Source organism: Megalobrama amblycephala, linkage group LG3 (assembly GCF_018812025.1).
Source record: "Megalobrama amblycephala isolate DHTTF-2021 linkage group LG3, ASM1881202v1, whole genome shotgun sequence".
Classification (NCBI taxonomy): domain Eukaryota; kingdom Metazoa; phylum Chordata; class Actinopteri; order Cypriniformes; family Xenocyprididae; genus Megalobrama; species Megalobrama amblycephala.
In genome coordinates this window covers 20,512,728-20,656,906 of record NC_063046.1, presented here as the reverse complement: position 1 = coordinate 20,656,906, position 144,179 = coordinate 20,512,728, and the positions used below count along the sequence as shown (strand labels likewise).

Here is a 144,179-nt window from a genome sequence, read left to right as displayed (position 1 = left end):
CAACCCCAGGTGCGATACTATGCCGGGCCAGGTTTAACACTCATGTACCTCATCTGCAGCTACTTCCCTGTGAGCATCAGCAACAGGTTCCTCAAAAAACTGTTTGTACAGAAGAAGGTGATGCCTCGCGCCCTTATGAAACAACAAGGCCTGAGCCTAAACGACAATAACAACAGTATAAAGGAAAACATGAATAACAGTAACAACAATAAAAGCTTCACAAAGATTATTGATTAGTACTGGTAAAGAGTGTAAATCATCCTTTAGCACCATTAATGTGATCTACTTATAGAGATTTGTTTCCATTGTGTATACTTTACTTTTCTTTTCTCCTGTCTTGTTTTGTTGTATATATTGTGTAATATTTTGAGGGGATCACTGAATTGCACCAAATCATCAATGGTAAACCCAGTGCTTACAAGGCAGTTGACACTCTTAAGCATCATGAAGATAATAATAAAGTGGTCATGCCCACAATTCTCAGGTGAGGCAAAATCCAAACAGATACGAAACATATGGTTTATTTATTTTGGAGAATGCATAAATTCTGGGTGTTTACCATGGACACACTTTAAAGGCCCGACCGTTCACACCAAGGACGATGACTATAAAGATAATGATAAAGATAAATATAAAAGAATAGTAGAGTCCACACCATAATGATATAGTTCAAATCACTTTCAGAACAGCTTTTTCCAGTTGATGAATGATAAAAATGGCCAATCAGAATTCACCAGACTTTAAAGATTTCGAGCATTTAAAGTGGCAGATGATATAATTGCAGCGTGTGCTTAGAATAAATAGAATGATATTGTCCACTGGTGTGGATGCTAATATATTTATCATTATTATCTTTATAGTTATCGTTCTTGGTGTGAATGAGCCTTAACCGATGTGCCATAGATTCGATGAGTCAATTTCACTAAGGCATGTATGATCATTAACAGCCAAACACCTGACACGGCTGACTATCCGTACTGCACTGAGAGGCTGATGATAATGTTACTATTTTCAGTCCAGGGTCAAATATAGTGAGAGTGCAACATCAAGTAAATATTGTGGGTTGTGTTTTTTTTTTTTTTTAGATAAGTGACCAATGGGCTGAAGTGGTTCCTAAGAAGTCCTTTTTTTAAATGTATTTTACTCCATAGTTTATTGTTATATTTGTTTATTTTTTCCAATGTCATATTTTTGGCATATTTATGCCATTTTGTTCTTAATAAATCACTTAAACTGTGAATTTTCTACAAATATTAAAAAAAAAAAATTGTTCACCTGATCATTCTTAGAATAATATTAAAGTTGACTTTTTTCAATTATTGACCTTTGCATTTTTGCATTTCCTATCAGAGAACATGAACAATGGCTCCCTTTAGCTGGTCAAAGATATTTGTGTATACTAAATGACCTCCTCTATGAAACTCAGCCACCCACCTCGGCTGTGTTAATTAGCAATTGGCTGTAGCTATGCTAATTGCAAATTTCAGTTTGTGTAATGAAGCCAGAGTCTTACAAGCAAGATTTAACAGAGCTAGAAAAAATTTTTTAGTCTTTCATTGTAATACAGTTTTTCTTTAGGCTATTATCTTTATTTAAAAAAAAAAAAGAATTTTCTAAAATGTACATGCAAATGTATTTAATATACTAAGCATATAATTAAATGTGTAATTAAATAACAATTAGAATTATACACATTTACACTACTGTTCAATAGTTTGGAGTCTGTAAGGTTTTGTTTTTAAAATAAATTTATAGGCCTACTTTTATTTATCAATGATACATTAAACTAAACAAAAGTCACAGTAAAAACTTTTACAAAAGATTTCTGTTTCAGGGGCTGTATTCACAAAACATCTTAAGGCTAAAAGTAGCTGCTAACTTGCCAATTTAGGAGAAACTCTTAAAAATAATGGCTGTGTCAGTTCTAAATTTAAGAGTATTTCACAAAGCTTTTTAGCTCTAAAACTAGCTCCTAAATCTGTGAAAAGTTAGGAGTAGTCAAGAGGACTCCTAAGTCACTAAGACCAAATCACAAACAATCTTGAAATGGTTGTTGCCAGCAATCGCCTCAGTAATCCGCACAAAGACACTGTGCCACATTGAGGTGATAGAGCCCATGTACAACGGAAGTGATGTCTCGCACTCATTGAAGCAAAGCGCGAGACATCACTTCCGTCATCAGAACATGTTTTCTGACAGGCAGTTGGACATAGTGGTGTTTTAGAGGTAGAAAATGATATAAATACTTTTCGGTTTCTCACACAAACCAATTGTTTCGTGTCTTAGGACATCAATGTGTCGTCACGAGCTGCAGGGTTTAATTTGGATTTGTCTGTGCACAGTTTTTTACTCTTATAGACGAAGTTCCCACTGACATGCATTATACAACTGACAGACTGCAACGGTTGGAGTTAAAAATCATCATTTGTGTTCTACTGAAGAAACAAAGTCACCTACAACTTGGATGCCCTGGGGGTAAGCAGATAAACATCAAATTTAAATTTTTGGGTGAACTATCCCTTTAAGACTTCTCTCTATTCCTTAGTAAAAATTTGTCTCAGCAGCTTTGTGAATAGGTTTTAAGAGAAAACTCTTAGCTAAGAACTTTTATTGATATTTAGGAGAGCTCTTAATGGTATAAAATGTTTTGTGGAAAAACAGCCCCTGTTCTTTTGAACTCTCTATTTTTTTTAAAGAATCCTGAAAAAATGCATCACGGTTTCCACAAAAATATTAAGCAACCATTTACAATAAGAACTGTTAGTTTAGCAGCAAATCAGCATGATTTCTGAAGGATCATGTGACACTTAAGACTGGAGTAATGATGCTGAAAATTCAGCTTTGCCATCACAGGAATAAATTACATTTCAAAATACATCTTACCAACCACAAACTTTTGAACTCTAGTGTAATCATTTAAGAATAAATTGCTGAAAAGTATATACTAATAAACCACACAGGAAAGAGAAGAGTGGAAATAGGGTGAGAGCCACTCTAATTGACCATCATGGTCTCTATACTTGAGAGATAATGGACACTGAACAGAAGATTCAGCCGAATGTGAGCAAATCTATTATGGCTTCATTCTTTTGTGTAAATAGTGATCTGTGTCCACCCCATGACCTAGGTCATTTACCACACACATTTCGATATAATGATTTTCAAAGTTTTCTAACCAGAGCAGAAAGGCACAGTTCCTGGTAAATGTTATACTAAGAACTAAGCCTTATTCTAATTTCATGGAATCGGGATCCAGGCATTCAAAAAGCAGGGGAACGGGCTCAAAACATCCACAGTTAAGAAGCTTAGCCTTTGGAGCAAGATCAAAATCCCGGAAGATTTATTGGTAATCATGTTTATCTCATTAACTGCATTTATTGTTTTTGGAAAGAGTGGTGTGGACTTTCTTTGATAGCTGAAACATAATAAGGAATAAATGGGACACATTGTCACACATCATGCTGGGTCCTGTGATTAACCAAGCATCGCTTGGTCCATAATTGATGAGAACTTTGTTCCTAAACAATGCAAAGTGTCCCTGCCAGTAAACACTGTAAATATGAGTGTCACTTGTGTAATAAACAGAAAAAGTATGTTTAGCCTTTCTTCTAGTCCCAGCAGGAGCAATGTGGGTGAGGTTTTATAAACATTTCTGCTTCATTGTTTTTTTAGAAAGTTTCTTCAGAGTACTCAGTCATTATACATCAAACTTATGCAAACTTATTTTTTCCCAACCATCAACTGATTCTGAAGTGGCTAGGATTCATTCGTTTTGATCATCATTTTTTCATTGTTTTCATCCTCTGTACAAGCTATCATGTGTGGCTTTGCCAGACTGTGACGTAAAAAGGCTGTTAGAGACAATATGTCCAACTCCAACTTATTTAAAAAATCAATATATCAACACATGAAAAAAAAAAAAGGAAAGAAAGAAAGACATTTTTTCAAAGTCTCAGCATGGTCTAGCAGTTACTGCATGTGCTTTCATAAGATGAGATGTGGTGCTCACATTGGTAATGCAAGTTCAAGTCTGCAGCAAGATTGTATCATTTGCCAAATTCTGTTCCCCCCTCAGAATATTCTGAGAAAGAGTCAAGATTAATAATGCTAGTGGTGTCCTGAGGCAAAAGTTCAGCCAATTCTGGAAGGGAAAATTACTTTTAAAAAGGGAAAAGAAACTCAAGATGTTTCACACACAACTAAACTGTCAGAGCGGGGATGATGTTTAGGACACAAAACTCAAAAAGGGAATCAGTCTATTTAATGGGAATCACTGAATTGTGTACAAAGTAGGAACAAAGTACAAAGTAGGAAATTATTTACTGTGATAACATTTTCATGATAACAATAAATCATTAAAAATTTTAAAATAATAATAATAACTAGAATGTACATTTCCTGAAGAAAATATGAATGGTGCTTGCAGTGGCAAAACTCGGCACTTTTGAATAGCATAATGCTAATATGATTAGCATGTTGCTAGCATTCTTACCATGTTGCTAACAAATTTTTAACAAGATGCTAACATGATTAGCATGTTGTTAGCATTATACTAACATGATTAGCATGTTGCTAATATGATACTAACACCGTTAGCATGCTGCTAGCATGTTTTTAACAAGATGCTTACATGATTAGCATGTTGTTAGTATGAAGCTAACATGATTAGCATTTTTTGCTAACATGATGCTAACACGATTAGCATGTTGCTAGCATGTTTTTAACAAGATGCTAACATGATTAGCATGTTGCTAACATGATGAGCATGTTGTTAGCATGATGTTAACGTGATTAACATGCTACTAACATGATGCTAACACATTTTGACTTGTTTGTGTCATGTTTTAACCCTAAGCTTCACGAGTTTGTTTCCTCATAAAATCTTTAAGCTAATAAGGTTAAGCTTATTTGGCTTGCTGTCCACTGTGGAAGCAGCTTCTACTCGAGCTTGGATATACCCCCCAGGGACTACTAGTGCATGGAAGAGGAGTACGATAGATGAGATGCCTAATTTATGTGGTGGAGTTGGGGAGGTGGAGGGATATCGAAACAACTGATGCCAGAGCAGGGTGAGTAGCTGCTTATATGCTCTGGATGTAATTGAAAGATTAGGGTTCCCTCCTCTTGAGATTATGTTTGAGTTTCACTAATTGAAAGATTAGATGGGTTCACTCTTCCCGAAATTATGTTGTGAACTTCACTAATTGCTATTAGCATGTAGCTATTCACTGCTTGCATGTGTAATATATCGAAAGTCCAATTTGCTATAGCATAAGTCAAAAGAGCCAACACCCATGTCTGTAAGATGTTCTAATGCAGATCTTGCTAAACAGTTGCTAGGGTACTTTGTTTGGTTGTTAGGGCATGGCTTGATAGCTTCACAATGATCGTGAGAAAGTGATTGGTCATCTGAGCAAAATGAGCCCACCCCCTTGTCTCTATAACATTGTGATCCAGACTTATGTTCAATACAAAATCCCTATGTAATTTACCATAGTAGGAAAAACATGTATTCGCAATCCCTGTTTCATTGGCACGGCTTCACCATAGTATGTCTATGGGCAACTTTGGGCAGCTCTTGCGCCCCAGGGGTACAACTTACACCCCATTGCAAGGTATGGTCTGACAGAGCCTGCCAGCTTCTTCAAACGTGGTAACTCAAGTTTCTACTAAATCCTCAATCAGAGCTATTACTCGTCAAAGTTTGTCACAATTCAAGTCTATGTGACTTTTTCGGGCGATTTTTCACTCGCTGGGCGAACATCGTACACCCGATCGCTTAGAAAAATCACAGCACGCCATTCCTCAATAATCCGCACGATTTGACACCTCATTCGTGGATCTATGACAAACGCTGCGGGAGGAGTAGCGAGCCGAAATTTTGTGTGTAAGAAGAAGAATAATAAGTATGCAAGAGAACAATAATGATGCTTTGCAAGCACCATTAATAATAATAATATCCTGAAATGCTAATGTAAACTATTAAAGGTGCCGTAGAACGTCTTTTTAAAAGATGTTATGTAAGTCTAAGGTGTCCTCTGAATGTGTCTGTGAAGTTTCAGCTCAAAATTTTTTTTTTTTATTCATTTTTTTAATTGGCTATTTTGGGGCATCATTAAATATGCGCCGATTCAGGCTGTGGCCCCTTTAAATTCTCGTGCTTGCCTTAAACAGCATCAACAAAGTTCACACAGCTAATATATCCCTCAAAATGGATCTTTACAAAGTGTTCATCATGCTTTCATGTTTAAAAAATGAAAATAGCGAGGGCTCCCTTGTCTCTGTGAATACAGTAATAAACGATGGTAACCTTTAACCACATTTAACAGTACATTAGCAACATGCTAACGAAACATTTAGAAAGACAATTTACAAATATCACTAAAAATATCATGATATCATGGATCATGTCAGTTATTATTGCTCCATCTGCCATTTTTCGCTATTGTCCTTGCTTGCTTACCTAGTCTGATGATTCAGCTATGCACATCCAGACGTCCTGCCCTTGTGTAATGCCTTGAACATGAGCTGGCATATGCAAATATTGGGGGCGTACATATTAATGATCCCGACTGTTACGTAACAGTCAGTGTTATGTTGAGATTCACCTGTTCTTCGGAGGTCTTTTAAACAAATGAGATTTATATAAGAAGGAGGAAACAATGGTGTTTGAGACTCACTGTATGTCATTTCTATGTACTGAACTCTTGTTATTTAACTATGCCAAGGTAAATTCAATTTTTAATTCTAGGGCACCTTTAATGACATTTTCTTTTGCCAATAATGAAGCACTACTTCCAAGATATTATGTTTACAAGACACATGCTCTGACATGTTGTCATGTATGCAATAATTTCAAATCTGTATCAACTATCCATCAGTTACTGTTCTCTACACTGCCACTGTTAGGTAACATTGCAAAAAGGACAAAATTAATCACAATGCTGGACCCAAGTACTGTATGTCCAAGAGTTGAGAAATTTGGCATAGAAGAAAGAAAAGCAAATACACTTCTGAGAAAGAGTTAAGATTAATAATGCTAGTGGTGTCCTGAGGCAAGAGTTCAGCCAATTCCAAAGAGGAAAATTACTCTAAAAAAAAAAAAAAGGAAAGGAAACTAAAAATGTTTAACACACAAGTCAACCTTTGGGTGGTGGTGGGGTGTTTAGGACAAAGGGCAGGAGATTGTACCACTCAAAAGAGGGAACAATAACACACCACTAACATAAATAAACACTGTGGCCCATCCAGCATTACCTCACAGCTGGTCTCAATCACCATACATGGATTATCAGCAAGATTTTCCACTCTAACACTTCATGTTGTCAGCAAATCTAGCCATACTTAAAGTACTTGTATGTAGAACTGATATTATGATTAACAAGATAGTGACTGGCCTGCTAGCAACAAATTTCAGTCTGTTTAAAAGCTTAGCATTTCAAAACCTTTGCAGGTGTGCAACAGGTTTTAAGGAAATGGTTCTCACTTGCCAATTCCCCTCAGGAGCGAGGAGTGCTGCACGCTGTCTCAGTGCTGCAGATGTTAAAATCCAGAACAGGACATTTGCCAACATCAACATACTAAGTTCTTAACGCTGAGCAGCATACTTGGAGAGATGGAAAATGTTAAGGTTTTTGGACCTACTTCTAGGCTGAAGAAGTAGGTCCAAAACCATAACGGATTTCAAGGAATAATCCTCATACGTCTGTTTCTAAGTATCTCCTTTAAGCAGTTTGCTTTTTGTCACTTTGATCATAGGAAAATAACACATGCAAGAAGACAAGAACACCAATGCAAGACAAAAAGAACATTTTATTTTAGATACATATTCTTTTAGAGACTATATATATATATATATATATATATATATATATATATATATATATATATATATATATACACTACTATATATAATTGAATTGAAATCTGGGGAATTTGGAGGCCTGTGTACAGTGCATTATCCTGCTGAAAGAGGCCACTTCCACCAAAGGACACCATTGTCATAAAGGGGTATACCTGGTCTGCAACAGTGTTTAGGCACCCTGCATCCAGGTATTCCAAGCAGAACATCGCCCAGAGCTTCACACTCCCTCCAACATTCATCCTGTCGACATCACTTCCCCAGGTAAACGGGTATCCATGTGATGTAAAAGAAAATGGGACTTATCAGAACAGGCAACCTTCTACCCATACGCAGCAGAGTGCGTTGCATTGTGTGTTGACATATTCCTCCCATAACCATCTTTAAAATTTTGTGTGACTTGTGCCACAGTAGATCTTCTGTTTGCTCAGACCAGACAGGATAACCTCCTTGGGCACCCAACACCCTGTAGCCGGTTTGCGGTTTGTCTCTCCTCGGAAAACTGTTGGTAAATTCTCACCACTGCTGACCAGGATAAGCTCTGACTCAGTCGCCTTCCTATAACAATTTGGGCCTTGTCAAAGTCGCACCGATCTTTATTCCTGTCCATTTCTCCTGTATCCAACATGTTGATTACGAGAACTGATTGTTTGCTTACCATCTAATCTATCCAGACCTTAATATGTGGCCTTGTTTGGAGATCAACGATATTTGCTTCACCTGTGACTGGTCATAATGTTATGGCTCATCAGTGTATATGCATTTACTGAATACATACAATACTCCGCAAAAAAAAGAAACATCCCTTTTTCAGGATACTGCATTTTAAAGATAATTTTGTAAAATCCAAGTCAATTTTACAGATCTTTATTGGAAAGGGTTTAAACAATGTTTTTCCTGCCTTTTCTTTGAACCATAAACAATTATTGCACATGCAACTGTGGAACAGCCCTTAAGACACTAACAGTTTACAGGAGATTGAGAATTATGGTCACTTAGGACACTAAAGAGGACTTTCTACTGACTCTGAAAAACAGAAGAAATATGCCCAGGATCCCTGATCACCTGTGTAAATATGCCATAGTCCTGAGAACTGCATATGTGGCTAGAACGATAAACTACAATGTATGTAACATAAGACCCCTAGCGCTACGGAGAGACAGAAAGGACAGTTGGTCGTCCACTGACTCTGACTCATTGAATGAGTCTCATTCACTCCATCTCATGGCGTACTGTAACTTTCACTCAATCCATTTATGCACTAATGGACCCTTTCTCAATACCAAATACAACATATTGTTTATATAAAATAATATTTGCTTAACAACAATATAAATTAACAACAATAGCCAGAATAAATTAAACTAAACACAATTGTACAATTCAGACAAACGTAGAGGAGCATTGCTCTACAGCAGTTTCCTAACCACTGTCCAGTGACAGGTTGTCAAGTGTGCTGTGGATAATTACCAAATGCCAAAAAAATAAATAAATAAAATAAATAAATGCTACACTGTTAAGAATATATCATCTCTGTCAGGCGGAAACCTCGTATCTCTATATTTCCTCATTTTTGTTTTATTTTATTTTTAAAAAAATCAATGCTATTGGTCACCCTTTATGCCTGTATGTGGGCTTTACAAATATTTAACGAATGAAAAGGATTTTTAAGAGCTTGTGCAGGGCTAGACAATAAGGACTGCCCGATGGCCCGGGGCCAGTGTGAAGGACGCTCTGGACAGTAGACACAACGGTCACTTGCCCAATCGGGCCAGTGCTGTAGGGTGTGCGATATATATTGTCTGTGATATCGTAATTGTTGATTTAACGATGTGAAATCATCGAGTATGTCCCTCACGTTACAAGAACCAAACAAGAATACACAAATTGAGTGCACGCATACAGTACGTGATGTAGTCTAGTAGGTTAGACTAGTGCACGTGCATATTTAGAGTGTACATTTTCACTGCGTGATTTAGTCTACTAAAATGCCTTTAGAATGCCCCAGAATTCAAGATAAGGCCTGTAATTTAGTTAACCAATATTACACAGATCGCCGTTTTTCTCCAAATATCAGCATGATTACAAATGGAAAATGATAAATCTGAATGCAGGTAATACAATCAGTTAAGGCCAATTCACACCGCACCGACAACAGCCAACAAACGCCAACAAACTCGTCTGTTGGAGTTTGTTGGATCGGTGTGAATTGGCCTTTACTCGATATCTCTCTCCCAATACTCTTCTACATACAGTAAGCTTCAATGAACAATATCAAATGAGAACAAACATGTTTATGTTGCTAAGAGTGGTTGCTAAGGGTGTAGTATAGTGCAGAACCGTTGGGTGAAGCGATCATAGCCATGTTGTATTTATAACTTTTTTTTAATAAATAAACAACAACAGTTACTTTCGTGAAATACACATGGAACCGCAGCACCACACAGACACAGTGGCGCAGTAATACTGACGTAATGAGGTCACAGGTGTATGTTTGTAGAGTAATTTACAACGATTTTACTTGCAAAATACTTTATCCACAAATGTAAATTTATGAAAGTGACCCCCCACTTTTGTCACTTTCAAGAAGATGTTAAGATCTATATTAAATCTTTATCTACCTCCTGTAACAAAAAGGCTACTAAAACTTTAAATGTATGCTCACTTTTTGGTGTCTTTGTATAATCTTTATTTTGTTTTATGGGGAGGATTGTTTATGTTGTTATTTATTGTTATTGTTTAATTGATATTTCCCCATTTATTTATTTTTATCCTTTTTTTTTTAAATTTAATTTATTTTTATTATTATTATTTATTACTATTAATTATTTTTTCTTTCTTTTTCATTTTCAATGTGATGTCATGTTTGGCTGTCCCTGAACCCCTGGCTCTTTTCTCTTGACTATTTCTCACTTTTGTACTTTGTAAGCAAATGTGTAATTTCAATAAAAAAATTAAAAAAAAAACACCTGTAAAAAAAAAAAAAAAAAAAAAGAGTAATTTACAACGGCTTCCAACACGGCTCAACCAATCAGAATCAAGGATAGGAACTAACCATTTTATAAAGCCAAACTGGGGTGACTATTTCCCGTGACACAATACGGCGTACACTGCAGAGGAATGGCATGGGTGCCGTCCACGAAAGAAGCCTCTCCTAAAGCCCAGGCACAACATGACAACATGACAATGATCCTAAACACACATCTAAGGCCACTGTTGGATTTCTGAAGAAGAACAGGGTGAAAGTGATTCAGTGGCTCCTGATCTGAACCCAATCGAACACCTGTGGGGAATTCTGAAGAGACAAGTTGAGCATCACTCTCCATCCGGCATCCAGTCTCTAAAAGAGGTCATTCTTGAAGGATGGAAAAAGACAGATGCTGCAAAATTTAATACACAAACAATATCTGTAGTAGCCTACTTTTAAAGGCTGAAATTGAAATATTATTACCGAGTTAAAAACCCTATTATAATTTTAAAAAGTACTCTAATTAGCTCACCCCAGGTAATACCACTCACTACATGGTAAAAAGTAAAAATATTGTTTTTATATCTAGAATGCCTTTATGATATTTATTCTATAAACACGTTTAATATTATACGAATGCATAAAACTGCAAGTTTATAACAAAAAAGTCTGTAATTTGGCCTTTACATTAAAAATTTAATAAAATTAGATATTAGCCTACATTTCTGACAAAATACCAGTTACAGTTAGTAAATCCATGATGATCAGCTCAATGTTTCTCTTGATTTGCATGTTAGTGTTGTTGATTAAGTCAGCGCTGTTTCAACTGGCTTTAAATTGATTTAATGATGTGTTCACACTTGTAGTTCGGTTCGTTTGGTTCATTTGGTCCAGACCAAAAAAAAAAAAAAAACATTTAGTCCTGGTCTGATTAGCGTTCATATTGGCACCGAACCTAAAAGCATATGGAAACATTCACAACCTGATTGGTCGTATTTTATGACGTATTGCTTTTTTTGAGACGGAACTTACCGAACATCCAAAACAATGTTGTGTGTTGAGGTAAATGCGCTGGTTGTGTGTGCATAGCCTGCATATGATGGTATTTTGGCCAGCTGGGAACTCGTGAAGAGCTTATAAAATTATCTCAATCACATGACCAACAGCCAGTGAGAAGTGTTCGAGTTCGGCGTAGAGGTCTCAGGTACAAGCTGCAAGCTGCTGGTACGTGCGAACACGCACGCAGGAATACAACCAGGACAGTGTGCGTAGCGTCTGGGTATGCACGTGCATATGGGCCTGGTGGATTGGTGGCCCGCTATTACAGGCTTAACACCAAGGTATAGCCTACTTCGGGCGTTCGCATCGCGTAATTTTCGTCATCAGGAGGGTTCGCAGACGTCCGCGCTTCCCGTCCGCGTGCAGCAAAATTTTTGTGATGGCACGGACCGTGTGTGTACTGTACAACAGCCCATGCGAAAGTGAATTGAGTGCTTGAAAACAAAAGTCCACTAGATAGTGCGCAGTGGACACGCCGAACGCATCTTTCCGCAGCCAAATACTTTTAGCACGCGCGTCTGTGCGCGAGACAGAAGCCGTGTGCATGTTCATAAAAATGAAGCATAATAGAAATAATGTTGTCAATAACTTGCTAAAGCTTATCTATGTTGTTACTACTAAAATCATTAAGGAGCTGAATAAATGGACAAAGAAAGGGTCCATACAATGTCTTAACGATGATCTATTGCATTTGACCGTCATTTTTAAGGTAGGTTTCTGAAACTTATGCATGCAGTAATGTTAGTACAGAATTTTAAACGAGTCATATTGGTTTTCAGGAAAAAAACGGCCACATCTGCACATTTTAAGATACTGCACAAGTGAATAAATGTAACTCGTACACTCGTTGGGGTGGATACATTTTTTTAACGAAATAAAATGCACATAAAACGTGATGGAAACATATTTAAAGAAGAAACTAATAGTACATTTATTAGGTATAAAACGTGCATTAAAAAAAAGTGTGTGACAGAATAATTAACTAGAATAATCTTCAGACACATCACATCTGAAATGATGCTATGACCAAAGCCAGAGTCGAATCGGTCGAATTTAAACTTGGACTTGTTAAAAAAAAAACTTTTTTAAATAAAAATTTTATTTTTTACATTTTTAGATCAGCAATGCAAAGTCATAATGATGGAGGAGCGCATATGAGCCTATTGTTGTTGTCAATCCATCCTAGAAATGTTTTTACCATTTTTGTCTGCATGTTTTAAATTGATATATTATTCATATTAAAATCTTCATTCGCATAAGACGCGCGATTATGGATGTCGAGGGGAGGGGGCCCTTTGCGTTCGTTCGCCCAGGGCCCCAGGAAGGCTTAACGCGGCACTGCAGGTAGATCATGGCCACTCCATGAAATATATAAATAATTTTAATAGCACGGCCATTCAAAACCCGAGGATCTACTATGTGCATGTAAAACTATCAATGCCAATCATTTTGGGGCAGGAAGTAATGTAGCCTAAACACAGATATCGGATACCAGTCGCGTCTAAAGTCAATGTAAACACACTGACCAAAAAATCGGATATGGTCAAAAGATCGGATCTGTGCATTAAGACTTGCAGTGTAAATGCAGCCTTTGACGCTGCATTCACACGGGGCGTCGGCGCCAAGTTCGCCAACGCTTGACGGAGGGCGTGTCTGAAGCTTGATTTGACGCGACCGTCATAGTACAACAGCCAATTACATTACTTTCCGGGGTGTTGCATGAACGCGATTGGCTAGCGTCTGTGATCTGATTGGCTGACGCTTGCGTTGGCACTTGAAAAGTTGAGAAATCTTCAACTTCTGCCGCGAGCAACGCGAGTGAAACGACGCGACGGAACCCACAATTCTGTTCTAATTTTTGTTTTACATAGTATGTGAACCAAAATTGAGTAGGCCTAAATAATGTTAACATTATCAATTCTTGAAAGTTCAGATGTAAACCTTTTCTAATAAAAAAAATATTAGAAAGAAATTTAAAAAAAGAAGTGTTCATACACGAACTGCAGTTTCTTTCATCAAGAATGAAGCAACATATATTTTATTCACAAGACACGAGTTAAGAACTCAACGAACGTCATCATTTTCCAGTTCACGCCATGTGCTTCAAAGGCCATTGTGTTCCCTCTGTTTGTTTGTTTTCTTCCTGGACTGTGGGACACAATTACATTGTAAACAATGTAAAGCGTATTTCTTCCCAACACTTCCCAGGTCATGGGCCAGAGCCACCAGGGCATTTGTCAGGTCGCCAAGCAAGATGTGGGGCACAGAGGGGCTTAGGACACACATGTCCATCCAGTACAGCAGCCTTTGTTAGAACTCCATTGATGGGGGCTTAATGTTTAGGCTGTGTTAATGAGTAGAGAATGATCTGGGGCAACCATGGCTATATATCATTAATTTCATCCAAGCAAATAATTAACAGTTTGCCAACTGCAGCACAATTATAATGGCATCTCACTATAGATTCTCACACTGGCTTATGGAAGTGAGGTCATAGCCTTGATTTACCATTGTTCATGTAATTAACACAGATCCAAATGATGCTATTCTTCATGTTCACTTTCGCAGAATGCCACCCTGCATCTGATGCAAGCTTTCGCAGAAGCTTTGCATAAGCATAGGACTGTTCAACATAATTTAATGTGCAGTGACTGTAAAGCAGTTCCAGCCAGTAGATACACAAAGACTGCAGCGTTTTAAGGATGCCTATACAGTCTGTTTGTAAGTGGTCAACGGGTACAAGTCTGCATAAATCAGTCTTCGACGACTTCTCTCATTCACTGCTTGACAAGGGCCCACAAAGACATCATTAGCAGACTATTTTTGCTCATCTGCTTTCCAACAGAGATCTTCTTGTCAAAGAAAAAGCCCATGGAGTTGAAGCTGCCCAGTATGCTTGTAATAATGCCAGTCAAATCCCAGGGCATCAGTGAGGGTTGTGCAACCACAGAACCATTTCCTGTTAATGTAAAGGAACAAACAGGCTATGTACGTTGTTACTATAATATAAAATGTAAGTACACATGTGTATCTGCACCCTGCATTTTAAGTATACTCATTTTTTCTATGCATCTTCCTTTCTTCAAGTATAACAAAGACTTAAAAAAAAAAAAAAAAAAAGACTTTGCGTATTTGAACCTGAATCTCCAGTGTGATCGTTTTGGTTGTATAGCAGGTGACAGAGTGCATTTTACAGTTGCCCCCCATATTCTTAAAATATCATCTTTATTTCAGTATCTAATTAGAGCTAACCCAATGCTTGTCCTCTTGGGTATACTGGGAACACTTTGACTACCACAGAAACAGTAAAACTGTTTCCTAGCATCAGCAAAAAATAACCAAAGGCATCTCTCTGAGTCATCTTAACATCAGCCTCTCACCACTAATTATGGGGATGTGTCGGGGGGGTGGGGGGTTCATCCTGCTGAATTGGAGGGATTCGGAATCCAACTAGAGAATAATTAGTGTGCATGTGCTTAAAGGCTCAGTGACAGAAGATGTAAGATGTAGGTCTTGCACTCTTTACTCTATTTTTTACTATTTTTAAACAGTATAGTAAAGACATTGCATTGCATGAACTTAAAGGGATGGTTCACCCAAAAATGAAAATTCAGTCATCATTTACTCACCCTAATGTTGTTCCAAACCTGTATAAATTTCTTTCATCTGCAGAACATATTCTGAAGAACGCTGGTAACCGGTTTTGGTGACCATTGACTTCCATTGTATGGACAAACAAACCCACTGAAACATTTCACAAAATATCTTCGTTTGTGTTCCACAGAAGAAAGCAAGCCATACATGTATGGAATAACAAGAAGGTGAGTAAAGTTAGAAGGTACTTCTGCAATGCCAAACACGTGGGTGACAATACAATAGTAGCTTTGTAAATGTACCGTATCACCTAATCCAAATTATATCCAAATTCTGGATATAATGAACTGCATTAGATCTGGTAAAACTAAGCATTTTTGATCATTATTTGCTTAACAGGAAGATGAGGAACACACATGCAGTACTACAGTAATACTGTAGAATGAAGTCAACAATAATATGCCAAAATTAACATGGTCAAAACAACTGCACTGCATATTTTTAACTCTAACTAAAGAAAATGGCTGGGGGCATCTGAAAGATTTGTGCATTTTCCAGAAGTACTACCGTGTGTGGCAATAAGAGGATGAACTCAGTTTAACTTCATTGTGCTCTTCTCTTGGCTGCAGTGACTTGTCTGCTAAGATAATTTCCTGTCTTCTGATCTGCAATAGGTCCAGAGCAATGTGGAACTAAAAGGCTGCGATTGTTTGCAGTAATTAAGCGTTTTTAATGAGGCCTGAACCTTAATGTTTTAGCACGTAGAAAGAGCGAAGATGGGGTCATCAGGGAGTGAAAAAAAAACAACTGATGTTCATCCAAACAGAAATACAACGCTCAATGTACTGTGTGGGTGTTTAGAACATCACTAAGCCCTAAGACAATTTCTTATCCAGTGTTTTACAACACAGATAACCAGCCATTCAACTACATGTTCAAACCAAGTCTGATATTTACAATAGACTGACGAAGCTTGGTTGGTAAGTGGCTGTCACAGCCTTCACATGTTTAGGTACAGCTTAGCTTTTGGCAGAGTACAGAGAACAACACAGCATTAATGTAAACACGGCATCATTAGCCCCGGAGGCCTCTCGTGGGTTTTGGCAGATGCTCATCTTCCTGTCAACTAGAACACCACATGCTTAAACATTTCAATTCTCAACACAAAAGGTCAATGGCCCAGACTAATTGAGTTTATAAAGAACATCTTCAGTTTGTGTTGGAAGGTACAGTAAATCCTTTTGTGTTCAGCTGAATGAGTATCTATAGTACAATTGGAAGTTAAATACAAAAGTTCATGCTGTAACCAACTTGTCAAATCCAAGCCAATCTGCACACGTCGATGATGGATGATTGGGCTCTTTGCACCATCTGGTGGTGGCTAATGCAACTACAACTGTATTAATCGAGCTAGATGCAATAGTGGCTGTTTTTCAATCCTTTCTCTTTTTTTCCTCATAAAGACAGAATAAAAGAAAAACACATAAATACTGTATATATATAGTGTGTGTGTGTGTATATATATATAGCTTTCATTTAGATCACTTAAAACAAAGACAATATGGTTACAACAGTACAATAGATTTAACATTGCAAGCAGAAGGCAAGGTCTCTCTTAATACTAGATCCATTTGACCTCACCGATTCTGCTGTCAATCATGAAATATGATCTACTCCATAAATTATGTCAGCACAAATTTTAGCACTATTTTACAAATGGGAAGCACACAATTCTCAGTTTAACAAACATACATAAAGAATCTATACACACAAAAGAACATTTTCACTCAAATACCCAGCATTTCTCTTTTTTTAAGGATAATCCTGTTGTGCCTTATTTGTGAAACACATGCAAAACAATTTCTCTGTAAATCAATCATAAACCTATTCTTACATAAAACATGCTGTTGAATTGAATACAACAATTCACACAAGAATGGTTTTACATACAATTTGAAATTCATTCTGCTTGTTTCATAAATAAGGACAACTATCTAGATTAGCAGAGGTTCGCTAACACTCATCAGATGTGGATACTGGATCCACTGAGATCACGAGTTCAGAAAGTTTATAATCTGAAAATGTACATTAATCGTATTAATCGTACATTAAAAGTATTCAATGCATAAATAATAATGATGGAATGTATGTTTTCCTAGCCTTAAACAGGTACAGTGACACAATGGATCACAATTGATCTCTCTAGTTTTGTGTTTCACTAAAACATAAACTGGGGTGTGATCACTTGCCAGCTGACATTATTGAACAGCCACGCCATTATGAAGCAAAATAACATTGACTACATTTATAAAACTTTTCATTAATAAAAAAAAAAATCTTGATGAAAAGTCTTGATGGGGAATGCTCTGCATCTCAACTCAAAAAAAAAGCTCTCTCTAATAAAGTTAATCACAATGAAAGGTAAGAGTGGCATAGTGCAAGAAACAGACAGAATTATCATTTTCGAACTTTAACATAACAGAGCACAGTTAATACATGCCATGTGGATCATTATTCAAGACTGATATTAAGTACCATTAGAATATGGGAATGTAGTTATCAATCTTAGCCCGGTGCCTTTGGGCGATACACTCTGCAATCCACACAATGTTCCTGCACTCTTGTTCCTTCAATTTGACGTAGGCATAGAACACGCTGAAATGAAACTGATTCAGGAAGGCCAGCTTATTAAGCTTCACCTGCGAACACATAACCAACATTTTCCCATTAGCAAAGAACTTTCAAAAGGACACATTTGCTAACATCAAATAAAATTCAATGTAGTGGCATTCTAAAGTCATGCTGACCTCATGTTCAAAAAAGCGATCCTCAAGGGTTTTGTCTCCTGGGTTGCTGCCAGCACCCTCAAAGAGAAGCTTGTATTCCTGAAGCAACATGAATTCGGTGTTAATACTCAAATCATTTTGGTGGCCAAAAATACCAGAAACCCATGCTATGTTAACTTGACATCAAAACAACTCTTTAGTATAGAACTAAAAAAAAACAACTCACACAAAAATTAACATTCTGTCATAACTCAATCATGCTGTCTATGAAATTATGGTTGCACTTTATTTTACAGTATGTGCACTTTCAATGTACTTACCAAGAAACTACTGAATAATGTAAGGGACCTACATGGGTTAAATGGTTAGTTCACCCAAAAATGAAAATTCTGTCATTAATTACTCACCCTCAAGTCGTTCCAAACCAGTAAGACCTTCGTTTATCTTCGTAACACAAATTAAGATATTTTTGATGAAAGCCAAGAGGTTTCTGAACCCAGAAGGGTAGTTGTGTGCAAAAACATAACAAAAATAATGACTTTATTCAACAATTTCGTCTCTTCCATGTCAGTCTCTTACACTGTTGATGCATTAAACACAGTGCAGCACTTCCGGGTTCTACGTCTACGTTATACATTCTTTTATGTCTTTACTACATTTCTGGGCCTTGAAAGTTGCAATGACATTGCTGCCTATGGGTGGTTCAGAAACCTTCAGATTTCATCAAAAATATCTTAATTTGTTCCGAAGATGAACAAAGGTCTTATGGGTTTGGAACACGAGATTGACACAAGGATGAGTTATTAATGACAGAAATTTCATTATTGGTTGAACTAACTCTTTAAGATTAGGTTTAGGCATAGGTTCAGGACTAGTACCTAGTTATTACTCCATTATTGTAATTATTACAATAAGTATTTGTATATATATATATATGCGAAACAGGACTGTAAAATAAAGTGCTACCGAAATGTTAGTTTAAGCCCATTTAGGTCTACACAGATACCTACAGGGTAGTATTCAGCCACAGCTTTGACCTGCTCGTAATCATCTGCGCGGGCTAGCTGTGCTAGACCTTCTGGGTAGAGCTTTCCACAGTGAGGGAAAAGTTTCGCTCTGTCTTCTTTGGAGAGCTCCGTACCAAAGGAGTTAATGGTAATGATGAAAGCCCTTCTGTCTGCCTCAAACTGATAGACAAACAAAGCTTTGTTTTAGTTACTAAAACAATGAAATGCATCAATAACAATCAGAATCTTTTCCACCGTACAGACGTTTACTCACCTCCAGAATTGGACACATGGTGTCTGCAGTTGTTCCACCCAATGAGGAACAGAACTTGTAGAAAGCTTCTAGATAAGCCTGGAGACACAGACAGAAGATCAACCACCGTTCATGGTTTCATGGTTAAAGCCAGATTCTGATAGACATTATTATTACTACAAAGTTTTCCATTATTTCTTGTGTTTGTCATATCTTACCTTTTTATCTACTATTTATATATTTAATGGACAGTCTAAGTAGCTGACCAGGTTTACATTTCACTGCAAGTTTTATTCTGTATATACTGTGTATGTAACAAATTAAAAATCTTGAATCAAAATAAGAGTTAAATCTAATCACTTTTCCTGCTCAACAACACTGCTGTTCAATAACGCTTTTGTAGCCACGTCTTGGTATGTGCCTATACAGAAATCAATCGAACCTGAAAAATTGTGACAATTAGCCCCAGTTTCTCCTACATACATTGTCCAAGTTAGATCACTCCCTGCACATAATATCCAGACAAACCAGCGAGTTTCTGTGCTTAATTAAGCATATTTGTCATGTCATGTGAAAATTCCTAATGGACGTTTAAGATTTACGTCCCAGTATGTTTTATCCCAAGGCTGACCTTGTAAAGGGTGTTGCGAATTATTTCAATGTTCATCTCATCCAAATCCTGCTCAGAGATGCAGTCCTGAAAGAAAGCAGCTGAAACAAACAGAAATAGCCATTGACTGTGATGTGGGGATGAGCATTTTAGTATTATTTAGAACAAGATTTGGAGAATTGTGAATGCTTAAAATAATACAGACAATAAATTACAAGATTCGCAACTCAGTGACTTCCTCTGGCCACAAAACTTAAAGTGAATGTTATCCATGTGTTCATTTTTCATATCAAGATTGTCTTACCAAGTGGTGTATCCACCAGGATGGCATTATAGAGCTCTGCTGGAGTCTGGGCAATGTTAACGGCCTCCATCTGTTCAAAGCTGCCAAGTGGATGGCACTTGGGCACAAGCTCAGAGATGGCCCGCTGATGCAGAGTTCCAGTGATCAGCAGAATGACATTGTCAATCATATAGCTGTATCTGAAAAAGCGGTAAGGCAGAAAATAGCTTAATAATGGGTCCTGAGAGGTGAAATATTTTAAAACATAGCGATTAGATAAAAGCAGACAAAACTAGGAAAAGTTTTATTATTCATACGGTTATGAATATTCACTAAATCCAATAAATTTGAACATTACAGTATAATATGTGACACCTTGTGTTGTAAATTGACAGCATGGTTTGCTTATGCTCTTTGATATCTGGCTGCACTTACGTGATGAAATCCATGAAGCTGGCCAGAGGCTCATAAGACTGGTTCCTCATATGGCGAAACTCAACCACCATCTTTTCTTTCAGCTTGTCATCAATGACGGAGACAGTGAGGGGGGAGGCTTCATTGGCCAGGAAGCTTCCATAGTCAGTGCTCTGCAAATGAAGCTTCAGGTCTGAGGAGAAATACAAGAGAAACTTTTAACCATTTATTTATTAAAAAAAAGAAAATAAGAAAGTATCTGTAAAATCAAATTTTCATTCTTCAATGCTAAAGGGTTGGAAGTGGAGTCTGGAAGTGACTTCTATATTAATCTCGGAAATATTTTTACAGTTTCCTGTTCCCTAAAACACAAGCAAAAAATTCCAAGTGAGTCACTTGCTTCTTCATTATTTCTTAAAGGGAAAGACAAAATTAGCTACAATGTATTCAATTTCTAAAAACATGGCATTAATTTTTGTGTTATTTTAAAAGTTCACCTTTAATTGAAAAGTGTGAAATATTCGGCTGTCATGCAGCACAGGTTTTTTTTTTTTTTTTTTATTGCAAAGAAGAAACAGCACTACATTGAAATGCAAAGAACATAACATGAAAATGAAAGGACAAAACAATAATAGCAATAGTCATTTTTACAATATAGGAAATATCAGCAAGAAAGACTTCAAATCTAGGCAAAATGTTAAGAAATTTGTTGTGAATTAAAAAATTGGTAATGCAAAATATGTTAAGATTAACAATAAGTTAAACTGCATGGTTATTGCCAGAAAATACAGAAACATCTTTCAGTTAAAAGTTTAAATCATATTTTATAAAAGGAGATAGATAATTTAAATTATCCCAAAAGGAATATATCTGATTGTACTGATAAAATAAATAAAGCAAAGTTTCTTCCCCAAATTTAGGGGATCTAGGGGATGTGTAAACTAAATTATTGCTGTATTACTAAATTATTATTAAACTATTTTTCTCTCATTAAAGCAAATGTGCTTTTTTAAATAAGTGGAAGTGACTTTCTGAAAGAGTAAAGTCATAAAAAACAAAAAGTATAATGCCATCAGCACAGGTTGAATGAGAATCTGCCCATCCTACAGAAATGACGTCATGACATACTGTATCACATGACCTGCACCATCAACTATCATTCCTCAAATGAGACCTGCATCTTTCGTTTATTAAAAAAAGAAAACACACAAATATTTAGTATTTATCCTGATCATTGCTTTAAACGGGTCACAATCAATTAACGTACTGGCCGGTCTTAACTATTTAAAAACGACGTTGAAATCAGAACCGATAATGCCCTGGTAACCGTCAGGTTAAAAGCAGGCCTTTTAAATTAATACTGTAGGCTACATTACATTTCGTGTTTAAAACAGAGCCGTGCTTTAAACCTTTGCGTACGATCAGGTAAAATAAACACGTACATAAACAGATCAGAAAATAGCGGATTCATTTAATGTGTTGCCGACTGCACCACAGATAGCTTGTATATTTAGCATGTATCGCATGCACTTAAATTAGAAAAGTAACATAATATAATGATCAGAGGACTTCATTTGTTGACTTGATATCAGGGCAGAGGAACATGGGGAATATGAGGATGTAAAAAGTGGATTTCACCTGCTGAAGGGGATTTGAACGCTCGGAGGATCTGTGATGGCTAAAGAAACAAGCTAACTGACATTAGCTGTGCTGTTGTTATAACGATTTATGAGCGTTACCACAGCAATGATAAAATACGGTTTTGCATCTTTAAACGACGATAAATGTCAAAAACGACACCCAACTGAATGTGGAAATGTCGAAAATGAAAGCGTACACAGATCAGATCAGATCAGCTAGCAGCCTACACACACATTCGACTCACCTTCCAGAGTTTCACACTGAACAAGGTTCAAATAATCCGCCTGAGATAAAATACCAGCCTTAAAACCTCTCACCAGCCCCTCCAGATAACCATTATCCACATTAAAATATAATTCAGAGAAAGGCATGGTGAAAAAAATGACTGTGTACTAGCTAAGAAAATGCAAGATGTAGCTCTATAACGCAGTCTTGAGTGACAGTGCTGCCCGATTCGTGAACGATTTGTTCTTCAGAGTCGGATCTTTTTAATAAAATATTTGAACTGATTCACAAAACAGGTCTGAATGATTCAATGTGCCGAATATTTCTAAATTTCTACAAAGATGAATACTGGATTGTTTACAAAATTGATTGTATGGCAGTTTAATCAACAAACATACGAAACAGTTGGTTTTAGTAAAATCGATTTTTTTTCACCCGGAAGATGTAAAGTCATTTTAATTTTGTTTATTGTAAATGCAAATTGTAATTTCGAAATGACTTTATGTAGGCTATTATGAGCTGAATACTAGCCTCAATAAACTAAACTAGGACACTACAACACAATAATACATAACAATAAACAATTATTAATACAATTTAATCGTGAAAATAGTAATACATAGCAATAGACATGACGCAAAACAACAACTGAGAATCATTTTGAAGCAAGAATCTTAAATCGAACTGTTCGAAAGAACCGATTCGTGGAAATATGTCGGACCTCCCATAACTGAATGAGGGAAGTTGCAATACCCGGATGCACACACACACACAGACACACACACACACACACACTCATGTGACTGAGCATCTGACTATGTGTGATCTCAGAAGGTGATCTCAAACCAGCCCTCCGAACAGAGGCAAAGAAGCAAAATTCTTTCTTTTTTTTTTTCTTTTTTTATTATTATTATATTTATTATTTTTCCAGTAGGCTATGCTTCCATCCACCATCCTTACAAATCAACTAACTTTTTTTTTCTTTCTTCTTTTTCATTAATTAACAGCCCTTGTACTCGATTTTGGGGGTCCCTAAGATATTTTTTATTTTAGTAGCCTAAATAAAATTACATTACTGCTTGCTTGGTGCCGATCCAGTGAAGCTAACTTTGTTGGGAAAATGGAGACTAATAAACCATTACTCAGAGTCAGGAAGAGAAAGTTTCTTAGGCTACTGACTTTTTTGAGGGGTAGCCTAATCTTTCAAATCAGAATCAGAAATAGCTTTATTGCCAGGTATGTTGTTTACACTACACATACTAGGAATTTGTTTTAGTGATAGAAGCTCCACAGTGCAACAGAGTGACAGCGACAAGACAAGACACATAATAAAAAGAATAAAATAATAATATACAAATTTACAAGATAGACAAAGTGCAAAAAAAGCAAAAAACAATATATAATATAGACAATTGTATGTACAGTTATGTGTGCAATTTGAGATATAAATAAGTGTTTTAAGTAAATAATGTGTAATAGTGTTGTGTGTTCCGTGTTTGTCAAGTGTTCATGAGATGGATTGCTTGAGGGAAGAAACTGTTCCTGTGTCTGGTCGTTCTGATGCTCAGGGCTCTGTAGCGTCGACCAGATGGAAACAGTTCAAAGAGGGTGTGTGCTGGATGTGAGGGGTCCAGAGTGATCTTCTTTGCCCTTTTTCTCACTCTGGCTAAGTACAGTTCTTGGCGAGTGGGGAGGGTTGTACCAATGATTCGCTCAGCAGACCGGACTACTTTATTTCTACTATATTTATCCAGTATATGTCAGAGCTTTTGTATTCCTTACCTACATAAATTGGAAATATGCACTCATTTTTAATTATTTCTACTATTTGTAACATTTTATAATTATTGCAAAGTCATCAAAACTAATTATATTGTGACTTGTGACCACAAAATGTCAGAAATAAGTCAAAATGATTGTGCATGACATTCTTTTAACCCTCTATGGGACGAATTATGAAATCACAGTTAGAAAATAACAACTTTATATTTTTCATATATTTAAGGCTATTTGACCTTCATTTGACCTTTTTTTTAGGATTTCGTCATTTATAACTGATATTGTCCTATTAGGGTAAAAAACATTGACAAATTTGGCAATATGCACACATATTCAAATGCATTTTCACTATCTGAAAAGTAGTGAAAAGGTCTTAGTGTTTCAAAAAATATTAAAAACTTTATTAACACTCCATTTCAGCTTGTGCTACTATATTTCATTTGGAACTCACATGTGAAAATGTCAAAAACGCAACACAAATTCAGATGTAACTTCACTGCCTGGAAAATACTGTTTAATAATACTGTTTAATCAATAAAAAATATATTTTAATTTGTGTATTTTTACTACTCTATAATGATGTTCTATTTGAGGACATTTGTAGCGTAAGTATGGCCCAAACATAAACTCAGCCCAGGGGGCGCCAGACCCCCCAGTCCTGCCCTGATTGTATTTATTTGTGCTATTGCTTGTAATTTGATTATTTATATTTTATTACTGGTTGTTTACTTGTCTTTATATTTATTAAAATACTGATAACACTTTTTTTGTGATGGGGCCAGTGAACTTTTTTGCAGGGCAAGTAAAAATCTAAACCAGAATGAACATGTAGAAAAGCTCCTTTGTGTTTAGCCCTGAAAATATAGGTAGTCCCTTTCAAGACCTGCCTCTTTTGTTATAAAAAATTGTTTTGTTATGGGGAAAAAATAAAATAAATGTTAAAACCAGGAATTTCACTTGGCCCACCCTACATCTCAAGGCTGGAGCCAGGCCTGTGGAGTAGCTTATAACAGTATAGGCTAACATGTTCATATTAAAGGTAAAAAACTTCCATTTTGAATTCATGGGGACTTTAAGTAGCCTATGTGAAATGCATTCGCAAAATCACCACCAGGTCTGCGTTCAGCCCCGACAAAACGTTGCAAAACGTTTTTTAAACGGAAACGGTGGTGCATTGAACACCCCGTTCTGATGACGCAGGAGTTGCAACTATGGCAGCTGAGAAGGCCATTCTTTGTGTTCTTTTTGAAGAATTTTCGGAACCTGATGAAATCAATATAAATGCGTGTTTAATACTGCAAAATACACTCGATGTTACAGTCACTGCCCTTGCCTTCCAGAATAAAAGAGAACATCCCAATGGAGTGAAGGGATTTGTGGAAACTTCTAATTATTGTGAACCAACATTTGCCTTGCATTTCAGGATGAAAAGACAAACATTTCAGGTGAAGGATAATCCACTTCTTACGCCTGAGACTAAATGATCTATATGACATTATTTTATTGTAAGTATTAGGTTTATCATTATTTCTGATCACTGTTGTTGTGCTATGATATTGTAATATTTACCATTATATAATCAGAGGAGAATAGAAAGGTTTATGAAAGTGTAACTCCAAAATACAATAGCAAAATATATACATATGTATAGTACTTTTATGTTACATTCATACCCATTGTGCAGGATGTCTCTTTAATACTGCGTGGTTTATATGCATGTTGATGCTGATTGGGCTGAGATTTTTGACACACCCACAAAACAAGAGAAAACGTATCTCAAACCTGTTGCACACCGTTGCACACCGTTTCCAGGAAACATGTCGTTCAACCCGGAAACCGTAGCAAAACGTTGCGCACCGGTTTGAGCTTGAACGTGCCCCTGGTTGGGCAAAAGGGACAGTTAGCATCTTTGCTCAGTGAGGCTAGAAATGTGACTTTCACTTGTAACTGAAGAAAAAATGATGAAATAAACTAAACGGATCATTTAATATCCTTTTGTTACTGACTCTATATCACTGCTTTCTGAGACATTATGAAATTATTATTCCTGTGCCACTGCTGAATCTGACAGTGAGACCAGTTTGGAAGCCATCTGATTATTTTATAGAGTTTTTTTTCAATTTCAAAAATTTGCTTCAATTTCAATATATTTGAAGTCATATGCTTTTTGTGGGTCTTAAAGTGCCTTATATCAAGTCAAGTCACTTTTATTTTTTTATAGCGCTTTATACAATACAAACTGTGTCAAAGCAGCTTGATGCTGATAAACAAGAAAATAGCAGAATCAATTATGGAAACTCAACTATGGAGATTCTGCTGTAAAGCAGCTCTAAAAGATAATATTGTCCTTATTTAGCTCAAGCTTATATGTACCTGCTTCTTTTGCCATGGTTGCCCTTTTGGGTCTGCTGCTTTGCCACCCTCTAAATCGAGCATTACTTAGGGCGGGGGCCTCCCATAAGACTTGATTCAGTTCAAGTATTGATTAAAGGGTGGCTTTTGAAAAACATCACTATGGTGCACTCAGACCTGCTAATAAGAGGTACACTGAACATTGCACGGAACCAACCTATAATATAAATGTAGGGATTTGTCCAGAAGATGGTGTTCACTGGAAGATTATTAATGTACATTTTCACATGAAGAATGAATAGATTTCTGTGTACTCATCAATGCTCTGTGATAAATTCTTCTTGCTGCAAAATTAAATGTTGATAAAATTGTCTTTCAACGGAAACGCTCAGTCCATTATTTCTTCAAATATGTGGTTTATATTTTCCAGAGAGCAGGATATGAACTGAAATCATCTTAATTCAATATTAGATGGCTAAAAGCATGTCATGGTTTAAAATAGCAGTAAATATTTGTTGTTTGGTGACAGTTAAGCACTACATACATACATTATTTATTTATATATTTAATTATTTAAAAAAAAGAGATTGACCATACATTTGTCTACTACGTCCTAATCCTTATTGATCAGTCTTTCGATATATAAACTAACCATTCTGACTTGGCCTGTTTCTGTTAATTACACGTTCTAGTTTCCACTTATAAACAATTCAGATTAATCTGACCACAAAGATAAGTACTGAAGTTCTCATAAACAATTTATTTCATCACAAACGGATGCTCTATTGCGTCATCAGCAGTAAATCAGCAGGCTGGAGTAATCAGCTGATTATAGATGCATTAGCTTCATAATGAAGTGTTTACTGGTCAGTACTGAGTATTAAATATGAGCATGACATATGAATGTAGTTAGTCTAAAGTACAAATGCAAGCTCAAGTATTCAGGCCTTTAACCTTCCCTTATTTATCAGGAAAAACCAAACATTATGAGCAAAATCACACAATTAAGCTGAAAAATGAATATGTATACTGAATACATGTAAATATAAAAATGTATAAACAGATATGCAAAACAAATTTGCCAAATAAGCATCAGATTAAAAATAATCAGCATCACTCAACTGATTTTTTTGAGTACTGGTTCAAAATACGGAACCATGTTTCAAACCTACTGAGCTTCACTAACTAGCAATGAATTTTTCATACTTTTCATATTATTTTATACATTAAACATAAGTTGAAAAATGCAAAATCTGAAATAGGTGTTCTTTTTTTATTTATTTATATATTACTTATATTTCAGCATATATTTTTTTAATTCTAACACCATCATTAAGGAAATTCTGTATAGCCTATTTATTTTTTCATGTGCTGATGTGTTGAGTGCGTGGGCTTACAGTACGTGTGTGTTTGTGCCAGGCACAAGAGACCACACCTCCTTCCACTGATCAGCACCATGTGTCCTTCACCTCCCACCTCAAGGAGCCCTATAAATCAAGGAGTCTTGTGCAGACCCTCAGCCTGGGACGTGGAACGCTGCAGGTAGGTCAAACATACACACTTCACTTACACATGTGCATTTGCAAACGTACATAGATCCACACACATACATATGGCAAATACAAAAATACACATCTACATGCTCACAAACATATACACAAGATTTCAAACAATCTTCAGTCTGTATTTTCTTGACTGCACTCTCTTTTTTTTTCAGCGAAAACTACCAGATCACTAAAGGTGTGGCTGAAGTTTATCTTGTTTTTGACTTTAAATGATTATGATGCTGAACACAGTGATCTTCAGCTGGTTTTTGATAAATGTCATGGTGATGGCATCACATCCAAACCTGAGACGTAATGAACACTCTTTTGCTCTTTATGACACAGGTAAGGATTCTAGACTGATGTCATTTTCCAAAAACATGGAGTGTAATAATTTCAGAGACAGCTCTATGTTTTTAAAAGATTTTTTTGTTGTTGTTGTTGTTGTTATACATTTTAATGCAATTTCATAGAATACAAATGTTCACACATATCTTATGTGGGATATTAGAATTGTACTTTTTTTATTCTAAAATGTGAACAATAAAAATAGTTATAATGCATAATAGGTAGGTATATATACATATATTTAATTTTATTTTAAATTTTAATGTTTTTATTAAGTAAAATAATTTCAGTTCTTAAGTGGATACTATTTTATCTGGACATTATCTTTACATTTTGATCATTATTGGGAGCACACAACATTTTTAAAATAATTAAAACACAGTGGACTGCTTTTATTTATTTATTTAGTTACTTGTTTATTTATTTGGCACATTTGTGTTTTGTATGTCATAGACATACTACCTGTAGTGGAGCCCCTTGAAAGAAACTCAGCAGAAGAAAAACTGCTAGAAGACTTTGGATCCTATGATGAGGTGGTTAATCTACATTTGGCATTCACATTTAATATCATGTGCCTCCATGTGGTACAGCAAATGACAGTGCTAAAATATTTCAAAATGTTCCTTTTATTTAAAATGTCCTCATGTTTTATTTTAATATATATATCTGATCTGTTCTATCTCTAAAGCATAGCCCACATTCTTATCTCAGCAGTGCATAACTCAAATAGTTAAGGTGATGATGACTTGGATGTCCTAATTTCATTGGACATTGTACTTGGTCTGAAAAGTTTGAGCACTATAAAATTTTCATCTGTGTTGAAGTATTTTTGTTTCATTTTGTTGTCATACCCACAGGATCTGGGTAAGGCTGTGCGGCTGCAGAGAAGAGGTACACGCTCCCCCAGCCGCTGTATCCCTCATCAGCAGTCCTGCCTGGGCCATCACCTGCCCTGCTGCAACCCCTGCGATACGTGTTACTGCCGTTTCTTTAAAGCCTTCTGTTACTGCCGTAGCATGGACCACACCTGCAAAAACTAATATGGATAGAACCAAATTCTATCCTGAAATGTCTAATGGTGGCTTAACGTTTACAGTTTATGCAGCTATAGAATGTATATTTGGATAGTGCAAACATGCATCCTTACACTATCCACAGAGACGTTTGTTACATAATGGTTAATAAAGCTGCACAAAGCATAGAGTGCACCTTTGCTCTTAACACTTCAGATTTTTATTGCTGCAGTTTTAAGGTGTAACTTTATTGCAATTTTAAGGGTCAATATCTATTCATTGTTTGAAATATTTTGTATATATGCATTCAATAAACTCTGATTATTGCAGATGTGTAGAGTATTAACTAAGAGCTACAAAAGGTATCAAACCACCTGACATCAAAACTACACATATACACCGAGAGGCAGAAGAAAAACTGAATAATCTGCTTTAAAAAAGTTGACCAAAAAACAAGAATCAAAACAAGAAGTTTAAATAACTTAATTTTCTTCAGGGTTTACACTAAAATTTACATGACTTTTCTAGTAATTTGAGATTATTATATTCTGAAGCTTGTTTTGTCTTATTTTAAATCATGCAGCCCCCTTGTAACTATAGGCCCCCTATAGGTCCTGGTCCCTTGTTTAGGAACTGATGCTTTTGTTTTGATTACTTTATGATTATTCTAAATAATTATTCTGAATAAAATAATAAATAATGAGAAAGTGTGTCTTAACCCTTGACTGGTAGTGTATAAATCTGAATAATATATATTTTTTAATATAGCCTTTATAATAGGGATGCACCGATACCGATACTTTTTTTTTCTAGTACTCGGCGATACTGATACCTACATTTATTAATTTCTCTCTTTTTTTTTTTTTTTTCTGGTGATGTTGCAGTTTTCCAAGCACAACACAGTGAGACTAATGAATGAAGGACAGTTTCTTATTACTCTAATGAAAAAAAGTCATAATTTTTATGTGCTTGTCACAAATTTAAAGAACAAAAATTTCACAGTGTCCAATAACCTTCAAAGGGCATAATTACCTATATATAATTGTTATATAAAAATAAATTTACAAACAAATTACAAATAATACAACAAATAGGCTACTGTTTTTGCTGTATTTGGCCGTGCAGTCATTTGGGTGGCTCGCCAATGTATTAGATTTCTCTAATACATAAAATAAGTAAGCTTGACCAGAGTTCTTGTGGGGAGAAGAATTTATTGAAGGTAGTAGTGTAGCACAGTTCTTCAGCGGCGATGTTAGCGTCAGCCTTCAAAATACCTTAACCCAAAGTTCTGTCTGTGGGACAGAACTTTATATATGACATTAAAAGGGCTACAAACAATAGAACACTGTTAGGACCTCCCACAGGAGATCGATCTACCCTGCGATCTACTCTGAGCAATGCTGTTTGTTTGTCATTCACACCCATCAGTTTCTGTGGGCCATACGTCAGTATGGGCCATTTGGTTCACACCTTTACAAACAGAGTTGATTGCATCTGAGGCACAGTCACAATGTAAATGCATCTAACTAAAGAAAATGAAAATACACATAATCTTTCAATCCCTCCTCTGATCATTTTTGATCATAAAACAAACTTCCATAAATCATGTATACAGCATGCTGCATACAGGTTTCATTACTTAATGTAATGACAGAATAAGTGTTTATGATGAAGACTGCATCCTCCTAAATGCTTGAGTCCTTTCTTATTTTGACATTGTGGTCTTGAGGAAGTGGCGGATAGTGTTGTTTTCTGTGGACGTTCAGGCACGTTCAGCTAGGTGGCCAGTGCAGTGCGGTCTAGGCATTGGACGTCTTTGGTCATCATCTGGAGTGCTGAAACACCTGCAATCACACAAAAGAGAAAATGGAAACGCATCTTGCCAAGGAAAATATTTTACTCTTAACTACTCCTAAAACTCTCCCTATTTAATATTGGCAGGACACTACTGTGTTTATCAGTGGCTGTATGTTCATGTCCTCAGGCGACAAGCTCGAGCCTAAAAACCCTAGTCCCGCCATTTCTGGACTCTGATAAACACTACTGCCATCTATCCCTCATCTCTAGGTAGATGTTTCAAATCCCACTGGCTCACGTCGATCCACTTTTCTTTTCTTTGCACCTTAACTGCTCCATCAGCTACCAAGAGATCCTGACGTGGGCTTTTCCACCTGGATTCTTTCATTGACCTCTGAGTTTTTTTAATTGTTACTCTACCATGGTCCCCCTTTGGAGGTGTCAAAACTTTATCCTTCACATTATGTACTGCCAGGCTGAGTCTTTCATCAGTTTGGACAAGGCTGTCAGATGTTAGATTTTCATTGGGCATGGGCCGGCCTGTGACATGTTCAAAGAAGTATAGTCCTGTTTTCCTGTGGTCATCCTCACTACATTGGTTGTCTTCCATTTTCCATCAATGGTGTTTTTTCTTTGTGCACTTCATTCTGCATCTGTTTACTGTCTGGTTGTCTGTCTTGCTCAAGTTGTCTTAATGCCGCTGTATGTGCACCTCTCTCCTTTACGGCTCAAAAGCTTTCAGCAGAGTCTGCTTTTGTTTGTCTGTCAGCTGCTGAAACCTCTTCAACAAGTTGTCCTCATCATCACTTTGATGTGTTAAAATCAACTTGCAATCACGAACCCAGTGTCCTTCTTCGTTGTAGTACCTGCATCTTCCTTGACTTTTTGCTTTTGGGTATCTCACATATTCATGTTCTTCATACCCCGTTGTCCTGTTGTTGAATGACAAGGTTTTGGTTTGCAAAGCTCTGAGATTGACTTCCTGTGTTCTTTCAATCTTTGCTGACCATTCAACAATCTGCACGAATGCTGTTCCAATGCTGTCCCAGTCATCATACCTGATTTTAAGGGCTTTAGAAATCTCAGGTTTCAGTCCATTTACAAATGCGGTTTTAAGAGGCATGCCGGTATCTTTACTGAGATCTTCATTGTTGTTCACAACGGCATATTCCAACCAAATTTGTATGAAGCGTTCTTCATACTCAGAAACACTTTCTCCTGTCTTCTGCATGCATGAGGTAATTTTAGCCCAATTAACCTCTGCAGGTTTCAGTTCAAGCAAGAATGTTCGTACAGCTTCCCATCCAGCCTCAATGTTCGCTTGAGACTCACCAGTCCTTCTTTCAACACTTTCTGTTAATCTCTTTTGGTCATTGTCCCTTAAGTTCATATTAACAATCATCACTCCATCTAATGGGTGCAAACTGTAGATTTTCTGCAAATGCTGAAGAAATTGCCAAGAGATACAAATTAAATAAACCTGTTTTTCAGATACAGTAGGTTTATTTACCATGTATACATTTATTTAACATATTTTGTTGTTCTATTAACATTAATGACAATTATATAGGCTACGGTCCCTTTAAGACCGAATCCATGGATACTGACACATATCCTGTTTTCACCCAAATGTTTACGTCCACTTACGCCATAAACGACTGTATTTACGTGAGATACTCCACATGATGGACATTTTGACAACTATGTGTGCATGACCATTCAGGCGCGAGGAGAACCGATCGCGCGCGCAAGAGAGAGAGAGCGCGTGCGAGCGAGAGCGCTTCTGGTCTGTGTGACTGTGTCATTCAGCGCGATTCCCCCTATCCTGCATTCACTAATCAATAACGAATTGTGATTGAAAGCATGCAGTTCGCTATGTGTGTGTTGTCATCATTAAAGGGTTAGTTCACCCAAAAATGAAAATTCTGTCATCTGATGCTCCGATGCTTCATGAAGCAGTGTTTTGAAACCGGCCATAATAAGTCGTTATTTTGTTTTGTTTTTGGCGCTCCAAAAATATTCTCGTCGCTTTATAATATTAATATTGAACCACTGTACTCACATGAACCGATTTAAATATGTTTTTAGTACCTTTATGGATCTTGAGAGAGGAAATGTCATTGCTCCCTATGGAGGCCTCACGGAGCCATCGGATTTCAACTATCTTCATTTGCGCTCCGAAGATTAACGAAGGTCTTACGGATGTGGAACGGCATGAGGGTAAGTAATAAATGACAGAATTTTAATTTTAGGGTGAACTAACCCTTTAATTTTGAAGTATTTCCACACCTCTGAGGCTGACGTTGTTTCTGCTGCTGCCGCCGGTCAGTGGCGCCCCCAGGAAATTTTAATAGGGGTGGCCAGACGAGGCCACAGCAATTCTTGGGGTGGCAAAAAAAAAAAAAAAAAATATATATATATATATATATATATATATATATATAGATAGATAACAATAGCTTTAAAACCATGTCAACAAATACATGCATTCACAGTTTTGAGGCAGCTTTAATCGCATGTGTGGTAATTTCATGACTTAGCTTACAACAGAGCAATGACGGTCATTGCTCGTATTCTTTTGGGCTTTATTTAAGCTATAATAAAGTAATTATGCAGCGCGCGCCGGCACATTTGCGCATGCAATACTTGAGTGCGCGCCGCGAGCACAGAATAACGGCTGATTGGACCTGTTCATTTTTCTGAATTTTACTGACATAGTCTGACAACATCTCATCTGACCGCAGTTGACTGTTGTTCAACTGAAGCTCCCTCGTCGTCACTTGTAACCTATCTTTCCCAATTTTCATTGTTTCAACTTATTCGTTCAAAAAGCTGATTCATTCAGTAAACAGTGCCATTTGTTGCTCAGGGACGCAATACAATGCTCTGGATTTTATCTGAACTATATTCGTTGGCGAAATTGTGCAGAAACAGGCAATGATGTCTAAAATGTAAACATGAATAAAATTTATATATCATTTGTTATGCTGATATCTGGAGAAAAACGGCACTCTTCATGTGATATTTATTAACACAGTGAAAGCGTGCACTCTAAATGCGCACTGACACTAGTCTAATCTACAAGACAACATCACATACAGGGATGTCAGATCGATTGTGCATCGTTAAAACAACAATTAAGATAAAATCGTAGACTAAATATATCGCACACCCCTACCCTACCCTCTTCACAGTATAAATAACATTTGAAATTCAGGTCTGTAGACATTACTATTTAGACTCTTGGTGGCAGTAAAACAGCTACTCTGGTGGCGTCAGTCAGTCTTTTTTGGTGGCATTTTATTTTCTTTCACTTTATGAACTTGTGAATTTACATTATGCATTTAAATTAATAGTACCCAATGCAAAATTATACTGGGGTGGCCGGAGTTTATGCAGAAGAAGAAACATCTGGCCACCCCTTGGGGGCGCCCCTGCCGCCGGTGTCTCTGTGCACGGGCGATTCTGTCAGTTACGTCACGTGAGGTATTGGTCTTTGGGATTGGGGGTATTTTTACGACTACGAGTACAAGTACATGAGCTTGGTATCGGTGCATCCCTACTTTATAATAATTAATACAAGAAAGAGGAAACAAAAGGTCATGTCATATATCTTTATTAAAGAAAATAAAGACAGTATTCATGGCTGCTTTAGTTAGATGCAATGGTCTGGTCAACCCAAGCACGGAGTTTGGTGACACGGGCGTACACCGCAGGGGTGGAAGTGGAGCAGGTGCTGCTTCCCCAGGACACAATACCAACCAGAGTCCAGACTCCATTCTTCTGACAGACCAGAGGACCGCCAGAATCACCCTGGAAAACACATAGAAAAGTTTGTAATCAAAACATTTATCAATACATGTAAGAAGAAACTTCATTAATAGTAATATATAAATAAATAATTGTCATATATATTTATTTGGGAGCTCACCATGCAAGAAGAAGCACCAGCGGCTCCAGCACAGATCATCAGATCAGTGATGTTGGTTCCCCAGTAGCGCTTGCAGTCATCATTGGTCAGCAGAGGCAGAGCGGCCTGCTGGAGCAGGGGTGGGGTATTAGCAGCTGAAAGGACAGATTGGCCACATTTTAAAAGCTTCAACACAGACAGAGAGGACAGAGATCTAATTCAAGTTTGACTTTTTTAAGCTATAAAAACTGAACGAATTCCATTATATATATTAAAACAAAACAAAAAGTTTCATTGTTGTAAAGGTAAATATTTTGTAAATATGCAAAAAAAATTATAAAAAAATGCTGAAATTAAATGAGATTCTGAAACTCACCATTGTACCTGGTCAGGCCCCATCCAGAGGTCACACACTTCAGGCCTCCAGCGAAGTTGTCACTGGTTTCAGCGAGACACACAGGAGACACGTGAGAGTTGAGCTTAGCGGGAGTGGCCAGCTTAATCAGGAGGATGTCATTGTTGATGGTGTAGCTGTTGTAGTTAGGGTGCATGATGGCCTTTGGGAAGAGGATACAGACACGTCAGCATTCTGATTTTAAGGTAGCAATCTGTGGAAATGCTCACTTCAGGTTTCTATTAAAAGACTACCTCCAGACAGTGGTTCATGTAGGATATATGCTAGTGTTTCCTGAAGTGCTTTTCAACAGTACTTTCAATCTGTGCCGCTGCTTCTGAATCTTTAGCGAAAAGAAATCATATTACCTAGGTTGTGAGTGTGAGTTTGCAGCCTGTATTGAATGTGATGCAAAACAAACATCGTCTACGACCGCAATATAATTGCAAGAAACTAATGAATGACTCTTATGAGACGGTTTTTCTTAGTGAATCAAAAACATAGCCTACAGCATGACCAGTGTACTCTAATTCAAGCACAAATGACTCTTATGAGCCAGTTCTTTAATGAAAAGTTCACTCTTTAATGAATCCTTTACTAAACTGAATAAAGGGCTGCGTTTCTCAAAAGCACTGTAAGCAAAATTGATCCTAGAGACCATTGGTGGCAATGGTTCTACGATCTACTTAGGCTTGCGATGCTTTTGGGAAATGCAGCCCAGATCCGTTAGTGAATCAACACCCGACTCACTTACTGAACTGCAAATTGTCATTATTAGGGGCGATTAAGCACTAAATGTGCTGCAGCCCTTATTGTAATTGTTATTTTTCTTCTTGAATTTGAGTCTATGGCATCTCTATGAACCTTACATAGGTTCATTCTGCAGGAAACACTGTGATACTCAATAAAAGAGATTTTTAGGGTCTACACACCTTTCCAACACTAATGGTCTGAATGGCCTCAGCATTGGATGAACGATCATGCTCACCCAAGATGACGCGGTGAGAGGTCCTGTAAAAAAAAAAAAAAGAAAACATCATCAAAACGGTATAACCCAAAATCTCAAAATTGAGACAATAGGCTATATATACTATATGAAATACAATGATATAACTAGAATTCAAACTTATTCCCCAATAGATCCTTAGTTAGTCTCACCTCACACCACAGTGAGCAGCAGTCACGACCCAGTTCTCATTGATCAGAGAGCCACCGCAGAAGTGCCAGCCAGTGGAGTCCTGCAATAAATTTAAAATAATATAATAAATTAATAAATCTTTTAAGTTGTGATTAAGTAAACATTGTTATTCACACCAGTTTTACCTGCAGAGACACCTGCCAGGGCCAGGAGTGAGGCCGTGCCTCCTCACCATTCACAATCCTGGCATAGCCAGTGATAACAGGGGGGATGGCAGGAACACCACAGCCTAACAGACCAAAAAATTGCACCAAAAAAATTAACAGATACATGCATCCTGAGGACTATTTAATAAAAGTTAGCCAAGCTTAAAGGCTGGTATAAAAGTATCTTATTATTTAAAAAACAAAAACAAGATTGTACCGTAGGCTGCACCAAAGAAGGCGAGACAGGATAGGATCCACAAGAAGGCCATTGCTGCACTTGAATATTGCCAGCTCCTCTGAGAGCTTTATATATACAGTCCTCATTCATATCCTGGACTCTTATCGCTCCACTGTGGGATATTGTGCACCTTGCAAGAGAGAGTTTTTCCACCCCTACAAAAGATAATGCCCCTTCCTTCTGATTGCTTTAAATCAGCTGTAAATCTTTCGTTAATGAATTACATTTACATTTATGCATTTGACAGTGACTTAAACTGCATTGAAAGTAATTATTTTATCAGTCTGTGCATTCCCTGGGTGTTAAACCAATAACCTTGGCATTGCTAACACCTCGCGCTGCTGTTGGAGCTAAAGAAATACTACCCAATTACCTATTAAAGAATGCCATTAATTCTCTCAGATTCACAGTGATTGAAAACTGAGAGAATTATGGCATTCATATAACATGGGGGTTATGTCATATAAATGCTGATAATTCATAACTGAAAATTGCTCTAATATTGTGTTCAATATCTCAAGTTTCTTGCAAAACATTTCTTAGGAAAACTACTCAGAAAAGTGATAACCTCCATATTATAAGAATGAATAGGCTATATATGATAATACCTGCGTGGCAGAAATATTTAATATGTGAGCTGCTAGTTTTGTATTATTCTCTGTTAATTAGACTGCACAAAAATCTTCCTGTAAGTTTAATTAGAGGATTTTATATTTTGCATCTCTCAAATAAGCTTATTGAATGAGTTCAGCTCTCTTTTACTTTTTGTTACGTAGCACACTTCAAGTCATCGTGTTGACTGCAATAACCCTGACCTGACTAGCTATATTTTCATACACACTGATAAAGCCGTGTTCCTGGTTTCAAGGCCTCTGTGTCCACATCTGCACTAATTCCCAGGTCATGTCTATTTAGGTAGCCTGTTCCCCATATGTTCATTAGTTCAGCTGCAAGTAAACGTACATAATTGCAGGATTTATATTCTGCATTTTACTTTGTACTAGATATGAGATCAAAATATTCCATAATGCTAATATTATGAGATTTCATTCAAAGAGAATCTGCGCTAGAAAATATTTTTATTCATTAGTTATTTTGTATTTATTTTTAAATGTAGACCTGTATTTATTCATGTCTTACTCATTTTTTATCCAAAGAGATCTGAATGGAAAATGTAGCAACATTGGTGATTCTAAGGAAGCAATATTGCTAGTGTTGCTTATGTAAGAGTTGAAAAGCAGAGTGGAATTTTTTTTTTTTTTTTAAATTAGTAGTAACATGTAGTAGCATTTTTTCAATGTTTTAAGATTTATTGGATTAACAGTTGACATTAACTGTGTTTTTAGGTATGCACCGATCTGAATCATCTGATATTCATAATCGGTATGGGCTCCAGTATAGCCTAGCTGGATCGGGTATGTTCAATATTAAAACTCACCGTAATGCACCTGAAATGTTTTTGTGCAATATGTTCCACGCGTCTTCCAAAGCATTCGATAGTGTGTAGGACAGATGTAGCTGTCGCGTTCGGTTAGGTCTACTACCAGTCTCAGCACTGTAAATCTCACCGAGATTATACAATATGCCCATTATTACAGGCTACTTGATCTAGATAAAGGTCTGTGGATCTGCACAAAATGACTAATCTTGCCGTTGTTTATGTCAGGCCATCCGCCACTGTTGTTTTGTGACGCGCGCATAGGCATATGGTCTTCCTCAAACTGTATTTAAAAAACAACTTTATTTAAAAACATGCTCGCTGATTATGATCTGTGCTGTTATGAATACTTTTCCACTTTTTCATGAGAAATGCTGTCCAAATGTCCCGTTTTTAGTGATGACGTCTAAAGTCCCCGCCAAAGGAAGTAGGCTAGTCCCTTTTGGCAACTTGTTAGCAACCGCCGATTTTAAGACACAAGTTTAAAAAATCACAAGTGGGTTATAACTGGTGTGTTTTATGTCATAGATCAAAACGTGAAAGTTTTTAGAGGCTTTGTTAACCACAGACCTTATTTCAGGCGATTTAGCAAAAACCCATTTAAAAAACCCATAGACTTTACGCCGTTGGAACCGGAAGTCCTAAAATGCTAACTCGCTTCCTGGTTTTGCCTACAAAAATGCGTCATCCCTGGAAGGGTATGCATCGACGTCACTTTCCCGGCGAAAGCGCGCTCCCTCAGCTGGACTGAGTGGTAAAGAACCCGCTGCATGATTTAATAGGGGAAACTCCAGGACTCCAGGCAGAGAAACATGTTTTGCAGTTATCATTTTGTGTCAAATTGTTGGATTTTGAGGTAAAATCATACCGTAGGCTATATATATATTGTGTTGACAACTCATCTTTAATATTTACCATCTTATATTCTGCATATTTGGGTGTTTTTAAATAAACACTGACAAAAACTATACAAGTTTTAGGGCTGGACATAGACGATATATATATAACATTGATATAAGTGATCACTCCGATTTAGACCTACCTATATTGTAGTTATATAAAATTTTCACAGGCAGATTTGCTCCGGCGTCGAAATCAGGCACATATCAGGAGACACACGACTCCTGGCCACATGTCAATATCCATGGATTAGGTTTATTTGACAAGTTGTAAGGAACACTTTCAAGTCCAACCTTTAGTGTAGTCGTTTGTTTTACTCGCCTTTTCGCAGTTTCCCCTATTAATCCAGTCATGCAGGTTCTTTTACCACTCAGTCCAGCTGAGGGACCGTTCCGGTGGGAAAGTGACGTCAATGCATACCCTCTATAGCTCCCACCCGCAATATCATGTGCACCAGAGCCGTTAAATATGATGTTTTTCAACGGCTCTGATGTCAAGTCAAGTCACCTTTATTTATATATCGCTTTTTACAATGTAGATTGTGTCAAAGCAGCTTTACGTTGACAACATAATTTTGGCTGCACAGCTCTTAAAGAACAGTGTTAATGCAGGCAGATCAAAGCACTGTTGATTATCAAATGTCAAGTCAAATGTCAAGTGTCCCCAACTAAGCAAGTCAAAGGCGACAGTGGCAAGGAATCCAAACTCCAACAGGTGACATCAGGTGGCAAACAAGTGGCAAATAGGTGTTAAAATAGAGAAAAAAGTGCACTAACGCAAGTGACACAACAGCCAATGGCGAATTTCCCAATTTAAGCTGAATTTAACATACATTATTTTTAAACTCCTTTACATTTATATATAAATCTTAGAAATCATTTAGATGTGTATATAAATATAAATTGTTTTTCATTAATGTATTTTATAAGAATACAGGTAGTAATTTGTAATTTGAATTTTTTTTAATTAACATTTCCTCACTAAATTATGCATTTTACTAAATGTTTATATTTTATGTGCACCAAATTATAAACTGTGCAGCAATATATATATATATAGAGAGAGAGAGAGAGAGAGAGAGAGAGAGAGAGAGAAGTTTTGCTGCTGAATTATCCACTCACCATATATTTTTTGTTGTAGATTCAGGGCCAGGTCTAGGGGGGGCTCGTTTTTTTGTGATAGCACAACACTAAATTAGTTACGTACCCGAATTAGTAGAAACATTGTGCTGTTGTATTTTTCTGGCGCGACTCACGGCGCGCATCCGTTTACACTTCTCCCTCACAGACACACTCAGCACTTCAGTTGCTCACACCATGCTAGAATTGCCATAATTACAAGATTTCAACTTGTAAAAAGCATTCATGTCCTCATCCACATCCTTTTTCTAAGCAGTTTTCCAAGACTTTTGCACAACTTATCTGTTTTCAAGACGGCCATTGACAATCACATGAGCAGATGACATGCTGCTCCTTCATAAATGCGCTCTAGTCTCTATTTATACGCGCACACACCGTTAATACATTGCTACACGATCATGGAACACTTGGAAATTTAGCTTGGAATTTTATGAAAAATCTCGAAAATTAATAAATTAAAAACTTTAAAAAAAAATAGATGTAACTATTCTAGTAAAATACAAAATAGTTTTGCTCAGTTATGTTCAGCTCTGAAATATTCTATTAGCATATTGCCCTATTTGTTGAATAGTAGCCTCTTGTTTGATGTGATAAGTTACATGTACTTTTCAGAATCTGCAAAATATCAATAATTTAAAAAATAAATAAGTGAGATCAAAAATAGTTTTTTTTTTACTTAGCACTGCAACAAAAATGTATTATTATGAGATGTTTACATATAGTCCACAATATATAATATCTGCCTTTACACAAATTAAGCAGTTCAAAAGTTTACATATTCTCAGTTCTGTGTGTCATTAATTTACAACTGTTTGTATAATTTTCTTTATGATTAGGCCCATGTTTGGGACTCTTCTCATACCCAACTGTTACAAATGGTGAAAACATTTACTGATACTCCAGAAGGAAACAATGCATTAAAATTCAGGGGGTATAAACATTTGCACAGAATGGTTGAGGGGTAAATTGTTTTTATTTTGTCTTCTGGAAATTGTTTTATGAAGCTTTTGTAGGACAGAACTAAAAAAAATAGATCTTTAAAGCTGCAGTCTGCGATTTTTCCTCTTTGTCACCATCTCTGTTTGAAACCTGCAATTGCAGTCATACTGTACTTCAGAATCACAGATTCTACGTCTTGAATGTATGTGTCACGAATCCTGTCAGTTCCTGGACTACATTTCCCATAACCCTCCCTGCCAGTCACATGCACACACTCCACTCCAATCATCATCTGCCACATACACCTGAAGCTGGTTATCTGGACTATAAATGACTCACACACACCCCTCCTGATCGCGAAGTCTTGTTTACCCCGTGTGACATTTCTGAGCGTTCCCCTGTATTTATTGTCTGCCTGTTTGTTGTTACCGTTCCTGCCTGCTACCTGTTTATTGAGCCGTTGCTGCCCGTCCTGACCCTTGCTTTGTATACCGACCTGTGAGTGAAATCTGCCAGTCCTGACCTCTGCCTGTATCTGGATTACAATTCGGTCTACCCTCTGCTGTACCTGTTTGCTCCTGTTTGACCCTGCTTGTACGACCACGCTCACTTGTAATAAAACGCTGCACTTGGATCCCCTGCCTGAGTCCAGCTTCGTTACAGAATGACCAAAATAAGAATTTTCACTGGAAAATATCATCTGAACAAGTAACATGTCTGCCACTTTTGTTCTGACCAACTGAGGAAAAAAGCATTAGGCCTACAATAAATTGCACTGCCAATGATGATTAAATCTAACGATGGCTTAGCTCAGATCATGCTAAACAGTGCAATATTATTATTATTGTTATTATTATATTGTTCTCAAATTGTTAATGTTAACAACATCAGCATTACGTGTCTATGTGTATTAAGTGTGTATCAGTGTTATTTCAATTTCTGTAGCCACTCAATAGTTCCAAAGTCTTTTGCTTTTTGACTATGGGTGAATCTCCAGTTGTCACTGATGATTGTCATTTGGATCTTTCTGGATTACAATCCGCCATCAAAATGATAGGTTTAATTATTTCAGCTGCTGTGAGAACAGGCTATAAATGATCCGCTACCAGCAGCATCCTCACGTGATAAAACCGATTAGCCTGGACTCCTTCCTTTCTGTTTACGGACGTGACATAATGAATTTCCAGCGGAAATCCACCATGTCGCTCTTATTATAAAACATTATTACAAGCTTACCGTTGTGAATTGAGCTAAGATAATGAGATCGTTTTGTACACTGGCTGGTTATGTACTTGCTCAAAAATTGATTTTGGATATTTTTGAACCAAAAAAAGTTACGGACTGCAGCTTTAAATAAAATTAGAACTTCCAGTCTTATTCCAGTCAGAATTTCCAGTCATCCTGTTCATAGGTTTACAACCAACTGGCTCTCTTATTGTGTTGTGTTGTCTTGGGAATCAGTGAATGTTTGCAGCTTTTGATCATCCAGGTAACAACACACACTATTAAGAATCAAGCATATAAACTTCTGAACTGGATCTTTTGTGTAAATTCAGTTATTATGTCTTGTGGTTTTTATTTTTATATAGCCAAAATAACTGAGCACAACTCTATAGAAATTAACCAAAAATATAGGGGGGAAAAAACACGAAAAAGGAAAGAATCATGCAACCGGGTCTTCTAATGGTTTAAATTTCTTCAATGAACCAATTTGTCTTCTTCCACTTTTTACCATTTAGAATTTTACCATTCTTAAAGATTTAGAGTAAATCCAAAATTCCTTCTGAAAAACAGAAAACTATGGCTTTGTTTTAAGGAACTTACAGTAAATGAATATAACATGAATATAACATTTTCCCAAAATGAAAATATTGTTCAGTAGAAATTGAATGTGTACATCTTCCATTATTATACCAAAAGTTGTCATTTTTAGAAAATGAAGAAATCAAATTGTAATTTTAAGCCATTAGTATACAGTACAGTCCAAAAGTTTGGAACCACTAAGATTTTTAATGTTTTTAAAAGAAGTTTCGTCTGCTCACCAAGGCTACATTTATTTAATTAAAAAAACAGTAAAAAACAGTAATATTGTGAAATATTATTACAATTTAAAATAACTGTTTTCTATTTGAATATATTTCACAAAGTAATTTATTCCTGTGATGGCAAAGCTGAATTTTCAGCATCATTACTCCAGTCTTCAGTGTCACATGATCCTTCAAAAATCATTCTAATATGCTGATCTGCTGCTCAAGAAACATTTAATGTGTACAATTGTACAAAATATTTGTGTACAATATTTTTTTTCAGGATTATTTGATGAATAGAAAGTTCAAAAGAACAGTGTTTATCTGAAATCTAATCTTTTGTAACATTATAAATGTCTTTACTGCCACTTTTGATTGATTTAATGCATCCTTGCTGAATAAAAGTATTAATTTCTTTAATTTCTTTTCAAAAAAATTAAAATTAAAATTCTTACTGACCCCAAACTTTTGAACGGTAGTGTATAATGCTACAGAAGCTTTGTATTTCAGATAAATGCTGTTCTTTTGAACTTTCTATTCATCAAGGAATCCTGAAAAAAAAAGTACACAACTGTTTTCAACATTGAAAATAATCATAAATGTTTATTGAGCAGCAAATCAGCATATTAGAATGATTTCTGAAGGATCATGTGACACTGAAGACTGGAGTAACGATGCTGAAAATTCAGACTTTGCATCACAGGAATAAATTACTTTGTCAAATATATTTAAATAGTACACAGTTATTTTAAATTGTAATAATATTTCACAATATTACTGTTTTTTACTGTATTTTTAATTAAATAAAAAATATTTATCTCTAGCCTTGGTGAGCAGACGAAACTTCTTTTAAAAACATTAAAAATCTTAGTGGTTCCAAACTTTTGGACTGTACTGTATGTTAGACCAAAAGTCTCACAGAAAGTACTTTTGTGATCAATATTAAATCTGAAGCGGTTATTAATCTGAAAAAACAAAACAAAACAAAAACTGAAAAACGGAGGAAACTGTTTAGTAGTTAAAAGGAGGTGGGGGTGGGAAGTCTGGGGAGATCATACACCTATGAATCATAAATCATATTATGCTGCCCCACCAATTTTTTTGAAATGCCCCCCCAGCCACGCAATCCTAGAACCGGGCCTGTGTAGATTTATCTTTTTTTTTTTTTTATTATTCTTTTTTATTCATTTGTTGTTTTTCTCTATAATGAAGTAGTGTGTATTTTGTGGATTGTGTTTAATACATAAAGACATTGTTGATCAGTTCCCCACACGTGTTACAATCACAGAAGGGCAGAGACACTGGATATATAAAAGGTGTTTATTTTCACAACCAGATGAAACAACAGCAAGCAGGTGAGTATATGGCAAATCTTCAGTTGAATAGAGATAAATGGAATGGTAATACTGTCCTTTGTTGTTGCAGATGGAGGCAGGTTTCCAGCACAGCGGATCGCTGAGGGACTTCACACACATCTAACGCAGTACAAATAGGAGACAGAAGACAAACAGAGCAACAGGTAGGTTTCCCAACGAGGTCCTTGTGGAGAGCATACAGGTAAGATGCTAACGAGACCGGACAGTGAGTGTGACTGAGTGAGAGTCCTTTATACTGCTGGTAATGAGTGTGGTAATGACGTGCAGGTGTGCGTGATCAGTATTCCGCTGACGGGGTGCGTTTTGATTGGTTGATGGTGGAGCCTGGCGTGTCTGTGACAGTACCCAACCTTGTGAAGAAGAGGGCCCACCGCTCCTGTCTAGGATTGAGTCTTTTAACAACTCAAAGGTATTCTAGGTTCTTGTGATCTGTTAGAACGAGGAATGGATGTTGAGCTCCCTCCAACCAATGCCTCCACTCTTCTAGGGCTAACTTGATGACAAGAAGTTCCCTGTTGCCGATGTCATAGTTTACCTCTGCCAGGTTGAGTTTGCAGGAGAAGAAGGCACATAGGTGAAGTCGAGAGGTTGTAGAGGCATCGACTTTGACCATGAAGGGCTTATCTGGATCTGGGTGAACCAGGAGAGGAGCAGTGGTGAAGGCTTTCATCAGGGTCTCAAAGGCGTTGGTGGCAGCTGGATTCCAGGACAGAGACTTGAGTGCACGATAATCAATGCATGGCCGAAAGCCTCCGTCCTTCTTAGCCACAAAGAAAAAGCTCGAAGCAGCAGGGGAAGTCGAAGGGCGGATGTAGCCTTGCTCTAGAGCCTCCTTGATGTATTCTTCCATGGCCTTCTCCTCCGGTTGTGACAGTGGGTAGAGCCTTCCTCGGGGCACTGGCTCACCCGGAAGCAGATCGATGGCACAGTCCCATGGCCGGTGTGGAGGCAGCTTAGAGGCTCTCTTCGGCAGAAAACATCACTGAAGTGGGCGTAGCATGGTGGAATCTCAACAGATTGTTTCTCAACAGGACTCTCGATGGATGTGGTGCAGATGGAGAGAGACTGGGAACATGGAGAAGACGAGAGAGGTAGATTAGAGAAACAAGATGGAAAACAGCTTTGGTCTTACTTCAGGATCTCACCGGTTTTCCAGGAAAGAATGGGATTGTGCTGCTCCAACCATGGGTGCCCTAATGTCACTTCAGTGGTGAACTCCTCCAGAACCAGCAGATGGAGTTCTTCAATGTGTAAGATGCCCACTTGAAGTTGTACAGGTCTGATAATGTGATTGACTTTTCTTCGACTGAGGGGCCGTGTTGGCTGTCTTGAGATTGAGCTGGCAGCAGAGGGCGCCGGAGATGAAATTGCCGGCTGACCCTGAGTCAAGGAGCGCACTGACTGAAACAGAAACATCAGCAGCAGTAAGGTTTACAATGATAGTGAGTGGCTTCATAGAGTTCAAAGGAGGGAGAATGGCATTCACCATGGGACGAGGAGGACGGATGGGGCATGTAGAGTATATGCCCAGCAGATCCGCAGTACAAACATAACCTCAGGGTCAGCCGCCTCTGCCGCTCAGTAGGTGTCAGTCAATTATTAACCATTTGCATAGGTTCACATGCTGGTTCTGGAGGGCTGACGGATTCAGGTCGGCAGAGGGATGTTACTGGCTCAAGGTGGCCCTGGTGCTCTTCAAAACACGGCTGCATACGAGTGACGAAGCGTGTGGACAGTTAGATGAAGCGTTCGCGCCCGATGGTATCTTCGTATTCAGCGAGATGCAACCGCACGCGTGGATTCAGTCCTTGATGGTAGGTAGTCAGTAGTGACTGTTCGTTCCATCCACTGGCAGCTGCAAGCGTTCTAAATTGAAGAGCATATTAATTCAGTCATAGATCCTTGTTTCAAATGATAAAGTTGCTCACCGATTGAAGAATTCCATGCAGGTTTCCCGAAAACTTCCTTAAAATGGGTGATGAAACTGGTGAGTGACTGGGTTGTGTCCTTCTGAGTCCAGAGCGTTGTGAGATGATGAACGCGATCTTAGAGTGATCATCCGGGCACAGGTGCGGTTGCATCTCCAGGACCAGCGAACACTGTAGAATGAATCCGTTGCAATCCTCTGCCGCACCTGAGAAGGGCGCCGGTTTGGCCATGGGACTGCCGTACACTTTCTACGATGAAGGAGTGCTGGGTGATGCGGAAGTGCTCGCTGGTGGACTGGTGATGAATGTTCGGCACATGGCATCGGCGAGCTCTTGACTCGGTCCGTGTACTCAGAATTTGCATACCGGAATCAGATCAGTTATGAAAAATGGTATTGGTGCAACCCTATTTAAATGACTTCATTGTGCTGATATATTCATAATTGCACAACAATCACCTATTTGATCAAGTGTCAAATTTGGAGCTGTCCAAAGCTATTGTGTTTCAAGGGGTTGTGATTACAATGTAATTTTTATAGTATTCAGTACACAAAACGGACACAAGTGTGGTGATGTCTCGTCTTTGACCCATACACGTTTGTCATCTCATCTGGTTTTGCAGAAAATAGTAGCAAACAGGGTTATTTTTTTCTGTTTTAAAGTACAGTTTTGAACAATTAATGTTCTGATTATTTTGCTATTATTAAAATGATGTAATAAGAAAAACTTACTCAAACATATTGAAAGTTCATTGTTCACTGACTAACAAAGTAATAAATGTTTTTTTTTCTTCTACAAAAGCACAAATAGGCTGATTTTTTTGTCTCAAAATAAAACTTTATTGATGAGAATTATGACCAAGAACTACTGTAAACATCTGTGCCTTAGTTTGCAGCAACGGTCTGGTCAACCCAGGCACGGAGTTTGGTGACACGGGCGTACACACCAGGCGAGCTGGTTGAGCAGGTGCTGCTTCCCCAGGACACAATACCAACCAGAGTCCAGACTCCATTCTTCTGACAGACCAGAGGACCACCAGAATCACCCTGAAACACAGAGAGGCAAGTCAGATCTTTACAATCTTCTAGAACTTGGCAAATAGAAAGGTATGGTGGAAAATCAAGAGAAATTCACCATGCAAGAAGAAGCACCAGAGGCTCCAGCACAGATCATCAGATCAGTGATGTTGGTTCCCCAGTAACGCTTGCAGTCATCATTGGTCAGCAGAGGCAGAGCAGCCTGCTGGAGCAGGGGTGGGGTATTAGCAGCTGAAAGGACAGATTGGCAGCATTTTAAAAGCTTAACATGGACAGAGATCTAATTTAAGTTTGACCTTCTTAAACTATAAAAACTGAACAAATGCTATAGTGTATCTTAAAACTATAAAAATGTTGTATCACTGTAAATGTAAATGTTTTCTAGGCCTAAATATATGCAAAAATTATAAAAAATGCTGAAATGAAATGAGATTCTGAAACTCACCATTGTACCTGGTCAGGCCCCATCCAGAGGTCACACACTTCATGCCTCCAGCGAAGTTGTCACTGGTTTCAGCGAGACACACAGGAGACACATGAGAGTTGAGCTTAGCGGGAGTGGCCAGCTTAATCAGGAGGATGTCGTTGTTGATGGTGTAGCTGTTGTAGTTAGGGTGCATGATGGCCTTTGGGAAGAGGATACAGACACGTCAGCATTCTGATTTTAAGGTAGCAATCTGTGGAAATGCTCACTTCAGGTTTCTATTAAAAGACTACCTCCAGACAGTGGTTCATGTAGGATATATGCTAGTGTTTCCTGAAGTGCTTTTCAACAGTACTTTCAATCTGTGCCGCTGCTGCTGAATCTTTAGCGAAAAGAAATCATATTACCTAGGTTGTGAGTGTGAGTTTGCAGCCTGTATTGAATGTGATGCAAAACAAACATCATCTACCGACCGCAATGTAATGGCAAGAAACTAATGAATGACTCGAATGAGACGGTTTTCCTTAGTGAATCAAAAACATAGCCTACAGCATGACCAGTGTATTCTAATTCAAGCACAAATGACTCTTATGAGCCAGTTCTTTTAATGAAAAGTTCACTCTTTAACAAATCCTTTACTGAACTGAATAAAGGGCTGCTTTTCTCAAAAGCACTGTAAGCAAAGTTGATCCTATAAACCATTGGTGGCAATGGTTCCACGATCTACTTAGGCTTGCGATGTTTTTGGGAAATGCAGCCCAGATCCGTTAGTGAATCAACACCTGACTCACTTACTGAACTGCAAATTGTCATTATTAGGGGCGATTAAGCACTAAATGTGCTGCAGTCCCTATTGTAATTGTTATTTTTCTTTATTATTTTTCTTCTTGAATGTGAGTCTAGGGCATCCCTATGAACCTTACATAGGTTCATTCTGCAGGAAACACTGCGATACTCAATAAAAGAGATTTTTAGGGTCTACACACCTTTCCAACACTAATGGTCTGAATGGCCTCAGCATTGGATGAACGATCATGCTCACCCAGGATGACACGGTGAGAGGTCCTGTAAAAAAAAAGATCATCAAAACGGTATAACCCAAAATCTCAAAATTGAGACAACAGGCTATATATACTATATGAAATACAAATGATATAACTGGAATTCAGACTTATTCCCCAATAGATCCTTAGTTAGTCTCACCTCACACCACAGTGAGCAGCAGTCACGACCCAGTTCTCATTGATCAGAGAGCCACCGCAGAAGTGCCAGCCAGTGGAGTCCTGCAATAAATTTAAAATGACATAATAAATTAATAAATCTTTTAAGTTGGGATTAAGTAAGCATTGTTATTCACACCAGTTTTACCTGCAGAGACACCTGCCAGGGCCAGGAGTGAGGCCGTGCCTCCTCACCATTCACAATCCTGGCATAGCCGGTGATAACAGGGGGGATGGCAGGAACACCACAGCCTAACAGACCAAAAAATTGCACCAAAACAATTAACAGATAGATGCATCCTGAGGACTATTTAATAAAAGTTAGCCAAGCTTAAAGGCTGGTATAAAAGTATCTTATTATTTAAAAAACAAAAACAAGATTGTACCGTAGGCTGCACCAAAGAAGGCGAGACAGGATAGGATCCACAAGAAGGCCATTGCTGCACTTGAATATTGCCAGCTCCTCTGAGAGCTTTATATATACAGTCCTCATTCATATCCTGGACTCTTATCGCTCCACTGTGGGATATTGTGCACCTTGCAAGAGAGAGTTATTCCACCCCTACAAAAGATAATGCCCCTTCCTTCTGATTGCTTTAAATCAGCTGTAAATCTTTCGTTAATGACTTTACATTTACATTTATGCATTTGACAGTGACTTAAACTGCGTTGAAAGTAATTATTTTATCAGTCTGTGCATTCCCTGGGTGTTAAACCCATAACTTTGGCATTGCTAACACCTCGCGCTGCTGTTGGAGCTAAAGAAATACTACACAATTACCTATTAAAGAATGCCATTAATTCTCTCAGATTCACAGTGATTGAAAGCTGAGAGAATTATGGCATTCATATAACATGGGGGTTATGTCATATAAATGCTGATAATTCATAACTGAAAATTGCTCTAATATTGTGTTCAATATCTCAAGTTTCTTGCAAAACATTTCTTAGGAAAACTACTCAGAAAAGTGATAACCTCCATGTTATAAGAATGAATAGGCTATATATGATAATACCTGGGTGGCAGAAATATTTCACATGTGAGCTGCTAGTTTTGTATTATTCTCTGTTAATTAGACTGCACAAAAATCTTCCTGTAAGTTTAATTAGAAAATTTTATATTTTGCATCTCTCAAATAAGCTTATTGAATGAGTTCAGCTCTCTTTTACTTTTTGTTACGTGGCACACTTCAAGTCATCGTGTTGACTGCAATAACCCTGACCTGACTAGCTATATTTTCATACACACTGATTAAGCCGTGTTCCTGGTTACAAGGCCTCTGTGTCCACATCTGCACTGATTCCCAGGTCATGTCTATTTAGGTAGCCTGTTCCCCGTATGTTCATTAGTTCAGCTGTAAGTACTGTTAATGTACATAATTACATGATTTACATTCTGCATTTTACTTTGTACTAGATATACCCAAGATCAAAATATTCCATAATGCTAATATTATGAGACTTCATTCAAAGAGAAACTGAGCTAGAAAATATTTTTATTCATTAGTTATTTTGTATTTATTTTTAAATGTAGACCTGTATTTATTCATGTCTTACTCATTTTTTATCCAAAGAGATCTGAATGGAAAATGTAGCAACATTGGTGATTCTAAGGAAGCAATATTGCTATTATTGCTTATAAAAGTAAGAGTTGAAAAGCAGAGTGGATTTTTTTTTTTTTTTTTTTTTTTTTAAATGTAGTAGCATTTTTTTTCAATGTTTTAAGATTTATTGGATTAACAGTTAACATTAACTGTGATAACATAAATAAATATAAAATAATGCAAAAACATAATACAAATAAAATAATACAAATTAAATTAATTACAATTTTTAAAAAAAATAGACCTGATAACGTGAAAATTAAATGTTGGATAATAATAATTAAAATTAATATCAAAGTACCTGTCTGATATGGAATTGGCCTACACATTTATTCAGCCAGTTTGTCTGTCAATAATGAATGAATAATTAAATTAATTAATTAATTAAAAATAGGCTACATAAGCCTAAAAAACATCACAACATAAATAAACTTAAAATAATACAAATGTTTTAAAAATAGGACTCATAAAGTGAAAATTACTTTAAATGCTGAGTAATAATTAGCCTAAGGTTCTATAAAACAATATCAAAATAAAACTGATGTGGAATAACAAAATAAAAGCCTTTCAAAACTCTGACTTAAGGTTGTTAGTAGCCTACACCATGCCAGAGTCTCTCCCAATGTCATTACAAAGTAAAAGCCCTCCAAATCGCATTTACAACCTGTTTTCAGATAGCTTTAAAATGAAACTCTGATTCACAGACTACTTTCACTTCAGACTGATAGTACACCACCCCAAAATGCCACTCACACAATGTCAGGACTGTCTGATGTTGCATTACAAAATAAAGGTCTTCCAAAACCCATGTATAACCTGTTTTGCCACATCATTCTGCACCCTGGAGGCACATAAGCGGTTTGAGCCTTTAATATTATTATATTTTTACCCACTGAAAGATTATTAAAAGCCTATTTTGTTCTACTCTATCTTGTTGCCCTATTAAAAAGCTGTGCATTAAGTAACAATTTTAATTTTATATTATTTACGTTCTAAACAGGTCATATTAGATTAATATTCAAATATACATCTTATTTTATATGTATATATAAATCTGAAATCGTTTAGATGTGTATATAAATATAAATTGTTTTTCATTAATGTATTTTATAAGAATACAGGTAGTAATTTGTAATTTGACTTTTTTAATTAACATTTCCTCACTAAATTATGCATTTTACTAAATGTTTATATTTTATGTGCACCAAATTATAAACTGTGCACCAATATGTTACTCCCCTCGAGTTGAATCAAAGGCTCAAGTCGTTCTTGGTTTTAACCATAGAGGTTTTAACAGACATTTATGCGGACACGAGTCTTCAACATGTCTTGTTCATTCTACTCTTGCGGCCCTTTTATGTCCCAACAATGCTGTCAGAACTATGAAAGGAAATACGTAAAACTTAAATTAACCCTCTAAAAGTGGTGTTTTACACATAATAATAAACGAAAAATAAATACAAAACGAATAAATAAAGTGCACATTCAACACGTAAGAAAATACGCTTAATTGACTAATTATACATTAACACACAGTCACATACGGCAAAGCAATTAACACGATAAAACACATACCTCATTGGCCTCTCTAACTCAAGAGGAATAAACTTGGAGGGTTACAGTTTCTTCTTCTTAAACAAAAAAGACAATATAACTTCTTAGCACTTCTTACAGGCGTAAGTGCTTACATGTATGCAGACATGTTACGAATGCAGCACCTCGTGTGGCTCTTCTACATGTATTGCACCGGAAAAAAATATCCTAATAGCAGCAATTATATAATTCCCAAGCGGAACAAAAAGAAATAGGTTCCCCCCTTTTTCTATGGTTTTAGCTGAATAATATGAAATAAATTCACATGCATTAACAAAAAATATATTACTTATTTATTCTAATGATTATTTTGAAGATTATTACTATTTATTGACCTTTTAACTATAAAGTGCATATTATGAACTGAAATATATGAGAGTTGCCTCTGACGGCAGCTACAATATATATATATAGAGAGAGAGAGAGAGAGAGAGAGAGAGAGAAGTTTTGCTGCTGAATTATCCACTCATCATATATTTTTTGTTGTAGATTCAGGGCCGGGTCTAGGGGGGGCTATTAATAATTAATAAATAAAGTAAAAACTTTATAAAAAAAAATAGATGCAACTGTTCTAGTAAAATACAAAATAGTTTTGCTCAGTTATGTTCAGCTCTGAAATATTCTATTATCATATTGCCCTATTTGTTGAATAGTAGCCTATTATTTGATGTGATAAGTTACATGTACTTTTCAGAATCTGCAAAATATCAATCATTTAAAAAATAAATAAGTGAGATCAAAAATGTTTTTTTTTTTATTTAGCACTGCAACAAAAATGTATTATTATGAGATGTTTACATATAGTCCACAATATATAATATCTGCCTTTACACAAATTAAGCAGTTCAAAAGTTTACATATTCTCAGTTCTGTGTGTCATTAATTTACAACTGTTTGTATAATTTTCTTTATGATTAGGCACATGTTTGGGACTCTTCTCAAATGTTACAATGGTGAAAACATTTACTGATACTCCAGAAGGAAACAATGCATTAAAATTCAGGGGGTATAAACATTTGCACAGGATGGTTGGGGGGTAAATTGTTTTTATTTTGTCTTCTGGAAAGTGTTTTACTTTTGAATTTGTATTTTGCTTTTGATCATCCAGGTAACAACACACTATTAAGAATCAAGCATATAAACTTTTCAACTGGATCTTTTGTGTAAATTCATTTTTTATTATGTCTTGTGGTTTTTATTTTTATATAGCCAAAATAACTGAGCACAACTCTATAGAAATGAACCATATATATATATATATATATATATATATATATATATATATATATATATATATATATATATATATATATATATTTAAATGACTTCATTGTGCTGATATATTCATAATTGCACAACAATCACCTATTTGATCAAGTGTCAAATTTGGAGCTGTCCAAAGCTATTGTGTTTCAAGGGGTTGTGATTACAATGTAATTTTTATAGTATTCAGTATACACAAAACGGACACAAGTGTGGTGATGTCTCGTCTTTGACCCATACACGTTTGTCATCTCATCTGGTTTTGCAGAAAATAGTAGCAAACAGGGTTATTTTTTTCTGTTTTAAAGTACCGTTTTTAACAATTAATGTTCTGATTATTTTGCTATTATTAAAATGATGTAATAAGAAAAACTTACTCAAACATATTGAAAGTTCATTGTCCACTGACTAACAAAGTAATAAATGTTTTTTTTTTCTTCTACAAAAGCACAAACAGGCTGATTTTTTTTTGTCTCAAAATAAAACTTTATTGATGAGAATTATGACCAAGAACTACTGTAAACATCTGTGCCTTAGTTTGCAGCAACGGTCTGGTCAACCCAGGCACGGAGTTTGGTGACACGGGCGTACACACCAGGCGAGCTTGTTGAGCAGGTGCTGCTTCCCCAGGACACAATACCAACCAGAGTCCAGACTCCATTCTTCTGACAGACCAGAGGACCACCAGAATCACCCTGAAACACAGAGAGGCAAGTCAGATCTTTACAATCTTCTAGAACTTGGCAAATAGAAAGGTATGGTGGAAAATCAAGAGAAATTCACCATGCAAGAAGAAGCACCAGAGGCTCCAGCACAGATCATCAGATCAGTGATCTTGGTTCCCCAGTAACGCTTGCAGTCATCATTGGTCAGCAGAGGCAGAGCAGCCTGCTGGAGCAGGGGTGGGGTATTAGCAGCTGAAAGGACAGATTGGCAGCATTTTAAAAGCTTAAAATGGACAGAGATCTAATTCAAGTTTGACCTTCTTAAACTATAAAAACTGAACAAATGCTATTGTGTATCTTAAAACTATAAAAATGTTTTATCACTGTAAATGTAAATCTTTTCTAGGCCTAAATATATGCAAAAATGATAAAAATGCTGAAATGAAATGATATTCTGAAACTCACCATTGTACCTGGTCAGGCCCCATCCAGAGGTCACACACTTCATGCCTCCAGGGAAGTTGTCACTGGTTTCAGCGAGACACACAGGAGACACGCGAGTGTTGAGCTGAACGGGAGTGGCCAGCTTAATCAGGAGGATGTCGTTGTTGATGGTGAAGCTGTTGTAGTTAGGGTGCTTGAAAACCTTTGGGAAGAGGATACAGACACGTCAACATTCTCTGCAGTAATTCTCATATTCAGTGGCAGCAGTTTTCTCATCTCTCTGTTTTAAAATTGTCTCAGTGGTTTAGGTATGATACAAAAAATGTGAAGAGTCAAGGCACCTTGCCAACAGTCATGGTCTGAATGGGCTCAGCGTTGGAGGAACGATCATGCTCACCCAGGATGACACGGTGAGAGGTCCTAATAAAAAGATTATTTACAGAATTCTTTTACTCAGTAGAGAAACTTATTCTGAAACAATAGTTGTTACAAAAAAATTATAATAATTTATACTTTAACTGTCTTACCTGACATTGCAGTGAGCAGCAGTCACAACCCACCACTCACTGATGAGGGAGCCACCGCAGAAGTGGAAGCCAGTGGAGTCCTGCAATGACACATTAGATGCATTTATTATGGATGTTTTAGCCAAGATATTTGTTTGTTTATTTATTATCCATATGTCATCTTATTTTATCCATTTGTCATCTGTTAAAAAGATGTCTATTTGTACCTGCAGAGACACCTGCCAGGGCCAGGAATGAGGCCGTGCCTCCTCACCATTCACAATCCTGGCATAGCCGGTGATAACAGGAGGGATTGCTGGAACGCCACAGCCTTGAGAATAAAAAAAAAAGTATTAGTAGAAATATTCATACAAATCCAAGCATGTTCTTCTGCCCTTGGCGGGTATGTTTAAAACTGACACTTTTATTCAAATATTTAAATCCATTTTACAGAGGAAAAAACAGCAACAAACCATAGGCAGTTCCAATGAAAGCAAGACACGACAGAATCCAAATGAAAGCCATTTCTGAATCAGGGCTGTCTCACCAACTTTTAGGGGTTTATATACCCGTCCTACCCACACATTTACATATGTTGCAACATACATGTCATTCCCAAAATATGCTGACACATTTACTTTGACTTTTCACCAATGATCAAGATTGTAAGTATTTCAGAAACCCCATATGAAGGCATCATATAACCTATTATTGACTTATCATTAAATAATATGAACTTTAATTATTTGAATTTGCCAGTTGCCTGAAAAATCCAATGTATTTATGTATTTATTTATATATGTATTTGTTTGTTTGTTTATTTAACACTTTTACAATGCATTAAAAAAAAGAGTGACAAATTACATGTGAACCTTCCAAGGAAGGATTAGTTGGCAAAATGTTCAGTTATTTATTTATTAATTAATAATTTTTTTCTAAAAAGCAAACTCAAGCAACAAATAAAATAATGAATTAAACCATTTAAACAAAATAATTGAAAATCAATCAAACAGAAGTGCTTAATAGCACATTTACGAAGTTTTACCCGGTTTATACGAAAATGCAATGTACTTTGCATGTTAAACATGCCAATGTTTAAGTACAGTGGGGTAAAAATCATGGGATTCTGCACAGGTGAAAACCAGCTGATGCAGACTCTCAGGGTTAATTTATAACCATAACATCATGTTGTCATGCCCTCATTGGTATGTGTGAAATCATGGTTTGGTGTTAAATAGGACTTTCTGCTGTCAATAATGCTGTGTCCTCTGCACAATGTCTTTCCTGTGGCTGCTGTCCTGCGTTGCCTTCATTAGTGCAGCCTACGGTGAGGAAGTTTTTTTCTCAGTCTTTTTTTAATTTTAAGTTGATTTAAGATTATTTTTTTAAAGGTCATATCCACAGTTATTATAGTCACCATGCACCCTATATGTTAAAAAATATATATAGTTTGCAGTTGAGAAATAATTGGTCAATTGGCCTATTTATATTATACTATAAAATGTCATTATTTAGTGTTCTTGCATGTCTTGTTATCCCTTTTTCTTCAGGCTGTGGCGTTCCTGCCGTTCCTCCTGTTGTCAGTGGCTATGCCCGCATTGTGAATGGTGAGGAGGCAGTGCCTCACTCCTGGCCCTGGCAGGTCTCCTTACAGGTATAATGTTAGTATTATCTAGCTAATGGTAGATCATTACTACACAGCTTATGCAAAGTGTAATTTTTTTTTTTTTTTTTTATGCCATTTTGTTTAAATTACAGGACTTCACTGGCTTCCACTTCTGCGGTGGCTCTCTGATCAGTGAGTACTGGGTTGTGACTGCTGCTCACTGCGGTGTGAGGTGAGACTAACTTAAAATAATCACAGTTGAATAATTACGTTAGCTATACACGAATGCTGGGATAGACGTGGATTAATTAAGCTCTCTTGCTTATCTCCAGAACTAGTCACCGTGTGATTCTGGGAGAGCATAACAAGGGAAGCGGCAACACTCAGGAGGACACGCAGACTATGAGAGTGTCAAAAGTGAGGCTCAAGAACTTCAAACCTTTTCTTCAATAATAAGCCAGAGCTGGACATTTAATTGATCATTCTACAAGATAATGCTTTTTAGTTATACTAAACCTCAGTCGGCATATGCTCATTTTTGTTTATCTCTCTTCATTATTTATTTACCGCTTCTTCTGTATGACTTAATCTCAATTACAGGTGTTCACCCACCCTCAGTGGAACTCTAATACCATTGAGAATGACATTGCTTTGATCAAGCTGACCGCCCCCGCCTCACTGAACGCACATGTGTCTCCTGTTTGTCTTGCTGAGACTTCAGACCAGTTTGCTCCTGGCATGATCTGCGTGACTTCTGGCTGGGGAGTGACCAGATACAATGGTTGGTTGTCTATAACATATAATCACAGTCTTTAATACATAATTGCTTTTGGTTCTAGATGAATAGAAATCTTTCCAAATTTGATATTCATTCAAGTGTAATAGCCTAAACTAGAATATTTAATTTATATTTCTACAGCTAAATAATAATAATAATAATACATCATTATATTATTGAAATATATTATTATTATTCTATAAGGGTCATATGATTAATATAATGCTAATAATTGATATTGATCTCTAATTACATTATATACACTACTATTTAAACGTTTGGGGTCAGTACGATTTTTTAATGTTTTTGAATGAAGTCTCTTATGTTCTGCATTTATTTAATCTAAAATACAGTAATATTGTGAAACAATACAATAACCATTTAAAATAACTGTTTTCTCAGTTACAACATAATATATTTTAAAATGTAATTTATTCCTGTGACGACAAAGCTGAATTTTTAGCAGGCGTTACTTTAGTATTCAATGTCACATGATCCCTCAGAAATCTCATCCCTCTAAACAAACAGTTGTGCTGCTTAATATTTTGGTGGAAACCATGATACATATTTTCAGGATTATTTGATGAAGTTCAAAAGAACAGCATTTATTTGAAATAGAAATCTTTTGTGACTTTATAAATGTCTTTACTGTCACTTTTGATCAATGTGTCCTTGCCAAAGAATTAATTACTTTAAAAGAAAAAAATCTTACTGACCCCAAACTTTTGAATGGTAGCATACATGTTTGTAATATATGTGCAATATCTAACATGTTTTATGATCTCCCGGTAGCTCTGTTCACCCCTAATGAGCTCCAGCAGGTCGCTCTGCCTCTGTTGTCCAACGAGGACTGTAAGAGCTACTGGGGAAGCAACATCCATGATGTCATGATTTGTGCTGGTGCTGCTGGTGCCTCCTCTTGCATGGTAAGACTATCGTCTCTTCCTCACTTCCTCTGTAAATACCTTTCTCCCTATAACTGTCTTGTCTGCCTGTCTGTTTAGGGTGACTCTGGTGGTCCTCTGGTGTGTCAGAAGGGTGATGTCTGGACACTGGTGGGTATTGTGTCCTGGGGAAGCAGTCGTTGTGACACCAGTATTCCTGGTGTGTACGCCCGTGTCACTGAGCTCCGCGACTGGGTGGATCAGATTCTGGCTTCCAACTAAAGACACAAAATGTATAGAGACTCCTTGACATCACTGAACAGCAGCTAACAAGATACTACAGGCTATGAATTGGTTTTACCACACTTAAGAAGTGATGGTAAAACCAGCTTAATCTTGGTCAACCTAATGGTATGAGAGGCTTATTGCTTTTATATTATGGCTGTAATAGTTCAATAAATACATACAACATGTCATGTTACAGTGTACATTTATTTTGTCCAATCTAGTTAGTTCGAACAGTTTCTGCAAAAACTACAGTGTAACAGTTGTGAAACAGTTACATATTTATTCATTCATTTTCATTGTATTGAAATCAACAAATGGGCACAAGTATAAGGTCTGTGACTTTCCTAAAGAACACAGAACATAAAATTAATTGTACTTGTCGTACGCATCTTTGACGGAGGAGGGCGCTAAAGACTCACACAAAGATCCATATTTGTTAACTAAGTATATATTTGGCAGATCAGGCTGCTTCTATTCATCAATACAGTATCTGTTTTCTAGTATGCATGCATTGTCAATAACAGTCACAAGTTTTTAATTGCCAAAGGAATTCTTTTTTTTTTTTTTTCTCGTCTGAGTTTATACAATTATTTAATTAATATCAAAATCAGAATGGCTTTTGTTATACTAGAAGAGCAATTGCCCTGATATACCCATGGTTATTTCATACATAAACCTAACTGAAAGATGTTTTTGTCTGCATATTTTTGTGTTCAGGTTCAGTCTCAAACCTTTAAGCCCCTCAGTCTATTAGCTATATATGAAGCAAAACATCACATAAGGGGTCTCCATGGCAACTTCCTGATCCTCCTTGAGACACATTTGCAACAGTGGAGTCAGTTGTTTCACAGAGAGACGTAGAGAAGGGATGAAACAAATCATACAATAGGAGAAGCTCTAATTTTTTCTCTCTGATGATGCTAAGACTGATTTTGAAAAGAGAGGCGTGGGAGCGTCAGTAATATAAAATGAAAAAGCAATAGGCTACCCCGTTAACCACTTCTTAATTCAAGCATAAATGAATGTGCTAAAAGCTTGAACCGTTGAGCTCTCAGTTCAGTTGAATAACACAAACAATCTTTTCAAACAGCATGACATAGTTTCAAGGTGAAAGTCGCCTTGAGGTTTGTGTGGGCGTCTGCGATACACCGGTAGACACGATTAACCGGTAGAAATTTGTCAACCGGCAGACACAATTGCGGTTACGTGACATTGCTGTGCTGCACAGTCATGAAAGCTTATTGTTTACATGTGTTTTTAAGCATTGCAGTTTAAAACAAGTGATTAAACCGATGAAGCGCAATAAGCAGCAAAAGAGAGCTCATTACGCTATATGCGCGCGCTTTCTGAGATGAGTTCACATAATTGCTCATAAAGCGCATGTGTCAAAATTCCCACCTTGTGCAAGTATCCTCTTCAAATAAAAATGAGCCCAAGCTTTACTCACCTTCAAGCCATCCTAGGTGTATTTGACTTTATTTTCTAATGAACGCAATCGGAGAAATAGCCTAATAAATATCCTGACGCATCCAAGCTTTAATAGCAGTGAGCGATACCAACGAGTATGAGCTGAAGAAAGTGCTTCCATCCACATCCATCCATCATTAACGTACTCCACACGGCTCCGGGGGGTTTCACAAGTTCGTTTCCTCAAAAAATCTTTAAGCTAATAAGGTTAAGCGTATTTGGCTTGCTGTCCGCTGTGGAGGGGCTCGAGGAAACAGCTTTAACTCCAGCTTGGATATACCCCCCAGGGACTATTTGTGCCTGGAAGAGGAGTAGGCCTATGATAGATGAGATGCCTAAATTATGTGGTGGAGTTGGGGAGGTGGAGGGATATCAAAACAACTGATGCCAGAGCAGGGTGAGTAGCTGCTTATATGCTCTGGTCATAATTGAAAGATTAGGGTTCCCTCCTTTTGAAATTATGTTTGAATTTCACTAATAGAAAGATTAGATGGGTTCACTCCTCCCCAAATTACGTTGTGAACTTCACTAATAAAGGCCTTCTGAAGCGATGCGATACATTTGTGTAAAAAAAATCCATATTTAACAAGTTATAATATCTAGCTTCCGCCAGACCGCCTTCGATACATACAAAGAAAGTGTAAAATTCTCGCAGTTCAAAAAGCTTACTACGTCCTATGCCTTCCCTATTCAACCTACGGAAAAAGTGTAACTGATGCGACGCCAGTTCTTTCTTCGTAAGTTTGAATAAAAGCTAGATATTTTTAGAACTTTTTACAATTTATAAAATGTATAACTTTATACAATTTATTTAGCCTATTATGAATATCTAGTCTATTTAATTTGTGTCTTAATTCTATTGTAGATTGTTGTCCTATTGCTTGTAATTGGTTTCTTTGTTCTTATTTTATGACTGATTGTTTAGGCTACTTGTCTTCTATAAGCTTAAGAGTTTTTTTGTTTTTTAACTTAGGCTAGTATTACTTTATTTTCTAAATTGATGACAAGAATTAAGAAATTTCAATGGAATCAAAAATTTTGATTTGATTAAAGCAAAAATAACTAGGCCTATATTGTGATATATATCGTTATCGTGAAATAAAATTACTCCTATTGTGATATAAGATTTTGGTCACATCGCACATCACTCAGAATCAAAACCAAGCAATTGTGGAGCTTTGCTCTTCAAATTTTTGCTTGCGTCATCCACTTTTGAGCTTTATGTTCTTGCAGGGTTGAGACCAGAATTGAACATTTGAGATTAGTAGAAGGATCAAGAGAGTTCAAGGCCACTGAGGACAGCTGGATTGACTGAAAGATAAAATATAGAATAACGTTCACCAAATTCCCCTTAGGACTGATTCCAGTATTGAGACAGGCAGCTCATCTGAGTGGATCACAAGAGATGACACTCAACCAGAGTATGGTAATAATATCTGTGGCTCTGCATAAACTTCTTGCAGTTAGAGATTCATGGCGGTGTCAGTATATATTGTTTTTGGACAATAATTATTTGGACATTTCAAAGGAATTTCACAATCAATTTCTCAGAATTTTTTTTTTATTCAAATTGATACATTTGAGCATTGAATTAATGGTATTCCATTTTCAGTTTCTCTACATGTATCTGCAAATGGGCACTAACAGTTAAACGGATAGTTCACCCAAAAAATTAAAATAATCCCACCCTCACCCTCAAGCCATCGTAGGTGTATATAACTACCTTCTTTCAGGGAGAACACAACCAGAGATATATTTAAAAATATCCTTAGTCCTCCAATGGAGGGCATTTTAATTTAGCTGTGAAGAACGTAAATAGCATTTCTTTATTGAAGAGAGTGCACAGTTCATTCAGCTTCATTATTAGGTATACCCACAGTGCATGGTGCTAAAATATGCAATAAGTGTGTTTTTAAATAGCCAAATTGTATTTTGCATGATTAATGTTCAGTGTAATTTCTTATTTGGTTAAACTCAGATATTGCTGTACACGTCTTTCACAGTGCTGTATTATGGATTGTCCCCTTCAATGTCTCCCTTTCTCTTCATTTATATCACTCAGTCTGAGCTCAATAGTCTCAGTCCCTTCTTTACATCACTGTTTCTTTTACCTCTTTTCTGTCTCAGTTTGAGTTCTCCCTCAGGAATAATGTGTATCATTATGAACCTGAGGTGCTCACTTGATCTTCTATGAACCAGATAGCTTTCTGCCCATTGCTGGACAGGGGAGATCAAAACTGCCAAGTTAAAGTCAGCGTGAACATACCTTGAGAATTCCAGCCCACCTGGGACACAGAAAGTGTGTTATGCTTTGATACTGCTTCTAACAACAGAGTGAAGATGAATTTGTGAGCTTGTAAGGCTTTGAAAAAATTCCCAGTTCAAATGGACCTTTTAAAGACTTCACTCAACACCACTTTCTGTCATAACACATTTGTACCTTTTTCTTTGTTTAGCTACAATCAGATACTGAAAGAACTGTAGCTATTTTTTGTTCTATATTAAAGGAACACTCTGCTTTTTTTGAAAATAGGCTCATTTTCCAACTACCCTAGAGTTAAACAGTTGAGTTCCACCGTTTTCAAATCCATTCAGCCGATCTCCGGGTCTGGCGGTACCACTTTTAGCATAGCTTAGCATAGTTCATTGAATCTGATTAGACCGTTAGCATCTCTCTCAAAAATGACCAAAGAGTTTCGATATTTTTCCTATTTAAAACTTGACTCTACTGTAGTAGGTAAATACCACAATCCCACAGTCTTCTTTTTCTATTTCTGTTCATAGTTTCAATCCTACTTTCCTATTATTTCTGAAGTGAATGAAAATAACACTGATATTTGCTTTAAGATTTGTACTAATTTCCCATGCAATTTCCAAAAGCTTTCTGAAGATGAATGAAAAATGTTTAATACATTGGTGGTAGCAACGATGAATTGACAATATCACTGCTCTTTGTTTGCCATATTTATTACATATAACAGAATTAAAATATCCTGATGAAAAACACTAGGCTACAAAAATCCCACAATAAAAATGTAGTTTTCGTATGCTTTTAGAACAATGTCATTGAGATCATTAGAACAATGTCTAGTGCCTATGCATAATGTGCACCTATATGTGTATTGTTTTTGTTATTTTTTTATGTCTGCTTTAAAAAATTATCTTACTGTGCAACACAACAACAACAGTTGTGCAGTTGCATAACCTCAGCGATGAGCCATTTCAACAACCCTCAGAATGAGGAGTATGGAAACATTAATTATCTGTTGACAGCTCTTGGCCTTATTCTGAGCATCAGAATACTATAGCCTGTGCCCATTCAACAGGCAAAAAATAATTATGACAAGGATTAACATACACAGACTCACAACTCAACAAAACAATTTGGTTTCTGATACTGATTACACAAACAAACTTTTACAGGATTTTCAGATTATGTGTGCCAGAGAGCTGAGGAAAACCCTATGGGATTAGAGAAGATGCGTTTTAAAACAAACATAACAATACAACAAGATTAAGAGAATGGCAGAAAGAGTCCAGGGAGAATGTTGTAAAAGGAGGTGATTTGGAAACCTTGATTGAAGGGTAGGCAGATCATTCATCACTCTCCCTCTCCAAAGAGTTTCTAAACAAGCACCTTTAATAAAGACAACCAAAATCCTTTAAAATAACATTTAACTAAAATTGGTAATATTTCCAAGAGTTTGCACTAGCAGCTGGAAACACTATCAATCTTACACCCAGCCCTTAAACATCTCAGTCCCCTTATCAGTCACATCTCTGCTAACACATGGCAACACTAACCATAACATTTTCCTCTCCTTGACTTTCTTCAATGTTTACTTTCAAAATGCTGTCTGAAAATGCTCGTTGACTGCCGCACAACCTTGATTTGAAATATATTCCAGATTCAGATAAACATACTGTACACTCTCAGTAAGAAATGGTACAATAGCTGTCACTGGGACGGTATACCCTTAAAAAGGTTTTAATATGTAAGGGATAATGTACATCCAGCTGGTTGTTATCTCAGAATAAACCCTGACAGGGTGATCAGTCTTGAATGTACATTATCCCGCTTATTACATGGCTACTTGCCACATAAGTACATAATTAGACACGAAATATTGATCTGAGTCGAAATATTTTAAATGCAAAGCTTCCGCGGAGAGAGCAGTTGCTAGCGCGGTAAGTTCAAAATAGACAGACATTTAAGGGATGTTTGCATTTATGTTCTGTTTTGGTTTAGTTTTCACTGTTTCCTGTGCTGGTTAGCCTGTGTCCATTGTTCACTTTGCTTATTAGTTTCCATGGTTGTTAATTAGTTCCATGTACCTGTTTCTTTTCAGCTGATTACTATTTAAGACCTTATTCTCCCCCATTGTTTTGTCTTGTGTTAATTTTACATGTTTGGTTAGTGGTTATCATTCCTGTCAGTGTCAGTTTATTAAAAAATAAATATTGAATTCTCTGTCGTCATGTATTGATCAGCATATTGTAACACATACAAATGGGACTATGTTTTATCAAATTTTTATCATATAGCTTCTATCACAGTGATTCTATATGCAGAGAGCCCGTATGCTATTAAACTATTTCATGTGAAATTTTGTTTTATTTTAAAAGGTTGTTTGTTAATTTTGTATATATCATATTACACGTTTATATAGGCATATCTTTATGCATCTGTAAGACTCATGCTTACATTGGATGAACAGGCAATGCCCTCTTTAAAGAGAGCTGTGCTCATCAAAATTTCATTCATGTGCAAAAAAAAGAGCAGGTAAAAACTATCTATCAACAAAACTGGCCTTAAGGTCTATAAGCTATAAGGTCTATAAGGTTTCCTGTTTATTTTTAACTGGATTCAACACTTTGTGCAAATTTGCAAATTTGTGCATGTTTAATCAGATAATACCTCATTTGCATATTTAACATAACATAACATTCCAGAAAAATAGTAATATAAAACAATTGTCTTAATGTAATGCTAGTCAACTGGGGAAGTATGGTCATATCTATTAGTTTCTAATCTATTAGTTTCTTAATATCTATTTAGTCTATTACAACTAGTGTTGTGTCCCATTCCTTGAGCTCCTGCTACACGCTTTTGAGGGGAGCAGTGAACATGGGCCTCTGCTACACTTCGACTACCTTGGCAAATACATCATTTTGCAATTTGTGAACTTTGGCTCTGCCAGAAGTAAATATAACACTATCTTTGTGTCAGTGGATCACAAACACCTGGGATTAAACCTGTCAAACTACATAACTGTGAGCAATGGAATGCCTCAGGGAAGCTCTTTTTACCTCTTGCACCTCTTCTAGGTGTAACAGCTGCAGATATGATTGAGTCACTCAAGTTCCTTGGGACCACCGTAACCAATTAAGTTACCACAGCACATAGCACATTACCACCGTGTGAAAAAGGCCACAAGTGAATGTGATCTAGTAAGATCACTCCAGATCTGAAAATTCATCCTTGGGTCCTATCCTTCTCTGATCCATAACAGTCTGGATTGGCACTTCCCTTGTCTTTTTTACAGGAAATCTGCCACAGTATCTGATGAGAGGAACACAGTGCCCGAACAATGTTGCATGCCATAAACAATCACTGTTTGCAGGAGTTTCAGAACTCCAGTGTCACATAATCTTCATCTCAAGAGCAATCAAACTGTTAAACAAAGTTAAATTGTACTGTATTAAAACACAAGCATTCATTGAATGTAAAAAAAAAAATAAAAAAATAAAAAATCCACTTTGAATGATCCTCACACATCTTTTTGAAAGCAAATTTCAGTCAGAACCACTTTCGCCAAATGTGTATTTTATTATAATGATAATGCATAATTTGTGTTGGCAGAATAGTTCTGTTCTGGGCAAACTCCATGGATAGAGCGATGAGAGCAACAAGTCAAACCCCCTTGGGGTAACAGAACAGATCCAGAAATAATGCACAATTACACAGTTGCTGTAAACAAGCCAAATACACAAGGAAGGATGATAACAATGTAACTTAATGATATTACTGAGACAATCACAGGACAGATATCACATTAGATTACAGATCTCCAGGCTATAGGTGGAGTTGGGGATGGAATGGGGAGCTAATTTAGCATGCAACCACAAAATAGAATAGAGGCTGAATGAATGAGGATTTAGATGAACTGCAGTGATATGTGTCAAAACTGGATTGGTACATGTCAGAAACAGCTGATTGTCAAAGGATGCAAAGCTTGACTGACGTGGCCTGGCTGAACTAACACTATTAGACTGAAATTAGTTTAATATTCATTGCCATGTTGCTTTTGAAATTATAATGACACACCTATTCATGGATTCATATAGTCATTAGTCTGTTATTGTCACTTGACCTTTCAGTTTTGCTTAAGTGCAAGGTTTTCTGCATTCAGTCTTTTGACATCAAGTCTTTGCATAGCCTATTGTGCTTTCTAGAACATTTCTCTGTCTAGAGTAACAAATATTGCTTTATTTTCACAAGGACTTTTTTTCTGCAATATAAAATGGAACATTCTATTCAGGAACATATTTTAAAATGGCACAGTAACAGCTGCTATAAAATCCCGGAAACAGTTGAGGAATATTCTTCTTTTATTGAGTTCACTGAACACTCTTGCATCACTTTATTAAGGTTATTTGTGTGGGTGGAATGCTGTTTGTGTTAGTAGGTTCTTATAAAGATCTGGGAAATGAGAGTAGCTTTACTAATAGTAGGCTACATGAAAAGTATACTTAGGAAAAAATATATTTTGACAGATCACAACTGTGAGTTGTGGATATCAGCAGCAGTGTGCTGATTAGATGCAGCATACATACAAACAAGCAAGTCACTGAGTTTGCGCGTGGTTATCTGTATCGTAACACCTTAAGATAATGTGAGAACAAGCGTAAAGGTCCACAGATTTTAACACAGAAGCCAAGTTCATAATGACACACACAAACATGTTAGTGCTCATTCACCCAATGACAGTTATTATGACTAGTAAAAATAAATAGCCATTAGGTTAATTAAACTTCAGGGAAGCTCTGCTATTATAACACTAAACCGATCATGACCAAATCACTACTAAGGATCGTTTAAGCGCTTCCGGGCGGAAACTTTCCGCAGTGAGAGTGTGCCAGTGTTCCAGCGTCTTCCCTGGAAAGAACACACGCCAGTGTATGATGTGCGCACTCACTAGCGCTTCATACCCAGCCGGTGCATTTCCCAGCGTAACCGGAGTACTCGACAAACGAGCCAAAGATTTGTCAGCGCGCGCTAACTTGAGAAAATGAGAAAACAAACCGGAGAGTGATTGTTCTGCGCTTCTGAACGGACTTAAGTTCTTTTGTTTCGACCGGGCTTCTTGAATCCTTGTAAACATGGGGCTACACCGAAATGAAACGGTAATTTGGACAGAGGGGCATATGGACACGAACCAAACGACCGACACTCTTGGTCCGGAGGCAGTAATTGTGCCCATCATATTTGGATGTATATTTTTCTTGGGAATCATTGGAAACACTCTAGTGATGGTTGTCATTGGGAAAATAAAGTCGAGGCGCTCGAGAAGTACCACTAACATTTTCATCCTAAATCTCAGTATAGCAGATTTATCTTTCCTCTTGTTTTGCGTCCCGTTTCAGGCCACCATATACTCTCTTCCCGAGTGGATCTTCGGGGCGTTTCTGTGTAAATCTGTGCACTATTTTTTCACTGTCAGCATGCTGGTGAGCATTTTCACGCTTGTGGCCATGTCTGTGGACAGGTACATTGCTGTCGTGCTCTCCAAAAAGTCCCCGTGTATTCGTAACCGGAGGAATGCGCTCACTGGCGTCTGTGCCATTTGGATGCTTTCCTTTATCTTTGCTGTCCCGGTTGCGCAGCACCAAATTTTGCTGGATTTCTCAGAGGCTCCCAATAGGACGTTCTGCTGGGAGTTTTGGACTGAACGGGTGGCCAAGCACACTTATAAAGTGACCATTCTCGTGATAGGGTATCTGTTACCGCTGGTTTTGATCACATGCTGTTATGCCAAGGTAAGGAATCGACATTAAGACACTGTCTTGTAAAACCATCGAGGCCCTTACCTGCTGCTACAAAGCTACAAGTGTCATTTTGTACGAGCTGATTTATCGCTTAATGAAAGTGTGAGGATGAGAAGGTTTTTGGGAGCGGTTTAGAAATGAAAGCTAGCCTACTTGGCGCGTGTTTGCTTACTCTTTATTGCATTGTGTGTTTGTGTTTCCTCCAACTCGTGTGAATATGATTATCACAATGGCCAAAATAATTCACTATAGGCAAAATAGCCGTGGTTAGAACAGCTCGAGAACTTTTACAATCGTGTTCGAGAGCATTCGTGGTTTTTATGACAACAGGTGGCCATGCGCCCACACAGAGAGTTCGGTAGGCACTTCATAAATCATCTCCTCTGGAGTGGAGGTTGGGTAAAGTCGCTCACAAATAGTAGCGTATACGTAAGATCACCCAAACGTCACAGAGAAGATTGAAGATCTTTTCCAGATTCCTTTCCAGTTATTTGCAGTTGCATATGCAGTGACCTCATCGTAGAAAATCATAATTGCAGCAGTTTTCAATGACAGTTAAGTTATTACGACGAACAATCGATATGGCCATGCTTAGGTCAATACTTTGAGGTTTAGCCTTTAGATAAATTTAAATCAAAATGAGATACGTGGATTTTAGTCCATAGGCTATGTGTTAGCTTTGAGTTTATTTTTATTTTGTTGTACTCTTAGCCTATATGTTAACAAAATGTACTTTTCGCTAAAATACGCATTATTAAAAAAAAAAAACAAAAAAAAACTTTCTCTTTTGGACCAGAAATATTGATGACTCATCTTGTCCAGTCAGATTCTTATAATGAGAATGTCTATTTGTTCTAAACCACATTGCAACTAACAAGTAGCAAACAATAATTCAAACACTATGAGCTATTTTCTTTAGCTATAAGAGATTTTTTACCCAAACACCATTTTCAATTAACTATATGTCAACACAGGAAAGAAAGATGTACCTTTCATCAGATTTCATGCACTCTTTAAACATTTACATTATGAGTATGCAGAGCAGCATTCCATGTAGAGTATGGCTTTTATTTTGTAATACTTGTATTACATTAAATGTGACTTAGAGTGTTTACTTGTGTATTTAATGTAGATCAATGTATTTATTATGTGTAAATGTCGTACTACTGCTTCTGTCACACCTTTTATAGAAATCTAATATGTAACCTTTTGCTTAATGGTGGATGAGTAATCCACCTTATAGGCACTGATGTGGCTTTTTTATTTCAGGTGTTGTATCATCTTCATAAAAAAATGAAAAATATGTCCAAGAAGTCTGAACTGTCAAAGCGAAAGGTAAGAGATTTGTTTTGTGGATATGTGTTCTTCATAACATTTTATTATGTTTCAGTACAACTGAAGTTGTTCCAGATATGATGGCATGCTGGCATGATATTACCACAGTAATTTTGATGCTGTTTAGATTGTAGTATTTGTTCTAAAAATCCATGCATGGGTATGAAAGCTAGTGGAGCATGACAGACCCCATAAACCTTCATGGATACACTCAAAAAAATAACTTGTTGGTCTAACTTAATTCAATTATGACACCTATTTCCACACAGTTGAACTGATTTATTTGAACATAAGATAGGTTAATTGTACTGATGAGTAAAATTCATGCTAATTGAATGAGATCACACCAGTTTCATTTGACATATTCTGTGAATGTTTCCTGAACATAATTCATTCTTGTTGATCCAACCAGTGCTATTGCAATTCAGACTGGTGCCCTTGTGCAGTGTTGCTCAAGTTTTCTGCACTTTTAAGGAAATGGAAAGACCTGTTAGTGTTTAAGTGTTTAATGTTTAGTTATTTTGAACATTTAAAAGAGTTTGTAGCGTATATATATGAAACATTTTTTGTTACCATCATGGTGAAGATGTGCGCTTGTGCTTAGGTTGTGAATAGCTGTTGTACACAGACATACATGTTTCATGACCATTGAGAGGGATAAAGCTGATGACCATATGTAGACTGTGTAAATTATGTGCTGGCCCTCAAACTAATTTATTTATATTTCTATAAAAACTAAACTAAAATATCACTTTTTCATATGCTAAGTAACATTTATAGCATGCAAGTAATGATCAGGTAAAGAACTTCTCATCACTGGCTTTAGCACAGTTAAAGCTTGTTGAGAACAACATAGATTTATTTCATGCAGCCACCCATAGCCTAACCACAAGGTCTACACTTCAGCATAATGGTAACCTCAAAAAAAATCGACATAACAAACTCTTTTAAATGTCAAATATAACTGAACATCAAACTTTAAAAGGTATTTCCCTTTACTAAAAACACATTAAACAGCACTTAAGTTCATAATTTACTGTCCTGATCTTTCCCTACGCAAAGCATGCTGGGAACTAGAAATCCACTGCCCAGTTTCAATCAATGCAACATAAATGATTCATGTCGTCCCAACACAAATGGTTTAGGTTAACCTAACATTTTGCAAATTTAATTTCATTTAACATAATACAATTGAGTGCAAATGCCAATTAAGTAAAAAACTAAAGATTTGTGTTGGTTCAGCTTATTTTATTTAAATAAACTGAACAAGCAGCTAGAATCATTTTTTTGAGTGTATGTGAATTTTTACATTACATTGACTCTTAAAACAGTAATGAGATGCAGTGTCATTTAAAAGTGCAGTAAGCAATTTCTGGTAAACGCTGCTGATAAATGAAATCACCAAAATAATCTCATAGCCAGCGATTCGATATTTTCCGATACCTCAAAAAGGTCTGTGATACGATTATGATACGATTCGATTCGATCAATATTTCGATATTTTGAGCCTATTTTACACAACCAGTTAAATTTTTATTAACTCACAACTGCAACCAAAATATATAGCAAACATTTATTTCAAAATTTCACATCCTGAACCCTGATTGGGACATCCACAAATAAAAAATTCACACAGTAATCTAATGACAGCTTATGACATGACAACAGTCAAGAAAGTATTTTAGTTCTGTGCTAAAATGTGTAATGTCAAAAAACTGATAAACAAGGAATACATATACACACACACACATAATTAAAAGACATTTCTTTTAAATGTATAGCGCAGGTTTTTAATGAAGGAACAACATATTATAGGTAGGACAAAACAAGACAGGCTATTAATATTTTTTTATTGTGCAAATTTATTATAAAGGCTCTAATACAGAGCGGCACAAAGCACTTGCGTGCATCCCGTGTGCAGAGTGATGCGCTTGAAGCAACACAGAGTCACAGCGCACGGCGCTCCTATGCGGCAGTTTATTGACCATATTCTTTAAGTGACAGTTCCATCAACTGTCCCGAGAGTCTTTCACAAGCTCTGAAAGGTAGTTTAAATGAGAATGCACGCGTTGGCAATAATGCATAGACTGATATTGTGTGAAAATGTGGAGAGTGTTAAAACAAAAGTGCCTGTATAATTAGCCCACAGGTATCGATTTTTTATGCATTGCATCGATGCATCGGATCGTTAGACATTAGATCGATGTATCGATCTATATCGATGTATTGTTACACCCCTAACGTCGAATGCGTATGGCTGTCGCACTGGAAGCTCTTCATTTACTTTTTTAATTTAAAAAATACATTTACATTTTTTTTAAAAAGAATATTTGTCTTACACAAATGCATTGATTCACTTCAGAAGGCCTATATTAACCCCCTGGAGTCGTATGGATTCTTTTTTTTTTTTTTATGGATGGATGCATTTGTTTTGTCTTCAAAATCTGGGCAGCTATTCACAACCATTATAAACCTTGGAGAACTAAGGATTTTTCTTATCAAGGTGATAAAATGTTGTGTATCAAAAATGAGTATACCCTCCTTAAAGTTACAAAATAAAACCAAATAAAAATTTTCTGGCCCCTGAAATAATCAAGCCTTCATTTTAAGCTTTCATGTAGTGATGAGGGACTTTTTAGACAAAGAGCAGGAGAAATACCAAGCGAGTGTCTCAGAGCCAGCAAAAGCTATGAAAAGAGTGACTGTTTATCTCACAGAGTAAGATGCAGCCTGCAGAAGTGACATGCATGGTTGTTGTTCTCACTGGAACTACCTACTGTAGCCAAAGCACAATAAAGTCAGTTAGCCATTTTCAAGGCTCATATTTACAAAATATAGATTCTGGGAATCAATACTCAGTCAAATCAGTCATTTTGGATCTAACAGCATCCAAAATGTTATGGTGTTGCTAGAGGAGGAGTACAGTGAGGACTGCCTGGTTCCCACAGTAAAGTTCAGTGGTAGTAAAGCTCTTATATAGGGATGTATGAGTGCTGAAGGTGTGTTTTATCAATGCTGTCATGAATACACTGTAATTACACATGAATACTGTGTAATTTAATACACAAACTTGAAACAGAATATGTTACCCTTTCCTCATTCCCTGCATTGTTGGGCATTTTTTCAACATGACAATGAGGATATGCATTCTCCCAAGGTGAAAAACCTAACGTGGACACGAATTTCACACAATCGTAACACTCTTGAGCCCCTGTGGGGGATTCTGTAGAGATGGGTTGAGCAACACTCCCCAATAAAGATCAGGGAATTTAAGGAGCTCATCATCCAGGAGTTAAACAGGACAGATGTCATGACAATTTGTCATGAACTTGTACACTCCATGCCAAGAAGGGTCAGAGCAGTATATTCAAAATTATGGAGGGCTTGCTAAGTACTAGAATATTATACATTTGCTGAATTAAATCTAGGGTGTACTAATTTCTGCAATCCTTAATTTAAACAAAATTGGCTAATTTACTTATTTTAATGCTATTAATGTCATATATTTCTCAGTTTTTATTATATATATGTTTAAAGTCCCCCTGTAGTCAATTATTTTATGCCTTTAAAATAAAATAAAATAAATAAAATCACCAAAATTACATATTTTAAAAATAATTCAAGTGAAAAAAAATTCTTTATGCCTTAAAATATCTTGAATGTAACTCTACAACCTTGCCTCATTTAATATACATGGATCAATGAATATGCAAATTAGCCCCGCCTCCAGTCATGTCAGCTCAGAGAGTCTACTGTTGCTGCAGTGACGATTTGTTGTTTGTGTTGTGGCTACATGAAATAAATGCATTCTTGAATGAGCGCGAATTTCCAGCGTATTTACTTGATCTTATCAGGTAGGCTAATATCTATGGTAAATACTAAAGTATTTCGAAGGACAAAAACATGAATTTTATTGGCTTTACTTCTAGTCAGCTGTCACTTTACTTTGGCGTGAGCCCCTATGTGCTCACACACTTGGCACAGCCCATGCAACATTTCTGTCATTAATTAATATGAATTAATATAATTAGTCTTTTGCTTGACTACATTATCAAACAGCTAATAATGTGTTGCTAATGTTACACACACCGTTCCTGTTCATTATCTCAGAGAGAGTTAGACAGCTGCCTTCTAACAATCAGTATCCTTACAAACGCTTTGAACAACTCAGAACGTCAGTGGAGAAAGGCTTATAGTTCATCATAACATCGTAATAGACTCGCTATATTGATCAAATTTTCATATCAACAGAAAATTTACCCGGATAACCTGGCTTCTCTCGAGACTTTCCTGCTTCAGAGCAGTCATAGTTAATGATATGCTAAAGCCTGCCGGCACGTTGTTGTGATTGGTTACAAGGTAGTCTGTGATGTCACAAACATCTCTGATTTTAAACCGCAGGTTTTTGATTTCCTGCAGTTTCAAACATAAAATACTCAGCAATGGTGCTGACTTATGAAATTGCACATGGTTAGTCTTAAAGCATATTAAAAACACTACAAAAACATTATAAACAACATTAAAAATGTGATTTTCACCAAAGGGTTTTTAATACATTTTAGTTTTGCCATCTTTCCATGAATTGTCACTTTGGGAGCTGATGCTTGAAACGGGCGGTGGAGGAGGTTTAGATGTTCTAGGATAATAATAATAATAATAATAATAATAATAATGCAAATGAACAAACAAGCGAAGATGACACATGATTATATTCAAGCAAAAGACAGCATATCTTAGTTCTGTGAAACACAACAGAATCAACATTACTCACGTATTGAGAAGAAATAAAGCAACCTCTGCGTCCTTTTTTCAGGCCTTCCCACTCCTTAAGGTCTCCACATCGCTGGAAAGCTTCTCCGATATTAACGCGGGTCCTACCTCTTGCCTGATTCTAACCCTTCTTTTTAAAGTTATATTCCCCTGGCTTTTTCCTCTTTTGTATTTTCTCTGCCACTTCTCTCTTTCTATAGTCGTTCTGCAAATGTCTGTCTTGTGCACTGAGCTCTCTTTACTCCCCCCTTCTTGAACGTATACGTCCCTTACTGCTGATTGCCTACAAGTGTGTTTTTTTAAATGTTCTGCTACATTTGACAACCAGTGAGTGTTGTTGTGGAAATTCTAAATACAAATACAAACAACTTTACAAACACTAATCTAACCAGCTTGTGTTTAGACAACCTCCAGTTGTCAATTCAATACTTTGAGCAACTTCTTGTTGCCAGCATAATACTCTATGCAACCTCCAGTTGCTAATACATACAATACTGTGATGGCTTCCCATCTAAAAGCTGCTATCAATATCCCAAATCACAGGCAAGCATCAGGGGCCATATTCACAAATAATTTATCTTACTACTAGGAGTCCTCCTAAGAGTTTCTATCCAGGGGCCATGTTCACAAAAAAAAAAAAAAAAATCTTAAGGCTAAATGTTGCTCCTAATGCAGAAATTTATGAGCAACTCTCTAAAATTAGGGCCATGTCGCTCCTAATTTTAGAACTTGTAAATTTATAATCTAAGAGTAATTTACAAAGCTTTTTAACTCTAAAAGTAGCTCCCAATACATAGGACAGCAAAGTCCTCCTGCGGACTTCTAAAGCCGACGCTGTACACGTGAGCAGCATGACGTATCCGTGAGATGCCGACGCAGGAGCCGACCAATACTGAGTCTGCGCTGCACTGCCTATACAATGTAAGCAGCGAAGGAAAATTACTGTGGAGAGAAGAAATTGTTGAATAAAGTATTCTCGTATTCTCATCGCTTCATAACATTAAGGTTGAACCACTGTAGTCACGTTGACTATTTTAACAATGTCTTTACAATTACAATGTCTTTTTTTACAAAGCATTTTGTTTTGCTTGTGCTGTCTTTTCATTCCACTTGGTTTGATTATGTATTATTTATTTTTAAGTATGACTTATAACAACAGGCCTACTGTATAATGTGGTAAACCTTCAATGGGGATACCTGCTTGAGTATTTAAATATTGTCAAAGTTCATTTTCATAGGTTTAAAAAAAAAACATTTGCACCCTTCAAGAGCATTAATAGTGCACAGCCTGGGCATTTCAGACATTGACTTTCAAATCAGATATTTTAAATGCAATGTTTGATTAAAACTGACCATTTCGTGCAACCATTTCATCTGTGGTTTTAGCCCCTTACTTAAAAGATAATAGTCCGTAATAGCCAATATGCTCCAGAGTGGTCTCTTGTAACCAGTGGCAACCTAAGAGGATGCTATGGGGTGGCTGGGGTCAGCAGGGAATTCTAAGGACGCTTTTACTCATAGTTGAAAGTAAGATAATCCTATGTTGGGATCCTGGATTTCGCACACAAAACGCACTAGACCTGAAAGTAGTCTTTTTTTATGCCGAGGTGAATTTGACATTTAATGTGAGAAAGATTGGTGTTAGAGCACAACCACAAATCTGAGATCTGCATCTGTAGCAACAAATCACTAACCTTGGATCCTTTCATAGTAAGAATCCATTATGGGGAAAATGTTGTTTCTGAACATAGATTTGTGGGCTTTCATGTTGGTCAGTTATAATGAAGATGAAAAGGAGTGATCGCTATCTCGCATGATCCATTGTGCAATGAAAAAATGTTCAGTCTGAAGTCTACAGTGAACTGAAATGACACAACAGAGCTGTGTTAGTTCATAGAAAATGCAGCAAGAGAGTTCAAACGCTTGAAGAGACAAAAACTTTACAACTTTATATTGTATTTATTTAATTGTATTTAATTTTCTATATTTTTTATTTTCTTTATTTTGTGGGTAGGCCTGAAACAACAAGGGAACAGGTGAGGTTCTAGCTAAAACAGGGACATGCACAGACATTTTGGGGGGCAGGGGCTCAAATGGAAAAAAGGGCACTTCTCATAATTATTTATTTAAAAAAAATAATAAACCCTTAAATATATTAAGACAACTCTGACTTTCCTTACACTCACGCAATTGTTTTATACTCCACAGATTTCTACAAAATAATTAGTTCACATATAGAGACCATGGTCTTTTTTAGTATTCACTAGGTTTATCACAAGAGTCAACAGCAACTATTTTCAAGTAGCTATATATTTAGAATAAATGACCGCACCAAGGAGAGGGACATAGTTTCACTAATAATTTGTTTAAATCAATAAATCACTGTAATATTTTTGGTGTTATTGGAATACTTCTTTCATGAAGTGGACAATTTTAATATTTTGGTCCATTTTTGCTGCCATGTCTTTTACTCTAATGGAAAGAAAACTTAACCTTAACCCTATCCCTACACATTTAGATGGAGTTTGTTTTAAGCCTACTACCATTCATCTGTTTGTATCTGTAGATTTATTCTAAATTAACCAAAAGCTAATCTGCATATTTACACAAGTCAATAATTTGTTTTCCTGAACTGTTAATGCTTAATGAATTATATATTATAACAAATGCCTGCAGAGGGCGCCAAAAGTCTGCTGATTTTTGTTGTTAGACAGCAAAGCACGATCAAATCCACGATCAAAGCCAACCACCATGATTAAAAATATTAAGTAATATATTACTAATATTAGTTAAATAATAATATTCGGCCACTTCTTTGTGATAGAAATGCTACAGCCACTGTAATTTCTTTAACAAGAATATGTGGACATCAAACATGCAAAGACAGAGCTAGGGTTTAAACTTTTGTTGATGTATTATCCTGTGTAAGCGTAGATTTAAGAATATCATTATGTAGCTAATGCTGTATTATGATTTTTAAATAGTTTTAATAAACCATGCATCCTTAGAAAACTGTCTAATAAAGTGGTTCATGGATGCTCCTCTTCTGCCATTGGCAGCCCAACCGATATCTTCACCATGGTTCATAACGCAATGCATAGCACAATAAAATAATTGAAATTATAATGTGACATAAATTAGTATCAAATCAGGCAGATGCGTTGATTGTGGTCAAACTATTAATGCAGCGTTACGTGTATAAATAACCCTTAAATAGCCAAAACTTTCAGGTTTGTGAACTTAGGCTAGCCTACCTGAAAGAAATGCAAGGGATGGCTCCATCTAGGGCTTTTTTCTTTTTCGCAACTCATCACCAGACAGCAGTTGCATTTTCGCGGGAATAGTTGTCACAAGTTTTCAGGTTTTCAGCCAGCAGCAAACTCGAGGTTAGGTGGGGCGGGGCGTGCGAGCATGAATGGCGCGTCGCGGAGTGAGGGCATCTGAACTCGACAAAGCCAACCTGATATAGTATTTTTTTATTTGTTTTATTCAGTAAATATATTTGTTTAACAGGGAAGCTGTGCGCAAACAGGAATATATATTAATTTATAAAAAAAAAAAAAAGCACCCCAGAAAAAAAGGGCACTTTCTCTCGAGGAAGAAAAAGGGCAGGTGCTCATGTGTGCACGTGCCTGAGCTAAAATATAACATAAAATTCAAACTAAATGTTGCAATTGCCAAATTGCCTATATTACAATAAACTACTTGTAGGAGCATGCACTCAAAACTGATTTTGCCGTTAAACTGGACAGTGGATTTCTAGGTACCAGCTTGCTTTGCATGTGACTTGTTAGTGTTAATGTGCAGTTATGTTGGGTATCTAGAAGAGTATCTGTTATGTTGTATATTTTTGTGTGGGTACCATTGAGCTGAGTTGAGCTGTCTTATGCTGAGGTTGTGGGTGGATAGCAATAGCTTTGCTAATGTCAGTGCAGTGAAAAGTCACTTCTTGCTCATGCTAGAAATATAACTTTGCTCGATATAGTTTTAGACTCTAGGCAAATCTTATAGAAATTTCTAGAGTGCATGACATTGTTTTGTCATCACCACATGCATGTACTGTGATCTATTTAATTCAACATCACAAGTGGCTAAACGTATGACAAACACCAGATGTAGTGTGCCAAAGTAGAATATATTAGCTTTCTTCGCATATGCTTTCTTACCAAACCACCCCATATGAATGTGAACATATCACAATGAGTAGAAGTGTAAATGTGAGTAAATATGTCTTGACACAAGAAGTTTATTAACAAAACCACTTTAGTAGCTCAATAAAAGGTCTGCTGTTTCAACTTACTGTTTCAATTTCCCCTCCTGTTTTAGTGTATCCATAATCCCATTATCCAGGGTTGTTCGAGTACTCCATTGTTATTGTTGTTACCTGTAGCCCTGATTGAGGATCAATGCTGTCACAGTACCCTAAACAGCAGGATTAGACAGCCAGATGCTATAATTTTCATCTCTATTGGTTACCATGCCTTGTTTGTCTATTTCTTCCCAGTATCCTGCTTAGGTCAGAAAGAATAGAACTTTAAAAGGTACACTATGTAACTTTTGGCACTCTAACGGTTAATAAACAAAACTGTGGCAAGTAAAATAGTCTGAATATAAAGACTTTTTATAGGCATAACATAGTGATTCAGGGTTAGACAAAAACATAATAATAATACAATAAAAATAACGGTGTAGAAGATGGATTCATGATGTACACACTTATTATATACATTTTGAACAAAAAAGTTAAATACTGTACCTTTAATAAACTTTATTAAATACTCTGGAGCATTCAGAAATCACACAAAGGAAGATTAAGTTTTTTTTTGCTATTTCAAATAATAATATACAAAGAAAAACACATTAGGCATAGGCCCTATTAACACACCGCAGATGTAAAACAAAAAAAATAATAATAATAAAAAAAAAAGTAACATAGCCCACCTAACGCTGGTACAATAACGATACTTTAAATTTTGTACGAGCTAGAAAATAATTTAAAATACTGTTAGCTAAATAATGATTATGTGTCTATTCAGTCTGTAAACTTCTATATTATAAAATGCAGTTCTGGCTTTAAAATCTGATTGGATAAGCCACGGTTAAAGCATTTTAACAGGCAACTGACTTGCATCTGTGACCAAACATTAGTTGAGTTTCATAAAGAGTTTCACATATTTTCGTCCTGTTATATCTAAGTGAAACAGTAAGGAAAAACAATGTTAGATGGGACTTGAGATTGTCCATCAGGAATTTATTGGATTGTAGAAATTGAGTTGTATTGACTGTAGCTGAAGTCAGCTGTGGCACTAGTCTCATGTAGCCAGACCTTCAGACTGATGGCAGAAGGTCTGGACTCTATCGCAGCTTTCATTGGCCAAGGACCGCCCAAGAGGACGTTTGACTGACATGTAACCAAACACAGTCAGTCGTGTCTTAAATTAATGTAACCATAAGTATATTTGATCTGTGCGTTTGTTTTTAAAGTGACAGCAGCCTAATCAGAGATGGGCAAATGCATCAAAAAGTATTTAGTTACAAATTACAAATACTTACTCATCAAATGTATTTAAATAAAATACAAAATACTGCTGTAAAAATGTACAGTAATTTGTAAATTTGTAATTTGAAAATACAAAAATACAAACAAAATTTACACGCAATCATTTGAAGCTCTCACTGTAACAATTAAATATAGATTGATGATCCTTATAAAGATACCAAAGTTATTCAGTCAGGAGCAGTGAGTGATTTTGTCTTTTTCTTTTGTTGCTTGATTAACATTATTGACAGACAGCAGCAGGTTTATTAGGCTGCTGTCACTTTAAAAACGAACGCACAGACAGAATATACTTATGGTTACATAAATTAAAGACATGACCGACTGTGTTTTCAATTAATCAGTGTTATTTCTTTATTACTTGACTTACCCGCACACAGATTATCTGCAGCGTCCGCGAATATAACTGCGATCCGCTCATCACTAGACAGCCCACGTCATGCTTTAGCTAGCAAGTCCATTCACAATTTCTACCCATTTGTGTTATTAGTGAATAATTTCTGATAATATATTTTACTAGATACTTTACCTTAAAGCAGTTTGACTGATCACAAAAGCAGCTTCTTTACCTGCTTCTGACCTTGCTATGCAAAGTAAGACAGACGTCGGTCTCCAATCGCAGTACTTTAATGTCATAAGGCGATCCGCCTGTGCAGTGCCAGTGCATCTCGAACAAGCCTAAAAATTTGTCAACTTTTCAAGTGCCTATGCAAATGTCAGCCAATCAGATCACCTTGTGCAAATACCCTGGCGCAGATGCTAGCCAATGGCATTCATGCAACACCAGAAAGTAATGTGATTGGCTGTTCACACTATGACAGTCGCATCAGCACCGAGCTTCAGACACGTCATCCATCAAGCATTGACGCCAGCTCCCTGTGTGAATGCACCATTACAGTTCCTTCTGAACCAAAACAACGAGCTTATGCTGTGCTCACGCCAAAACTACCATAATTAAAAGATGGCGACCCGTGACGTTATACTAGGAGCAGTTCGTGACTTGAATTTATGCGTTTCAATGGCAACACTACCAATGCTGAATGAATCTGCAGCAGTCAGGTGGTACAGGTCAGAGCTCTTTAAGTTGTTTATGTTCATTATTTTTGTAATGTTATGTGCTTTGAGACATGAGGTAATTTAACGCTGTCCCTCATGACACTTTTGCTCCCTGCTGTGTTTTGAAGGAGGCGTGGCTTTGGAGACACTCTGAAGGGAGGGTGGGATCTTCTGCTTTCAAAACTAGCTCACTATTGCTAGCCTCTCCGAAAATGACCTACCCTACCTTTAAGCCTGGTGATGAAAGTTATTGTATGTGAGAATAAAATAATATATTTAAATGTATTTTAAGAATTTTAAATACAAAATACTTTTTTCTCAAAGTATTTAATTACAAATTACATTTGATTTTTTTCTTTAAGGAAAATACAAATTACTCAAAAGTAATAAAATACGTATTTTAAATACATTTAATTAAAATACTGCCCATCTCTAATGACAGACAGCAGCAGGTTTATTAGGCTCAATGATAATCAAGCAACAAATGAAAAAGACAAAATCACTCACTGCTCCTGACTGAATAACTTTAGTATGTTTATAAGGATCATCAATCTATATTTAATTATTACAGTGAGCGCTTCAAATGATTGTGTGTAAATTTTGTTTGTTTTTTTGTTTTTTTACCGCAGTATTTTGTATTTTATTTAAATACATTTGATAAGTATTTGTAATTTGTAACTAAATACATTTTGATGTATTTGTGCCCATCTCTGGCTGTGGGGCTACTGGCCCGACAGTGGAAAAGAGGCTCGTGAGGTCCAATGAGGTTGTGTGTGTGTGTGTGTGTGTGTGTGTGTGTGTGTGTGTGTGTGTGTGTGTGTGTGTGTGTGTGTGTGTGTGTGTGTGTGCGTGTGTGTGGTCCCTCCGTGGTGTCTCATAAACACCATTATTGTTTAGTGTTTTAAGCTCCAGAATTCTTCTGAACATCACTGAGTAATCTGTTATGTGGTCTTGAAGTCATGCAGGATGTGCACTCATAGGGAGATTAGCAAACGCACTGAACTTTCTCAATTTATAATATCTCTTACTGTGATCTCATGAGCAAGCTATTTGTGATACTTTTGTATCACAATACTGTGAGGAAAAAACAGGCATAAAACACCAAAATCAAAACCCCATCCCAACTGTAAAGCATAGTGGAGTTTAGCTTGATTTTGGCTTTGCTGCCTCAAGGTCTGGACAGCTTGCTATCATCAACTGAAAAAAAAAAAAAAATTCCCAAGTTTATTGGGACATTTTGCAGGAGAATGTGTGGGCATCTGTTTACCAGTTAAAGCTCAACAGTATTTGGGTGATCCAACAGGACAACATCCCAAAGCACAGCAGTAAATATACCAACAGAATGGCTCTAACAAAAGTAAATAAACCTTCCAGAGTGGCTCTCGACCTGATCTCGACTCGAGAGGCTTTAGCTTTACCTTAAAGGTGCCCTAGATTCAAAAATTGAATTTACCTCGGCATAGTTAAACAACAAGAGTTTAGTACATGGAAAAGACATACAGTGAGTCTCAAACTCCATTGTTTCCTCCTTCTTATATAAATCTCATTTGTTTAAACGACCTCTGAAGAACAGGCAAATCTCAACATAACACCGACTGTTACGTAACAGCCGGGGTGTACGCCCCCAATATTTGCATAATGCCAGCCCATGTTCAATGCATTACACAGAGCATATCCTCAAACTCATTCAGAATCAAACGTTAACATCCAAATAAATACTTTACTCACATAATTCGAAGCATGCATACAGCATGCATGACGAACATCTTGTAAAGATCCATTTGAGGGTTATATTAGCTGTGTGAACTTTGTAAATGCGCTGTAATATAGTCGAGAGCTCGTGTGGCAGGGAGCACGCGATTTAAAGGGGCGGCACCCAGCATAAATCAATGCATTGTTAATGATGCCCCAAAATAGGCAGTTAAAACAATTAATTTAAAAAAATCTATGGGGTATTTTGAGCCGAAACTTCACAGACATCACAGCAATATTCTTGGGATATCTGGTGTAAATCACTCTCTTAAAGGTGTACTGTGAATGTTTACACCATAAGTTTATTAAAGAGACAAAAACTTTATTTATTTATGACAACTGTGTTTGTCTATTGTTGCGAGTGATCAGTTCAAGTTTTAAAGTCCCCATGTGGTGAAAATCAAGTTTTTAATGTTGTTCATATGTCTGTCTGGTGTTTTAAGCCAAACCATGTGCAAATTCATAAGTCAGTACCATAGCTGAGTATATTTTCTCTTTAAAACTGCAGTAAACCAAAGATGGTCTCAAACCCGCGGTTTCTAAAAGCTGGTGTTTGACGTCACAAACTACCTTGTAACCAATCACGTCAACGTGCCAGCGGGCTTTAGCATATCATTAATTGACCGCACAAAGGAGTCTCAAAAGAAGGTTATCCCGGTATATTTTTCTGTTGATATGAAAAATCGGGTAGATTTAGCAATATGGCGTATGAATATTATGATGTTTTGATGAACTAAATGTCTTTCTCCACTGACGTTCTGAGATGTTCAAAGCGTAGTTGTTCAAAGGATACTGATTGTTAGTAGGCAGCTGTCTGACTCACGAAAGGGAACATGGTTTGTGTACTATTAGCAACACGTTATTAGCTGTTTGATAATGTAGTCAAGCAAAGCGCTAATCATATTAATTACCGATATGTGTCCGACATTGTAAAAAGCGATACCATTGTGCAGCATTTACCTCATTTGTGCAGTGGATCTCATCTGAGCTCGTGCGAGTGAGTGGAGTCGGGGCTAATTAGCATATTCATAGATCCGTTTATATTAAAAGAGGCATGGGTGCAGAGTTACATTCAAGCTATTTTAAGCCATTAAGAATTTTTTATTTACAGGAAAAAAACTTTTAAATATGTAATTTTGGTGATCAAAGATAAGTTTTAAGGGATAAAATTATTGACAACAGGGGGACTTTAAGACCAAGTTATGCAGAAATCAAGTTAAACCCTGGAAAAGGTTCATAAACTTTTCATAAACTTCATGAACTGTAAATCTGAGTTGCCACAATTCATAACTGAGACTAATATATGTGCAGAAAAATGCTGTCATTATTTGATAAGGAGTTGTCAAAGGCATTTTTAATTAATTCTTAGGTGTTCACTGCACCGTGTATAGCTTTGAAATGGAAATTGGGATCCTTTCTGTCGTATGTGATTGCCATTTGTAACTGTTTTTAAAGGTTTGTCTCGAGAACCTTGCAATTAGAATTTGTAGAAAATAGAATTAAAGTAATATGGTTATCAACAAATCATTGAAAGCTCATTGTATAGGCAATATATTGCTCAGAAAATCAGTCATACTTTAATATTTTGATCATTTAAGTTACCTGTAAATATAAAATCAAAATACAAATGCTTGCATAGTCCCTCCAACATTACTTCTCCCACTTTCATAAAGTATATTTCTGTATAGATTTATTTATATATTTATATATTTATCTGATTTCAAAGTCTGTGAATTACGATGTTCTGGATATTTGCATTGGAGTTAGTGTCCTGTCTCTGTGCTGCTGTGAAAATGAAGATTAATTTGCTATTTGAATCAAGTGAGTTTCTCTCACACTGGCGGGAGAGCAGGCCTAATACTTGCAGTCTGTTTATGTCTCTAACAAGGGAGGATTCATAACATTTATGCTAATTTCACAATACCAACAGCTTTAAGCATCATTTTGGCACAGCCCTAAACTCACCTTTCGCCAAAAAAGCAGTATATATACTGGATCACTTGTGGAATTTATACCATTGGTGCACATATGAGTGTTTTTAACCTTTTTGGACCTTTTTTTACGATATAACTTGAAAAGAGACTTCTGATATATAGATTAGTATGGAGTAAATAATGATAATAATCAATTATGCCCGGTTTCACAGACAGGGCTTCAGGATTAGGCCTTAGTTAAATTAGGGTATTTAAGTAGCTTTTATAAATGTACCATAGAAAACAACATTGCTGGTGTGCATCTTGAGACAAAACAATGGCGGTTTGCAAACAGAAAAGCATTGACAGACTTGGGATTGCCCTATAGCGAGCACATTTTGGAAGCAGTTTTGGAGATTCTTGGCCCATGGTGATGTTTTTCCATTCCATTGTCTCATAAGCTCTGACTGCATGCTGGGCTATCTCATTGGCGAATCCGCTGTTATAATGGTGCACATTATTACAACAACTAGATCAATTCTACACCAATGGAAGAAAAAAAAACATACTTATTAAAAGATACTTATTAATGGTGGTCTATATCCTGAATCAGTTCTTCACTGGCTGTTTCTATTTTCTGTAAGAAATGTGCAAAACTTTTCAATGTAACAATTTTATTTTAATTACAAAAAAGAATAGATTCTCTCAATCTGGCCACCAGCGCAGCAGAATAATAAACCTTCGACAGCTGTCTGTCATTGAACTTTTTCTTTTTCTACCTGTGATAAAGTGTTGGAAATTAAGATTTCAATTATGATTTTGATGACAGAGCCAAATGTCATGCATGTCATAAAAGAAGTTACAAGGAAATGTCATTATGAAGGATACTGTACATTATGATTGCTTTATTCCGTTGTCTGTATTAAATCAAGATATATTTAAAAGTCTGATTCAAAGTATTTGGCCAAGTGGTTCTTTTGTCGGTGCTTTTATTGAGTGACTGCTTTTTTTCATTCACTTTTCTTCAACATCAGCAGAGCTGAGGTCTTAAAGGGTTAGTTCACCAAAAATAAAAATTGCCGTTCCACATCCGTAAGACCTTCGTTCATCTTCGGAACACAAATTATGATCTTTTTGATGAAGTCTGAGAGGTTTCTGTCTCTCCACAGATCCAACGTAACTACCACTCCAAGGTCCAAAAAGTTAGGAAAAAGACATCATTAAAGTACTTCATGTGACTCCAGTGGCTTAAACTCAATTTTATGAAGCAATGTGAGTGCTTTGTTTGTGAAAAAAAAAAAAAAAAACCCACATAATTTACCACTTTACTTACAAAAATATTGATCTGCAAGGTGCGTTCACGAAAGCTTGGTGAAGCCAGGTGGAGCAAATGGATTCTCAAATCTCTGCAAGGTCTAAATGGAATTTACATTATGTTTATAACGATGGGACAGTATCCACTTTATTTGAACCAACTTGCTCCTCAGAATCACAACCTGTAAGTATGATCAACTGTTGATGTATATATTTTCTACCTGGTGTTCAAAATGCAAAGTTTTGTGTTTTATAACTAGATTCATCATGACGTCATAAAAAGTGAAACCACTGCGAACACCATATTGGTATTCCTTAGTATGCTCATGAGTTATTTTGAATTAATAGGAAATGATACGATTTTAATGAGAAAACATTACCTAACAAGACACTGTTTTTATATCTGAAGTCTCCTTGTACATTTACAGCGCAAACACCCTACACGCCCACTCCTAAGCGGTAGACCAATCACAACAGACTGGGCCATCTGACCAATCAGAGCAGAGTATGTTTTCAGAAAGGAGGGGTTTAGAGAGACTGAATCTTCGGACGAGTCGTTTGAGAAAAATGTGGTGATGCATAATAAAATAGCATAATAGGAGCACTTTAAAGTTCACTTTAAATTTTGTTCAGTAAAATACTGTTTAATAAAAAAGAAAGAAAATTTTGTTTTTTCCCCTTATACACAAAAACACACCAAACCGTGACTTCAAAACCAAGGTATGTACCGAATCGTCTTTTTTGTGTAACGTTACACCCCTAATAGAAAGACAGTCAGACCGTCCATCCCCTATACACTGAAGAACTAAAGGGCCAAACCCTTTAGAAAAATGCACCACCAGAATCCAGAAAGATGACTTGCGTCTTGTGTCCAATAAATTAAGAAATGAATGTGAAGTTAAATTGAGTTTGTTACAGGGTAGCATTGTTTTCTGTGATCATTGGCAAAGACAAATAATTGTATTAAACATTAAACAACATGCTAAAAGATGACATTTCTGTTAAAAATCTTTTGTTTCTTGTCTGTAATTTTTTTGATGGTTAACAATTAACCCTTGTCATAAAAAATGATGGCAAAGATCCTAGATCACCCAGTCAAAAATAAATATAATTTTTTGTATATGATTACTGGTCCTGGCTCAGTGAAACTGATAAAGCTGGATGAGGCACTGAGAAAGAACAGCTAAAGTTAAAATTCTACAGAGCGACTAAGAAATAAAGAAAGTATGTGTACATATTAAAGTAAAAGAGCGATTGAGAAGAGAAGCTCCAGTATAAACACATCTACTCCTTTGATAAAGATGTCACAATCTCTGATAAGCAAACCACTCTGATGCTCTCAAAGCAGAACAGATGCTCAATAGTCATATCTGGCCCTGCTCTTTTTCCACTCTCACTTCAACTGACCAATTTACAGCAGCTACTGTGGATCATTTTTACTTAAAACACTGTCATTAGAGGTCTTTTCTTGATTGTGTGCATATTTTACTGTCTAAAGCTGATTATGAAAAACAGCTTAAGACTGAATTGCTTAATCATTTATTTGAATTAAAAATCAGCATATGGTTCATGTTCCACTTTGATTACAATCCTGGCTTATATAATGTGGAACTAAAGAATGTTTCAGACAAAAGACTGATATTGAACTTGTTGATTGAATGTAAATCTAAATGTGATGGCAGGTGTCTGGTCTCTTTAATTCAGTTGAACTCTAAAATTCAGTTAAAAATGAAAAGAAAAATGTCTATTATCCATTGACAAATCATGTGTTATCCATTGAATTTAATTGTTTGAACATGAATGGTGATGGCCAAATATATCGTCTAAATATTTGGCTTGACCACAGAAAACCATGTTGACTTGTCCTTGACTTTGTAAGAACAAAAAAATAAGGTCTTTATAGTAATGTACAATAATTAACTTTTTTATGCAAAGTAACATCTAATCCTTCAACCTTTCCATGACCATATTAGTCCCAGTGCTAAAAGCACACTGTAAAAAAAATCTCAGTAAAATTTACGGTAAAAAACCGGCAGCTGTGGTTGCCAGAACTTTACCGTAAAAAATACAGTAGCAACGTAAAAAAAAATCTGTTAAATTTACGGTAAAATAACGTATTTCATTAACTGATATAATGTTAATTTACCAACCTAATGAAGTACTAATATCTGTTTTGTACCTTTATAATACACTGACAGTCACCAAACACAGTGGTGATAAGAGTCACATGATGAATCAAAGTTCATCACAAGCAGCTTTTCCACAAGCTGAGGAGGACAATACTAATATATAGAAGGTGCACACAGTGTCATTCACACACACACTAAACACCATCATGGTAACATGCATGAAATTTTAAAAAATGCAATAAACATTAATTTAACAACATTAGATGTAACATAAAACCCTAATGTACAAAACTGATTAGAAAAAAATGAGAAAAACTAAGAAGAAACAGACTTATTTCAACGAAAATATATCAAATGTGAAGTGTCACGCAGGGAATTTTGGGAATGTCAATTTACGGTTTTTCACTGTAAATTTTACAATGAATTGTTATTTTTCACTTCCAAAAACTGTGAATTTAACGGTATTTTACCGTAAAATTACATTAAATGTACCGTTAGATCTATTACAGTAATTCACCGTATATAGTACTGAAACTTTCTGTAAACCAATTGACAGTTTTTCACCGCAGCATTTTTACAGTCTTTTACTGTTAAAATCACGGTCATTTTTTACAGTGCATGATTTAGCAGCTTTACAGTTCACGCAGTACATGTTTGTATGGCAGAATTGATACAAGTTCTTTAACAGAAATATCAGCTTCAGGTATCTGCTTTTAAACCCTCTAGAATGCATTGCCCTTTGCTACCATTGTAAGTGCTTTAGCGTAAATGTGATTTTTCTTTGTTTTTAACAAACAAAATGATTTTCTGGTAATTTACAGCCTGTCACAAATGCTGGTGAGAGGGAATAACTTGGACTGAACCCGTACTCTGAACTGTGTGTTTTATGCCTACATATAGCAGGGGTGTCCGATATGACATTTTAGAAAGATTAAATTGTCTCCATGATCTGCCTTTAAAGAGAGATCATAGTAGAGATTAGCGGTAGGCTGTAGGGTTACATTTACATGACATTGCAGTTCTTTGGTATCACAAAAGTTTATTATTTGCAATTTTGCATGCATTTTAAAGCCTTGCCAGTTAAAATTTTTAATCAGAGACCAATCATTTAGCAGTGCACACACCCGCCTCAGATCCGGCCCGTATCCCGACAGCTTATTGTTTTTATCCTCTCCATTACACACTAGGCTACTGTTGCAGCCATTAAATAGTTCTGTTTTGGTTATAATGACAAAGTAGTTATATTTCGTTTTGTTTCTTTATTAAGTTAATTTAGATGAATGTTTGCAGCATTTTTTTGTTTGTTAAATTAAAGTGTTTTTTTAAAGTGACGACCAAACGGCTAGCGGCTGACAGTGCCCCTCAAATCAACACTTGACTTGCCTACAATAAAATCCATATATATGAAACACTTCAAGCATATCACAATGTTAGTTTAAACATTTAGCCTATTATCATCACCATAGTTAAAAAGGCATTGTTGACAAGCTGAGGCAGGCTGCTCTGCTGCTCACAACGGCGCTGGCTGTCTTACCTAACACCTCAACTGCAAAATGAATATAAATTCTATCTTCAATTCTTGCGCTAAATGCAAATTCACATCAAGGAAAGCAACATATGAGCTGCATTTTATTTGTCATCAGCTGATTTCAAGATCAAAGATCGCAATAGGAGAGAGTGTGGCATAAGCACTGGTAAGATCATTTAGTCCCATAGCCTATACTTTTAATGAACATGATTGTGCTTTAAGCATCTGTGACTTACTTTCAGTTTTATTTGTAGTAGTTTGCGCATTGGATTGCTTAAGAGATACTCAGCTACTCATCTGCCTGTATTTCATACAGTAGCCTATGTGTGTTCTCCACGTATATGGGCACAATGAAAGGAGAAAAGCTAAATGAGCCCGAACCCGATCTGTAAAAAAAAAAAAAAATTGCCCCGAGCCCGGCCCAGTGGACCCAGTGGTCTTGCAGACCTCTAACCCCTATACAGTAACAATATTCAGAACCCTGGGACATATATGGTGCTCTAAACAAAACTTCATCTTATCATGTCCTGTCAGTCCTTACACATAAAAATGGCCATTTACCTCAGTACAGTGACAGTACTTCCAGCATCCCTCCTCCACCTCACCTCCTCCTCTGTTTCTGTTCTATCTATTGAATATTCTTTATAAAGTACTCCAATGAGACTTGAAATTTATGTCTCAAGTTTCATTCCATCATAGATAGCATAGCATTCCAAATATGCTTAACTTTATCTCATTTCAGGATCATGCAAATATGAACTCATAATTTGTGGTTTATTGTGTAAGGGCCTTGATACAGGATATAGTTTAAATCATTCTGCAAGAATTTTGCTCTTTTCAACTCAAAATTTGAATTTTTTCCCTCTGTGTTATTTGATTTTGTTTGGCATAAATCGTACAAAGCACATTACTGTGTGAACACCATCCCTACAGTAAAGCATGATAGGGACTTTGGAAGGTAATATGCCTTTGCTTTCAGTCAGAATGTGCTAGAATTTAATTCAGACACTGTTCCTAGTCCACTAGCAACATCTCTTCTTAAAGGGTTAGTTCACCCAAAAATGAAAATTCTGTCATTTATTACTTACCCTCCTGCCGTTCCACACCCGTAAGACCTTCATTAATCTTCAGAACACAAATTAAGATATTTTAGTTTAAATCCGATAGCTCAGTGAGGCCTCCATAGGGAACAATGGACACTTCCTCTCTCAAGATCCATAAAGGTACTAAAAACATATTTAAATCATTTAGTGATGGCCGATTTCAAAACACTGCTTCAGGAAGCATCGGAGCACAGATGAATCAGCGTGTCAAACTGCCAACGGCTGAAATCACGTGACTCCGAACAGCAGATTCGATTCACTGATTCATTTGTGCTCCGATGCTTCCTGAAGCATTGTTTTGAAATCGGCCATCACTAAATAAGTCGTTATTTTGTTTTTTTGGCGCTCCAAAAATATTCTCGTCACTTTATAATATTAATATTGAACCACTGTACTCACATGAACCGATTTAAATATGTTTTTAGTACCTTTATGGATCTTGATAGAGGAAGTGTCCATTGCTCCCTATGGAGGCCTCACAGAGCCATCGGATTTCAACTAAAATATCTTAATTTGTGTTCCGAAGATTAACGAAGGTCTTACGGGTGTGGAACGGCATGAGGGTAAGTAATAAATTACAGAATTTTCATTTTTGGGTGAACTAACCCTTTAAAGTCCCTGTAAAGTCATTTTAAAGTATGTGTTCTGAGTTTGTCACACCGCAGAAAAATTTGTTATTAACCACCCAGCCAAATTTAAATGATTAAAAAAATCTGCAAGTAAATGAAATAAGTTATCAAAATCTCGAAAAAATAGGCAGCGCTCTCTTCTCTCAAACGCTGGGGGCGTGTCCGCTGTCGGCGCTGAAACCACACCCACTCGCGAGAGCTGCCGTCTCAACTTACTTGTCTAATGAGTCAAACATACTGATGCATATAAAAAGAATCATTTTTAGAGGGTTGCAAATTTTAGTAGAGTTACTGTGGACTACCTACTAATTATAACATAAGCAAACTCAGCAACTTACACTCATTGGTGGGCACGAACTGCCGACTGTTGTCGAGTCGACAAATGACGGCGCCACGAGACGGGAGGCTGAAGGCCGGGGCGGGAGAGACTCTGTCCGGCCCCATATATCATCGGTTATCGGTGGGACGGTAGGAAGGCCGAGGCGGGAGGGGGGCCGAGGTCTGTTCAGTCACATTCACCAAAAACAGTGGATTATCTGTGAATCCCAGCTGTCTGATGAAAGTTTGTAAAATTATCCGGTGTAGAACGATCACTTTAGAATCCTTCATATCATCGTTTTAGGAAATTTAAATAAGGAGACCGAGCATATTGTATATTAAAACAACCATGTAATATGCGTGACGAAGGCATTACTAGCTAAATGTGCAAAGGGCTGTATAACTGTAATGACACTTGAGATTGAGCGAGTGAACCGCTGTATAGGCGGCACCACGCTCTGTGCGTCATCGACAGTTATATAGTTTTAGGGGAGGGGCTATGCTCGGGGGTCCAAGTGCGTCATCAGACCCCCGTTTTAGCTCCGCCCAAAAAATCCTGAGCAGAGACTTGGTGAAAAACTGTTTAAGGCTCCAACTTCACAATTAAGCATTACACAATTCACAGACTTTGTAATGTGTTTCAGCAATACATTTGTAACATTTATAAAGTGTTTAGAAAGAATTCTCAGAATTGACTTTACAGGGACTTTAACTGTATTTTGTTGGGCAGAATCATGGATTAAATGAACATTGTATTGATTACGGACTTCACGGCTACTTGTTCTAGTATTGCGATAAATGGACTTTCACTTTGCTAAGATGGAATCTGTATAATATAAATGTGGCCTATTAAACTTACAAATTTCCTGCTAAAATTGCTATCAAAGGTGGCCATACAATAAAATAACTGAGTTTGTTTAGCTTTCACATTACATTCTGTTTACAATTCTGAGTTTTAATACATTGAGGATCAGTACATCGATGATGCACACACTGTTCACACCATTAATATCACTCAGTCATACCAAGAGATAGACTTTGTAAAGATTTAGAAAATGTTGTTTTGACTCCGATTAAACATTAAGAATGAAAAGTTGAAAGATGTGTTAGAGTGCATAATGTAATATAGGCAGAAACAAGGGACTCTCACTCCTCAACAGGTCTGAGCTAGCAGCCACATCAAAGGGAGACCCATTACAATGGTGTTGCACACCACAGCAAGGACTCCATTTCCTTTGAGATCAATGGATTGATGTTGCTGCTAACACTAACTCTTCTCATTTTGTGGCAGACAAGGAGTCAGCATGCTGTAAGGAAAAGGCTTGTAATTGAAGTATAGAGATGTGTGATGCCTTGAAAGGATAAACTGTGCATCAAAACAACTTAAAGTTTTTTGTCTGCACTCTGCAGAGAGCTCAAGCTTTTACATATTTAATGACCCCCATGCATTGGGTCGTGCTTGCAGCAGTTTACCAGCAGGTAGAAGTACAGAGGGAGGTAGTGTCTCTTATTATGTTCTCATTGAGATCCTAAAGCTTTTGTGAATATCAGGGGATGGCTTTCCATGTTGCTGTGATTGGCTGATAACACATGTCGATATGATAATACCTGCCTATTTGTCGGTAAAACTGGTCAAATTGGTGGAAATGGATTGACTAATAAAAGAGTGAACTACTCAACCACCCAGATGCATCACTTTCAGTCACATCTGAATAAAAAAACTAACTAGAAATGAAACTGAAATCTGAGTGAGCCGGTCCTTAGAGAGCACTCAGCTCTGTTAAACTGAAGGTGCACTTCCGTGCCTGTGACCTTCATGCTACCTGCAGTGTTCACAGAGCATTTAGTGACTAATGGTCTGAAATGAAGGTGTCTATATATAAGTAAATAACAGCCGGTAGAAAGAAATTTCTACCGGAGAAAATATGATTGCTGTAAGTATTATTTTGAAGGGTTAAAGACGGATAAACTTGCCAAGACTCTTGTGTTGACTGTTGAGTTAAAAACAGTTCAGATTGTTCTGTTCTGCTCTGTCTAACTTTTTAAATGCAAGAAAGCCTTTCTCACTCTTCTTCTCTCTTTTAGTGCACAGAGCTAAAAGGATCTAATGGTATCAGGGTCATAGCACTAACATAAGTACTACAGAATACAATTTTAAATACATCACATTACAGATGTAAATGTGCAGGCACTCTACCTGAATGTTTTAAATGTTGTTCTGTATCAGTCTCTTTTAGTTCTAGCATTAAATTTCAATTTGCCATTCAGAAGTGGGTAGTGAGTAGGATGGACACTTTTAAAACTTTAATCAAGGGTAAAACTGTACTCAAATATAAGTACTGGTATAGGCACCGATCCCGTGGGTGCTCAGGGGCTCGATGGTCTATTGTGTTATTTTAATGAAAAATGCCAAGTAATACTCAAGTAAGCAAAAATGCCAAGTAAGCAAAAATCTTTCAGCTCGCAGGTGTATTTCCTTCACTCTCGCACTAAACTGGACGCGCACTCAAACTCTCTTCTTGCTCTTTCTCTAGGATGGTCTTCTTACTGTAAGTGGCGTGCTTATTGTAAATAGATATTTATTGTATTATTTCATTAAGTGAGCCGCTACTACTGATCATCAGATCAGTGCAATACTCATCGAAAGAATGTGCGTATAGCGTAATTTGCGGGTGGGACATGTCCCCACCACTTTTTTTGAAACATTTTGCTGCACGGATAGCCTATAATGCAAATGAAACACCCAGTTGACATTAATTTGTGTTAAATAAGAAGCAATCTTTTTAAAATCTTTTTTATCACCACTGTTATCAGTGGTGGAACGTTCTTGTGGCTTGTGCACAGTCTTCTCACAGACGAGCACGTCAATCTATGTTAATGGTGTTGCGGAAACTCTCTATTCTTTCCAGCGAAATCATTAACAAAATGCACACAAACGTGTCCCTGCTCTTGCCTCTTTATATACAATCATTAATGAACACATTTGGTCTTATTGAGAAAAAGAAAAAAAGAAAAAACTAATCGAGGGCGGATTAGAACCACTGATGATTAGAACCCGGAACGTTTGACTCGCATAGCAGAAGTTGTACCACTAGACCATACGATTATGAGTACTGTTGTGGTTAAAAAAAAAATTACTCAAATAGAAGTCATATAATAGGTATTGTTTTATTTATTTTAAATAATACCGAAATATATTTTTGGAATATTTTATTAATGTCCTTGAACATAATAAAGTTTAGTAATATAATCCAATATTACGTTATATTACGTTTCAGTAATATAATCCAATGCTCCAGTCACAGAATCAAATCAAACGTTTTAATGTTTAGTCTTTCCTTTTTGGAATGTCTGTGTCTCTGGGGTTGGTGTGTATTTGTTGTTATTGGGTGTGTTCGAGGCACCATGTAGAGTATGAATCAAACTTTGCTTAAAATGGCTTTTTTTCTGCAAAGGCATTACATAATATAACTTTTAATTTTCTTTTTAGAGGGAAAACAGAGTTTGAGGCCAAGGATTCTTTTTTGTCATCAATTGATCACTTGAAGTTTTTATGCTAAAGTTGTACAAATGAGGGTACTTTCTAACCTCTTCTTCTATATAGGCCTCCATTGTCGCTGTAGCTTTTAGTTTTTTCGTTTCCTCCTTTAAACAAACTTACAAAAAAAATGTATTTGCTTTAAAATTCCTAAGACAACTTGCATGCATACTAATCTTCAAACTACAGTCTTTTGTCTTTCAGTCTTTACTAATTTCTACATGGAGAATGGCACCTAGTGCACTATATAGGGGATAGGGAACAATTCAGACCGCGTAAATATGCTTTCCATTGGGGCAAATGGAGTCGGGTTTCACGATAGTGTCACGTGAACCGCCGCACACACCATCTACTCTGGTCCAGAGACATGATAGCACATAGTGGATTATTTGTGTGAGTCTGTGCAGCTCACAAAACATATCGAACCCATTTGAATTCTGCACAGAATGCTGTGTTTTAAAGCAATATGGAAGAGAAACGGTTAGAGATTAGGAGGAAACTGCAGGTTTACCAAGCTCAACAGCTCTGGCTGAGCTAAAACGAAACGCTATTGTCTCATTTAAAAAAGGGGAGGATCTGTTTGATATGTCTAGCCCTGTCTTTCGGTTTCAGTGGAAATTATGTCAACACATTGAATAATGCTGTGCATTTCAGTGCACTTCAGTGGGCCTTTCCATGTATTTATGACAAACTACCTGAGTTGTTAGCAGTCCTATTCAGTATAGTTCACTCTCACACTTTTCATTTCAATTGGTAATTGCCCTTCTGAACCAGAGCATTACGGTGTCGTCAAAGACATTTCTCATTTTAATGTAAGCAGTGGATCACAAGCCTGATGCAGCTTACACAGATAGACTTATTGTCTTATCATCTCAGTACAGCAGATAATATTTCAAGGTTAACACTAAAAGATGATGCAACTGAAGAAAACAGGGAAAAGTGATTAAATAATTGAAGAGATTGAGAATTATGTGAGAGAGAGCAAAAACAGTCTAGTGCGAGAAAGAAAGACCCAGGGGAAGGCCAAGGTAAAGAGAATTGAAATCTAATTGCGAACAGTGGAGGTCACAACAGGTGTCTGACCACTGACAAACCCTTTCAGCCCATACACAGGCTGAAAACTGTTACCTTCACAAATTGTGCTGTATAAAAACAACTTGTTTTCCTTTGCCCAGGGCTCTGAGTTGGTTTTGTGGATGGTGGCAGAGGGGAAATAACAGTAATTATGTTTGGTGTAAGAGCTGTTATTAGCCACCCATTATTTTCTGCTGTCCATTCACACCATCACAAATTTACACATTCGCACATAATGTCTTTTTTTTACCTGGTGTTTGTGATACAATGGACAGAGCTAAGGTCAGCTATCAAATGTACGAAAGAAAAATGCATCAGTGTGTATATTTCAGTATTAGTGTGTGTATACATTTTTGCTCATTGTTTGATGTGTGGACAAAGACATTTATGGAGGCCTTCCCATGGTGCTTGTCCTTCTGCTATCACAAAATGATGGCCATAGAGCCTACAGCTTCTGTTTCACCTCAGTTCCTTAGATTTTCTGCATGGATGGTGTCATTATGGCTGTTATGCATGTCAATGAGAGTTTTAATATCTGGGAAAAAATGGATGCAGGTTTACAGTGTTGTGCATTGTATCTACAATGTTAAAGTACTGGTTGTTTTGTTTTGTTTTTTTGTGAGTAAACCATTTCATCCGGAGATCACATTTGGTGGCCACACACTGAGGCTGCCTCATTTTAGAAAGTTTTATAATGGTCAGTTTTTTTAAATGTCCCTCCCTGCAAATAGCCGTCCAAAACCACGCCTGCTCCATAACACATGACTGCACACACACACACAACTACTCTTGGCAGAGCATCACAAGAGATGATGTTAACCTACCTCATGTGTCAAAGCACATAGCATTACAATAATAATGAACATAAACAACTTAGAAAGCTTGTAGCTGACTGCTGCAGATTCATTTCGGTGTTGATGCTGTTGACATGGATATGCATAATTCTAAATCTGACTGAACAGCTCCAGTTAGAACGTCACAGGTTGCCATCTGTTAATTTTGGTAGTTATGGCATGAACGCAGCATAAGCTCATTGTTTTGCTCATTGTTGGTAGGAACTGTAAAAGGTGGGTATGTAAAAACATATGTTGATAGGCAGGTAGGACTTCATATTATTTCACTCGGAATCACTATAATTTGAACAGAAAGCTGGCATACTGTAGGCGTGATTTGGCATGGCAGCCAATTCTAATAATAAATTACCATTGCCTTAATTAATGCAGCAAAACAAAAGTTTTATTCAAATTCTTAATGGATTATATATCGCCTAAAAAGCATGCTAAAAGCGCTCCCTTTATAATCACTAAAAAGCTGTCATTCATCTCAATTCATCACAATCTCATAAAGTTCCTCTATAATCAATGACTGCACAATAAATCTCTTATTTAGCCTACTTAATTATTATTTAGCCTAACTTAAACAAGTTTGATTGGCCAGTGCGTTCAAGAAATCAACAGATATGTTTGTGATTTGCTCAACACCACAACTGTTATATGCTATTATTATGGAGAAAACTGATCCTAGACCCTCAGTTATGGGCAGCTTTTCCCTCTAGAAGCAATCAGAAGCAGCAGTAGTCAGTGGTTTGAGTGAGAATATTCCAGGCTAGTCTCAAGCCCATGGCCAGGGGAAGGCTATCCCAGCCATACGCACTCCGCCTCTGTGGCTCTGAGTGTGCTCAGACCATGCGCTCTCTCTCTCGTCTGTGTGATGTGTTGTGTGTGGGGAGCATGGTGTCCGGATTTAAATAAAGCCCATCATCCCCTGCATTTGAGACCTCGTCTCATCCCTTACACCAAACCTGACAAAATGATAACAGAATTTTGATTTTTGGGTGAACTATACCTATACCCTGGCTTAATACACTTTCCTGGTCTTGTGAATGATTCAGTGGTGCACACCTCAGAAATAAAATGGATTGTGAATAATAAGCATTGAATGGAGAGTTTAAAGTAAGATGAAATAACCTGTCAAAAGAAAAAAGAAAGTTTGTTTCTCACTTGTTTATTTACATTAATCTGATCCTGTCCTGTAATCTCTCCAGCTGTGTTTCCGAATAAAACCATGCCTGTTCCCTGTGATATTGAAGCCAGGCAGGGAGTTGCTATTTTATTATGTGAGAAGTAGCTGTGGTGAGTTTGCTCCACCAAACAGTTATACATTTTAGGGCTGCTCCCTAATAGTCAACTAAACATTATTCAACAAGAAGAGGCTCCATTGACCAAAGTTTTATTAGTCGGTTAGTCATAGGAAAAAAAAAACACACAGGAAATTCTGTCACAAAAATTAACCAAAACTTACTGTATAGGCTACTTGATTCACAGACATGAGAAATATGTCTATAGAAAGCTTATAATGTCTGATTTTAAATTAACCAATTCAAATCAAAATACAAATGCTCTGATTATGTAATCTGTATGAAGCTTTATGCATGCACTTGAATGCGGAATAGGCTATTTATTACGCCATATATTAAAGGCTTGTTGTTTAGTATACCCCTCCAGTATAAGTAATTAAATTAATATAAATGTGCGATTAATCGACTAATGGCTTAAATGAATGACTACTAATCGACTACAAAATTCTTAAGTTGGGGGAAGCCCTAATACATTTATATAGTTCCCTGTACCTGATGTTCTTAGTAATTAGGAAATTTCAAGTAGGTATGATGTAATGAAAAATGTAATGAAGAAGCATGGCTTCTAAACATCATTAGTAGTACTATGGCTCCTCTTTGGAAATATTTATCATCTTATCTGCTTAAATATGCTCACCAGTTAGTTAAATCTGCCGGTCATATTTTATATTATTGACAGGAGTTCATCAAAACTGTTGTTTTGTGTCTAGTGTCTTTTTGCACTATAATAATCAAGCAATCTGGCAATTTTTATTTCTCTACAAAATATCTCAAATGTAGCTCAGCTATTACATGGTACAGCCAAGAAAAAAGCATACATTTTAAATAATTCTGTCAAGCTCTCAAGCTCCAAATGATATTAAAGGTGCCCTAGAATTAAAAATTGAATTTATCTTGGCATAGTTAAATAACAAGAGTTCAGTACATGGAAATGACATACAGTGAGTCTCAAACACCATTGTTTCCTCCTCCTTATATAAATCTCATTTGTTTAAAAGACCTCCGATGAACAGGCAAATCTCAACATAACACCGACTGTTACGTAACAGTCGGGATCATTAATATGTACGCCCCCAATATTTGCATATGCCAGCTCATGTTCAAGGCATTACACAAGGGCAGGACATCTGGATGTGCACAGCTGAATCATCAGACTAGGCAAGCAAGCAAGAACAACAGCAAAAAATGGCAGATGGAGCAATAATAACTGACATGATCCATGATATCATGATATTTTTAGTGATATTTGTAAATTGTCTTTCTAAATGTTTCGTTAGCATGTTGCTAATGTACTGTTAAATGTGGTCAAAGTTACCATCGTTTCTTACTGTATTCACGGAGACAAGAGCCGTCGCTATTTTCATTTTTAAACACTTGCAGTCTGTATAATGCATAAACACAACTTCATTCTTTATAAATCTCTCCAGCAGTGTGTAATGTTAGCTTTAGCCACGGAGCACCATCAAACTCATTCAGAATCAAATGTAAACATCCAAATAAATACCATACTTACGCAATTAGACATGTTGCATGACGAACACTTTGTAAAGATCCATTGTGAGGGTTATATTAGCTGTGTGAACTTTGTTTATGCTGTTAAAGGCAAGCACGAGCTCCGGGGGCGAGGAGCGTGAGCATTTAAAGGGGCCGCAGCCTAAATCAGCTCATATTTAATGATGCCCCAAAATAGGCAGTTAAAAAAATTAATAAAAAAAAATCTATGGGGTATTTTGAGCTGAAACTTCACAGACACATTCAGGGGACACCTTAGACTTACATTACATCTTTTAAAAAGACATTCTATGGCACCTTTAAGGGTTGAAGTATATATCTAGGGTCAAATGAAGATGACACTAGTCTACCAGAAAATTTCTTGCACTGTGCTCATCATCATAGTGGTTCATTTCTCTCTCTGTACGTCTCCATCACTCATCTACACTCTATTTCAAGTATCCTTTTTAAAGCACTTTGTGTATTTGTTTCATTTTGATGCTCTGCCACTGGAAGTGTCTGACATTTTCCAAAACACATTGGATATAATCTATATTGGCATATGTTTATTCTATCTTTGCTAATGTTGCTTTACTCAGAATTATTCTGTTACAAGCAATACTTAACCTTAAGCAAATCACAATGTGTGGGCTGTGATTTCTGCTAGGCAGATGTTCTCCACATGGCCGGTGCCAACTGTAGACTGGTCTTATCTCTGCTAATGAGTTCATATAAAGGAAGGTTGAATATCTGCTTTTCTGGTGTTGCGAACCAGAAACCTGCTGCAAAAAGTTGTGGAATTGAATGTAATCTTCAGAAAATTGGCGTCCCTTCCAGCCTCTCTAGAAACAGCGAGCTCAGCAGTCAACATCATTCATATTGCCAGGCACCATTTATTTTATAGATTTTAAACTGAGTGACTACATAACATCCATTAGAGGATGGCTGCATCTCTTGCCGCTGCACATTACTGCTTATTTCTGTGTTATAATTGAGTTCATTCTCCTCTCATCAATCATCTTTTGGTGTGGAGCTTCATCTGCCTACTCAAAGGATGTGTTGCTTCATTTGTCACAGGATGAGGTATGCATTATCAAGCCAACAAAAAGGTTCACTATGTGTCATCTGCCTTGTATGAAATAGCAGTTTGGCTCCAGGTTGAGAAACAAGGAAGAATACGTCACACTCTTCCTACTTTGGCCTCCACTTTTTCAACACCAGTACAATTCAGTGAAAACCAGACCCAAACCACCTGCCACCAGGACAGTCTTGCCTTCTGCAATGACCTGTTCAGCCTTTGATTCCCAGCCCCCTTACTGTATCCTTGTCTCGGTTACCGCAACAGCAGAGTCTGAATTATATGCTCTGTTGAGCCTCAATAATTCTGTCATGTATTAAAAAAGACCAGCGCTTTTTACAGAATAACTTTCACAAGTGCTAACACCTTTAAAAACGCTGTTAATTATTTAAAGAAAGTTTGTTTCTGTAAAAAAAAAAAAAAATAGGTAATGTGAGTTATAATTAACCAACCTATTTTTCTCTCTCTTTCTGTGTTATCTAGACGGCTCAGACGGTGTTGTTGGTTGTCGCTGCATTCCTCATCTGCTGGATGCCGCACCACATTATCGCTATGTGGGTGGAGTTCGGCCACTTTCCCTTGAATGATGCATCCTTTGTATTTCGCATCATTTCTCATTGCCTGGCCTATGGAAACTCCTGTGTCAACCCCATTCTTTACGCTTTCCTGTCTGAAAACTTCAGAAAAGCCTGCAAGCAGGTCTTCACATGCCGCTTTTTTAACTCTCCTCCGCCTGTGGAAAAAGTGGTGCGCATTCGCATGGAGAACTTCTCCATGACACATTCCACTACTAACATGTGACTCGAAACATTTTAGAGATATCAGCACTGTTTAAAAACTGGAGATATCAGCACTGTTTAAAAACATTTGTGGTGTCGTTTCTGGTTCATGGCATAGTGCATGGATCACATTCAAGAAGGTTAAGAAGTTACCTTGAGAAGTAAAAATCCTATTTAATATCTTAATCCATGTACATCAAAGGCATTTGCTTATAAAAAAAAAAAGTGTAAACTATTTAAGTGTAAATAGTGTTTGTCATTGAAATGTTGTATTACGTTTTTATGTACTGTTTAATGTGTATTTAATGTTATTGAAAATAATAAAAACATATAGACAGTAATTTAAAAATATAATTTTAACAGTTTTTGAATATGTTTGAAAGAATCACTATAAAAGAACATGGATGTGTTTGTTAATGAACTGTGCTGTCTGAACAGCTTTTTGCATAGTGTTTATGTTGTATTTGACAAACACTTTCGGTCTCAATATAAGCATGCCATAAACCTCAATATTTACTTGTATGCTGTAATTATGTATTCAGTGACATTGGTTTATGTCCAGTCTCATGGTTAAATATCCATTATAAAAAAGAAAATATTATTGAAGGTTTCCCCAAAAGAATTCAAATAATAATAAAAAAATATCTAATTCAATGAACAATAAAATGTATGTTTCATTTTTCTGGTCCTTTAAGAGTAAGTTAGAGTGGGTTCTTGTTTAAAAAGGATGTAGCTATCTGTATCCTATGGTTAACTGTTTGACATAGACTGGTGATTGTCCTAAACAAACGACCAGTGGAAAATTTTATGTGTGTGTCTGTGTGTGTGTGTGTGTGTGTGTGTGTGTGTGTGTGTGTGTGTGTGTGTGTGTGTGTGTGTGTGTGTGTGTGTTTGCATCTCTTACCAGTCTATTACTCATGCCTCTCTGTGAGATACCAGGACAAAAGCTCTTATAAACATTGTTTCTGATTTAGAATCTGGAACGAGTCAAAAGATTCACAAAACTTAGGAACTTCCCTATGAAGTAACAAGAAAAAGGATGGCACATTTTCCAACAGGTCAGGATCCTGTTGGGTGAATATGACTGCATAAATGCTACCATCACATGCCTTTAATCCTTGTGAAATGCATCTCCAGTACAATGAAGCTTTCACTATAATGTGATATAATAATGCTGTAGGTGACCCTAAAAATGACACTTTTTTTGTGCAGTTCACATAACATTGGAATGGAACTTTTGGAAAGTACACACTGGTAACTTGCTTTTTCTTTCTTTCTTTGTATATTTGAATACATTTCTAAACAATGCTGCATTTCATGTAGTGTCAGCGATATATATCTGGCAGTGCAGCATGATAAAAATTTACTCCGAGAGAACTCACAGGTGAGTAGTCTGGGAACATATCCAGATTCTGGTGATGATAAATCTTGCTCAGAAAAATCATTAATAACAAAGTTAACCTGTTCAGACACTGCCAGTTTTAATGGACATCACTTTTCTCAGGTGTTTTATTTTCACAAAACATAAAATGCTGCTTAATCTAAATTAATCTTTGAGTGCTCTTTCACACAGTGACTAAAATTGAAAATATTTTCAAAATATTTGTATTTTTTGTCAAATTATTTTCAGACCATGCATGACAAAAGTTGTCAAATATCTTCAGCAATTGAATTTTCAATGCCTTCTATATAATGTTTTCTTTCTTGAAACAACGTACAACAAATATACACTTCTAATTATTAGAGTTGAAATAAAGCATGATCATTTCTTCTTGCCTGGAACATAATTTGTATGATTAACAGCTATAAATATGCAACCTCATAGATTTTACAACAAATATCTCTATTGTGAAAGAAAAAAAAAAGACAAAGGTCGTCATACAGCCTAAACATCCTTTTTCCAACACTTTCTGATGAACCTTTAAATGGAGTGCACATTAACCCAAAAGTCGCATTTCAAAGCCAAAACATTGCTGTAATTTACAAAGTCAATAACATTAAGAGTCACTGTCCAAATGCATGTCAAGGGCATGGTATGCAATGTATGATGGTTTGTCTGTCCTTTATACATTAGATAGAGCATAAAACTCACAAAATGGACTTGAAAAAAAATACCCAAGTGTATATTTACTTCATAAGAGAGTAGTTCTGCTTAGCCAGGTTGCTTTTTTCTTCTAAATGAGCCCATCAAGGCAGCTCACATCTCCCTGTTTATGTCTTTTCTAATCAATGTTACGAAAGACCTTCTTCTCAATAACACTGCTGCAAAGTTCAAATTTATCTCATGGCAACCTTCCTGTTGTGCCATGATAATAAACAGTTGGTAGTGAAGCATGCAGCCTCACTTTCAGACCTTTCTATCACATTCATTCCCATTAGGGCAAAAGATAGCCATTAGCAGAACTGAAATAACATAAATAAGCAAAAATCACATCATATAAAACAGGAAAACATATAACTTTGCCCTTTAAATGTGTTTTTGTCGTAGAACAACTTGCACCTTCTTTTAATTAGGCTGTTAATCAATTTATTGTTCCGTGTCAAATACCTCACATAATTGTCATGGCCTAAAAGCCCACACATAACGGTGGGAGGTTCACTGCAAACATTTTCAAATGAAAAAACAAAAAGAAATTCAGTCTAACACAGAAATGTAAATGGAAGCATTAGGCCAAAATGTTTATAAATGTTTAATGTTTAAATACACACACACACACAAAAAAAAAAAAAAAACATTTACTTATAATGTTCTCCAAAATAACACTGAATCCAACTGATTTTCATTGTACGGACAAACCAGAAGCAAGAAGGTCATACAGGTTTTAAATAACATGAGGGTATAAGGATGCATCTAAAATTGCATACATCCAAAAAAATAGTATGTGAAAAGAGTCTAAATTTACAGTACCCATAAAAAAAGTTGTCGAAAAGTTCCCAGATGACCAACTATTTCTGGCGCGATTCTGAAGTGAGCATCTGATGGACACTTTACTATCCCATGAGGCCACAGGAGAGGAATAGCAGTGAATAGCATAATGAATAGCAGTAAAGCGAGTCAAGCGATGCAACTGAGACTGTAGGGCAGAAGACAGCATAAACATGATGACTGTAATCTGAAATACATTCATACTACACATATACTATATAAAACATAATTTTTTTAACCGTCACAAAGTAAGGCCAAACTGGAGCATAAAGGCATTCTGGTGTTCAACCTAAGGAACTACTTATTCTTACTAAGAGTATACTTTCAGACATGACTTAAATTTTTGATTTTTGGGTGAAATAGCCCTTAAGGTGTCTAATATAAATGTGCATATAAGCTTAATGCCAAAATGTTCTTAAATGTTTAGTGCTTTAAAAGTTGAAAACAACAAATACTCAAAGAACCAATTAATTCCAAACCTATGATGTTTTTCTTGGCCAAAATACGTAAGAAATTTTGTGCATAAAATGAAAGACAATGGGGGTCAAAATAATGTGACCCTGGACCACAAAACCAGTCATAAGTCGCACGGGTATATTTGTAGCAATAGCCAACAATACATTTTATGGGTCAAAATTATAGATTTTTCTTTTATGCCAAAAATCATTAGGATATTAAGTAAAGATCATGTTCCATTAAGATATTTTGTAAATTTCCTACTGTGAATATATCAAAAATGTATTTTTGTGAATGGATATGCATTGCTAAGGACTTCATTTGGACAAATTTAAAGGCAATTTTCTCAATATTTTGATTTTTTTGCACTCTCAGATTCTCCGCCAAATATTGTCCTATCCTAACATGCCATACATCAATGGAAAGCTTATTCAGCTTTCATATGATGTATAAATTTCAGTTTCAGAAAACTGACCCTTATGATTGGTTTTGTGGTCCAGGGTCACATATTGGAAATTAGATCTTTTGTGTTCTAGTCATACAGGTTTAGAATGACATGATAAATTCTGACAAGAGTTTGCTTTTTAGGGTAAACTATCCCATTAGAATGTCTAAAACAAATGTGAACAGAAGCTTTAGGACAAAACATTCTTTTAAAATGTTTATTTTAAAGGTTCAAAACAACAGATATACAAATGAAAATGTCACATTTTTTATAAGGCTGATTTGTAGATCATTCTTTAACATCAATTTTATTGCTCGGTTTCTGAATTTCTGTCTCCATCCCTGGTAAAGATGTTCTCCTCCTTGCTGCGGTCTCTATTCTCTGCACAAGTTCCACATCCCACGGGTGAGTAACGAAGCTCAGCACCTCCCCTCCCCCGGAGCCACCTGCTCTCCCCACACGGCCTGCCCGGTGAATGTAATCTGTGTGGGTCTCTGGGAAGTCATAGTTGATGACAAGTCCAACCCTCTGTGTATCCAAACCTCTTGAAGCTATGTCAGTGCATATTAGAACATCAACACTCCCTTTTTGAAAGTTCCTGAAAATTCCCTCTCTCATAGTTGCAGGCATCTCTCCCTGGAGCCTCATATGACAAACACCCATCTCCTCCAGCGAATAACCCAGCCAGTTGACGGTGGAAGCAGAGTTACAGAACACCAGAATGCCTTTATGCTCCAGTTCAGCCTTCTTTAGAGCTTGATGAAGCTCAAGAATCTTGTCTGCACCTTTGATCCTGAGAAATGACTGCTTTACATGCGGCATGAGATGATGTAGCATTCTGCTTTTAACGGTCACCATGCTGGCCAGGTCAGTCACCTTGCTGAGGACCTCTCCTATGCCACCCGGAAACGTGGCTCCCACCACAACCAACTGAGCTTTGTGATCAAGCCCAACCGTCTCTGAGAGTCTGGACGCCACCTGGGCATGCGAAAAAATATCCTCAAGCAAGCCTGCAAAACTGACATCAAACATAGTGTCAGCTTCATCGATTACTAGGAAGTTTAATTCACTCAAGCTGATGAACCGCTTCCGGAGGGCCTTTAGCAGGGCGCCAGGTGTGGCCACTAAAACATCCGGCTGGCCATGAGTGAACGCCACTTTGATGTTTCCCACACCTCTCCCGCCTCCTGCGACTTTGGCCACTAATCCAAACTGCTGGCTGATTGATCGAGCTACAGATGTCACTTGTTCTGCCAGTTCCCGTGATGGAACAATGACCACAGCGCGAATGTTTGTGTCTGTGAACGGCTCCTCCTGCCTGTCCGCCTGCAGTCTGTGGATGATGGGAAGGAGGTAAGCAAGTGTTTTTCCACTTCCTGTCTCTGCAGCACAGAGAATATTCCGTCCTTTTAGTATTTTGGGAATGGTTTGCATCTGCACTGTGGTGGGATGAATAATATCCTGACTGTGTAAAGTCTCAACCAGTTCTGGACAAATGTTAAAGCAATTAAATGTCTTTTTAGGGGCAGAAGCTGTGTCGTTACCCTCGTCCTTCTGCTTGAGCATGGATGGTGGAGCACTCTGGATGCTGTTTATGGAAAAGTAATCCCCTAACGCTTTGTTACTCTTCCATCCCCTTGATGTCAGAACAGGTTGTTCAAATTTCCCAAGTGTATAGCCGACAGACTGATTTAGCTGTGGGTTTTTGCTCCTGATCAATAGTCTACCAGGCTTGACTGTTGGCAGCCTGTTAAACTTCTTGCTTTGCATCTGTTTGATGTCCTCTATGCGTTCTTGCATGCGTCTCGGGATGCGAATCACAACCGGCTGTGAGCTAGCGGTTGTCATTCCACTAATGCACGCGATCTGTCCCCTGCCGAGCTGCGAACTGCGTGTTGCCTGCGAGAGTTTGGAAATGAGAAAGGCACAGCGTCCGACCTTCACTGCCTGCATTGTGGATACGAGTACAAACGAAAATGAATATCGTATGTCCTGTTAATACACAAACGCATCAGAGAAGAATCTTTTTATGTGACAAATGCTGTAAAACACTGAGCTCACGTGAACCCATGCTTAGTTCGTCCGGGCACAGAATGATGACGTTTACAAACCCCGTCATGTCAAAATTAAAGCCCCAGTGATCAAACGTGAGATTACCATTGTTGAATTCGGAACCGCATACTATTCTGCGGTATTTTATATGTAACTTTTTATTCATTTAACATACGATTGTATCCAAAGCGACTCGTTGAGGAATACAGAAAGTGCTAACTTGATTATACAGTTTCAAACACTGTAACGTTAGACTCTAGAACAGCATAGACTAGGATTAAGAAATAGTGAGTTTTAATAAGAGTGTAAAACTAATGTTCTTTATGCTAGGACATTGATGTATTGTGTGGACATATTACGAAATATTAACTGGGCGTTAACACAGGCCAGAGACACAAAGATTAGAGGAGTGGTTCCCAAACTTTTTAGCGTGTAGTACCCCCTGAAGGGATTACCATCCTTCTGCGTACCCCCTCTCTTCCACTTCGACTGCAGTCACAACTTTACCATTAAGCGACAATATTTGCCCCCTAAATTGATTTTTCAGTGCATTTTTTTTACCTTTATGAATAACTTTATAAAATAAATAATGTTTTAAATAAAAGAAAATGTTGAATTGAGAAATATGCAATGATGGTAAAACGAAGTAAAACTTTTAACGTTAAATATTAAACTAAAACCGCCAGTAGGTGGCAGCAAGTCACCGTTTTTATGAGTGAGTCATCGAGTCATTCATTCAGTAACGAAGCAAGTGGCTGTGAATGAATCATTGAATCATTGACTCTCACGATTCGTTCAAAGCCGCAGAATTGTTTTTGAAACACAGATGTGTGTTGTAGTTCTGCTGTGGTTTTCGTTAGAACTATTATTTCATTGCAAAATAGAGTAAATACTTACAGTACTGTGTTTAAAATGTACATTTTATTTTTTTGACCTGTTTTATAATAATGTCACGTTTGCAGTCATGTGGATATTTGGGAACAATTGCGTTCTTGCTCGTTATATCATCATTAAATACAAGAACTCACACAAGGTATGTTTTTGTATCGGAGAAGGTTTCAGTCTTAAATCGAAATGAATCCATTATCTGTGTCTATATTTGTTCTTCATGCGAGTAAATGCTAAATCCCCACTTTTACAAAGGTGCATTGTCGAGAACGACAGTAATTTAGCGCGATTTAAGGCAGCAGATTCTGCACGCAATCTATCATATGCATGCTGCTTGTGAGGATACAGTCATTTTTCACTGCAAATGATGAGGTAATTTTATTAAATGTACTGGATATATGACATTTTGGCAGTTAGAAATAGATGCTCGTTTTTAATATTATTTTAAGGTAGAATTAAATGAACTACTCAGCATTTTGTTCGCGTACCCCAGTTTGGGAACCACAGGATTAGAGGAAAGTAGGGATGTTGACGATTATCGAGAATACATTTAAAATTAAAATCGATCGTCGATTAAGCATGTTCGTGCGCGTGCGTGCTGTTCAACCGCGAAACATGTAAAGGGTCAAAATCACTATAAAGCAGGGTTGCCAACTCTCACGCATCTGGCGTGACACTCACGCTTTCAGCATCAATCTCACGCTCTCACGCACACGCAAGAAATGTCACGCCAAAATCCATTTTTCTCCCCTCTCAATCCGTTACTTTCTGTTGATGACTAGACCACAGCGTATTAATTACAGGAGATGAGTTTAAGGCCCACAGCTGTTACATCTCCCTACAACGTTCTCACTGCAGTATTCTCTGATTGTTGATTGGCTGAAAACCTGGCACCTGATACGCCAGTTGCGTGTGAAGTTCAGAGAGAGTTAGGAGCATAGGTTCGGAGTCGGAGTCGGCACGTGTGAAAGTTTGGAAGACAGTCAAGGTAAGCAAATAAAAAAATGGTGAGCCTTGTCACTAGACGTAGCCTTGCCTAATCAGTCTGTGTGCCGAGACTAAGTTACAGACTTCAACTATAGTTGCAAATGTTGTCTGACGTGCGTTATGATGTGGGCTAGCTAAATTGCTCAATAAAAATAGTCTCACGTAGGGTCCGAAATTAACACCCGCCAAGCGCCAAATGCGGGTAGATTTTCCGTTTGGCGAGCAAATCTCAAAAGGCTATCCGCCATACTGGCGGGTTAATGTTCATACCAAAATATGAAATTTTCAGCGTGCACGAGCAGAGAGAGAGAGAGAGCCCCGGCCGCGCGCGCGCACTCAATGTACAGAGCGGCCAAAGCGTCAAGCTTCTCCGTACTTTTTGACAAGCGTCTTTGACAAAGCGGCCAGAGCTTCTTTGCACCTCAAGTCGGCGGCGGTGTGTACGTACAGTTAACGCTCTATTTGTTGAGGGCGCTGAGGAAAAAGGATATGTGAAGCTCCTGCCACTGGAAGAAGCGGTCGCCGCCCATTTGCAGCCGCGCACCCATCAAAGCCGCGCAAAACGTCTTCAACACTCCCGGATCGTGCACACTCAGCCGCTGGCCAGGCTGCTTCTGCTTTACACACCATGGCCGTTATTTTCTCTAGAAAAGGAGTTTTCTCATAGCGTTTGCAACGCAATACTCGTTCCCTTATCTCTCAGGGAACCGAGGTTACGTAAATAACCGAGTACGTTATTATACGTTTTGTTATATAACAACCGATATGACAACTTTAGCACATTTATCAGCTATACATTCATTCAGTGTTTTCCATTAATGACCCTCTGCTGCCGCCACCGTTTCATAATGAACTGAAAATTTAAAACATACGTTTGCCAACGAACTAAAATCGAAACTGTGATATGGCTTTGTGCCTTTATAAAACAGCAAAAGACAGTGATTATGTATATATACAGTCTGTCTGTGCTGCGTTTTAAAGAGAAGTGAGCGCATTTGCGCACGCGATCAGCTGGTGATCTGGTGATCAAAATAAAAGCTCAAGGATATATCTTTTAAAAAGAAATGAGTACAAAAGTATTGTAAAAAAAAAAAAAAATGTTTGAACCCTTTTTAATGTCCAGGTACAAGTCAATGCTGTTTCTTTGTTCAATTTGCACACTGTACATGGGTTGAAGCTCTTAATTTTGAGTTTCCAGAGTGCACCAGATTGATGCATTTAACCTTAAAATGTACAAAGGTACATCCAACAAAGTTTTACAAATTACAGTGTCAAATAATGTACATTTTCTGAACAAGAATAAGACAACAAAGGCTCCTTTCATGTCAGTAAACTAGAAAATTTAAATGTCTTTGGACAAATATAGATTTGGGCTAAGCCCCGAATGTTTACAATGTCTGGCTCCGCCCCTGTGTAACAAAACTGACAAAAAATAAAATAAATTATTTCACCCCAATGATACTAAGTAAACATGGACTGACATTGATTTTTAAAATTAGGGTTACCAAACATTTTCTCCGCGCACACGCGCAAACTGAAATTTTTACAAAGTCTCACTCCAGCCAAAGTCCCAAAGTTGGCAACCCTGCTATAAAGTGCCTTTGAGACTTCACAATTTCCTAAATAAAAAGCTGAGATTTTCCATTTAACTTAATATTTGTTGTATCAAGGAGACCTTAGGCTGTTAGAAATGCATGTTAGTCAAGCATGACTCCTTTCAAGGTAGAAAATGTTATCAACAGTTTAACTAAAATTAGTTTTGAACACCTGGAAACTTAATTAATCTCCGCTCCAGCCCGAAAGGACAGAGGTGTGCCGCCACTGACCAGCATTCAAATTATCACAGAACTTCAGCTTTGTCTGCAAAGGCGAGATCAACAACTCCTGGTGTGAGTATTAAGAAGCCAAGTGTGTTCATTTCTTTGTGTGTGTGCGCCCTTACGGAACAAAAAATATAATGCGATATATTACATAATAGCCTACATTTCCATATATGGGGAAGTATACAGCTTATATTTTTTATTATACTGCAATATATGCATTGACTATATATTGATACATATAAAATTTATAAATAAAGACAAAAATAGCATTACATTAATGAAGTTTTACCCTTATTGTGTACATATATTGCACATACATGTTCCCATATAAATGTGAATGTATTTATATACACAGATTCAAATTAAAAAATAAATTATAGAATTCAAGACATTTTATTTGTCTTATTCTGTTATTTTAGTGAGTAGAATTAGTAAATTAGGGCTAAATATTTTTTTTTAATACTATACTAAGAAAACAAGAACAAGTCCCAACTCGCGCATCATATCATGGTGGCACGCGAGATGACTCACCTTGTGCTAAACAGCAGGCTTACTAAACTAAATGGATATTTATTCATCGTTTGTTTGTTTGTTTGTTTTTTTTTGTTTTTGTTTTTTTAAATAAACCCACAACTAAAGGATAATGGGCTCTAACTCTGATTCTTCAGAGGCGGCTTCCTATGAAGGTAAATCAGTAGCAAAACCCGAGAGGTTGCTGATTTCACTGTGAGAACTTGTCGTATTAATATTTTTATTTGTAAATTGAAATTTACACTCACAGCCCTGACACGTTAGGCATTTATTATAAATTTTAAATGTAGAAGATATACTCTACATATCATAAAAGATATGTATCATATGTTAGATATATAGCCACCATAGACATTTAGGGGACTCCCCAAAGTCTCCCCAAAAATTAGAAATGGCCAATTTTTGATATTATTGATGCTGCTCTGTTGCACTTTACGTGCAGCTCTGTTTGTTATTTGGAGGACAAAAAGTTAGTGAGATGGTGAGATGGCCAATCAAATCAAAGAAGGCGGGTCTTACAGAAGAAGAGTATGAATTCCAGCGCAAGGCATTAGTTTTATGCCACGTTCCAGGCAACCCGTAACCCGTGTTTTTCCAACCTTCTACCCGTGAAAGTGCACTGGAACAACAGTCAAACCTGTGACTTCCCACCCGTGAACTCGTACTAGATCGATGTACTCCCAGTTACGGGTTCTGACGTCACATAGCCCGCAAAACAACAATGGCAGCCCCTACGGATGCAGTGTTTATGCAAGTGCACGGTAAATAACGTAAAATAAAAGGTATAACAGCTTCTCTTGACTTATGCGCCATTTTCCTCCTCTGTTTCCCTCAAATATGCAAGGAGTAAGCACCTTTGGCGACAGAAATAATTGTTAATGAGCATAAGCCCCGTACAGTCTGCCATGTTGGTTTGTTTACACTTTTACGCAGTTTGGCGTGACTTTCCTGGAACGCTACAAAGTCATGAGTCGTGATTTAAAGTTGTGACTTACGGGCTCAAAAACCTCCCTGAAATGCAGCATTAACTCTTTTTAATGCATTTTAAATATTGCGGTAAAATTCTCTGTTTTTGCTGTTATTTCTATTCCTTATGTTCTATTTTTATTATTATTCTTTATGTAAAGCACTTTGAATTACCATTGTGTATGAAATGTGCTATACAAATAAAATTGCCTTGCCTTGCCTTGAAAGAGTACATGGAAAGTAGCAGCTAAACATTAATATTTAACTGTTTTACGAGAAGAATTTAAAAAAAAATGTCACTGTGTTGAATGTAAAATATAATATAATTTACATTTGTTTCATGGAACTCATAACTGAATGTGACGAGTCAGGAAACATTGCATTTGCGACAGATCAGATATCAGTAAGAGTGAGCGTGTGTATATTTTAAAACAAAACCGTATTTGCAAATAGTTTGATTAGGCCTACTTCACAACTGCAGTAGAACTTATTTTACAATTTTTAATTGTATTTATTCCCTTAATCCTTTTAATTGTCCTGCTTAAGTAAATTCAGTATTGATTCATTCCATTGTAAAAATTTTAGTTATTAATTTAGTTAATTTATCTATATCAGCACTGGAGAAATGTGAGGTCATTGTCCAGCTCAGTTCAGTTCACATGCAATGGTGTCAATGCAGATCAAAAAAACATTGTTGAATATCAAATGTCAAGTGTCCCCAACTAAGGAAGCCAAAGGAGACAGCAGCAAGGAACCCAAACTCCAACAGGTGACATCAAACAGGTGATAAAAATGGAGAAAAAAACCTTGGGAGAAACCAGGCTCAGTCGGGGGGCCAGTTCTCCTCTGGCCAACAGCGAACAGTGCGTGATGATAATTCAGGCAGCTTTACAGATCATAAGCCCAATTGGGATTGCAACAGTCAAAATTTATTAATCTAGTTCCATCTAGTTGAAGATCATATTCATCACACCGGTGTGGGACAGTTGGGAATCTGTGCCACTGGCTGTCGTGTCGGTAAGGCTTTCACAGGGGATGATCTAGTTGACACAATCTCTGCTGATACTTCAGGGCTGTGTTGTTGTCATGTCTAGGCACAAGTCCTCAACCTCACCTGGATACCTCAGGATAAACAAACAGAGAGACTAATATTATCAGAGATGCCATTATACTTTATACATTATAACATTATACATTATAACGAGTACATCTGGTGCTATAGGAAGTGTTCCCGGTTCAACCTAATTTATGCAGCTTAACAATCCTTTAACGGATTTGAAAACATACATTGATAATGTGTTATGTGTATGTCAGGTTAAAGAGATGCATTTTTAGCCTAGATTTAAAAGGACAGAGTGTGTCTGCTTCCCGAACAATGCTAGGAAGGAGAAGGATCTACTGCCTGCGGTTGATTTTGCTATTCTATTATCAATTGGCCTAAATTCTGAGATCACAATAGATATGAAGGACTTTAATGTGTTAAGAGCTCGCTCAGGTACTGGGGAGCTAAACCATTTAGTGCTTTGTAAGTGATTAGCAAGATTTTAAAATCTATTTGATGTTTAATGGGAGTCAATGCAGTGTTGACAGAACCGGGCTAATATGTCATACTTCCTACTTCTAGTAAGAACTCTAGCTGCTGCATTTTGGACCAGCTGTAGTTTGCTTATCAAGTGAGCAGGGCAACCACCCAATAGAGAAGTGTGTGTGAGAAAGAGAGTTTGTCAGTTTAATCCATGGGCGTCGGAACCATTGTATGTGGGTGGGACAAGACCCACCCACTTTTTTAGACCAATGATATGGACCCACTCACTTTTACCATCTCTAACCCTGCGTTCCATTCAGAAGGGCTCATCCCTATGCCCTAATCCCTTCAAAGGGTTTGACCTCAGGAGTGAGAGCTTCAAAGGGATGAAGGGTGTAGGGGTCAAAAAAACTATTTATTTGGAATGCATTTCTGCGTCCTCTTAACGAGACAATTAAGGGGGAGTAGATTTTGCAAAGTGTGCCCTTTGTTTAACGTTAGTTTATTTATTTATTTTTGGTTTATCGCACCATAATGTATTTTGGGGGGCGGAGCGTTAGCATTAGCCGTTACTCTTTTTTGGCTAAAGGTTGCAGGCCTGCCTTCCAGTGGCTTTTTTTTTTTTTAAAGAACTTGTAAACAGTACAAAAAACACAGGCACTAATGCAAAGCTCCAAAGATAAATACATTCACAAGACGCCAAATACAGACTCATAATATGTAACAGTAGAATTACCTTTTACATTTTTCACAAGTTTAAGAGACTTCATTAAGAGAATGAGTTCGTTACAGAAAACCTTATATAAAGGAAGAGATTTGGACAATCGAGATTTGTGAATAAAGAATTTACCATTCAGGATAATGAAGTTTACAAAATTGTCAATATTTTTGTCTTCATGTTCATAATAACAAATAATATCTCTCAGGTTTAAAGTTATTGTTGATCTAACTTTGGCAGAGAAAGTGAAAAAACAGTCTTTCCAAAATGCCTGTACACTGTGACAATCAAAAAACAAATGGCATAGAGACTCCTCAGTACAAAAAAGAGCATTCTTTCCCAACATCTATAAACTTAGAGAGTAAGATATTAGTTGGATATATTTTATGTAGTATCTTAAGGTGGATTTCTTTTACTTTATTTGAGATACTAAATTTGTAAAGTAACAGCCATGCCTTTCTCCAATTAACATCTCTAAGAAGGGAAAATTTTCCTCTTGGAGTAACTTTCTTTTTTTCATGAAAGACTTGTCTAATATCTTTGTTAGTGCATTTTTTATCAAATACATTTTTGCCATTTATAAAAAAAATTACAGTCTTTATTATCTACAGTATAATAAGACAGATGGCTGGTCATCAAATTAATAAGTCCAGAAGGGATAGCTTTAACTACTGTGACAAATTCTTTATATTTTATAGGAAAATTGTACTTAAACATAAAAGAATCATAAGAATACATTTTTTGTGTGGAATCAAACAGATCACTCAAGTAATATAAACCATGATCTAACCATTTCTCCAAATATATACTCTTGCCTTTAATTGTAATCAATTCGTTATTCCAAATTTTCATTTTGTGAGGAGAAAAATTATGTACAAAACACAGTTTCCATGCTAAAAGGGCTTGCTCATGAAATTTAGACAATTTTATGGGTAATTTGGTAGGCGAAAAATTACAGGATAAAAGAAAATTAAGACCACCCACTTTCTTAAAAACATTATGAGGAATGAAAAACCAAATAGAATCAGGATCACCAATACACTTTTTTATCCAATTGATCTTAAAAGTATTATTTATATCCACATAGTCCAACATTTCAAAACCACCTTCAGATTTCTTCCCTGCAAATAGATTTTTTAGGATGGTGGTGTTTGTTTTTCCAACCAAAATTAATCAGCAACCTATTAATTTCTTTACAAGTAGAATCCTGAGCGAATAAAGAAAGGCCAGAACCACAAAGACCACAAAAACCTGGGTTTTTAACTATACTGATTGATAATAGCTCCACTACAATCAAAAACAAAAAAGGGGAAATTGGGCAACCCTGTCTAACCCCTCTCTTAATAAAAAATCTTCTAGAAGTATTAGTTTGTAAAATAATTGCACTATTAATGCCTCCATAAAACATTTTAACCGTTTGAATGAATTTGCTACCAAAGCCGAAAGCATTTAAGCCCTGCAATAAAAATTTGTGCTCTATTGTGTCAAACGCCTTATAAAAGTCGAGAAACAAAATAAGTGCACCTGGATTAACAAAGTGATTATAATCTAACAAGTCTAATACAAGCCTAATATTGGAACTAATGTGATGTTTAGCAATAAATCCTGTTTGAAATTCACTAATTATGTTTTGTAAGCCACTTTTAAGTCTGGTTGCATATACTAAAGCTAAGATTTTATAGTCAACATTTAATAAAGTAATTGGTCTCCAATTATCAATAAGTAAGGGATCTTTATCAGGTTTTAGAATTAAGGTAATAACACCTTGTTTCATTGTTGTGCTCATTTCTTTATTTTCTAAACACTCTTTATACATGCCATATAAAGCATTTTCTATCAGCTCCCAAAAGGCACAATAAAATTCAACAGTTAACCCATCTGTTCCTGTGGCTTTGCCTTTTTTCATAAAAAAAAAAAAAAAAAAAGAGCTTTAGAAATCTCGGCTTTGGAAATATCTTCCTCACATAAATCTCTATAATCATTAGAAGCTACTGGAACTAATTCTTCAACTGTATGTAAAAATGTACTCATTTTTTCATCATCAGTATGTGAGGTATATAATTTTTCATAAAAAGAATATACAAAGGATGCTATATCTGAAGGGTTACTGGAAATCTTTTCATTTATTTTTTTTCTCCTTCCTCAAACCATTTGGCCCTTGACCTCACATAGGCTCCTTTGGCTAAATCCGAATACAGGTTATCTATTTCTAGATTGAGTTTATGTATTTTAGTATTTTCATCTTCTGACAGAGAGTTGTTTTTTTTTTAATTAAAGTGTTAAGTTCTTCTGCTTCTGCCCCTTCTCATAGCAGTTTCTCTGACTTTAAATTTAAATAGCTCCCACTGTTTTAATACATACAATTTAAATTTTTGTTTTCAAAATTTTTTGCTTCCACAAAATAATTATCAGAGAGCAGAGTGTTTAATTTCCAGTATCCTCGATTCACATTACCTTTATCCATACATCCATCAAAGGAAATCGATATCAATTTGTGATCTGGTAGGTGCACAAGTTATTTTTATGTCAGATACATACTGAATTAAATTATGAGGAATTAGCCAATAATCTATTCTTGATTTTAAAGACAGAGAGGAATTATTCCATGTATAATCACAACAGTTAGGGTTTAAATACCTCCACACATCAGTAACTTGTAACTTGTCAGTTATAAAGTCTGAGATTTGTGAACTGGTGTTTTAGGGTGGAAAGCGGTCAACTGAATCATCCAGAGCATCATTAAAGTCACCACCTATAGTTATATATCCTTCCTTGTACTTCTTTTTTAGGTCTGTTAATTTTTCACAAATTGTCTTAAACATTTCTAGATTATGTACTCGAACGTTGAAACCATAAACATTGCAAATAATTGGAATAAAATGATCCAATCTGAGAGACATTATAATCCATCTTCCATTTTCCGAACGAATAGTTTCCAAAACATCACCTTTAAATTTGTTAAAGAAAATAGCAAGACCAGCAGAGTGACTGGATCCATGACTAAAAACAGTTAAATCTCCCCAGTGGATTTTCCAGAAGTTCGTATCAGAATCACAGGAATGAGTCTCTTGGAAAAAAAGAATTTGAGCCTCTGTATGTCTTGCAAAAAGAAATATAGCTTTCCTTTTAATGGCGTCGCGAATGCCTTGAACATTTAAAGAAACAAATTTGAACTTACCAAACTTGTGATCAGCCGTTACAAAAGGGACTGACTAAACAATGAATTATAAGAATAAACTTTGGAGAAAGTGAAAACTGAGAAACCATGAAACATTAAAAAATTCAAAACACTTGCTCTGATCCCGAGGGGTCTCTTTACGACCATAACAAACGGGACACTTTTCAGGTTGCTATCATAAGTCTGATAGGATCGCTACATTCAAAGTATTTATTTCAGTTCTATCCAGTTGAGGATCGTATTCATCACGCCGGTATGGACGGTTTGTTGAGGAACTGTGGCACTGGCTGTCGTGTCGATGAGGCCTTAACAGTGGATGATCTAGTTGACTCGATCTATGTTGATACTTCAGGGCTGCATTGTGGTCGTGTCAGGGCACCGGTCTGATCGGTCTCATCTGGATACGGCCCGGATCCAGTTGACTACGGTAAACCTCGGGATAAACAGAAAAACTAATATTAGCGGCTACTGTGCCTACTGAGCCTACTGTGCTCGAGGCGCGAACTCAAGAATATGCGCGCACCACATATTACTTTATTATAGCTTAACTAAAGCGCAAAAGAAACTACGAGCATGCCACGTCGTTATTCTGTTGTAAATGAAGTCATGAATTTACCAAACATGTGATTAAAGCTGCCTCAAAACTCTGCATGCATGTATTTGTTAACATGGTTTTAGAGCTATTGTTATCCAGTTTGTTGGCCTTAAAACGTCTTAAAATGAAATCTAAATTTTCTCGGGGCAGCATGCCCCCGAACCCCCCTAGCAAACTATGCTATATATATATATATATATATATATATATATATATATATATATATATATATATATATATATATATATAGTGGGTACGGAAAGTATTCAGACCCCCTTACATTTTTCACTCTTTGTTATATTGCAGCCATTTGCTAAAATCATTTAAGTTCATTTTGTTCCTCATTAATGTACACACAGCACCCCATATTGACAGAAAAACACAGAATTGTTGACATTTTTGCAGATTTATTAAAAAAGAAAAACTGAAATATCACATGGTCCTAAGTATTCAGACCCTTTGCTGTGACACTCATATATTTAACTCAGGTGCTGTCCATTTCTTCTGATCATCCTTGAGATGGTTCTACACCAGTGTTTCTCAACCCTGGTCCTGGAGGACCCCCAACACTGCACATTTTGAAAGTCTCCTCTGTCTGACACACTCATTTCAGGTAGTGGAGTTTCTTCTAATGAGCTGATGAGTTAAATCAGGTGTGTTTAATTAGGGAGAAAGACAAAACCTGCAGTGTTGGGGGTCCTTCAGGACCAGGATTGAGAAACACTGTTCTACACCTTCATTTGAGTCCAGCTGTGTTTGATTATACTGATTGGACTTGATTAAGAAAGCCACACACTTGTCTATATAAGACCTTACAGCTCACAGTGCATGTCAGAGCAAATGAGAATCATGAGGTCAAAGGAACTGCCTGAAGAGCTCAGAGACAGAATTGTGGCAAGGCACAGATCTGGCCAAGGTTACAAAAAAAAATTCTGCTGCACTTAAGGTTTCTAAGAGCACAGTGGCCTCCATAATCCTTAAATGGAAGACGTTTGGGACAACCAGAACCCTTCCTAGAGCTGGCCGTCCGGCCAAACTGAGCTATCGGGGCAGAAGAGCCTTGGTGAGAGAGGTAAAGAAGAACCCAAAGATCACTGTGGCTGAGCTCCAGAGATGCAGTCGGGAGATGGAAGAAAGTTGTAGAAAGTCAACCATCACTGCAGCCCTCCACCAGTCGGGGCTTTATGGCAGAGTGGCCCGACGGAAGCCTCTCCTCAGTGCAAGACACATGAAAGCCCGCATGGAGTTTGCCAAGATGGTGAGAAATAAGATTCTCTGGTCTGATGAGACCAAGATAGAACTTTTTGGCCTTAATTCTAAGCAGTATGTGTGGAGAAAACCAGGCACTGCTCATCACCTGTCCAATACAGTCCCAACAGTGAAGCATGGTGGTGGCAGCATCATGCTGTGGGGGTGTTTTTCAGCTGCAGGGACAGGACGACTGGTTGCAATCAAGGGAAAGATGAATGCGGCCAAGTACAGGGATATCCTGGACGAAAACCTTCTCCAGAGTGCTCAGGACCTCAGACTGGGCCAAAGGTTTACCTTCCAACAAGACAATGACCCTAAGCACACAGCTAAAATAACGAAGGAGTGGCTTCACAACAACTCCGTGACTGTTCTTGAATGGCCCAGCCAGAGCCCTGACTTAAACCCAATTGAGCATCTCTGGAGAGACCTAAAAATGTCTGTCCACCAAGCGTTTACCATCCAACCTGACAGAACTGGAGAGGATCTGCAAGGAGGAATGGCAGAGGATCCCCAAATCCAGGTGTGAAAAACTTGTTGCATCTTTCCCAAAAAGACTCATGGCTGTATTAGATCAAAAGGGTGCTTCTAATAAATACTGAGCAAAGGGTCTGAATACTTAGGACCATGTGATATTTATGTTTTTCTTTTTTAATAAATCTGCAAAAATGTCAACAATTCTGTGTTTTTCTGTCAATATGGTGTGCTGTGTGTACATTAATGAGGAAAAAAAAAAAAGAACTTAAATGATTTTAGCAAATTGCTGCAATAAAACAAAGAGTGAAAAATTTAAGGGGGTCTGAATAATTTCCGTACCCACTGTATATAATTGCATCTACTCCAGTAAAACAATTTGGGGGAGGACCCACCCACATTTTTTTTGCTTCCGACACCCGTGGTTTAATCAATAGTTATCTCATAGCCTTTTTTGTTAGAACAAACACTTTTGAGGTTTTGTCTTTGCTTGTAGCGATATTAAGGGACAGGGAACCAAGTTATTGAATGTTTCTGCTGCTTAGCCAATCCTATTTCTGGATCATTAGTTGATAAAGTTAGACATTAATTGAATCAAAGTTAATGTAATAAAAATATGCCTTATGGCAGTTCAAAACATTCTCACACGATTTAGCAAACTTTACATTTATATATTTTTTCTTTCTTTTTCTTTCTTTCTTTCTAGAATGTTAAATAGCACAGTGTCAAAAAGCATAATCATAAAAGCCATGTCACCTTTATTATTTGCTTTATATCTGCACAAACAAAACAGCTTCTTTTAGGCTTAAGCCCTGCAATAATTTGGTGTTTCATTTGAGTGTTTTCACTTAGTAGTAATTGACAGAGGAAAAAGTGGAAAAAAGTGCACTGCAGAAATTAAGACGTGAGTCATTGCAATGAACACTTTATCTGCCGCAATGTCTTTAAAAATATTTTTTAGAAAAGAAAAATGCCGTATCCGAAATTGGAATGTCAGTTTAGTGTTTTTTTTCTTTTTACCACTAATGTTTACCAAATTTCCTCTCTAATGTGTTTTTATTTTATCTATGGTCCAGTCATCAGATTCTATCGGTCTTAGTAATGGCATGTTGTTTGTCAGGTCTGAAAAATTATATTGAATATTTATTGCATTGCAGGGCCATCTTCCTGCAGATGTCAGACTGTTATTGGTGTTGTTTGCCACATAGCAGTATGTTGTTTACCTGAGAGAAAACTTGATATTAAAGCTGAAAATGATTTAATCAGACCTGTTCCATTATATAATTCTCACAGCACAATTTAATTTTATTTAGCCATTACTTAACCAGGCAAGTCACTTGAGAAATAATTATTATTTACAACAACAGCCTGGCAGGAGAATAACAGCCTCATGGAGGACATACATTTGAATTTTAATATTATATTTCCAACATTTCCTGTGTATTTTCAATGCAGATAAAAAAGTGCCCAAGTTGCATTATAATGCCAGGATATGCCTACCTTCAGACAACTAATGACTGGTGAAATGCCTCAGATGGAAAACAGACATGCTATGTAGGTACTATTTTTCCCAAAATATTTATAGAATATTTACAGAGTATTTTCTAAAACACTGGGTGTAAAATATTTTTGGGGAGAAAAAAAATGTATCTCATTTTAACATGGTGTTATATGATCTTGATAGCTTTAGTCAGAGTATTTTTTTTAATTTATACAATATTCTCATGAATTCTCATCTCCATGAACTTATGCTGCTTTTCATTCAAGTGGCTTGTTTTTCAATCAGCCCCTGATTAAAATCAGATGTGTCTCTGAAGTTGGTCGAGAACTTCCACTTCTTTCTCCTCCATCTCATTCTGCTTCCCTTGTGGGTTTTTATCAACACTCAAGCTAATTAAATGGTCACAGTCCCAGAGACTGCCATGAGCATGAATTATTTTCTCTGCAAAAAATGAAAAATCCATTCTGTATTCAAATAAACAGAGACACAATTTATGGATTTCTCTTGGTTTATAAAAAATGGGGCCGTTGCAGAAAGAGTGGCATTGGATATTAGATCAAGGAAATTACACTGAACAAAACTGGAAAATATTTCACAAGGGCAACTCAGTGATAAAATGATGTCGCTCACAGGAGTATTGTTTTCATAAACCTATATGAACTTTTTTTTTTTCTTCTATAGACTAGCATCTTGTCCTTATGCTGAGTCACTTTCTAATGTTAACAACACTGTTTTTACGAGTTTACACTTCAGAGTATAAGAGTATGCTATCCGAGAGGAGGGCTCCAAGCTCGAGTACTCCCCCGTATCCCTGCTGGTATAGGAACTATCCAATAGTAAGAAGTTGGGGAAAACTGTTGAGGAATAGGTGAGTTGGCTATGTATACAGGCCTCCTCTCGTGCTGATTGAATAGATCATTTGAATGTGTTACTCCTGAACTTTTTAAATAAAACTCATGTAGTGAAGCCCCTCATTTCTTCCAAGATGTTTTTCTACTTCTTGCCATAAATCTTTTTTTATTGTTGTACAACAATAAGACATCAACAAAAACTACTCAGATAACCACTGATGCCTCTGAAGAGGTTTGTTTTTGTTGGTTTGTTTAGCTGGATAGCAATTACAGATTAAACAATAATATCCCCACGAGACACTGAGCTTTAATGACTGCCTTGCATTAATGATGTCTGCTATGTCAACACAATGGCTGTTGTGTTACCAGAGATGAATTGTGCATTTAATAAGAACAATAGTATACACAACAATCCTCAAGCACCTCTCACAGCAGCTCTTACCATGCTCTCTCTCTCTCTCTCTTTCTCTCTCAAAAAATCAAAAGGTTTTATGTCCAGCTCAAACTAGCTTTGGTTGTGGCTTTGTTGTAAGCTCCTCAACCCTTTCTGGTTTTCATTTTTGTGCTGCAGCCATACACATGCCACTTGTGATGTCGGATATAATGCAGCTTGTTCAGACCTGAGCTTACAAGCTGCAATGCCTTTCTGCTGTAGATATCAGAGGGATTTGCATTGTTCACAAATGTTGATTTGTAATCTGTGGCTACTGAGGGACAGAACATGTTGCATTTTTTTTTTTTGCATTTACGTGTTTTTTTCCTTTTTTTCACCAGAAGTCTTATAGTTTGTTGATTTCTCTTTAGACCTCTTTTAATACAGTTTGTGCTGTTTATAATCATTGAAACGTATACAAGTAAATAAGCAATAAATAAAACTAAATTTAACAATTCGCTCTATTGAAACTATAATTGTGCACTGTGTTCCAAATTATTATGCAAGTGACAGTAGGATTTCAGAACTATAAACAGATTTTAGTTTTAAATCAGATTTCAGATTGGTTTTTCAAAGAATGTTTGTTTTATTTGTCATATCGTTTTAGATAACTGGTATCAGTCTCAGACAGGTTTGTTAAATAATTTGCCAGGTCTTCTTAGGTAAATGGAAAACCCTACTTAAAGAGTTCCACATTATTAAGCAATAATGTAGAACTCTTTATTCCACATTTGTTCCACATTATTAAGCAAGTCACAGTTCTCATGCAATACGGGGATGAAGAAAGATCTTTCTGAAGATGAAAAGCAAGAAATGGTGCAATGTTTTACAAAAGGCATGAGGTCAACTGATAGTTTGAGAAAACTGAATAGAGATTGTCTACTGTCAAAAGATTTGTGATTGATTTAGACCACAGATGAACTTGGTCATATAATTATATGGTCTTATTGAGGAAGGTTTCTGTAAAACAAATTTATTGCATTAAAAGGGCAGCTAAAAAAAAGCTATAAAAAGCTTGTTTTTATACAAGTTTTTATAAAGCTATAAAAATACTTTAAAAATTGAAAGTATTTGACTCATTAAAAACATTGTCTGTGATCCAATCAGAAGTGGTCAGCACTTAATACGGGTAGAAACAGGATCTCACCCTTCAGAAAAGACCAGCATGAATTGGTTTTCGTTGGTTTGTGCTGGTTAATGCTGGTGTGATAACTAACATGGTTTTTCTTGGTAAGCTGGTTGACTAAAATAGTTTTTGTGAAGCTGTTTTGGGGGGGGGGAGCTCTAATCAGTGGCAGAAAAGTGAAGGATGGCCTTTGTGTTGCTGTTTGTAAACATCACGCCTGAATTGCTAGTACCATACAGAGACTGATGGATCCTTCTGCAGTGGCATCAACCCTTTATTTACAGATTACTGCCCTTTATTCTGTGTCACTTATAGTAGTTGGGAGGGCCAGAGAGCCATTGAACTCCACATTTTGGACAACACTCATCTGGAGGTATGACAACACAACTTCATCAGGCTTTTATGCTGGAGGGTTATCTCTTTGTTGGTTATGAAAAGTAATATTGCATACAAAAAGTAAATTCACAATTAAACAACTACGAAATGAATGTTGCTAATTTTTACAGCTGCTTCTTATGGTATTTCTGTCACAAGTGTTTAAAATATTTTTGTGTCTCTTTTTTTTTTCATTTTAGAACAGTAGGATGTAAAAAAGAGGGAAAGCAAAGGGCCCCTGATTCTGGGACATGATGTAAACTGGACTCAAATATGCATCCTTGTAAGTCATTCACTCTTCTTTGTCACATTTTGTTGTCATTTCAAGGTTTGTCATTGTTTTTATTGAAATCTGACTGGCCTGACACAAATTTTGTTTAAAACAGACTAAATTTATCTTTACCTTCACTGAAAGGCTTATGTCCTTGGTTGTTTGTGACCGCACTGTATTCTTGTCAGAGTTTTTGTGATTGCTTTACAAAATTTGTTGTGGGTGGATTCATGACATTCTGTCTCCAGGGCAACGCACATTTAAGTCTGTACATGTGACAGAACCGAGGTGATACAACAGAAAATATCCACCATTAGTACAAAAGACAATGTTTTTGTTAGTTTGTCTTATAATTGCTTTGAATAACTTTTTGAATACATTTCACACTATAGTCGGCAGATGAGATGTTTTTATGGAGTGCATTTGAATTTGCCACAGCTTTAGTAAAATGCACATTCATCATGGTCATGATTGAATGAAAAAAAAGTGTATCTCAGAAGATATGGTAGATTCAATATAGATTTGAAATTAAACTATATTTCATTCATACTGCTAATGTTGGATTTGTTCAGGCTTCTTGCAAATTATCTGTCAGAAAATCCCTCTCCCGATCTAGTATACATTATTAACATTATTATTGTTTCTGGTGCAGCTTCCACTTGTGTGCTTTTTCCACATGATGAGCTCAACATATGCCTGGCCCAGTTATTAATGCACACCTTAAAGAGCTTTTTGTGAGTGCATTCATCAGCAAAAGAAGTCTTGCTCAACTCTTTTTTTTTTTTTTTCCCATTAAAAAGTGCTCCACAAGCGAGACTCAGAAGTATTAAAAAACAAATTAAATATAAATCCCTAATATGCAAAGGCATCCAGCTATTGCTGTAGCTGAATAAAAAGATGTAGGCTTAAATGTTTTTGACTGATGAAATGTGAAGAGAATTGGCACACAATTGCAACAGTATATGGTTTATATTGTGTTCTTCGAGCCATCTCGGTTATGTTTCATAAGGATAATGTATGTATATTAATAATGCAATGCTAATCTATATTGTATAGCTGTATAGAGTACTATAAAATAATATAATTTATGCCTCATTCTGTTATAAGAAGATACAGCAGTTCACGAAAGAAAGTTACAACCCAAATTCCGGAAATGTTGGGACGCTTTTTAAATTTGAATGAAATGAAAACCAAAAGACTTTCAAATCACATGAGCCAATATTTTATTCACAATAGAACATAGATAACATAAAAAAAATGTTTAAACTGCAAAATTTTACAATTTTATGCACAAAATGAGCTCATTTCAAATTTGATGCCTGCTACAGGTCTCAAAATAGTTGGGACGGGGGAATGTTTACCATGGTGTAGCATCTCCTCTTCTGTTCAAAACAGTTTGAAGACGTCTGGGCATTGAGGTTATGGGTTTCTGGAGTTTTGGTGTTGGAATTTAGTCCCATTCTTGCCTGATATAGGTTTCCAGCTGCTGAAGAGTTCATGGTCGTCTTTGATTTATTTTTCGTTTAATGATGCACCAAATGTTCTCTGTAGGTGAAAGATCTGGACTGCAAGCAGGACTGGAAGGTCTCCCTCCTCTTTAGCCCGGAGGATGTGGCGTCCGTGATTTCCAACAAGAACGTCAAATTTGGACTCATCTGACCATAGAACACTTTTCCACTTTGAAACAGTCCATTTTAAATGAGCCTTGGCCCACAGGACACAATGGTGCTTTTGGACTATTTTCACATATGGCTTCCTTTAGAGCTTTAGGCTTTAGTTGGCATCTGCAGATGGCACGGCAGATTGTGTTTACTGACAGTGGTTTCTGGAAGTATTCCTGGGCCCATTTAGTAATGTCATTGACACAATCATACCGATGAGTGATGCAGCATCTTCTGTGGGCCCGAAGACCACGGGCATCCAATAAAGGTCTTTGGCATTGTCCCTTAAGCACAGAGATTTCTCCGGTTTCTCTGAATCTTTTGATGATGTTATGCACTGTAGATAATGAGATTTGCAAAGCCTTTGCAATTTGACATTGAGGAACATTGTTTTTAAGGTATTCCACAGTCTTTTTACACACTCTTTCACAGAATGGAGAGCCTCTGCCCATCTTTACTTCTGAGAGACTCTGCCTCTCTCAGACAGACCTACAGACCTGATATCAATTAACTTAATTAGTTACTAGATGTTCTCCCAGCTGAATCTTTTCAAAATGTTTTGCTTTTTCAGCCATTTGTTGCCCCCGTGCCAACTTTTTTGAGACCTGTAGCAGGCATTAATTTTGAAATGAGCTCATTTAGTGGATAAATTATAAAATTTCTCCGTTTAAATATTTGTTATGTTATCTATGTTCAAAGTCTTTTAGTTTTCATTTTATTCAAATATAAAAAACGTCCCAACATTTCCGGAATTTGGGTTGTATTTCAAACACTCGATTTACACAATAGTGTAAATAGTGCAAATAGTTTGGAGTAAAAATGTTATTCTAATATATTATTGTACTTTGATGCTATATTACTAAGTAGTGATGAGAGAAATTAACCTTTTCGAAGCTTTGAATCAATTTTAATCAATTGACTCAATTGATGCACGGTCGCTTCCGTGTAGCGTCTGGACCAATCAGCCACACAATTATTCATTGTATTTAATGAATTACCCATAAACTCACTCTCACTATCAAAGTTCTCTGAACTCATCCCCCTAAAACTGCAACCAGCATCCCAAGTGTAGCTAGCACACAGGCCAACCTAGGTGTCCTGTTACAGATATATGGTACTTTTATGATCCAGAAGAATGCTGTAGAGACTAGTGACTCATTCTTCCTGAGAAGGACAAATAAACTCTCTTAATCCTATGTATTCTCTATATAACCACTTGGGAAATGTATAAACATGTATCCAATTTTCCCATCTCATGACTTTCCTTTTATAGGCTTTATTCTATGTATTAATTCTCTCTTTTGAACTATTTTGGTATTAATGTTCCATAGTTGCAAATGTATAGTTGACTGAGATCACATTGGCAGCATGCTTGGTATCTACGGACTCCAACTTTCATTTCCTATTTGGTAATTTATGTTACATGTTACTAACTCTGTGACACATTAGTATTATAAGAATCTAGAGGGTTCTTCTCTCAAACATCCAATCCAGTGTCTTATGCTAATATCTTGCTACAGAACAAAGACTCGTAAAACTTCCCTCCGAGGGGGCAACTCCTTATTGGCTCAGACACCTTAAGAGGGTGTGACGTCTTCACCCCTTATATTCACGGATCACAAGATAAAACCCCTCTCTTCCTGCTCTTCCTCCTCTTCTTCTTTTTTTTTACTGACAAATGCTGACGTCAAGATGACGCTTTAAGAAGCTAGAAGCTTCTAAGGAACCCCAAGCTTGTGCCAGGCCTTGGCCTAGACCTTCCATTCACCAAAGATCCTCTGAATCCAACTGGTTCTCTTTCATCAAGACAATATCAGCAAAGATTCAACAGGAGCCTCCACAAATTGCATCAGGACAGTTTTAATTCAACTTGGAGAGACATGCAAGTATCAAACTTAGTCTCATTATCGGATACATTGAGTATCCTTACCCCTTTTAAAGAAGGGCCTGTTAAAACTAAACTGGTGGTTTGCTCAAGGCTGTTGATCTGCTGAAATGTCCAACAATGCTGTAACCTCTTGCTTCCTGTCCTCTGCTTTAGCTCTCTCTCTCTTGGTAAACTGTATGCATGTATGTGTGTGAATGTTAGAGTAGTTTAAGTGTTTAGTCTAGTTAATAAAGTCTTGTTCATGTCACACGTAAGGTTGTCCGTGTTTTGCGCTCATATACGGGAGTCCCTATTCATGTCGGTCCTGACTACAAGCTTTTAGTAGAATAAGATAGTTATTTCCCATAACCTGGAAATGGACATTTCTTAGAATTAATAAACAATTAACACTGTGTGTTCATTGAACACCAGGTTAATTGATGGTAATATTAATTTTATTACATTAAGTTAATTTTATTAACTGATTAAAATATTAATAATTAATTATAACTAGTTATGATTAATTATTCATATTTATTTTGAGCTAATTTGCTGCATCCGCATATTTTAGGCTGCATCCGAAATCTTAGGCAGCTGACCTATGGAGTTAGAAAAGACAAAATAATTCACGCAAAAAACATGATGAACACATGTGTAGCTGATTTTACATGCATGAAACCTAATTCACGTGCGCAAAAAACAATTAATGTGCGCAAAAACATATATATACATGCACAAAAAGCAATTCATGTGCACAAAATAAAATTGTATATTCATAAAATACATTTCACAAATGCAAAACAAAATTCATAGATATACAAATGTGCTCAAAAGTTTTGAATGTTTGAAACTTACGAGTTTATCCTCACATTCGCGTGTGAATCACCTTGGATTTGTGTGTATGTATTCTGATATTCTCCTGGCACTACTCTTTAGCCAATCGGATCAAAGCTTATCAATCGACCATACATGATCACATGAGGGCATGCCTACCTGGGTGTTACGTCATCTGCTGTCGACCAGTTCAAATCATGTAGAGAAGTATGTGCAGTTTGATCGTTTCTTCAACATTTAATTTGTTTACTGAAGTAAACGAAGTTAGAGATCAGTTGAAGCTAATTGAACTTCTGTTTAGTCCGAGTGTGAACATAAACATTTATTTTAAGTATTGATGGATTCTTATGTTTACTTCATAAAGAATTCATGTGCATACCAATGTTAGGATTTTAGATAAACTCCATAGAACGCATAACAATGGTTTGACTGATGAGATTTGTTGTACAGACAATAATGAAAATATAATGTTTATTTATTTATTGAGGATAGGAAAGAGCAATCACAGCTAGGGGTGTGCAATAAATATAGTCTGCAATCATCGTAATTATTTTTTTAACAATGTGCGATCTGACATCAAGTATATCCCTCACACACCCAGAGAATGCACACATACATTACATGATATAGTCTTCTATAGATTAGCCTAGCGATTATACATTTAGAATGCACGCTGCAAGATTTAGTCTATATATCTATTTTAATTTCGTGTGATATTTATTAACTATAAGTGCAGTTTTTCTCCAGATATCAGCATGGTAACAAATGTGACCGCAACTTTCAGACACCGGGCCTTATTTTAACAATCTAAGTGCATGGTCTGAAGCGCATGGTGCAGGTGCACCATGAATCCTCTTTTGCTAGTTTAACAACGGAAAAAAAGTTCAGAGTGACAGGCGCATGGTCCAAAAGGGTTGTACCTATTCTCTTAATGAGTCATCGGTGTGTTTTGGGTGTAACATGCAATAAACAAATCAGAGTCTCCTATTCCCTTTAAAAGTCAGTTGCGCTTGCACCATGGCGGATTCGCTATTTACATGGTGGAATTTGCAAGCGGAAAGACCTTTCATTTTTAATATTTAAAAATGTTTGTGTGCCCCTGCATGTTTCTGTGTGTGTAACAAGCAGCGTGTATGCGCCCGTCTATAGACGCACATCACTAACGCCCTTTAAATAACAAAAAATAAATAAAAAAATACTGCGCCATTGACTTCAGACCAGGTTTTTGTTGGTCAATGGTGCAGTCGTTTTGCCCCAAAATAGCAACCTGCCAACAATGCGTCTGAACACACCTTGTTTTCAGACCAGCATGCCCATGGGCAAACAGATGGGCACGAGTGCATTTGCTATTTAAACAACGTGGTGCTAGACGTGAAAATTATATTCGTCGGGCTGAAACTAGCAAAAAACACTTGCGTCGCGTCTGACGTCGCATTGTGCCAGGTGTGATAGGCTATGATAGGGCCCGCCATCTTTCATTTTCTAGCTGAACTGTCACAGAATGGAAAGCACAGGATTATGAGATATCAAAGGCAGTGAAGGATACATCTATGCTGCCTTCAAAAATCGATCAGATGAATGTATTTCAGGAGACAGAAAGTGAAGCTAACACTGGATTCGGATGTGCCTTGATGCCTTCCTACCTTGGAATGCATCCTCTGAAGGCAGCATTTTTAAGTTTTCGGATGCAGCCTCAGCGGGCGAATTCCAAACGGTGTTTTTGCACCCTTGAAGGGCACTTTGGAAATGGAGATGCCATCCATAGGGATGGTGGTCCTCCAGGTTTTTCAAGCCAAACTCCTCTGAGCTATGGATGAGTCTAGCCTAGATCCAGCTGCTTTTTAAGAGCTGCACAGCACGACTGACCTGGCCCTGCATGCTACAAAGTCTACAGCCCTGGCAATCGGCAGGTAAATGGCCAGTTTGGTGGTGCTAGAGCGCCACCACTAGTTAAACCGCATGGAGATTAAGGACGCGGACAGGACCGCCTTCCTCGACTCCCCAGTGACATCCACCGGCTTGTTTGGACCCGCTGTACATGGCTTCGCGGAGTGCTTCACCATAGTACAGAAGTCATCACAAGCAAGTGCTTTGGCTCGGCGGCTGTTTCAAGTCGCCAGAAGGCTCCGCCGACTCAACAGCCCACAAAGCCTGCCCTGTCGCCCGCCCAGCCTCAGTCTAAGCCAGAGCCTGAGCTCCAACAGCGCCCTCAGCCTATCCCTTTCATAACAGACCCCCGAAGCCATCCTGATCCGTCATGAGAGAAGAGGAGATGGTTAAGTCCCACAGAGGCCAGATCACCCTTGAAAAAGTCCCACATTTTCCTTCCAACCCCCCATTCAGCTCTGGTGGGGGGTTGACTTTGCCAACTCTGCCCGTCCCACCCACACTGCACATGCACAAGGAAACTACCGCTGTGATAGTGGACCCACTGGCTATAAAGAGCACTTTTCCTCTTCTCAACAACATGATCATCAGTTCCCTGCCCCCCAAAAAGCTCAGACTCTTTGCTGCCCGGCTTTAGGTGTGGGAAGCCATCCCAGGCGTGTCAAGCTGGGTTCTGCAGACTATAAAATGAGGCTACTCGCTTCAGTTCGCTCGCAGGCCTCCCCGCTTCAGGGGTGTGGTTCAAACTTTAGTTCAGGACAACGGCGCTCCAAAGTGCATCTACTAGTGAAGGGTGCCATAGAAATGATCCCTCCAGAGAACAGTGAGTAGGGCATTTAGAGCCGCCATTTCCTTGTTCCAAAGAAAGATGGTGCCCATCCTCAACCTCAGCCATCTGAATTGTGCATTATTGAAGCAGCCATTCAGGATGTTGTCTTTGAAGTAGATCCTCACGCAAATCTGCCCAGAGGACTGGTTCTTATCAGTGGATCTGAAAGCCAGATAGCCCTCATCACTGACTGTTCTTGATATCTGCATTTGAGGGGGTGGCTTACCAATATACAGTCCTCCCATTCAGCCTGTCTCTGGCTCCACGCACTTTTACCAAGTGCATGGACGCGGCTCTCTCCCCTCTGAGACAGGCGGGAATCCATGTCATGAACTACCTCGACAACTGGCTAGTGTTGTCTCGGTCGGAGGACAAGCTCTGTGCACACAGGTCACTGCTCCACAGTCACCTGGAGCATGTTGGTCTCAAAATAAATTCAGCCAAAAGCTTCCTGTCTCCCAGCAGGCGAGTTGCTTTCCTGGGAGCAGTTATTGACTCGGCCCAAATGCGAGCCTGGCGCCTGGATCACGCCGAAAAAGTTTACTAAGAATTCAGCTGCTAGCAGCATCTTTCAAAGTAGGGGCTTTCCTTCCCCTCAAAGCTTTCCAGAGGTTTCTTGGCCTGATGGCAGCCGTCTCCTCAGCATACCATTGGGCCTGCTCCACATGTGGCCCCTGCAGTATTGTCTGAAAGCCCGAGTCCCACTTGGCAGCAGGGACATTTGCGCCTCAAGGTGGACCATCGCTGTCACAGCTGTGGAAGGTCTCTTGCCTATCAGACAGGCGTCCAATTGGGACTGACCTCCAGATAGAAGGTTGTCACAGATGCCTCCAACTCGGGTTGGAGAGCTCTGTGTGAGGGTAGACCGGCATTCGGCTCCTGCTCCAGCTTGGAGCAATGCCTGCATGTCAGTGGCCTCGAAATGATGACTGTTCTTCTTGTAGGGTCCGCGTAGTAACACCCTAGGACTGTGCATTTAATTAGCATTTAAATTCTGCATTGAAAAGGTTTTAGTGTTGCTAATTAAATGTTAATCCTTGGGATAAAATAGCTGGTGTGAATATTACAATGTACAATCTAATTGAAATGTCTTACATAATGTACCTTAACCCATGTGGCATTTAGCATGGCAAGGTTTTCCATCTATAACTCTGAAAGGATTGTGGTTTTTCATATGAACATTAAAGCTGTTGTTCTGAAGCTTATTTTAGATTTGGGCTAAGAAAGCAGATGAGACATGTGAGAACACACAAAAAGACACACACTCTTAAAAATAAAGGTTCTTTATTAGCAACTATGGTTTCATGAAGAACCTTTAACATTCATGGAATTTTTAATTTTACAAAATGTAAATGTGCATTGTATTGGAAAAATGTTCTTAAGACTATATTAACTTCTGATCCTTTGTCTTTATGAAATAATCTAGAGATGGGCTTTTAGACAAACATTGGTTACAGTGACATTATCTCTGTTCTTTCTCTCTTTTTCTCTCTCCCTAATATCCTTAGTAAAGGGTTCTACTCTTCATAATAAATCTGTTTACATTTCTTGGCTCTTAAATGGTTCAATAGATCCTGTGTTGGGTATGGGGTCGGAGCTATTTTCTATCACTGAATGATTTTTACAGGAAGGAGTCTAAACAAATTAAATTGTACATCATGTATAGAATTTTTAGTGAGTGAGTGCATCATGGAGTTGAACCACAGGGGGCTGCTGGGAAATTCATATCTTTATGCAGTTTAGTGGTGTTGTTGACAGGTCTAGATAAAGTTCAAGCTCCTAAACATGTCAAATTTCTGGGTTTAAAAGAAAAAGCCTAATACTTTCTTTCACAATTTACTGCAACATAATGCATCGAAACCCACAGAAAAACATTGAAATAAATAAATAAATAAATTAGGGCCCTGTATGGGGCTTATCGTGAATATTCATGAATATGCAAAATGGTATGAAGGGGATTTGTTTGCATAGTTTTTCCACAGTTAATGAGCACTTGACCAAACCTCCTTTCTCTTGCTGTCTCAGAAGACACTGAGGTGGGTACAAGGGTTCTGGTTTTACAGCAGATCTCCCTGAGGCATTGTTCACAGAGGCACACATTCTGACAGAGCACACATATTTAGAGAACAAGTTTAGCTTTATATCTACAAATAAAGCGGGCATAAGCGTATGGAGATAGATTTGACTCTACCCACAGACTACTCAAGCCAATCAGATAACGACCACATTGCGCTGACCAATCGTGGCATGTTCTCACTACAACCAATCCTGTTTTGCTTTACAATCATGGGCAGTCTCGCCCTGCATTGGCAATGGCTTTAGATAGGAGGTATAGGGTTCTTAAACATAGGTACAGTAAAAAGATGTTTAAAATTTAGATTCCGTTATACCATTAGACCGTGTTAGGGTCTAGCTAGCCTCTGTTTTGTTTGACAACACTTTGAATGTCAACAGGAAGTTACTCCGCCCAGATTGCTTGCTTATCCTTTAACTTAACTAACTGGATTCAACCTTAAACATGCGAGTTCGTGAAATATGAAACTGTCGTCAAGCAACAGCCAACAAACATTTTAATGACGGATATGAGCAGCAAACCAGCTATTAAACATTAGGCCTACAAGTAATAAAAAAATTTATTAAATGTTTTAACGTTACCATTGTTTGTAGAGAAGGCCTGCTTGAGTTCTTTTTAAACATCTGACAGGTTGTTGAATTCCAAATAGACGGGTTTCTTGTATACAAACTATATTGGATGCACACGCATTCAAGGGGCAAAACCGCTAACAGGTGTTATGGTGTTCTTCATGCACCTCATGGGAGGTAACAGTCATTTATGCTGAGAAAAGAGGTGGATGCAAATCTCTGCAGGTAGCCTACAACATCTGTTCTGCCTAATTATTTATCACCATTAATGAACCCCACAAAGAATATTATATTGTTTTTAAACAGTACTTTGGAGGTGCATGCGATTCTTGGCATGTTATGCAGAACTCTGAATTTAATTCATTTCTGTGATACATATTTTTGTGTATCTCATTCTGTTTATTTGTGCATATTATTTTTTTGTGAATCTCTTTACATTTATTTGTGGGTCATAATCTATTCATTTTATTTAGAATAATGGAAGAAAAATACCCCAATACGAGCAGCGCGTCAGCTTCACGTCAGCGTAACTACATAGTCGCTGCAGCTGCAGACATGCGCAGACAGATCGGTGCATGACATCAAATTGCCGAGAGCAAATGACTCCTTATGCTTTTGAATCGCTCTCACGGTACTTTGATGTCATACGCTGATCGGTTTGCGCAGCGCCGATGCATCTCGAACAATTGACACTGGAAGTGTTTGTACAGCGGCTCCAACCTGCATGTTAAGTGAGCATTTCTTTACAAAGACAACTAGAAATTTATAAGTTGTTCATTTATAAATGATCTGCTGTGACATCACAACCATGGTGCATTGTGGTCTACAGCTCTGCCTGAAGTGTACATGGTGAATAGATTTGTTCCCTCGGTCAAAATCGAAGGGCCCGAGTGTCTGTCCAGATAAACTTCCCTTGTCCACTTGACGAAGTTGAACACACCTTTAAAATGGCGGTGGAGATTCCCCCAGAGGAGAAGTGCTTGGGGATGTTGGCAAGTGTATTGCAGTGTCCCAATTCACCCACTTACATTATGCCCTAAATGTGTGTGAAGAAAACATACATTCTTTTGAGTGTGTAGCAGAAGAGGAATAATAATCTTTGGGACATACTACCTCGTCATAACTGCGTTTAACAGCTCTGTCACTTAGTTATGTGCATCCTGTCACAGTTTAAAATGCCCTGTCAATCATCTTGTCACAGTTAAATCCTCCACATTCAATTTAACTTCATTTCCTACTAGGACTCTGCGATTCTATTCTTCTGCATTCTATCACGATTTCTTTGGTCAATAGTTCAATTTCGATTTTAATCATGATTTTGACACACACAGGCACGCTTTACATTCATAAATGCATTCATTGTGAATTTGAAACATATTTCCAAAGAAAACCAATTAGACCTTTATCAAAAAGCTGTAACATGTCTCTAGACAAAATAATCAATAAGTAAAAGGTGTAACAAAATGTTTCTAGAACAGACATATGGCAAAATAAATACTAATGTAGGTAATCAAACCATCAAAACAATATAAAAAAAACATCCCAGACTAAAGTCTCTCAAATAACTATAATTAGAACGTTTAAATGTTTAAAGGTTTTTTGCTAAAAAAAAAACAGCATGTCCACCATTTCTGGTTTCAAGCATGAACGTTGACATAAGCAGCCTATGACTATAAATGAATTAGAAAGGTCTAATGATTAATTATAAAATATTATATTATTATGATAAAAATCTGTGACAACAATTTCTTTATTTTTGTCAGGAGGTATGCAAAATCATTGTAAGTCAGTGTATTTAATATTAAATATGTGCCTCTTGCATCCACTGTGGAAACTCCTGTACACTGGAGAAAAACATATTGATTATAGGTTTCCCTCAAAGTTCTTTAGAGAGAAGAATTTATTTTTCATATTTTTACCCAGAATAGGATTGAGTGAGCTTTACTTAGTGCTAAACATGTCTGTTTCATACTGGACACCAGAGAGCACCCTTGAGCAGAAACTGCAAATTATGTCTCGCAGAAGTACCGCAATCGGTGTGACCGAATAAAAAGAAGATAGAAACACTTTGATTGATTAAACATGAATATAATAAATAGACGACTAAGACAATACATGGTTTATCTGTGTTCTTCAAGCCTTCTTGGGTATTTCCATAATAATAAAGTGTATTTATAAAGCAATACTAATCAAAATACAATTTCAAACACTCGACTGACGTTATGAAGTGAGTTTGGAGTAAAAACACATTATTAAATGTTGTCTTTTGTTGGACAAGTGGTTCATAAATGCTTACTTTAGCTTGGAGCTGCTGCTTTGACACTGTACAAACGCTTCCAGTGTGAATATTTTCACGTGTCTGCAGCTGCAGTGACGATGTTACACTGACGTGAAGCTGACATGCCGCTCACGCTTGTGGTGTGTAAGTGAACAGCAGGAACTTATGCTGCCTTCATGTGCTCCCAGAATTTTCATAAATACGAGTTTCCTAGGTAAAAATTGCACATGAACGCCCTCTCATTTCGAATGAATGCGATTAGCTCGTAATCACGACTTCAGAAGTGGGAATTATCAAATTTGCGATAGCACTTGAAGGTAGCAATAAATACACAAAGGTGATGAGCTAAATGCTAAACATCTGTGATGATAGTTAGTGTCCATGGTAACAGATAGGTGGCAGGAAAATCAAACAAAGGTCACACTGTATTTTTTGTATTTATTTCAACAAATGACAACCAAAATCAAATCCATAGAAGCTTGTGAACAGTCTTGCAGTGGCTGCGTTAAAGTTCTGCTAATTCACAAGCCGAGTGAGAGTCATACTCACAAATGTAATGTAAATTATTAAACCAAACAAAATACAAAACTTTCAAAAACACTCAGCAATGTGATTATTTTATTGAGTGAAAGGCTGTGGGTTTAATCAGTGACATTATTACTAGATTTGTTATCCGCCATCTTCTCGTCACTTCCCCATCACTGTAGAAAAGACGTATTACATTGTCCAGTTTTCCCTTGAAAGATGATGTGAGTTACTATGGCTATTCTCAGTGCACCTTGAATGACCTACAATGGCGGCATTTTTTCAAAATCATGACAGAAAATCAAAATACAGCTCTAAACTCACTAGCAGATAGGCAGCGCGATCCTCCCAGTATGGCATATAAACAAAGCAGTTAGAACTCAATGTCAGGATTCTGTTTTGCCATGTCTTTTATTTTGTAATTTGTCATTCATGTTCTGTTGTAGTTCTTGTCATGGTCATTGTAGTTTTTATTTATGTTAATTAGTTCCAGGTGTTTCTAATTTTAGGCCTATTTAATCATGTGCTAGATCTTGCTCTGGGTAGAGTGTTGTTGATTTGTATGTGTGCCTTTCATGTGATTATGGGTGCCTTGAGCCTATACTTCATGTTCTGTGTCCTGATCAAGTGATGGATGTATCTCATGTTTGGAGCTATTCAACATCTTTTTTGCTGCATATAGATCCAGATTGTTGTTTGGTTTTTTTGTTTTTTGAAGCCACATTATACTCAACATGGCTTGACGTCAGCTTCACATTCTCTTCTTGAAATATAAAAGTCTTATATATTTCAGAATATGCAAAAAAAAAAAAAAAAGTATAGATTTTATATTATTAAGATGTGAAATTAAGATATGTTTTAGTGAATTCTGAATGCTCCATGAGTAAAGGCCAGTTTTTCCTTAAGCTGATGTTATCTGCCCTGTATATTGTCCTCTCTTGCCTCAGGGGAGATAAAAACTCATTCTCATTCTGGTGAGAGCTCTTTTCCTGCTTTTAGTATATCTGATAAGGTGAACTGGCTGCTTGTGAAGACAGGGGTCAGATGAAACAAACTGAAAGTGAGTGTCTCTGCAAGCTTATGACACAGTGAGACTACATGGCTAAGTGTTGAGTGTGTCTGTGTGTTGCGGGGGATTAGTATTGATCCTCTGACATCACTCCCAAATGTTGCATCGATCAGCCATCTGATTTATGTTCTTTCAACGCAGTGCAGCACACGCACTAATGACCGAGTCACGTGTTGCTCACCAGCACACACGTTACACACAGAACAACCGAACATGCAGTGAGGGAGTGCATTGTTATATTCATTTAGATTATTTTGGATTTGACAGAATCTTTTCTTACATTGTGTTCTCTGTGGTAGATTTCGCATTTTTTTTTTTCTTGGTATGTTTTCCTACATGTATTAGGATTGAATTGGATCAATCAGTACATCTCCTGCTACTGACAAATTCATTAATCTGTATAAAAAATCATCCTATTTTAATTCCCAGTCAAAATGAATTCAGTAATCAAAACACTACAAAGATTCCAGGAGCAACTGACATGGACAAAGAACCAAAACATCAGTTTCTGCCTATAAACCCAATAAACAATAGATATAATAATCTGTATAAATAATGAACCTAAAATTTTATAACCTAATGATAAAATTATTTTAAATCACTATGGGGCACATTTAAGTAGGAATAGTCTTTTCTAAGAGTCAGCTGTGTATTATAAAGTGTAAAGCATTCTGTTGTAGTGTACTGTATAACAGTGACTGGTGACTGTTTTTTTTTTTTTTTTTTTTTTTTTTTTTTTTTTTGACTCATTAACCCCCTCTGTTGGCACATATTACATACAGCTGTCAATAATTACTCACCCTCGTGTTGCAAACCCAAAAGACCTTTGTTCATCTTTGGAACACAAATTAAGATGTTTTTGATGAAATCCAAGGGTTTCTGACCACCCTATAGACAGCAATTTTAAGGCCCAGAAAAGTAGTAAAGACATTGTTAAAATAGTCCATGTGACTACAGTGGTTCAACCTTAATGTTGTGAAGCGACACGAATACTTTTTTGTGCGCAAAAACAAAACAAAAATAATGACTTTATTCAACAATTTCTTCTGTTCCCTGTCAGTCTCCTATGTTGTTCACGTTGTGAACACAGTGCAGCACTTCCGGGTTCTACGTCAGAATGCCATTTAATAAAAAAATATCTTGATTTGTGTTCTGAAGATGAACGAAGGTCTTACAGGGTTTGGAACGACATGAGTAATTAATGACGTTTATTTGGATTATTAATTCAAAGCTTATTTTAAACCGAAGCTTTTTTATTAAAATATATTTCCTTAAACATCTTTTTCAAATAGCACAATATTATTAAATTTGGTATTTTTTTTGCCATGTAGCATGGTATAATGGTATAATTTCATTGTATTCTTTACTATAAAATACCATTGTATATGAAATGAATGTAATAGCTTTATTCACCAAGATCTGATTGTTATTTTGTGTTGTGCTAATACTTTGTAAGTGTATTAGTAGTCAGGCCTTGATGTGCCTTTTCAGGTCTGCTCATGAAGTTCAGGGTCAAAGACAATCAGTAGCTTGTAACTCCCCGTGTAGCATCCTTAATTAGTTGTGCTTTTTTCAGGTTTTTCAACAGAGTGTAGGACACATTGCAAAGACAACCTTGTTCTGTTAGCGACTGAAGAGAGTCTAAGGAGTCACGGAGGATTCTGTTCAAGTTGGAACATAACCAGTGGTTCAAGACAGCAGGTGTGTACAGAATGTGCAATTTTATTTACAATCTTAGAAGATTTCTAGAAGTGCACATATACCAGGTCACTATAAGATAAGAATACATTAGTGCTATAGGCCTTATGAGTCAATGGCATTAAAAAAAAAAAAAAAAAACAATTAACGAAACATTCAGCATTTGTGAATACAGTGTTGATATTGTTGAAGTGCTCGATTAGATCACTGGTTGAGTTTCTAAAAATGATGACCATGTAAAGACTCAACACAGAACCCACTCCTGTTAATATTGGCCGACGGGAGAACAACACGCTCATTGTGTTATATAGTCAAAACCACTGTGTAATATTTGAAATACCTAACATACTATTAATTTAAATATTCCAGGAGCGAGAACAGGGTATTCATTTTAGCCATATTTCTTTATAAACAGAATAGTCCAAAAGAGGGCAGCATGCTTCAGTTGAAGATTGTGTTTCAGGACCAAAGGCTTTGTTCAGGATGCTGTATTTCATTAACTTTGTACTGTACTTATTTTAAGTCTCCATTAAACGCAATACATTGATACATTCCAGATGTTTTTTGTTGTTTTTAATGTTTTGGTCAACCAATTTGTTCTCTAAATCAGATACAACAAAATATGTCCATCTGGGATGGAAATAACAACTAAATTAAACAGTATGTTCAGAAAATATGAACTCTTTGATGTTTAAATATAGGCCTACTTAAATACTTTAAATATAATAAATATGCTATTTGGAAGGAAACTGTATTAAATGAATATATATAGATAGATAGAGATATATTACTGCAGCATTGTGCAATATTATTCCTAAACAGCTCAATCTGATTAAAAAAAAAAAAAAAAACACTAATTTGTTCTAAAGCAGGTTTTGATTATAAAATGTACTTTTAAATGGTATTTTCCATAGGAGAATACAAACTAATGTGCACAGAAATGAAACAAATCAATACTTATCTCATAAATCTTATTTCGGTCTTCAAAACTAACGCACACTTTTATCTAGTGATTGTTTTGAAACAATGCATATTTGCACATGACAGGCACAAAACACGTTACCAAAACACCAATCCTTGAAAAGAAAACTAGTTTTGAACCGGATTTGTGTGAGAGTAGAAAGTTCTTTCTTTCTTCTTAACTCTCTTTACGAGAACAGAGTATCAAAAACCACATCGTCCCCCTCCTACACAATCCACGGATACCGTGTTCTCTATCTTCCTCCCACAAAGGTCATCAGAGATGAAGAGAAACACAGGTATTCTGAATAGTAAACAAAGATTTTGGCAGGATCATTTCAACAGTGTGAGAATGTGTTCAGACCATTGCAGCACGATAATTTACAAAAGTTGTTGTCTGTGTTCTTCTCTGAAATTTTATTTAACAATGAAATGAATCAGTCAGATGATTCATGACAGATGAATATTATGCAGCATTATTCATTCTCATTGGGGCTTCCGTAATTATGAAACAACAGTTATCTGGGTCCCTTTATTGTTCTTTTTTTTTCTGTTATTCTCATGCAAACTTTCAGTATTTGTCGAAATGTGCAAGTATATCTGTTTGCATAGCATGATAAATTTTGTATTTAATTTAGCTTGAAGTTCATAATTATAAGATAAAAACATCACAACTTTTAGTAAACACTGTGTATGTGCCACCTGAGACCAGGTTAAGAGCAAAGTGGCTCTGCAACTGATTCTGCAACTGCAGCCTGCTAAACTAAATTAGCCAAACTAATCAAACATGTTGAGTATTCAATGAAAGTTATGTGTTAATGTGTAGATTAGTTGACATCAAGTAAATAAAGACCACAGGAAATGTGAACATGGCGTTTTTACGCCCACATGCGTCAAAGAAAACATTCTTGTTTGGCGGTGTGAATTCCTTGTAACTGATATAAACCTGCTTTGTCCACACTTTTATGTTTTGTATTTTTCTCTATATTGTCTGATATTGTGTTTTTTTGCTTACAACAGTGCAAAATGGGACCAGGTCAGGTTACAAGCGGAAAACAAATGATCATATAGGTGTATTGTTTATCATTGTGTGTGTGTGTGTGTAGGTGTGTGTGTGTGTGTGTGTGTGTGTGTGCGTGTGTTTTTGTGACATATCAGGACACAAATTTGTATAATGACATGGGTATGACATGGGTATTACAAGGAGAGGGTGACTTACGAGGACATTACTCCATGTCTCCATTTTTCAAAAGGCTTATAAATCATACAGAATTAGTTTTTTTTTTTTTTTTTTTGAGAAAGTAAAAATGCAGAGTTTCCTGTGATGGTTAGGTTTAGGTGTAGGGTTGGTGTAGGGCGATAGAAAATACGGTTTGTACAGTATAAAAACCATTACGCCTATGGAATGTCCCCACAATTCACAAAAACAAACACGTGTGTGTGTATTTGTGTGTTTTTATGTGTATATATCCTACAGGAAAATTGAGTGTGTGTGTAAAAAAAAAAAAAAAAAAAATTGTGATTTGTTATCACTACTTTTTCTTTTGTCAAATCAACTTTTAATGAAAGTTAATGTGGTTCAGATAACAAAATATTTTAAGTTTAAGTTTCTGCTGATTAAACCAGTTTCTCCATTGTATTGGCTCAAATGTTTAATTTCAGTGAACTTAAACAAAGTAACTTTTTAAAGTCAAACCAACAGTATTTTTTTACAGTGAATGTATAATATGTATAATATAAAATGTATATAAAAAAGTTTCTCTCTCATCTATGAGACCTGCTAATCCTGAATGGACTTTGACATTATCTTCATGTCACTTTAGAGCACTTCAGTGATTCAAACAAAAGTCATCATAGGATAACAATGGTGTAATCTGATTAAATATTGGTCATTACTTATATAACACATAACACTTTTCTTGTGTTAAATTAAATTAGGTAGCTACATTGAAGACTGAAATTTGTGCTGTGTATTATTTTGTGAGTATGTTTCCATGGGAGAGAAATTTGCACATGAATTTATGTTTGGGTGAGTGTGATGACAGATTATAATTAGTTTATTT

General features: G+C 36.9%; 9 protein-coding genes and 1 long non-coding RNA gene across 10 annotated transcripts in view; 5 read left to right on the top strand and 5 right to left on the bottom strand.

Moving 5' to 3' along the window:
• hsd11b2 (hydroxysteroid (11-beta) dehydrogenase 2) overlaps positions 1-1,319 on the top strand; it is a 15,658-nt gene extending 14,339 nt beyond the window's left edge. The window contains exon 5 of the mRNA XM_048184606.1: positions 1-1,319. This exon is cut by the window's left edge and continues 194 nt beyond it. Within this exon, the coding sequence (XP_048040563.1) occupies positions 1-237 (237 nt within the window). The 3' untranslated portion in view covers positions 238-1,319.
• Positions 1,320-16,981: 15,662 nt separating this feature from the next.
• Positions 16,982-22,950, bottom strand: atp6v0d1 (ATPase H+ transporting V0 subunit d1). Its single transcript, XM_048184605.1, has 8 exons — positions 22,721-22,950; positions 20,857-21,028; positions 20,443-20,621; positions 20,160-20,239; positions 19,550-19,627; positions 19,279-19,455; positions 18,290-18,367; positions 16,982-18,181 (listed from the first exon to the last, which is right to left on the bottom strand). The coding sequence occupies exons 1-8, from the start codon at positions 22,845-22,847 to the stop codon at positions 18,020-18,022; spliced, it is 1,053 nt and encodes a 350-aa protein (XP_048040562.1). The 5' UTR covers positions 22,848-22,950; the 3' UTR covers positions 16,982-18,019.
• Positions 22,951-28,004: 5,054 nt separating this feature from the next.
• LOC125264126 (agouti related neuropeptide) lies at positions 28,005-30,066 on the top strand. The gene is made up of 4 exons (XM_048183353.1): positions 28,005-28,374; positions 28,550-28,721; positions 29,178-29,257; positions 29,582-30,066. The coding sequence occupies exons 2-4, from the start codon at positions 28,607-28,609 to the stop codon at positions 29,762-29,764; spliced, it is 378 nt and encodes a 125-aa protein (XP_048039310.1). The 5' UTR covers positions 28,005-28,374; positions 28,550-28,606; the 3' UTR covers positions 29,765-30,066.
• A 5,068-nt stretch (positions 30,067-35,134) lies between these two features.
• LOC125264822 (chymotrypsin A-like) lies at positions 35,135-37,557 on the bottom strand. Its single transcript, XM_048184604.1, has 7 exons — positions 37,400-37,557; positions 37,162-37,265; positions 36,997-37,076; positions 36,771-36,849; positions 35,821-36,001; positions 35,466-35,599; positions 35,135-35,347 (listed from the first exon to the last, which is right to left on the bottom strand). The coding sequence occupies exons 1-7, from the start codon at positions 37,449-37,451 to the stop codon at positions 35,186-35,188; spliced, it is 792 nt and encodes a 263-aa protein (XP_048040561.1). The 5' UTR covers positions 37,452-37,557; the 3' UTR covers positions 35,135-35,185.
• Positions 37,558-47,982: 10,425 nt separating this feature from the next.
• On the bottom strand, positions 47,983-50,393 carry LOC125264821 (chymotrypsin A-like). Its single transcript, XM_048184603.1, has 7 exons — positions 50,235-50,393; positions 49,997-50,100; positions 49,832-49,911; positions 49,615-49,693; positions 48,650-48,830; positions 48,302-48,435; positions 47,983-48,213 (listed from the first exon to the last, which is right to left on the bottom strand). The coding sequence occupies exons 1-7, from the start codon at positions 50,284-50,286 to the stop codon at positions 48,052-48,054; spliced, it is 792 nt and encodes a 263-aa protein (XP_048040560.1). The 5' UTR covers positions 50,287-50,393; the 3' UTR covers positions 47,983-48,051.
• Positions 50,394-54,770: 4,377 nt separating this feature from the next.
• On the bottom strand, positions 54,771-56,526 carry LOC125264820 (chymotrypsin A-like). The gene is made up of 7 exons (XM_048184602.1): positions 56,397-56,526; positions 56,151-56,254; positions 55,945-56,024; positions 55,759-55,837; positions 55,439-55,619; positions 55,092-55,225; positions 54,771-55,003 (listed from the first exon to the last, which is right to left on the bottom strand). Exons 1-7 carry the CDS (start codon positions 56,446-56,448, stop codon positions 54,842-54,844), a joined length of 792 nt encoding a protein of 263 aa, XP_048040559.1. The 5' UTR covers positions 56,449-56,526; the 3' UTR covers positions 54,771-54,841.
• A 571-nt stretch (positions 56,527-57,097) lies between these two features.
• On the top strand, positions 57,098-59,667 carry ctrb.3 (chymotrypsinogen B, tandem duplicate 3). The gene is made up of 7 exons (XM_048184601.1): positions 57,098-57,250; positions 57,474-57,577; positions 57,682-57,761; positions 57,862-57,946; positions 58,130-58,310; positions 59,100-59,233; positions 59,312-59,667. Exons 1-7 carry the CDS (start codon positions 57,199-57,201, stop codon positions 59,471-59,473), a joined length of 798 nt encoding a protein of 265 aa, XP_048040558.1. The 5' UTR covers positions 57,098-57,198; the 3' UTR covers positions 59,474-59,667.
• An 8,241-nt stretch (positions 59,668-67,908) lies between these two features.
• On the top strand, positions 67,909-103,145 carry galr1b (galanin receptor 1b). The gene is made up of 3 exons (XM_048184600.1): positions 67,909-68,986; positions 70,265-70,330; positions 102,201-103,145. Exons 1-3 carry the CDS (start codon positions 68,330-68,332, stop codon positions 102,516-102,518), a joined length of 1,041 nt encoding a protein of 346 aa, XP_048040557.1. The 5' UTR covers positions 67,909-68,329; the 3' UTR covers positions 102,519-103,145.
• Positions 103,146-106,526: 3,381 nt separating this feature from the next.
• On the bottom strand, positions 106,527-108,440 carry ddx28 (DEAD (Asp-Glu-Ala-Asp) box polypeptide 28). The gene has a single exon (XM_048184599.1). The coding sequence runs from the start codon at positions 108,274-108,276 to the stop codon at positions 106,612-106,614; it is 1,665 nt and encodes a 554-aa protein (XP_048040556.1). The 5' UTR covers positions 108,277-108,440; the 3' UTR covers positions 106,527-106,611.
• Positions 108,441-110,102: 1,662 nt separating this feature from the next.
• Positions 110,103-141,691, top strand: LOC125264816. Its single transcript, XR_007184131.1, has 5 exons — positions 110,103-110,251; positions 125,535-125,592; positions 125,795-125,877; positions 141,035-141,159; positions 141,572-141,691. It is a non-coding gene; the product is annotated as an uncharacterized LOC125264816 (long non-coding RNA).
• Positions 141,692-144,179: the final 2,488 nt, after the last annotated feature.

Bases quoted from the DNA above. Each gene is read 5' to 3' on its own strand.
- atp6v0d1 (XM_048184605.1), bottom strand. From the start codon at position 22,847: ATGCCTTTCTCTGAATTATATTTTAATGTGGATAATGGTTATCTGGAG. The intron at 19,628-20,159 runs GTCAGCCTTGGG...CTGTGTCTCCAG, and splicing joins TTCGCAACACCCTTTACAAG to GCTTATCTAGAAGCTTTCTA. The intron at 18,182-18,289 runs GTCAGCATGACT...ATGTGTTCGCAG, and splicing joins ATCGCTTTTTTGAACATGAG to GTGAAGCTTAATAAGCTGGC.
- LOC125264126 (XM_048183353.1), top strand. From the start codon at position 28,607: ATGATTATGATGCTGAACACAGTGATCTTCAGCTGGTTTTTGATAAAT. The intron at 28,722-29,177 runs GTAAGGATTCTA...TGTATGTCATAG, and splicing joins TTTTGCTCTTTATGACACAG to ACATACTACCTGTAGTGGAG. The intron at 29,258-29,581 runs GTGGTTAATCTA...TCATACCCACAG, and splicing joins ACTTTGGATCCTATGATGAG to GATCTGGGTAAGGCTGTGCG.
- LOC125264822 (XM_048184604.1), bottom strand. From the start codon at position 37,451: ATGGCCTTCTTGTGGATCCTATCCTGTCTCGCCTTCTTTGGTGCAGCC. The intron at 37,266-37,399 runs GTACAATCTTGT...TTGGTCTGTTAG, and splicing joins CTTCTTTGGTGCAGCCTACG to GCTGTGGTGTTCCTGCCATC. The intron at 36,850-36,996 runs GTGAGACTAACT...TTTTTTTTACAG, and splicing joins GCTGCTCACTGTGGTGTGAG to GACCTCTCACCGCGTCATCT.
- LOC125264821 (XM_048184603.1), bottom strand. From the start codon at position 50,286: ATGGCCTTCTTGTGGATCCTATCCTGTCTCGCCTTCTTTGGTGCAGCC. The intron at 49,694-49,831 runs GTGAGACTAACT...TTTTTTTTACAG, and splicing joins GCTGCTCACTGTGGTGTGAG to GACCTCTCACCGTGTCATCC. The intron at 48,436-48,649 runs GTGAGTTTCAGA...CTGTCCTTTCAG, and splicing joins GGGCCTGACCAGGTACAATG to CTGCTAATACCCCACCCCTG.
- LOC125264820 (XM_048184602.1), bottom strand. From the start codon at position 56,448: ATGGCTTTCATTTGGATTCTGTCGTGTCTTGCTTTCATTGGAACTGCC. The intron at 56,025-56,150 runs GTACAAATAGAC...GTGTCATTGCAG, and splicing joins CCTGGCAGGTGTCTCTGCAG to GACTCCACTGGCTTCCACTT. The intron at 55,004-55,091 runs GTGAATTTCTCT...TCTGTGTTTCAG, and splicing joins CTGGTGCTTCTTCTTGCATG to GGTGATTCTGGTGGTCCTCT.
- ctrb.3 (XM_048184601.1), top strand. From the start codon at position 57,199: ATGTCTTTCCTGTGGCTGCTGTCCTGCGTTGCCTTCATTAGTGCAGCC. The intron at 57,578-57,681 runs GTATAATGTTAG...TTTAAATTACAG, and splicing joins CCTGGCAGGTCTCCTTACAG to GACTTCACTGGCTTCCACTT. The intron at 58,311-59,099 runs GTTGGTTGTCTA...ATCTCCCGGTAG, and splicing joins GGGAGTGACCAGATACAATG to CTCTGTTCACCCCTAATGAG.
- galr1b (XM_048184600.1), top strand. From the start codon at position 68,330: ATGGGGCTACACCGAAATGAAACGGTAATTTGGACAGAGGGGCATATG. The intron at 68,987-70,264 runs GTAAGGAATCGA...TTTTTATTTCAG, and splicing joins TCACATGCTGTTATGCCAAG to GTGTTGTATCATCTTCATAA. The intron at 70,331-102,200 runs GTAAGAGATTTG...TGTGTTATCTAG, and splicing joins CTGAACTGTCAAAGCGAAAG to ACGGCTCAGACGGTGTTGTT.
- ddx28 (XM_048184599.1), bottom strand. From the start codon at position 108,276: ATGCAGGCAGTGAAGGTCGGACGCTGTGCCTTTCTCATTTCCAAACTC.